This window comes from Sorex araneus, chromosome 7, assembly GCF_027595985.1.
Source record: "Sorex araneus isolate mSorAra2 chromosome 7, mSorAra2.pri, whole genome shotgun sequence".
NCBI lineage: Eukaryota > Metazoa > Chordata > Mammalia > Eulipotyphla > Soricidae > Sorex > Sorex araneus.
Genome location: NC_073308.1, coordinates 57,560,456 through 57,704,634, shown reverse-complemented (window position 1 = coordinate 57,704,634; position 144,179 = coordinate 57,560,456). Strand labels below are relative to the sequence as shown.

Below are 144,179 nucleotides of genomic sequence, written 5' to 3'. Positions count from 1 at the left end.
CCTGAGTCAAAGATGAGGACACAGGAAGTTCCATTGTGTGACTCTGGCGCTGTGGAGAAGGTGTGCCCAGACCTGACTGAATTCTCGGAGGCCAGGGAGAGGAAACTGAAAATGCTTTTCTCGGGAGACTGGATACCGTCCGTCATTCTTCTGTGAAGACACAAAGAATCTTTGATTCCTGTGTCTGCCGTGCATGCATGGTTGTGTTGCCTCTCCAGCTTCAGGGCCCCATCTGCTGAATTTATTGTTGCCTTGTCCCTCACCCTCAACAAGCCGAGCTCCCAAGAGGAGAGCGCCGGCCCAGAGCAGCAGTTAAAAGCAGATTCTACACTTGCATTTTACTATTATTTTAATTGTATATATGTTTTAAATGGAATCACAGTGAGATGCACAGTGACAGAGTTGTTCGCAATTGGGTTCAGTCACACAACATGAAATACCCAAACACTTGTATTTCACTCCTGCACTCTAGTGAAGCAGATTGCTCTGCTTAGTTCCACTAGAGCCTCAACATCTGAGCTCCTAAGGTCCTTGGATAAAGATCTGACCCAGGAAATGAATTCCCATGAAATGAAAATTAAAGTACAGACTTTCCATTCATAAAAATCTTTTATTTATTTTATTGATTGTGTGTGGGGGTGGGTGGGAGGGCTGGGACACAACTGACAGTGCTCAGGGTTTACTCCTGGTTCTGTGCTCAGGGATCACTCTTCGTGGGGCTCAGGGTACCAGAGATCAAACCCAGGTTGGCCATGTGCAAGGCAAGCATCCTACTGGCTGTGCTATGGCTCCAGCCCTCATGAAATCTATTTTGCTCATTTCTTGGCTTCCTCTTCCCCCCAGATTGATAGCCACAGTAATGGAGGACCTGTTGAAACTTCCTATGAAGATTTCACCCTCACATTGGGCACGTTGGGTTCACCAGATTCACAGAGACATGATGGCCTCAAAAGCATGTTGTTGTTTTTTTCTCCCAAGTGCTATCTGTCAAAAGTCACTCTGTTTTTCATTCCTTACATGTTTATTGCTTTTTGGGGGTAGAGATAAGTTGATTTGGCAGCAAAGTCAGAACTTGGGCAGGAAATGCTTTTGGGGTGTCCCTGAGATCAGGGCATGACAGACCTATCTGTGGTGAGCAGGACAGAGGTGGGGAGGGGTGTTGGGGGGTTCATACCTGAAAGGTGATGCATTGATCCAGGGTCCTGGAGAAAAGTAATGAGGGTGTCATTCCTCTGGATCCCTTCTGGTTCTTGATGACTGAATGGAAACGAGGGTAAATTGGCCATTGAATAAGGAAAGCAAACTCTCACAGTGGAAGGCTAGAGTTTAGACTTGATTTTTGATAGATATACTTTTAAAGGCAAGATAATCCCACCTGAGTGTGATATAATGCCTAGACAAGCTCAAATAAATGCACTCTTGTAAAAAACTAAAGCACGCCGAAGGGCATGTGCACTCGAGGGCTCTCTGGGTGGCTCTGTCTCACCGCCTGTGTTGGTGCTCTGGAACCGCTGTGTGTGGCTGTTGGTCAAGGGCAGGCGATGAAGGAAGAAGGCCAAACTGGTTGCTCGATCAGTTTATTTCATTCTCTCCCTCTGCTTCTCTCCCGGTTCTGGATCTCTCTCTGGATCTGAGGCCGCTCTCTGGCTCTCTGGATTCTCCTGTCTCTCTCCTCCCTCTTTCTCTCTCCCCCTTGCCCCTAGGCTCCACACAGCCAGGTAGCAAAATCATCATAAGAAAGGCCTACCTGAGGGCAAGGCAAGCCCTTCCTGACTCTTAAGGTGTTTTTCTCCTTTCCTTAGTCCAAACACTCATTGGCATCTTAATACTAGTTATTTTTGTGTGGACAAAGCAAGAGATACATTGAGGCTTGCAAGGCAGCTCTCCTGGCAACATCTTGCCACAAACTCAACTACAGCACTCAGGCCAGATTAATCATTCCTCACCCTAGCAGGGTCCAAATCTAGTTATCACTGTTTGGATCATAACAGCATTTGTCCATGACCAAGCTCTTAATTTATTGTTAAGCATTAGGCACTTTGAGCAGGCCCATCTCGATGCCAGGGCAGCACACAACTCACCGCTTGCCCTGGGTCCGTCCCGTCCCTCGTCGGAACCCTGCTTTTGGGGTGCTAGGAAGTAAGGGCAGCTGAGGCTTAGGTCGAGAGAACAGATGCCCAGGAGGAAAATATCTTGCAGAGTCAAATGACTCCCAGGTTACAAAAGCATAGCATTTGCTAAATCTTCCTGTGTCCATACAAAAAAGGACATTGCTCTGAATACACTATACATAGGACTCAAGGAGAAGAGAAAAAAAACAACATTTACAAGATATTTACAAGTCAACAGAACACTAAGAAAGAAGCTACAAATAAACACAGAGGAATGGGAGCACTGTGATGGGGTAACCCAATAAACCTAAACTACCTGAGGCTATGTTATCCTACATATCCTTTTGCACATACTTCTTTCCACATTCGGGTCAGCTGCCAACATAGTTGGGTTTGGGGTTTTGTTTTGGTCGCTCTTATTTCAGGGGTCACCTTCTCCTATGATCTACGACCACAACCAGCAGTGCTGAAGGCGGCGGCAGTGGTGGTGGTGATGGTGGGGCGGTTAGTGATCAAACTCAGGGTCGTACACACATACCCCCTTTGAGTCATAGCTCTCTCCCCGCTCAGTTGTGAAGAATTTCTTTAAGAAGAAGAAATTCTTTAAGGTAAAGTTCTTCTTTGACCTTTCTTTGAGGGGCTTGTCTGGAAGGGAGATTTGGTCCTGTGGCGCTCAGGAGGTACCTTTGGTTGTGTACTCAGGAATTCCTCCTGCTGGGAATCCAACCTGGGTCGACTCTATCTGAGGCAAGTGTCCTGAGCTTTGTACTACTGCTGTTTAGCCCAAACTGAGCTGAATTTCCTCTGGAACCTTTGAGTCACACTCACAGTCCTCATTTGAGAGCTTGCGTTTGCTTCTCTCCTCTGTTCTGGCTTTGGTGCCGGGGACCGACTCCAGGTCTCCTACCCGTGAGGTCTGGCTTCTCTCTTCTTCATTGAATGAAGCCACTCACCCTAATCTCTGGCTTCTCTGGAGATTGGCCAGAGATTGGCCCAATCTATCTGTAAGAAAGAAAGATTGGTCTTTCACATGCTCGCAGCGTCCATATCCTCACCCTCAGCTTTTTTCTACAGTTCCATTTGTGATTGATTCACACTTTATGTGTAGCTATACATCTATCAGCTGCGGAGCCAGCAATGCTGCAAGCACGAGATCTAAACTGCAGTAACCAAATTTGAAAATGTGCTGACCAAACACATTGTGTATTGTGGGCTCAGGGGAACACACAGTAAAGGTGGAGGGAAGTTGACACTGGTGGTGGGGTTGGTGTTCGAACATTTTATCTATTTATTTATTTATTTATTTATTTTGCTTTTTGGGTCACACCCAGCGATGCTCAGGGGTTACTCCTGGCTCTGACTCAGGAATTACTCCTGGCAGTGCTTGGGGGACCATATGGGATGCCGGGGATCAAACCCAGGTCGGCCACGTGCAAGGCAAATGCCCTACCCGCTGTGCTATTGCTCTGGCCCTGTTCGAACATTTTAGTCTTGAAACTCAACTATCAATAACTATAAGTCATGTGCCTTAACATTGATATGAATTTAATATAAAAAATGGACATAATAAAGAGAGAAACTAATGTTTTTATAGTATTAAATACTAATTAGTCATAGTTTATGAGGAATATTTAAACATTTCATTTATTTTTTATCACTAAGTTAAATATATTTTATAATCTGAAAGACTATAAATCATATGTTTTGTTTGGAATAATTATGAATATTATCATTATATGTATTATATATTCAAGATTGTTAACAAATCCAATGCCAAATGATCTTTAAAGGCAAAAGCTCAGAAATGTTTTTGCTTCCAAATTGTTTGTGACCCTGTCATGCTTTCTTATCTAGCCAGTATGCAGGTGTTCTCCTCTATCTATTTATTTGTTCTTAGATTTTGGGTCACACTGAGTACTCAGGGCTTACTCCAGGCTCTGTGCTCAGTCAGGGATCACTCCTGTCAGTGTTTAGGAGAGCAAATGAGGTGTCTAGGTTTGAACCAAGGTTGGTTGCTATCTCTCCAGACTCACAGACACACTCATTTATAATGGTCAAATTGCTCAACCAGTATTATCTCTTACTCTTTTATTGTTGGTCTTGCATAAAAATGAAAAAATTTAAAGACAAAGCATATATTTATGTCTCATAACTCTCATGCTCTTGGAAGTCTAAAGAAACATATCTAAGTAGAGTGCTGGGAAGAGAATCCTAAATAGGGATTCTCTAAATTTTACCAACTGTATAGTGCTCTTACAACTTCCACAACTCAATGTTATCATCCATTTGGTTGAATGGACCAAATGGTCCATTAAATTTTTTAAATGTGTCTCTTAAATTTTCTTTTATTAGTAGATTTATCCAGGGCCCCACTAACATAACACTTAAAAGATCTGACTTTCTAAATATAGATATGATTTTTGGATAAAAATCTTCATATTTCTAAATTGACTTCAGTCACTTAAAAAGTTTCCATTTGCTTCAATCATTTAAATATCATTTTTGTTTGCTGTTATATTAACTTATCCACTGCTAAGAATGTATTTAAAGTATTTATTAATGTAACATAAAATGTGTACTTCAAATAAACTCTGGATCTCATTATAATAATTCATTTAAGCAAAAAAATAAGTACTTTAAATATACTTAGGACCAAAATATCATTTCTTTCCCTAAAATTTTAGTTCACCTATTCTATGAATTGACCTTCTACTAAGAATACCCCTCTCTTAATCTTCTTTCCTTTCAAATTTATCTAGTTAATACCACTCTTCATTAGTATTACTATGTATCAATTTTTCCTTATGCTTAAATCTGTGCTCTACTTATTTTTACAGATGAACTATTGACCTGTGAAAATTCCATTCTCCTCTTGTTCCCCAGAAACAATTGAGCCCTGTGTTCCCTCTTTAGAATGAAAATTTTATTTTTTATTTTATTGAAATTTATCTAAATTATTTTATTTAAAAAAGAATTTTCATTTTTAACCTCATACTGTTAAAAAAGAATGCTGTTCATCCATATCTTTAGTGAAATACCCCCAGTAATTAGGCTGCTTTTAATATATGCCTTTAAATGGGCTATAAAAGCTGTAATGGGAGGTCAGAGATATTGTAACAGTGGGTAGGGACTTGCCTTGCATGCAGCCAAACCAGGTTTGATTCCTGGGCACCACAGAGAGTGATCTCTGAGCTGTGAGCCAGGGATAACTCTGAGCACTATTAGCTGTGCCCCCTCCCACCCCAAACAACCCAAAAACCATATTGGAGGCCAACAAGATAATACAGGGGTTAAGGCATCAGCCTTGCATGCAGCCACTCCTAGTTCAAATCCCAGCACTGTATATGTCCCCCTGAGAACTTGTTGGAGTGATCCCTGAGATAGACCCAGGAGTGAACCCTAAGCACTGCCTAGTGTGGCCTCAAAAATCAAACAAAAATGAACTTAAAAGAATTTTAAGTAATATATAAAAATTCTAGTGTGCCTAAGTATATGAAATTTGAAACTAGAAAGAAGCCAAGTGTATACATTTCCTCAGAGGCCCCTGTCTCTGGAATTTTGCAAACAATGTCCTCATTGACCCTGTGTGATGAGCGGGCAGTGTGTGTTATAACCACAGCCTGTTCACATACTTCTTCCACTTCACTACTACCTGCCAGTTGTACTTTAGCTATTTGAGCTGAGATGACTAAAAACAATGGATTCATCTCCCCTTTATTCTTGATGATGAAAGGTTTGTTTAAATTAGATTTTTTTCCCTTTTTTATTTTTATTTATTTTTTATTTTTTTTATTGAATCCCCATGTGGAAAGTTACAAAGCTTTCAGGCTTAAATCTCAGTTACACAATGCTCAAACACCTATTCCTTCACCAGTGCACATATTCCACCACCAAGAACCACAGTAAACTTCTCCCCCACCCCCTCACCTCCCAAGCCCCCCACCCCGCCTGTGTAGCTGATAAATTTCACTTTATTTTCTCTTTACTTTGATTACATTCAATATTTCAACAAAAAACTCACTATTATTGTTTGGAGTTTCCCCCTCCCCAAAGTCAGACCTGCTGGAAAGGAAGCAGTAAATAATTTGTTTTCCATTGCTGAGGATGAGGAGAGATGAGGTCGTGTGGCTACAATAGCGGCCACGAGGTTTTGGATTTCTGTATTTTAGTAAAATTAGATCTTTTTAAACAATTTAAAAATTGTTTAAATTGTTTAAAAAAGATTGAGACATTTCCAATGCTATCTGCTTTTTTTTTTTTTTTTTTTTTTTTTTGCTTTTTGGGACACACCCAGCGATGCTCAGGGGTTACTCCTGACTTTGCACTCAGGAATTACTCCTGGCAGTGCTTGGGGGACCATATGGGATGCCGGGGATTGAACCCGGGTCGGCCACGTGCAAGGCAAACGCCCTACCCGCTGTGCTATCGCTCTTGCTTTTTTTTGACACACACACACACACACACACACACACACACACACACACACAAAATCTAGCTCTACCATTCCCTCGAGAATCAACTGTGAGCAGGAATAGAAATCTTTGAAATGGTAGCTTTTTTTAAAGTTAATATTCTAACATCCTTCTTGATTTGATTGTGTGTCAGTCTTTCGTTCTATCTTTGTCCACTTTAGCTGTATGCAGATATATGCTTGGTTCCCAAAATGGAAGGAATGAAAAATAGATATTTTTAGAATGTTGTAATACCTTTGGATATAGAGTTGTCAGATCAAATACAGCATGTTTTACTAAATTTGAACTTTAGAGAAATAATGAATAGTATTTTACTATATGTATGTCCACATAGTATATTAAGAGAAATACCTGAACCTGTTAGCACTGAGTTAAAGAAACTCTGGACATTTTCAAAACAAGGAAATGACATTCATAATCGAAACATAAACTCTGAGGAGAGGAGGTTGCTGGAGAAATAGTACAAAAAGTTTAGAACTTGGCTTCCCTGTGGCTGACCCCAGTTTGATCTCTGGCACCACGTATAATCCCCGGAGCACTGCCCTGATTCACTTCTGAGCACAAAGCCAGAAATAGCCCTTCAGCATCACTGGGTGTGGCCCCAAACCTACCCAAACAATAGAAAACAAAACATTCACTTTCATCATAGCAGTTGGCCCATCCCTCCCCACTTCTCAACTGATATACACTATCCCGAAGGAATCAGATTGAGAGATTTTATTTATTTATCTAAAAAAAATTTTTGTTGTTTTTTTGGGTCACAACCGAAAATGCACAAGGATTACTCCTGGCTTTGCACTCAGAAATTACTCCTGGCAGTGCTCAGGGGACCATATAGGATGTTGGGAATTGAACCTGGGTCGGCCGCGTGCAAGGCAAATGCTGTACTATTGCTCCAGCCCCAGATTGAGAGACTTTAAATGAACTCGTCATCTTATCTATCTTTTAGCACATATGTTTTTTTTTTTGGGGGGGGGGCGTTGTTTCTGGTCACTCCTGGCTGTGCTCAGGGCTTACTCCTGGCTCTGTGCTCAGGGATCACTCCCGGTGGTGCTCAGGGGACCATCCAGAGTGGCAGAGACTGAACCCGGGTTAGACTCATGCAGGGCAAATGTGCTCCATCCCCACCATATAAGCATATTAAAGTGGTATTTTCAGTGCAGTAGGTGTCATAGCATGAGTCCTCTTTACAACCCAATAATTAAAAAATATTTCTAACTGCTCAAGCCATAGATTATTTCCAATATATCCTGCATGAATAGCAAACTGAAGGGAGACCTGTAATAAGATACAGTTGAACATCAGTGGCTGAATTACCCCATTTCTGTTTGGAGCTTATAAATAGTATTCCTTCAAGTTAAAATGGCATCCTGCTAAACTGACATTCTTTCACTAAGACTGTTCATTTGACAAGATTTTCAAGGAGATAATATGAGAGTTTTGATACAAGACAAATTGCGAGATTCAAACACTAAATGGCCTAATTTATTCTAAACCCATGAAATGAGAGAGAACTATATAATATGGACTCAAGAAAAACTTGATGGAAATAGTATATTGACATTTTAGATGTTACTCACTGTCAGAATTTCTTGTTTGTTTTGTTTTTAGATCATACTTGGAAGTGCTCAGGGATCACTCTTGGTGGTACATGGGGAACCATATGGGCTGCCAGAAATCAAACCTGGGTCAGTCACATGCAAGGCAAGCACCTTACCTTCTCTACTATCACTCCAGCCCCAGAATTTTTAATATAACTTAAATATGTTAGAAAAATTTTACCAATAAAATACAAGATTCTTGATATCCCTCTCTAGGAAATGTGATAATCTAAATTTCTTAAAATTAAATTTCTTAAAGTGTGTTTGTATTAGGACAATTCAAAATATTAGGTAACAGGTATATTTTTAAACTATAGATATATTGCTTGACATGAATTTATGTTTTTTTTAAAACATTTTCAATGAAAAATGGACTTAAATAAATTTGCTATTCCTGGGCTGGAGACACAGTAAAGGGAGTAAAACAGTCGCCTTGTACATAGCCAACCTGGATTCAAACGAAGCACTTCATATGGGATCCAGGAGTGATCCTTGAGCACAGAGCCAGGAGTAAGCCCAGACCACCACCAGGTGTAGCCCCAAACAAAGAAAATGTTTTACTATTCCGTGTGTGTGTGTGTGTGTGTGTGTGTGTGTGTGTGTGTGTGTGTGTAAGGCCCTGAATTGGTTGCATACTATCACACGTAAAATAGCTTAAAGAGTCTGCTACTTAAGTTCTTTGCATTTTCAGGGACTGGAGTGATAGCACAGCGGGTAGGGCATTTGCCTTGCACGCAGCTGACCGGGGTTCGGTTCCCAGCATCCCATATGGTCCCCTGAGCACCGCCAGGGGTAATTCCTGAGTGCAGAGTCAGGAATAACCCATGTGCATCGCCGGGTGTGACCCAAAAAGGAAAAAAAAAGTTCTTTGCATTTTCTGATAGCTGACTTTTAGAAATCCGCATGCTAATAGTTTGAAGCCTAGAGAATTGATACAAATCAACAATCAGAACATTCAAAGCTGAAGGTGGTATGATAGATATTACCACTTCCTGTCTGTATAATCCTTTCTGCCCTCTTTGATCTGGCACTCCCTCACACTTTTAAGTGGGTCTTATGAAATGCCTTAATCTACTTACAGTCTTGGCAATGTCAGATCAATAGCCATTGGGGTTAGAAAGTGCTACTCCACCTACATTAAAAACAATGATGTAAAAGGAAAGACATTGCAGTCAGGTTTATGCAAGAGTTTTAGGAAGACAGAAAGGGACCCAAACCAGACAGATCAACATCAATGTTTTGAGTGGAAGGAGCTTTTGAAATATGCTGGGGTTACCATTGAAGAAGAGCAGGACTTAATTGAGGGCCATGACCCCATCACCTTGGGTCAAAGGAGGGTGAAACTATTTGTGAAACCATTGAGTGGCCATCCTTGACAGACCCAGAGAAGGCCAAGCTCCTGATCCAATGATTTGGAAAGACTTAATGAGAATGGGGGCTGGAGCGATAGCACAACAGGTAGGGCGTTAGCCTTGCATGCAGCTGACCCGGGTTTGATTCCTCCATCCCTCTCGGAAAGCCTGGCAAGTTACCAAAAGTATCCTGCCTACATAGCAGAGCCTGGTAAGCTACCCGTGGCATATTCGATATGCCAAAAACAGTAACAACAAGTCTCACAATGGAGACGTTACTGGTGCCCGCTCGAGCAACGGGATGACAGTTATAGTGAGAATGAAGTACAATTACAATGAAGTACAAGCAGAGGTTCAGCTTTGAGATACTTAACTAGATTTTTTTTTCTGGGGCAGGAATGGGACTCAATAGACAGTTCTGCTACTGTGTTACTATTCCAGAAACTGTGTTTGTTAGAGCAGACATGTTCAGATTCCTAAGACTTGAGCCAGGTTGTGTGAGATGATGGTTCCCTACCTGAGATCTCAGCAGGAGCTTGGAGGAAATTACCTGGGTTTTCCTTTTCCCTCCTTCATGAGACTGTTTTGTACTCCTTCTCCACCCACACATTCTGGGCAAAGGGCCAGGTTTATAAAGCTAGTCTCTACACCAGGGCTTAGACACAATTGCCTCTAAAAATATTTCTGAATTGACAATAATTCATCTTTGAACTGTATCTGGCTTTGGAATGCTGAATGGACTCAGCATTTGCCCTTTCGGGAAACAGATCTATGAAACAAGATGCGGATGATATTAATATTCTCATATCGGTAGGGGGAAAATATAGGAATGTTGCTTTTTTTCCCCTTCATCTTATAAAAGCTTTATTTTGTTTTGGTTTGTTTTGGGGGGGCTACCCAGAAGTGCTTGGGGCTCGCTCCTGGCTCTGCACACAGGGGTCACTCATGGTCATGCTCAGGGAACCATATGGAGAGTTGGGCATTAACTCAAGTCAGCCAGTGAAAGGCAAACATCATACCCTCTACACGATTGCCCTGGCCCCTCACCTTTTTGATGCACTTTAAGTTCTAAATTCTGATATTGGGTACCCAGTTGTTAGTGGGAAAACTCTGTACTTTGATTCTGCTGCAGTTTTTAAACTCCCTAATGGCAACTAAATGGGTCTTCACTGGGAGCATTTAGAAATGAATGTGGATGTGTATTGGTTATGACAAGGAAGGTGAGACAGGGGTACAATAATAGCAATGAGTGGACAGGATCCAGGTATATTTAACTTGCTACAGTTCACAGTCCTGCAAAACCAACAACACCCCTGCGCAGAATTTCTCTAGAATCTCAGAATCTCTCATGTCAGGCAATGCTTGCCATGATAACTAGTTCTTCGCAGCATTCTTACTAGTGATGTTCTATTCTTTTCCTGCATTCTTAAAATCACTCAGTTACTGCCATAATCTCCTGTTTTTATTTCTCAGATTCTTCGTGCCTCACACGAAGGGATGTACAATCACTGAGTCATATACATCCCCAGCCTCCATAGTCCATTCTCCTTTGCCCATCACTGTTCTTGCTGTCTACCCTGTTCTCATTCCTTCCCTCAGAGAGAAATCTTCAGGCTCTTCTCCCAGGATATCTGCAAAGCTACCAAAGTATATGTGAGACGCTACTCCAGTGCATCCTACACCACCCCATCCCTACCCATCGCAGCCTGTGACAAATCATCCAGCTGTTCCTCTTGCATCTCCACTGGCCTGCTAGGCACTCATCACTTCTCCCTCTGGGAAAAAAAGTTTGAGTTTTCCTCTTCCAAATACCAAATAAATATAACTCCTGGGACGATAGAGCTAGTTCAAGTGGTAGAGCATGTGCTTCGAAATATGGCAGGCTGACTTTGGTCCTGGGGCTGCATGTCCCCTCCACCCCCAAGCAACCACCTGTGATGGGACACTGGACCTGTGCATGTTCAAGTATGGACCCTATAAATATATTTTTTTAAATCACCATATGACAAAGAGAGTTGGAACTGTGTGTTGAAAGTGGTAAAAGAACAAACATGATAAACTCTCAGTATCTGTGTAGCTGACCATTAGTACCCAGAAAAAGAGAGAAGGGGAAGGGAGAAGGAAATTGCCTGCCATCAAGCCAGAGAGGCAGGCTGCGGGGCGGGGCGAATGCGGGAAGGAAACTGGGGACATTGGTGGTGGGAAATGGACACTGGTGGAGGGATGAGTGTTGGGTCATTGTATGACTGAAACCTAATCATGAGCAGCTTTGTGACTAAGTATCTCATGGTGACTCAATTTTTTTAAAAATAGGCATTTTAGGGGCTGGAGCAATAGCACAGCAGGTACAGTGTTTGCCTTGCACGCGGCCGACCCGGGTTCAAATCCCAGCATCCCATATGGTCCCCCTGAGCACCACCAGGGGTATAATCCCTGAGTACAGAGCCAGGAATAACCCCTGTGCATTGCCAGGTGTGACCCAAAAAGAAAAAAATGTTTATTAAAAACATTTTAATAAATAAATAACAATGGTTAATATTCAACCTATTTCTTGAGTCTGTGCCCCAGCATTTGTAATGATTTAATCCAGTCCTATTTAATCCAGTGACCTATTACTTCACCAGCTACTGGTTCCAAATACCCAACAGGTTTCCACGGTCATGGTGCCGCTTCCCCAAAGGCTGCCTCAACAACAAGTCACCAGACACAGCTTGGTTGGTCGTCATAGTCCTTGGATTTTCCTGCAGAGTTGGATCCTTGGTAAACCCTTTGTCCAAGACCATTCTGCCTTCTCTGTTTCTGTTTGCCTCTTGATGTTCCCAGAAGACTTGGGTCCAACTCACATAAGTGTCTTTATATCCCTGTATCTGCGTCTTCATATCCCTGTATCCATTTTAGTCTATTTCTCCCTACTGGGTCCAGACTTCTACACTCACACAGGTGTTGGGTCCCCCTACTGTCCTTACCATCTTCCCCACTACAGAAATGACTCACTGCCTACAGACATAGCTTGCTCTGCTCCCTCGTTTGAATAGTGGGTTGGATGGATAATTTACTCAGGAGTTCACTGTCACAACTTGAATTGAACAAGATACAAACTTAAACACTTTTGGTGCCTTCCTTTTTGAACACCTTGGTGTTTGACTGCCATTTTCGGTGGCCATCATTCTATGTTTTTTGTTGCTTTCACTGACCAACCCAAGAACTTCTTGAGGACAAGGTTTTATGTTTATTTATATTTGTGGCCCTAACATCTACCGCTTTAAAAGAAATGTTAATTGAACAAGAAAGGAAATGGATGGGTGAAGACTCGAAGCTCCTGTAGAAAACAGCTCTTTCATGTTTGATGCATGGCTAGCACAGGCACCGGACATTGTGCTTACTAAGACAAGTTTGAGTGAGTCTTTTCTTTCAAAGCCAGTGTCTCCTGTTTCTTGTTTTCATCAGTAACACTTCCAGCCTGTTGGTCACTCAAGTTGCAAACCCTAGTGTTCTCTGATTCTTTGGTGGCTACTGACACAGGGAGGCACCCCTAGTGAGGCACCAGGGCTGCTAGGAGTCCCTCAAACATTGTAAACTGAGAGTTAAGGAGATGGCTCAAAGGACTGGGTGCTCAGGTCCCCAGTTCTATCCCCATTGCCGTATAAGCCCACAACTGCTCCAAATGTGCCCCTGGAGGCCCTTACCAGCACCGGCCCGAGCACTGAATCATGAGGTCAGCACACAGGACTAAGTGTCACTGGGAATGGTTCCTGTGCCTCCAAACACCGCTGAAAAGACTGTTTAGTGCTGAGTGGGTCTGAGGATGAGAATATGATGCTGCTCAGACCCCACACGGCTGGGGACCACCAGGGCCACCCTAGCAGTGCTCAGGGGCAGCACCTGACAGGGCTCAGGAAGTCATATGTGTGCTTGGGATTGAACCCAGATTGGACACATACAAATCATGAACCATAAATCCTTTACTATATTTCTGGTCCCCTCCCTGCAAAAAAATAAAATAAAAATGATTTCAAGGAAACAGAAGGCATTACCAAGAATGTCCTTAACTTCATGCCACCTGCCAGGAAGAGTATTAAACAGGACACCATTGGGAAGATATAGAACAGGGAGGTGTGGCTGAAGCATGTCCTTACCACAGAGACTAAGACCAAGGTGGCGATATAAGGAACCACTCTGTTGTCCCCGAGGCCAGAACAGTGCCTCATGGTCACTGCAGATCAGAGGGGCCAGCAGGAGCTCTTGGGAGCTGAGTGACCCAGTGATCTGAGCCAAGAGGAAGGTGGCAGAGCTGATTGGCTCCAGGAAATAAACAATCCTGGTGAGGGAGGGTTCCCATGTTAGGCAAAAGCAGAGCAATTCGCCCCTAACCAAGGCTGAACCTCACTCCTAGCCAGGCACAGTGGGAGAGCTGGTTTGGGAAAAAGTCAGTGTTTCTTCCAACTTTGTTTCCTTTTCCTGCGCTGCAAGGGAGCAAAGACAGGGGCCCACCCCGCAGCTCCCAGGCTGCCCAGTGGCCCTCGGCAAAGAAAAGGGCAGATGTTGCAAAGAGTTTGCAGAACAAAGCCAAGGAGCCTGTTTGGCTGGGAAACTCGGGTCACAGGTCAGTACAAAATTAGACCACAGACAATGGCTTCACCTTTTGATGTAGATCAAATTTACGGTATGTTCTCAACAGTACCATGTTATTTTGAAGACAATAGCGTAGATGAATTTTATTTTTTTTCTTGAGCAAGGAAAGGGAGCTTTCTTTATGTAGTCTGCATGCTGACTTAGTGTTTAGCACCTCTACAAAGGGTGTACAAAGTAAACTGTCACTGTCACTGTCTTCCCGATGCTCATTGATTTGCTCAAGCGGGCACCAGTAACGTTTCCATTGTGAGACTTGTTATTACTGTTTTTGGCATATTGAATACACCATGGATAGCTTGCCAGGCTTTGCCGTGTGGACGGGATACTCTTGGTAGCTTAGTGGGCTCTCTGAGAGGGACGGAAGAATGAACCCCGGTCAGCAGCATGCAAGGCAAAGGCCCTACCTGCTGTGCCATCACTCCAGTCCACAAAGTAAACAAGGAAATCAAAAGAGTTTGCTTTACTGGCTGTCAAGCTACATATTCCACCTCATTTTCCAAGGCTGAGAGTCGAAATCAGAGTCCTAATCAAAGCCATATGATAGTCTTTAGCCTGTCCAGGTAGAGCCTGGAAGAGCACATAGGAAGCTGTACAGGCAGTTCAGTGGCCCTATATACAGTGGTACACATATGTGGCTTCCCCTATCTACAGAGAAACAACCCTGTGGCTTCACCTAAATAAAGAACAAAGGTGTGTAAAACTAGGATGATCACACCGGCCTGTCTCCACACGGTCCCAACCAGTGTCTTCTCTGACTGCAATTACAGTAAACTAGAAATTAATAAGGAAAGATAGAACATTCATACACAAATGGAAATTAAACATATTTCCTCCCTCTCACCTGAATAATAAACAGAACAAATACAAAATTCAAGGGGAAAAAAATAAAATTTCTTGATAAAAGAAGGAAAAAGTGTAGGATATAGAAAAAGTAGTTCTGAGAGAAAGCATAGCAATCCCTATGTTAAGAACCATGAAATAGCCCAAAATAACATACATCTATACCTTAAGAAACTAGAAAAAGACAAACTGAGCCCTTCAAAACTGATGTGATTAAGATTAGAGCAAAAATCAATGAAATAAGGAGTTAAGTTACAATTTAAAAAAATTTAACTAAACAAAGAGTTCTTTGGGAAATAAAATTGACAGGCTCTTCGCTACCATAACCAACAAAAAGAGAGAATGAACCTTCAGCAATAGAATCCTAAATTAAAAGAGAATCATTGCAGCTACTCTCTCAGACATTGAAAAGGATCATAACAGGGTACTATGAACAACTGTGAACAAATACCAATAGAGTGAACAACTTAAACGAAATCTAAAAATTCTAGTAAGTATGCAACTTGTCAAGAATTGGCAATCAGGAAGACATAGAAAATAGAATAGAGCAGTTACTAATAAGATCAGTCATCAAAATCTGCCCACAGGACAAAAATCCCGGGATGAGATGGCTTCACTGGTGGATTTTACTCAACTCTTAAGAAAGAATGGGGAGCTCAGGGGTGGGTCCTCCCTGGCTGGGTGCCCGGGTTACAGGCACAAGGCCATTTAAAAAAAATGTATTGAGTCACCATGAGATAGTTACAAGCTTTAAGGTTTGGGTTACAACCTCACAATGATCAAACACCATCCCTCCACCAGTACACATTCCCTACCACCGTTATCCCGGGTATACCCCCTCTTTCCCACCCTCCCCCTGCCTCCATGGCAGACAATATTCCCCATACTCTCTACTTTTGGGCATTATGGCTTGCAACACAGACACTGAGAGGTCATCATGTTTGGTCCATTATCTACTTTTGGCACATATCTCCCATCCCAACTGGTTCCTCCAGCCATCATTTTCTTAGTGATCCCTTCTCTATTCCATCTGCCTTCTCCCCTCCGCTCATGAAGCAGGCTTCCAGCTATGGGGAAATCCCCCTGGCCCTTGTGTCTACTGTCCTTGGGTGTCAGCCTCATGTGATGTTATTCTATACTCCACAACTGAGTGTAGTACAAGGCCATTCTTATATCTGGTGCTGCCCCACATCCTGAGTGTGATCCTGGATGCACTGCTATTGGGACTTCTGTTGCTACGGCAAAGTGTGTGATCTCGACCACACCCCCGCCAAGCATGTACAAGCATTGCAGTTAAAGTGTGCGACTCCCAGCAGGCACTGCAGATGAGTGTGCAACCCACGGTGAGCACAAAACCCAAAGTGTGTTTGAGCGCCACCACTAAAGCTCATGGGCACTGCCACCAACTGTGTGAGTTTAGCAACTAAGTGTGTGTCCGACACGTGTGCTCTCTTTCTCATCGCAATGGCAACAATAAAGAGAAGGGAAGGGGAAAAGATGTTTAAACTTTAAAGTAGAGAATGAATGCCCATCCTTTCAGTCTCTTCCCCAGAACTGACGAGGGCAAGCTTTCAAAGCTTAGTGGAAAATGTTAGCATCATCGTGATTTCAAAACCAGAGAAGAACACTATTCTTGCAAAACAACAAAAATGACAATTTGGGAAGTAGAGGCTCAGGCTACTATGCAAGCTCTCTCTGACTTAAGTTTCATTTTTCCAAACTCTCTTGCTTTGAAAAGAACGCTTGGGGCTGGAGAGATCATGCAGGGGTTAAGGTGCTTGCATGCCTGTGGCCAGCCCTGGCTTGATCCCCAGGACCACCTATGGTCGATTCTGTGAGCAATGGCCCGACTGATATCTGAAGAGAGAGCTAGGAGTAAGCAGAGAGCACCAGCAGATGTGTCCCAGTTATCAACAGAGAAAAAGAACATTTAAACTAAATATTGCTTGGATTGAAAATCCAACTTAGTTATTCATTTCTCCTCCACTCCCATAAGAGAATTCCTCAACATTCCCAATGACTTACTTAACCAATTTCGCAAATATCTTGTCTCATTCTTTAGCTTGGTGCAATGACCAGGCTAAATTGGGCTGCACTGTCACAACTCACATAGCTCAGTGGGAGAAAGAATGTGTATTTCTTTTTGGCTCATGTTAGAGATGTCCATGGCATTGTCAAAGCAGGGAAACTGTTCATTTTTTAATCAGTCAGAATGATGATGTTCTGCTGGAGGGAGGAAAGAGCTTCTGGAGTGCCTCAAACTGGCAATTAAATGCTTTTGGAGAGAAAATGACCCACATCATTCCTGCTCTGAACTCAGTGGCCACAACTAGTCATTTGACCCAATCCATTCACAAAGAAGCCAGGAAGTGCAATTATATCATATGCCCCCAAGGGGGATATAGAACTAGAAATGGCTGGCAAACTATCCCAGTGATTGCTACACATTCTTTATTCATGCCTTTATGATGGGCTCTAGTGTATGTTTCTTGATTTTTCTCTTTTATATGCTACATTTCAGTCCACCTTTTCTGTAGTGACTGAGTTTCAGGCAGTATGGTACGACTGAAGACAATATGCAGACCCCAGGGATAGGAATGCACCGTGAACACACAGAAGTATCCCCAAAGCCCAGTCTGGAGGATCAGGCAGCAAAGGACAGGGAGCCTGAGGCAGAGACTAAATTGACTGCAGGAGAGGTGTGAATTAGATGGGGACTAAGAGGACTTTGCTGAGGAGAATGGAAAGAGAAAGGCATTGAAAGCTCAAGGCATTTGCATGAACAGAGGAGGCTGAAAATAGGAGCCTGGTCAGAACCAGGAGAGTCTCAGCGCTGGATATAGACAACCAAGCCACCCTCCCTCTCACCCAACAGCTGATGGTTCCCGAGCTTCAAGATCAGTGAGTGACACAAGCCAAGGCCGGGAAGGAAGTGGCTCAGGAGGATCAAGTGGAGATGGCTTTGGATACAGTGGGTAGGACACTTGCCTTGCACATGTGACTGACCCAGGTTCACTCCCCGGCACCCCAGATGGTCCCTTAGCATCACCAGGAGTAATCCCTGAGTGCAGAGCCAGGAATAACCCCTGAGCATCATCGGGTGGGCCCCCAAACAAAACAACAACAGCAGAGAGAGAGAGAAAGAGAAAGAGATAATCTCTTTGCTGTACTAAAGAACTTGAAATTTACACTCACCTCCCAACACACCTCCCTGGTGCCCCAAGACAACCTATGCTTCTAACAACATACCTAGAAGTTCCACCATGTTCTTCAAATAGCCTGAACTTCCCCACACCCAGCCAGACTGTCTTTTCGCAACCAGATTATAAATCCTAGAGCAAATGATTGTTTCTTGTAGGAAACACCCTTATATCTCCCAGGCAAAACCATCTCCACTTGATCCTCCTGCCTTGGCTTGCATCACTCACCGATCTTGAAGCTCTGGAACCATCTGCCGTTGGGAGGGAGGGTAGCTTGCTTGTCTATTATTCTTTCCTCTGTGCACTGAACAGAATGACAGTTACTCAAAGTATGAGCTATCCTTGGCTCACTGCTCATAGATTTGCAGTAGTACTTTGTAATTTGGTACTTAGTATTTGCTTTTTGTTTCTTTTTATTTCTTTTTTTGAAAAGAGTTTTGGGAAGGAAACTTTAAAAGTACTTTGAATTGGGCCTAAGTGATAGCACCAAGTTCAAGGTTAAATAAACAAATTTGTTTACTCTGTGGAGATCAAATGATTATATAGATAAACTTTAGTTCCTAAAGGTTTATTTTTATATATATTTATTATTTATTTTTGGTTTGGAGCGCTAAGGGTGGCAATGCTAAGGGCTATTCCTAGCTCTGGGTTCAGGGCTAACATCTGGCAGTATTCAAGGACCGGATGTTTTGCCAGGAATCAGAGTCAGTGGGCCACATAAAGGCCAGCACTTACCCCTGTACATTGCTCCAGACCCACAGTTAGAGTTATGCCTTGAGATGGTTGTATGGTTTATTAAAGCACATGTTGTTCTGAAGTCTCCTCACTAAACCCATGTTCCCTTTTCCTAGATCAATGACCTCTAGAGATGCTAATGGAATTTTACTGCTTTATCCCCACCCATCCCCTTCCACAACCTTCTCTCTTTATAGGATGTTCTAATAGCGATCCATTTGCATTTGGGAGTGGAAAGATAATTACCCTTGGAGTTATACATTATCAATTTGTCCTAATTAGTTTGTATAGCAGTAGTAACATGTTGTGGCAACATTGCTCCAGCAAGCAGTAACTTCAAATGGTATGACCTTTACTAGTACTTGGATAATGTTGGAATCTGTAATTGAAGGATCAAATCCTTGACCTAGGCAAATAATTTCTCACTCTGTGAACCTCAGAAGAATGTAGCTACCATCAGGCCTATTTATCTAGAAATACAACTCTCTTACCACACACACACACACGCGCGCGCGCACACAAACACAACCTATATTGGAAATTTCCCTAAGATCAAAGAGCATATCTTGTTATTTTTTCCTAATAATCTTGCTATAGAAAGAGTAACGGGGTTTTGAAATGTCTTCTCAGTATCAAACACTGCACAAAGCATTCCTTTGAACATCTGTGAGTGGCTCATGGCCTTGATGGAGTCTTCAAAAGTTGGCATTTTCTTTGTGTATATTTTAAGTATTCTAAGTATTCTCAGTCACTCTGACATCTCAGAAGTGATGCACTTAATCTTAAGTTTTTATTTTCCGAATGAAGTAAATTAAAGAAAAATTATGTTCTTTTTAAAAAATTACATTATTTTTTTCAAGGCTGTCTGGAAACTTCATGAAGAAGGAAGGAATAAATATGTTCTTAGTTGCTTTGAGCAAACCAATATGGTGCTAATCAATACCAATATTGGCCAATGAAAGAGTTGAATTTCATTTTTGTTTTCTGAGTTTAGCCTCATCATTTGATGTTTCTATTACTAGACTTATGCAGAAACCTTTTATTATATCTTTATCCAATACTTTTCTGAAACTATGATCAATTGGCATACTTTGTTTTTCTTTAAAATTTATTAGTAATAATTTAGCCAAAACCAACAGGAATTTTTCCTAGAAACTAGCCTGTAATAAATACTGAAAATGAGTTCAAGGCATTAGTGGCATTGATTAAAACAACACCCCATTGTATTTAGATATGCAAGGTCAGCCAAAATAGAGGAAATTTCTATTGTTATGAGCTTCTGAAAAATTTAAAGTTCTATATAATTTTTAAAAGAAAAGAACTTAATGTTTTTGGAACAGTGCTGATCTGTAAATATTTATGTCTAAAAATTATTTTTATAAAACTTCAAGCTGGCTTCTTGAAGCAAGTGACTTGATATGCCTGCAAAAGTATCTGTTTGATTTGTTTTATAAAGAAGTAAACACCATAGTTATTTCCTAGCTAATGAGTGACACACATGCTCACAATATGCATATGTTTGGGTGCTCTATAACATACCAACCATATGGTAATCATTGAATATGCAAGAGCTCATTTGGTTTATTGCCTCTTATCTAACCAGTAAAACAGGGCTAGCTCTGGAATTTTTGGTTGTTTTTTTTTTTTTGGCTTTTGTGGGGTCACAGCCAGTGATGTTCAGGGGTTACTCCTGGCCCTGCACTCAGGAATCATCCTGGTGATGCTCAGGAAACCAAATGTGATGCCAGGGATCGAACTCAGGTCAGCTGCGTGCAAGGCAAATGCCTTACCCACTGTACGATAACTCTGGCCCCCTAACTCTGGGACTTTTTACCTCTTACTTTTGCACTTAATTTTCCCTCATTGCAGTCATAGTCATAGTCGTAACTAGCCCTGCATTATATTCACTATATGCCAAGTATCGCTGCATTTTCCAAATACCAACTCACTTAGTCCCAACAGCAACTCTCCTACCCAAATTACCTCTTTCTTTTCTTTGTTGTTGAACCCTGACTTTCTCTAGAGTTCCCTCCTGATAGTCTCACATTCATACTTATTGGATTATAGTTCTAATAATTTTAGGTTTAACATTGGGTTGTCCTTTCTCCTCCTGCAGGGAGCTCAGGTTTACCAAGTTACTCCCACCACAGTGCTCCAAAGCCACACCAAAGTCCATCCAGCACTGCCAGCCCCATTTGTTTATCTTTAACTTCTACTTTGTGCTCTTCTTCCCCTATCTGTTAATCCCAAATATCCCCAATCAGATCCTATAAGCTGTAGTCAAATCTTCTGAAGATGCTGGATTTTGTATGTATATAAGTGAAATATTGTTTTTCTCTTTCCTTTCTGTCATTTGCATAGTTTACTTTTGAGCAATGTCCTTTTTGTATGGACACAGGAAGACAGTTAACACTATGCTTTTGTAACATGGGAGTTAACTGACTCCAAATAATATTTTCTCCTGGGAATCCATCGTATTTACCTGACTTAAGCCTCAGTTGCCCTTAGTTCCTAACGTCCCCAAAGGGTGGTCCCACCGTGGGACATGGATGGACTCAGGGCAAGCCGTTAGCCACCCTGCCATTAAAAATGGGACAGGCTAAGCGTCATAAGAAATATAACAGGGCAAGAGCACGGTCATGGAACAAACTGACATGATCCAAGAAAAGAAGTGACTAAATAAGGACCCTGCTGAGGTTAGGAAAAACTTACCTGGCCTGAGGACTGTAGTCTGAAACATATAGCCAGATGTCCCCAGGAAGAGACACTCTTTAAGCTTAATATATCTCTTACTGTGTTCATACAAAAACGACTAGAAATATTATTAAGAAGCAAATTTATTATGATTGTTTAAATGGATTACTAGCAAAGGAAAGAAACAATATGCCCTTAGAAGGAATACTGCCCTTGGGCAGATCTCCTAGTAGTAATCTGGAGTGCTGTAGTCTCTAGATGAGGTTCTGAACTTGGGTAGATCTCCTACAAGAACTTCCCTGAAGGAAGGCTTTGCATCTGTTCATTGTTTATGATAATGTTCAACTACACCTATGCGTAATTGCAACCCTCCAATCTTACATTATTTCTCTGTAATTAATGATGTGGCCCTTGAATAAAGGGCCACTGGTTACCAAGCAGCCTGTGACCACTGTTCCTTTGCCCACCATTGGCCAGGCATGGGGGATGGTGATCGGCCCTGAATGCACCAAGGGACCCCCAGGTCACCACAGGATGGTGACCTGGAACAATGACAATACATATATTTTTCTTATCCATTTTCCTATTGGGGTCATTGTGTCCTTCCACTATTGTTTCCCCCTTCCTGCATGACTGCTCTTTCAGAGTTTCTTCTTTCCTAAAATTTCTTGGCTGACGTTCTCTACTGGGCAGTGAGTTGACAAGGTGGGTAGAGGACTCTCAAAGCTGAACTGCTCACTGGCTCTCCTTTCCAGGGATGGGAGAGGGGGCAAACACGCAGAGAAAAGGTGGTGGGAGTGTTCCAGCAAGTTGAACAGGCTCCAAACAACACTTCCAATGAACAATGCACACACAGGTTGTTTTGGCGTTTTGTTGTGCTTCACTTAGTGATCAGGGGCTACTCCTGATTCAGGGGTCACTCCTGGTGCTGCTCAAAGAACCATCTGTGTTGCTGGAGATCAAACTGAGGTTGTCCATGTGCAAGACAGACACCTTAATCCCTGTCCTGTCTTTACAGCCCAGAGAGTCAAGGCCCAACCTTCTCTGCTGAGTGTTAAACCTTCCCAGCAAAGATCTGTTATTTAAAAATATTTTTTTCTAATGCTTCACTATTTCAATGTTTATTCCCTCTTGTGTCCCTTCCTTGTAGTTGATGCTGAAGTGGTGATGGGGACACTGATGCCCGGGTGCAGTGCTTGCACTATTAGCTCGGATTCCTCCTCTCCGGGGTCCCATATCAGGTCCTGGTACTTGCACAGGTTCTTGACAGGGGCTGATGAGTTGCACACACATGCATTAGTCAGGTGCCACACCTCCTGGCCCGGTGCTTGTATATTTTTTTAGTTGCAGTGCTTGTCAGTGGTCTAACCCCCCTTATTTTGTGGTGTTTTGCATCCTCCTTGCTGTGATGTAGCAGAATCATTTGCAACCCCAGGGATCATAGATAGCAGAGCTGAGCTTAATAGCTGTGTACAGTTATTTAAGCTTGTGACATGTGTCAAAGCAGGTGTTCTAAGACACTGTGTTATTCCTTTGGGCTGCAAAGTTCTTTTAGAGCATTGTCTAATACCTAATAAACTCAACTACCCATCAGTCACCTGAGGGGGTTTGTTTTCATGGTTTTTATGTATAGAGTTACTGCATGACCCCAACATCAACGTACCAAACAACTTCCATTACTGTCACAAGGTCACTTTTAATCCACCTCTTCCTCCTCTCTTTCCTCCAAAATGTTTTGTAATTGGAGACCAAAAGTATGTCCTCATTTAATGGTGTTTATTTCCTTGGTTATTTCTCTCTATACCACAGTGACTCAGATCCTTCAGTATTTGCCCTGCTCTATCTGACTGCCTCCACTTGATGTGATACACTCCAGTTCCAAGTTGCAGCAAGAGTTCATCTTCATTTGTTTGTTCAATTTTGTTTTTGAGACAACACCTGGTGGTGCTCAGAGTATCCTTCTGGCTCTGTGCTCAGGGATCACTCCGGGCTATGCTTGTGGGACCATGTGTGGTTTTAGGGATGGTACCAGAGCCAAGAGGGTGACTGATATTTATTTTCATTATTTTGGGGTTTGGTTTTTGGGTCACACCAAGCAGTGCTTAGAACTTACTCCTGACTCTATATGAGGACTCACTCAAAGTGCTTGGGAAACTATATGGGGTACTAGGGATTAAACCTGGGTCAGCTGCATGGAGGCAGGCTCCTTACGGGCTATGCTAATATGCCAGCACTAATCATGGAGTAATTCTAAATCTCAGGGTGGCGGGGTGTGAAGAATTATGGGAAAAAGACTTAGTCTTTTTCTTGGAGAATAAAACAGGGAGGGGGAAACGACTATGGTGGAGGGAATTGTTCAACTGGGAAGAGGAGTGGTGCTGAAAGGTGGTAAAATATTATGCATGAAATCCTATCAGTAAACTTACCAGAAAATCACTTCTCATAGAGGCAGACTGGTGGGTGGGAGGCAAAGAAAAGGGACATTTGGGGCATCAATGGAGGGAAGTGGACACTGGCAAAGGGATTGATGTTGAAATATATGCCTGACACCTAATTATGAATAACTTTGCAATTTCTTGGTAACTAAATAAAAAAATTTTTTAAATATGTCAGTACCCATACAGATATCTTTTCTACTTATGATACACAGATATTTTCTATGATACATAGTATTACATGGCCTCGTTTTTGTAATCATTTGTTGTGTACATCAGTGTTCTCTGTGATGATGTAATAGCCTAATAACTTTTAGGGCGAGAGGAGTCTCATGCTACTTTACATTATTAGCCCTTGAAAAAAGTGCAAGTATGTGTTCTCCATTGCTTTTCAATTGATTAAAGTTTACTGTTGATTAAAGAAGTAATGATGAGGACCGGGAGCAATAGCACAGCGGGTAGGGCATTTGCCTTGCATGCGGCCAACCCAGGTTCGATTCCCAGCATCTCATATAGTCCCCTGAGCACCACCAGGAGTAATTCCTGAGTGCAAAGCCAGGAGTAACCCCTGTGCATCGCTGGGTGTGACCCAAAAATAAAATAAAATAAAATAAAATAAAAGTAACGATGATCACAGGAAATAACAAGCTGGTTGGCAAATATAATGTTTACTGAATCATAATTTCTTAAAGCTAATCCAGTTATTTCAAATCAAACTTAGTAAGGATTCTTCCAGAAAGTAGCCTCTAAACAAAAACACAATGAAGAGCTAATGCTAATAGCAGCACTTAAGAGCTACCATTGTGTTACATCTATACAATGGAATACTATGCAGCTGTTAGAAAAAATGAGGTCATGACGTTTGCATATAAGTGGATCAACATGGAAAGTATCATGCTAAGTGAAATGAGTCAGAAAGAGAGAGACAGACATAGAAAGATTGCACTCATCTGTGGAATATAGAATAATAGACTATAAGACTAACGCCCAAGAATAGTAGAAATAAGTACCAGGAGATTGTTTCCATGGCTTGGAGGCTGGTCTCTCATTCTGGGTAACTCAGGGAAGGGACCACCAAGTAAAATGTGGTTGGAGGTCATGTGGGGGAAGGGTGAGGCGGGCGGAATACAGACTAGAGACTGAACACAATGGCCACTCAACACCTTTATTGCAAACCACAACACCTAATCAGAGAGAAAGAACAAAAGGGAATTCCCTGCCATAGTGGCAGGGTGGGGTGGGGGGAGACGGGACTGGGGAGGGGGGGAGGGATGTTGGGTTTACTGGTGGTGGAGAATGGGCACTGGTGAAGGGATGGGTTATCGAACTTTGTATGGGGGAAGCATGAGCACAAAGATGTATGGATCTGTAACTGTACCCTCACGATGACTCTCTAATTAAAAATAAACTAATAAAAAAAAGAGCTACCATTGTGTGAGTTCATTCAACAAATATTATTTATTGAAAGTCAGACCTACTCAATACTTTGTGTTTTATCAGCACCCACTAATTCACTTATTCCTATTACAGTCTCACAGTAAATGCTTTTTTTTTTTCCTTTTGGAGAGAAGGACATTGACACTACCAAAGGATATTGAAATCTGTGGCAAATGTCTGTTGGGGAATTTGCCCTTATCTACCTCAGATATACTGAATAGTACTCAGCTTTAAATATCAATCAGTGGGTTAGAGAGATACTACTGGAGCACATGCCTTGCATGCAGTCAATCCCAGTTTGATCCCCAGCACTTCCAAGGCTCACTTAGCGTGTAGCAAGGAATAGCCCTTATGTACTATTGGGTGTGGCTTTAAAACACATGAACAAAAAATATATGCATCAATCTTGGTCAGTATTTTATTCTTCTTTGAGCTCAACAATGGACTTGTAATATCCTTTTGTTACTATACTGTTCTGGCTTGTTAATGGAAGACTGATATACAACCTATAGAGCAAAAGAGAAATATGTATCCAATAAGCCAAGAAGTGGATGAAGTCTGGAGAGAATTCTGTATCATCTAGAATTCACTAACAGACTTTGAGTATAATTGCAGTAATTATAAAAGTATAATTAATGACCGTTCTCATAAAAATTTGTTTCCTCATTACTGCCACACTCTAGTTATATGCACAAGGGGAAAAAAAAGGTCAGCTTTATATTAAGTCATCAAAGGAATTGGAAGGAAATAGTAACATAGGGCTATTTCTCTTATTTATTTTTTGTTTGAAATGATACATTTAAAAGTTACTATTAAATATGACTTTTATTCATTTGAATAATAATGAATGTGTATAATGCTGTGCAAAATAGGTAGTTGGAATTACATGTTGGAGAAAATAATACTACTTGTCTTGGTTCTTCCTAGATGAAACTTTAAAAAGAAAAAAGAGTCTTTCCCAATAGGGAACTGGGGAGATAGCTTGAGATAGGGTTAAGGTACTTGCCTTAATGCACCTTTTGGAGTGATCCCTGACCTGGGCCAGGAGTAGCCCAACCTTTCACCCCCCAAAGAAATTTTCTCTGAAACCACTTGGTTGATGCTATCTATGCTGCCTGTAGTGATGTCAACACATAATGAGAAAAAAGTGATTTCATTGCTTTGACAGTAAAGTTGTCTTCTGACAGTCTTAGTGCTAGCACAAATGTTGATGCATAAATTCTTGTTTTTTTTCCTTTTCCAGTTATTTGCATAGTATTTTTGTTGTTTGAGATATACCCTTGTATGGTTTCAATTACATTGTTATTATTCAAGAAAATATTATAATTAAAGAAATTAACAAGAAATATTACTTTAAATATTGTAAGATATGGAAAATAATAGAACTGAATGCCAATATGTCTACTTGGATCAGAGAAGTGCAGTTTACCCATGTCTGCTTCCACAAGTTACACAGAGACAGTCTTGGCCACAACCTGACTTCACACGACCCCCCCCCCCACACACACACAAAGATTCCCATATGTAAATCAGTCTTTTAGTACACACTGCTAATGTAAAGTACAAACACATAGTTTATAATGAGCTTTTACATAGTTTGTAAAAACAGTTTAGCACATGTTGCTAATGTAAAGCACATACATATATACATGTGTGTACTTATATTTGTTATTCCCCATATTATGATACTTTGTATCGTACACGTAAGAAGATCATTCTGTATAAGTCCCTCTTCTCACTAACTTCACTCAGCATCATATACTTTCCAGATCCATTTATGAAGCAGCAAATTGCATGATTACATTTTTTCTTAAAGTTACACAGTATTCCATAGTGGATTTGTACCATAGTTTCTTTATCCAGTCTTCTGTTCTTGGACACTTGGATTGTTTCAAGAGTTGGGCTATTGTGAAGAGTGCTACAGTGAACATCTTTACAGATTCTTTTCTGAATAGAGTGTTTGGGCCCTTGGGGTAGATGCCAAAAATTGTAATTGCTGAGTCATATGGAAGCTCAATTCCTAGTTTTTTGAGAAGTGTCCATATTATTTTCCAAAAATTGTGGATCAATTGATATTCCACAAACAATAAATGAAGATTGCCATCAGTGGTTGTTTTTTGTTCTCTGTGATGATCTGCCAATCTCATTGGTATGAAATGGTGTCTCATTTCATACCAATGTTGTTTTGATTTACATTTCCTGATAAGTGATGGAGCACATTTTTTATATATATTTAGTCATATTTTTGTCTTGAATATATTTCTGTTCATATCTTTCTCTTTTTCTCTCTGTCTCACTTTTATGAGATTGATTTGCATAGTTCTATTAGTGCTTTATATACATTAGATATCAACATTTTATCGGATGAGTGGTGGGGAAATATTCTTTCCCAGCCTGTGTGCTGTCTATTTATTCTGGCTGTAGTTTGCTTTGCAGTGAAGAAGTTTCTTTCTTTGATATAGTCCCATTTCTGTACCTTTGTTTCAGTTTGGTTGGCCAATGGTATTGAACCACTGAAGATACCTTTAACTTCAGTGTAACAAAATATACCTATTTTCACTCAATGTCATTTATTCATTCAGGTATCACATCAAGGTCATGAATGTATTTTGATTTGACTTTGGTGCATGGTGTTTGTGTTTTGTCTTTTTTTTTTTGCATATGACCAACCAGTTTTCCCAGCACCACTTGTGGAAGGGGTTTGCTTTTCTCCACTTCATATTTTTGTTCCTTTATCAAAAATTAACTATTCATATACATAGGAATCTGTCTCTGAACTCTCATTTCTACTCCACTGATCTGTGTGTCTGTCCTTATTTCAGTACCAAGCTGCATTAATTACCAGACTGTTTTTGTAGTATATTTGAAGTTGGACAAAGAGAAATATTTTTTTCTTGGGATTGCTTTGGCTGTTTATAAAAGATTTTTACTCCATAGGAATTTTAACATTTGACCTATGCCTTTACAAGGTGTCATGGGTATTTTCATAGGGGGACTATTTAATCTGAATAGTTCTTTGGATAGGATTGTCATTTTAACAATATTAATCCTTCCAATCCATGAACAAAGGTGGTTTCCATTTTCTTGTGTCCTCTTTTATTCATTTTAGTATAGTAAAGTTTTATAGTTTTCTTTATGTAAGTCTTATCTCTTTTATTAAGCTGAGGTACTTTACTTTTTGAGGCACAATTATGAATGTATTGTATTTTTTAATTTACCTCTCCTTTATTTTACTATTTGCATATATAAGAGCCATATATTTTTATATATCGATTTTGTAGCCTGCCACTTTACTGTACAAGTCTATTGTTTCTAGGATTTTTTTAACGAACTCCTTAGGATTTTCTAAGTTATAGTGTCATGTAATCTACATCTAGTAAGATTTGACTTCCATTTTCCCACTCTGAATGCCCTTAATATTTCTTTCTTGCCTAATTGCTATGGCAAGAACTTGCAATAACATATTGAATAGCTGTGGTAAGAATGAGCGACCTTATCTTGTGCTTCATTACAAAGAGAAGTCTTTCCACTTTTCACCATAAATCTTTACTGTTGATCACCATATGATCTTTTCTATATACTGAGGAAAATGGCTTTAACTATGTTGAAATTTCCTTCATTCATCATTTTATTTTTTGTTTGTTTATTTGTTTTTGTTTTTGTGGGTTTTTTATTTGTTTGTTTGTTTATGGGTCATACCCAGCAATGCTCAGGGGTTACACCTGGCTCTGCACACAGGAGTTACTCTTGGTGGTTCTTGGGAATATGGGATGACAGGGACTGAACCCAGGTCTGCCATGTGCAAGACAAACACCCTACCTTCTGTTCTATCACTCCAGCCATTTTGTTGACTGCTTTTATCCAGTATATATTATCAAATGTTTTCTCTGCATACGTGCATGACTTTTGAGATATTTAGATAGATGTGTAATAGATTACAAAGTATGTGTGCATGCATATACATAGGTGTGTGTGTTATATAACTACTTCCATCTGTTCACTGTGCTCCTAAAAGGAGTGATCATTCCAACAGCAATGAACATATCAACTACCCAAATTGTTCTTTCTGGATCACACTCAATGGTGCTGAGAGCTTACTCCTGGCTCTGTGCTCAGGGGTCTCTACTGGCGGTATTCAGGGATCATACAGGGATCAAATAGGAGTTGACCACAGACAAGGAAAGTGTCATAACCTCTCTACTATTCAGTCCTCAATATTTTTATTTCTAAATACATCCCTTAGGGAGGTAACTCAAAGGGTTGAAACGCATGTCTGGCAAGCACAGAGCCCCAGGTTTGATCCCGGGCACTGCATCACCTCCCAGGGTCACCAATGAGGCTTTGAACACCACTGGGAAGGACCCTGAAAAAAATAAAAATAAAAGAGAAAGAAAATATTTGTATGTTATTGATTGAACAAACACTATTATTCTCTAGAAAAAGAGTAGAGCTTGTCGGGCAATTATTATTATAGAATTGTGGTGGGCAAGAAAACGATGAGTCTGGAATATCTTGTGGTGGCAGAAAGTGGAGAATTGAAGTGCTGAGAGCACAGTGGAGACAAATAGAAAAATTGCCCTTGACAACCATCTTCATAATGACTGGTGCAGGCAAATTTCATCCATGAATGCCAGAATTATGACAGAAAGTTGGATATTACCAGCATCTTTATATAGTCTCAGGGTACTGACCCATAAGGCACACATTAATTACAAAAGGAAAATAGTAACTTTGTCGTGGGTAAGCCTGGCAGGCATTCATCAACTAATAGATCAGAGTTATCATCACTAGAGTCAGGCCTGGCATCCTGAGAACACCAGCAGTACCACAAGATAAACCAAATGCTTTACTTGCTGGTGCAGTGAGCGCAGATGTGTAGCACAGGGGATCCTACAGCCTCTCAGGAAGCGGATGTAAAAGAGGACTTACTTAGGATTTCAATTTGTGTGTGATAATTGGGGGAGGGTCAAGGAAGTGATTCTGGACAGGAAGCTATGATAATTTTTTTTTGGAGGTCACACCTGGCGATACTCAGGGGTTACTCCTGGCTCTGCACTCAGGAATTACTTCTGGCAGTGCTCGGTAGACCGTATGGGATGCTGGGTCGGCCGCATGCAAGGCAAATGCCCTACCTGCTGTGCTATCGTTCCAGTCCTGCTATGATCATTCTTTTGCTGGGGATCTCCCATAAATGTATCTATGGATAACATATAGGAGGAAGGAGGAATGGACTAAATCTGGGACTGGGTAATTGGTGAAGAAACTAGCAGCCTGATCATTAGTCAGGAGAGAGGAATGTGTCCTATTTGCGTAGCGATGGGTATTATTATTTTGTTAGTGTTCAGACATGTTAATGACCTTGACATATACTGCTGTTCTGGGAGATATTCTGTGGTCAACAGAAAACCAAGACCTTGCTCCCAGACACCAAGCATCTCCTAGCAACACCAAGGCCTCCCTAGCACGTGGCCTTCTCAGATTCCAGATGTTTTCTTGATGGTAACAAAAAAATTGTCTTGTGCTCACTGATAGGAAAATAGCCCTGTGGCAGTTCTGCCAAATGTACAGCACCATGGGAAATGTCAAAAGGAAACTGGAGGATTGCAGGCCTGCATTCTTCAAAAATGTCAGTGTCATGAAAAAAAGACTGAGGAGTTGTTAGGGGTGAAAGGAGGTGAACACAACCTAACAACTGACTGAATGCATGTCAGGGAATTTGCTTTTGCTGTCACATACATTGCTTGAATAGTTGGAAAATTCTGAATAAGTCTAGAAATTAATTATATGAATGATACTTTTCTGGTTTTGATCATTATAGTGTACTCTATAAGAGAATGACTTTACTTTCAGGAAACATTAAATGATTTTGTGGTAAAGGGTATCTCCAATTTTCAAATGTTTTTTTTTCTTTTTGGGTCACACCTGGCAATGCACAGGGGTTATTCCTGACTCTGCACTCAAGAATTACCCCTGGTGGTACTCAGGGGACCATATGGGATGCTAGAAATCGAACCTGGATCAGCCGCGTGCAAGGCAAACACCCTACCTACTGTGCTATCACTCCAGCCCCCAATTTTCAAATGTTTTAAAAGAAAATGGATATACCCATATATATGATATATGCATACATGCATATTCGTGTATGTGGAGATGGTAGCTTGCCGGGCTCTCCAAGAGGGATGAAGGAATCAAACCCTGATCAGCCATGTGCCTGCTCGAGCAAATCGATGAGCAACGGGATGGCAGTGACAGTGACAGTGACAGTGGAGAGGGTATATAGAGGATCAAGTCAGATTTTAAAAACATGGTTACAAATAGTCATTTTTATATAGTTTTTACAGATGTAGCACTGCACTGCACTGTCGACCTGTTATTCATTGATTTGCTTGAGCAGGCACCAGTAACGTCTCCATTGTGAGACTTGTTACTGTTTTTGCATATCAGATACGCCATGAGTAGCTTGCCAGGCTTTGCTGTGTGGGCGGGATACTCTCTATAGCTTGCTCCAAGAGAGACGAAGGAATCAAACCCAGGTAGGCTTCGTGCAAGACAAATGCCCTACCCGCTGTGCTATCGCTCAAGCCCAGAATAAAGATAAATGAACTTATCCCAAGCACATCAGCGTAATTCTACAGAGGAGGGAAAGAGCTGTCTGCCTGCAGTGATATGAAGGACCTAAGTGTCATGGGGCTGAGTTGGACTCGGACACCACATGATCCCCGACACTGCCACGTCTGGCATTGATGGTCCCAGCACCCCTGGGCCCAAGCTGCTCCCCGATGGCTCCCAGGCTGTGCAAACACTGAAGTTTCTGGCCCGTTAGACGGTGCAGAGGATCACCAACTGTGGTGGCTTCTAGGCCTTCTGTCTTCTGTCTGGAGCCCCCCCTTCCCTTCTTTGCCAAAAAGAAAACTTTTTTGAGACATTCAAAATTTTAGTTTTCCTTTTTTAATACTAGCTTGAGTGGTTTTGGTATGAATGAATCAGATTTAGCTGAGCCGCACTGAATCTTTTTTTAGCATGGATTGGGGGAAGAGTTGGTGTAATAAGAAAAATACCAAAATGATACGCTTCTTCACATTAAATTTGGAACTTAAAGGGGTTCGTCTTTAAAAAGAAAGCATGAATATATATTGCTATAAAACACTGAACATGTGTTTATGCCTTTTAAAATTTCTGTGATTGGCCGTTGATTATCAAAAGAACCATTGATTTCGAGCACCAGCTGCTGACAAACACCGGTCCAGCCCCTTGTATAAATGACTGCTTTACTGTGTGTGATTGCTCGAATAGTTAAAAGAAAAGTCAATGCGGCATTACATTTTTAAAAATGGTAATTGTGAAAAAAAATTTTCTTAAATGGTTATTGTAAACCACATTTCTATTTTCTAAGTACTGGACAGTGTTTGTTTGTTTTTCCTAGTAAGTCCTTCTATGTCTCCAAAGTCAAAGGTTAAGACTCTGAAGGACCTGAGTGATTTTAATTTCATAAGCTCACATACCAGTCAGACTTGGACAAGGCTAGACATCTCATTCTAATCCAGCTCAGAGCACTTTACAGATGAAACCTGCTAAATATTGAGTCTCAGAGATGGTCAGGGATAAGGCTCTTCCCTTTCATGCCACTGACCCGAGTTTGATCCCTGGCATCCCATATGGGCCCCCAAACCTGCCAAAGCTAATTCCTGAGTGCAGAGACAGGAGTAACCCCTGACTCTAAATAAACTGAGCCTGATATTAAGTTCTGCATTAAGTTACCTCGCCTATCCACTTTTGGCCTCCTGCTCGTGGGTAAAAATACCTGATTTCTCTGTATATTTCTTAAATACAGTGGTGCTACAATTGTCTTTTGAATGTGTAGCCAAAAGTTATTGTCATATTTGCTTCTGTTAACATAACCTGGTTACAATTCCTATAATTGCTCTACTACTGCCTCATAAAAATCCAAAGGAATTGGGCTCGGGATAGAGTACAGGGGGGAAGGCACTTGCCTCGCATGTGGCCGACCCAGGTTCCGTCTCCAGCATCCCATATAGTCGTCAGGAGAGAGTCTTGAGTGCAGAGCCAGGAGTAGGCCCTGAGCATTGCCAGGTTTGGCCTCCAAACCAAAAAAAAAAAAAAAATCAAAAGGAACCAGGTTGAGTTTCAATTAAGTTATATATGCTCCATGCTTTTAATTTTGCCGGGGGGGGTGTATGTGGGGGAGGGGGTGGCGGAGGGCATAAGGGACACACCTGGGGTGCTCAGTGGCTACTCCTGTGCTCAGGGCTCTTTTCCAGCACTGTGTAGGGGTACAGTGGGAGTGTGTGGGGTGCTGGGGTGGATTCTGTGCTTCCTGCATGCAAAACCTGGACCTGCCTGCTGAGTTCCCTCTTTGGTTCCATGCTCCACATTTTTTTAAGTAGTAGCATGGCTTTCCAAGTATATTCTAAAGTGAAATGTGTGGGCACCTCCAGTTTCAGATCACATCTTGGCATGTCATCCTGTTTCTTAAAAGGACATCAGACACTGAGTATCACTTTGCACTTTGCAGGTTTTGATCAGCAGCTCACTGCCAGCCCAGGGAAAGCCCCCTTTGCTCCCTCCAACAGAGCGCTGTGCTCTGAGCGGGATTCCAGGACACTTTGGTGCAGGCCTTCTGCCCTCCCTTGTCACTGCGCTGGGTCATCAGAGAGCAAAGGCAGTTCTTTGTCTACACTGCATCCTATTGGATGACTGCGCTATCACAGGAGAAAGCCACTCTGCCTTACTCTTGAGTCACTTTTGGATTATAAATGATGCATCACACTACAAATATCCGTGCCGTGCTGCCAGAATGTTTTTTTGTTGGGGGAAGACTACACCAAGCAGTGCTCAGGGCTTACTTCTGACTTGGTGCTTAGGGACAATTCCTGGAAGTCTTCACAGCACCATATAGGCTACCAGGAATTAAACCCTGGTTGGCTGCACACAAGGCAAGCACCCTACCTGCTGTATGATTACTCAGGCCTGTGCAATAGATTTTTTTTTATATTTATTATTTATTTATCTTTTACTTGTTGGGTCACACCCCTGATGCTCAGGGGTTACTCCTGGTTCTGCACTCAGGAATTACTCCTGGCAGTGCTGGGGGGACCATGTGGGATGCTGGGAATTGAACCCCGGTCGGCCATGTGCAAGGCAAACGCCCTACCCGCTATGCTATTGCTCCAGCAATAGATTTTAGATCTCAAAACTGTGTGCTGAAATAGATTCATCTTTGAAAGACAAGATTGAGGCCTTCAAAAAAACAAATCTTTGTGGATGACTCTGTAATGCAACAACCTGTTAATTAAATGAACAGGTCCTTGTGCATGATTCTTTATAATGTAAATTCTTTGTTGGCTCAATACTATTTTGTTTGGCAAACGAAAAGCAAAGAAAGCCCAGCCCTCAGCTAAATCTGCCTCACTGAAGCTGCAGCCTTTAATCTTTCTGGAAACATTTGGCAGGTTTGAAGCCCTCTAATGAGGTGCTAGCCAACCAGGAAGGAAGCTGGGAACTCATCCCAGGAGGTAACTGACTCCTATTAGCCCCGAGCCCCAGGTAGCACTGAGGTAGGATTAGGAAAGGTGTCTGCCTTTTTAGGAAGGTTACAGAAGTCTATGTTCTCCCTCTCCCTGCCCCTTAGCTAGCTGGCTACAGACTGAGCACGTATAAACCAACAAAAGGTAGTTTAGAAGGAAACCAAATGATCACCCCAGGAATTTTCCCTAAATAATCATCTGGAGAAAAAAAAACACACCAAATAATCCTGCAGGAGGAGGGGGTGTTTAAAAACTTGAAATTTAGCGAACCAAATGGTATGTTTATGCTTAGGGTCCAGGGGCTTATGCACATTCTTTTCTGACTCTGCCTTTGGCCAAGATACCTGTTCTTCCTCTGGCCCCAACTTGCACGTCTAAGGAAGTTGTTAAGACTCTGGGGCCATTCAAGTGCTGGGTCCTTCTTCTCTAGTGAAGGCTTGCGATTAACCAGAAATGCAATCCAGTTAACCAGGTGTTCTCGCTGTTGTACAATAGGTGATTGCAGTGAGTGATGTGAAACATTGCTCCCTATGGCACTTACTTAGCAGAGAGAAAATGTCCTCATTTAAAAGGGGGTAGTATTTTATTGAACTTCTAGGGCTGGGTCCAGTTACCCACATACAGTGGCAAGTGATGACCAGGCCTTTCTCTTGGGGGGAGTCCCTGGGGTCCCAGGACCCTGTGCTTGAGTCTTGATCCATGGCTGCACCTAAGTGGGAAGCCTCCCTTCTTCCTATGTAAACTGGAATAAGGTCACACACACAGGCTTGTGAGGCTTACCTGACTATAGTCAGAGTTCAATAACTTGCATCTAAGAAACACAAACCCAAGCTGTAACTGTAATTATCTTCTACACCCTCCAGTGGGTAAAGAGCGAGCAGATAGGAAATTTGTTCCTTCCAGGCTTCGGAAGTGCAGAGACTTTGCATCAGAGATGGAGCAAAAGACTGTGTATTGCTCAGGAAAGCTTTTGTTCATCCAGAATCCTGGGCCACACTTGGAAACCTGTCTGAGATGTCTGCATATGAAAACTTGCGGAAGGTGGCTACCGGGTCTTCTTGGAAATGGTCTCTCTAGTAACCTGGACACTTTTCTCTAATGAGCCTTTCTAATGCTAGATGTCTAGTGAGCCCCTCTTTCTCCCAATTGTCTTCCCTTTGTCTACCTCAAATTGATGCAAGCGGGAAGTGGGAGCAGCATTGTGAACCTGTGTGTGTACATTATTGTGTATTCAGTATCTACCATCATGAACCTACCTCTCAGTGACAAAGGCATGCAACTGTGGAAAGTCAAGGTAATTATGGAAGAATAGGGGAGGGAAGGGCAATCCCTGAAGCCAGCAGCTCATTTTCTTACTTGCAAAACTCCTCAACAGGGGTTGGAGAGGTAGTACAGTGGGTAGAGCGTTTGCCTTACATGCAGCTGACACAGGTTCGATCCCCTGCTTCCCACATGGTCCCCTGACCACCACCAGGAATGATCCCCGAATGCAGAGCCAGGAGTGACCCCTGAGCATCACTGGGTGTGGCCTCCAGTGATGGAGAAAACATCACACAAAAAAAAAAACAAAAAACAGAAAACAAAACAAAAAACAGAAAACAAAAACAAAACAGAAAACAGAAAACAGCTAGACTGGTCCTTAACACTATCCCCCTTTCGTGTCTGAAGGACTTCAGAAGCAAGACCAATGTACTGCTTCTTAGGGGTGGTCCTACACTGAATTCTCTGCTGGCTGAGCAAAGGGAGACAGTTGCTTTCTGGAAGAATCACGGAGAAAAAAATTGTTGCATATTATTCTGGAAAACCATTGGGGCTTGGGCCATAGAACAGCTGGTAGGTACTTGTTTTCCATGTGGTTGACTCAGATTTGATTCCCCAGCACCTCATAGGGTCACCTGAGCCCTTCCAGGAGTAATCCCTGAGCATAGAGTCAGTAGTGGGCCCTGAGCACAGCCAAGTGTGTGCCCCCACCCCCTCCAAATCAAGAGTTATTAGAAGCCAACACAAGGACTGGTAATGTTATGGATACCCTGGACCCCCATTTAATTCCCAAAGTCCTCAGAATGCCTAAGCCTAATCTATCTATCTATCTATCTATCTATCTATCTATCTATCTATCTATCTATCTATCTATCTATCTATCTATTATCTATCTGTGGGGATGGGTGTTACAGACAACTTGTGGTGCTCAGGGCTTATTCCTGAGCTCAAGCGATCACTCCTGGAGAGGGCTGGGGGATTGAACAGGGTCTACTGCTTCCAAGGCACAGAGTGCCTTCCGGTTATCACAGTCTCTACAGCCCTAGAATGCCCACATCCTGAACGTGTTGAGTAATTCTTGGCTCCCTACTTACCTGAACTTGTTCCAGAGGGCTTAGCCCTAAAGGGTAACCACTGGGGGGGGGGGGGGGGGAGTAGCGCAAAGCAGACTGGCACTGTCACAAAAAAAAAATCACCTAGAGCTCTAGAAGTGTTGTGTGTGTGTGTGTGTGTGTGTGTGTGTGTGTGTCTTTCCTCCTTCTCTTTAAGTTATGCGTGAGGAGGCCAAAATGATAGTAGAGCGGATAGGACTTTTGCCTTGCACGAAGCCCACGTGGCTTGGATCCTGGCATCACACATGGTTGTCCTCTCCCCCCTCCCCTCCCACTCCCCTACCCCCCAGCACAGATCCAGGAGTAACCTCTGAGCATCTCCAGGTTTGGCCCCCAAACAGTGTTATCAGAGGAGGACATGCAGCAAATTCTCCATCCTTTTGTCTCCCAACAGGTTCCCCGGGTAGAGACAATCTTAGGCCCTGTAAGGCGGGTTAGCGACCTCCAGAGACGGAAATGACCAATTACCACGTCCCCTTTCATCTCCCCGAGCCGTTTGGTTCCGGACACCAGTGACCCCGGCATCTGCGCTCCTCCTCAACTGGACCCGACCCACGCGGCCGAAGCTCAGGAGTCCGACGTCGGGTCTGCGGCTCAGGCCGACATTGAGGGGTCGCTCCCCCGCACTCTCGCCACCCCGGATTTGAAGGACGGGCGCAGAGCCCGCGCGCTGGCTGCTGCGTGGCGTCCAGGGCCGGGGCGCTGCAGGGGCGTCCTTGGAGCTTTTCCCTTAGCTCTGCGCGTTTTCATTTTGGACGGTGAATGGGGGTGGGGGCCGCGGACAACGACTCCGTTTTCTAAAACACTTGGCCACATCTCTCGCCTCCTGCCCCCCCACCTTCCGTGGCCAATTCATTTGCTGGAAGTGAAGTTCCTTCTCTCTGCTGGAATTCTCAGACTCTCGATCGTTTGTGAAATGAATAAAAGTCACCCACAAGAGGGACGGGCGGGGGTGGAAACCACTGACGGGCCGCCAGAGATAATGGGGATCCGGCTTCCTCCCCGCCTGGTCGCCATGGTCCCCTTCGGCTTCCAGGTAAGATGAATGTCCCTTCATCCATCATCCATAGTGAGCCTCTTCGCCCGGCGACTCAGGGACCCTGCTCGTCGAGGAAACCTTTTTAGCCCCGGACTGGCGGGAGCTTTGTGGGAGCCCGCCAAGCTTTCACTGTAGCCTTTTGTCCGAGGAATTTGAGCATTTACATAACGCATTGGCGCCGGGACGCTGTGCAGGGGCGGGACCCCTACGTGCCCAGCCTGGCTAGGCTCGCGCGTCCAAGCGCGCTTCCCCCGGCACCCACCCTGGCCACTGCACCTTGCCCACCTCCGGCCTGCTGCGCTGTAACTGAATGCCGCCGAGTTTTGGTGCCGGGGAACCCAAGCTGGGTGATGCGACTCGAAAATGCCAGAAACAAACCATCGGCCTTTCCGGATGGACGTTGGGGGCGCTTTGTCGTTTTTTGTTTGTTTGTTTGTTTTTCTTCTTTGCATGCAGGCGGTTGGAGGGGTGCTGCGTGCTCAACGGTCACCGGTTCCCGGGAACGCTGAGACGCTTCGGGTTCTGACACCGGCCGCGCGCTGCCCCTGGATGCGCCGGCTGCTCCTGCACCCCCCGCGCGGGCTCAGTGCTTTATAAGAGGGGGGACAGGGATCTGCAAGGTGGAATGTAAAAGGGAATCCGCAGGTTTCCCGGGAGCACCTGCAGAGCGGGCAAAGCAAATGCAAACACGTTCGGGCAGCCGATGCTCGGGAGCTTTGTTCTCTTAGGGCGTTGATTCTGATGAGAAGTTACGTCTTGGGGATTCCCACCGAAAAAAAAAAGAACCTCGAAGTGCGCGACATGCGCCCCCAGGCCGGACGGGTGAGGTAGCTTTGGAACTCTCCAAAGCCTGGACGCGCTCGGAGCTCCACAGCGCCAAGAGGCGCCCGCGTTAGGCAGGGCGTTGCGGCGCAGAACCCCGGGGCCCGGGAACTGGCCACCTGGTTCCAAGCTGCAGAAGGTCCCGCGGGTCCCACGCGGCGAGTGGGGCTCGCCGCCGCCGTCCAATCAGCGCTCTCGCTGGGTCTGTGACGGCGATCGGCCACACCCCCCTCGACGGCGATAAAAGGCCCCGGCGAATGCTGCCCCGCCGAGCACCCAGCGCTGCGCTGAGCCCCGACCCTACCTCCAGGTGAGCCCCTTTGCCTCCTCGCCGCACCGCGAGCCCCGTAGCAGGCAATCAGCAGCCGCTTGACGCTCGTCCTCTCGGCCGGCCGAGCCAGTGCAGCCCCACCAGGCTTCTCCCGGCCTTTCCCGTCCCCGATCCCCCTCTCGTAGGCGCTTTCGGCTGCAGCGTCGAGCCACCGGCCTGCAGGTGGGCTGCAGTCCCGCGGGCCCAGTCGGGCGAGCTCACCTGGGCCGAGCCGGCCAGTACCGGAGAGGCAGCAGCGCCTCCCTCAGTGCTCCCTTTGCCTTGCAGGATGAAGAACCCGATGCAGGAGGTGGTGACCTTCCTGTTGGAGAAGCTGCTCCTCATCTCCAACTTCAAACTGTTCAGCTCGGGCGAGCCGGCCGAGGACAAAGCCAAGGGCCGGTTCTACGACATCAGTTCCTTCCTTCGCGGCGACGTGCTGGAGGTGCCCCGGATCCACTTGACCCATTACGGTATCTACCTGGGCAACAACCGTGTCGCCCACCTGATGCCCGACATCCTGCTGGCCCTGACCGACAATCAGGAGCTCACGCAGCCGGTGGTGTCCAGCAAGCGTCTCCTGCTCGGCGTCATTAGCAAGGTGGCCAGCATCCGCGTGGACACGGTGGAGGACTTCGCCTACGGAGCCGACATCCTGGTCAATCACCTGGACAAGTCCCTCAAGAAGAAGGCGCTGCTCAACGAGGAGGTGGCGCGGAGGGCGGAGAAGCTCATGGGCTTGTCTCCCTACAGCTTGCTTTGGAACAACTGCGAGCACTTCGTCACCTACTGCAGATTCGGCACCGCGGTCAGCCACCAGTCCGACAAGGTGCGCTGCGCCACCCCCTGGCGCTCCCTTCCCCTCCCTAACCTTTTCTCTCTCCTGGGAGCGGGGTGGGGACCTTCCTCCAGGCTGCCTAACCCTCCCCTCCCCCCACCGCCGCTTCCACACCATTCTTAGAAGTTCTAGATTGAGTCTTTGAGCGCTTTGATGTTCCTAAGACAGACCTGGTAAATACGCGTGCGAGGAGCCTGTGTCCTGGGGCCCTGGAAATTGGCAGTGCTAGAGCGTGGCAGAGCCCTCTAGCTGCCAGCAACTCCCACAGCTGCCCTGGGGTAACGACAGAAGCCGGCGGGATGGCCAGCCTCAATAGTGGAAATGACAAATGACAACAAGTCACCTGACTCGGGGAGCTTACAGAAATTGCCGCGCGCTTGCGGCTTCCCCCACGCATTGCAATGAGAAGGAAGGTGCTTAGGATTTTTTTTGTGAAATCCTTCACTTCGTTTCTAAATTGCTAAAGAAGCTTGCAGTTTTTTCCCCCTCCTCTCTAAACTGCATAGAGCTATTGTCCTTTGCTTTTTAGAAGCTATCAATAGTCTTTGGGAAGGCTCTTCAGCGGGGAATTTTTAAATCCCTCGCTATTCTAAATTCTTAGTTGGCTTGAATCCCCTTCATTGTGAAACATCCTTTATCCATTTAGCCCCGAAGGTGAGTTAGATTGTTTATGGGATTCCCTGGAGATAAGAAAAACAAGCAGAAAGAACTATTGGTTTCCTAGAAGAGTCATTAAATAGAACAGTATCAGAATTTAAGATGATTCAATTAGGCACACATCCTGGCAAGGTGGGGGAGGAGGCTGAGCTTTTAAGTCCTTTTGAACCCACTTTTTTAGTGAGGGCCGGGAGGGAGGTGTGTTGGGTCACACCTGCCCAGGCTTAAGTTCTGTTCCTGGCTCCTGCTGAGGACCCAAAGGTGCTTGGGGACCATGCCTGGCTTGAATCAGAACCAAGACCTGCTGCATACTGACACTAAGCTCTCAGCTCTCTGCGGGAAAGCTCTTAACTTTGAAAGACAGTTCTCAACACTTTAAGTCTGCAGTTTAGCTTGTAAATGAAGGCTTCCCTGCCTTCACTGCGGTTGTTGGTGAGGTATAAATATAACGCTTCTTAGTGGAAAACAGGGTAATCACAACATAGATCACATGTTTTACTCAGGTTCAAATATTTTTTGGACCAAAAGAATCTAAGTCTGTGTAACCATTTAAAAATTGTACTGCTCTACATCTTGATCCTTGATCCAGTTTTGAACTCACTCGCGAGAATCTTTCTAGCTCCTCTCAGTGGCGGAGCATGGGAGTATGCTTTCTGTTGGTCAGTACATGAAATTCTTGGTAGATTTTTATAGAGCCACAACAGAATTCAGTCTAAGAACTCTTTTCGAGGAAAAGTAAAGATAGATTCTGAGCACTGGACAGTGACTTGGGAATCACAGCTCCCTTTCAGTCCTGTTTAAAAACAAACGTCACCACGTTTACAAGCAGGGCTCTGAGAGTGTACAGAAGGAAGCCCAACAGATTTGCTTAGGGACTAAGAAAATTATTTCTCTAAGGATAAACAGTATTTCTCCCAGTAATTTGGAGTTACCCTTTCATGGAACATATAGTACTATATGTATATATTTTGATAGTACAAGAACTTTTAAAAGTGATAAAAGATTTAATCTGCCCAAATAAGTAGTTTGCAATCCCTTTTTATTCTTTGGAAAGATTGTACCGTTTTATAGGTGTAGAGAACTGGTTTAATTGCTGTGGATGCTGTGTACCTCTTGTGAAACAGTTTTTTGTCTTTTGAATGGTCAAACAAGCCTTTTGACCTGTAGATTTCCCGGGGGGGGGCGGGGGAGGGGGTATCCCCATCCTGAATTTCCCATTTCTAAGAACTGTTCTTTTTGAGTGAGTCCTGAGAGAGGTAAATAGATCATTAATACTGAAAGAGGTTTTGCTTTTCAGAAATGTCAAGAATTGATTCCAGGTCAGATCACTGAATTTCTTCATACATGCAACTATCACCCGCTAACAGGAAAGCTGTACACTGTCTTTTAATTAAATTTGAGTTTACAAGAACTCTCTAGAACAAACACTTCCCTCATGAAAACACTGCTACTAATTTGAAAATGAACTGAAAGAAAATTTTTTACTTCTGTGCAGTGCTACTATTTTTTTACGGTCACACCTAGGGGTGTTCAGGGCTGCTCTTGGCTTTGTGCTGGCATCCCTCCTAGGTCTTTTTCTATTGAGTCATCTCTTTGACCCAAAGTGAGACTCCATCACAAGTTTAGGAATTATAAAATTAAAGGATTTTATGCTATTGACAATTTTACTATTTTGTAGACTGTAAATCCATTTAATTAGCAGCTATTATTATTATAAGTGTTATAGATTGAATTTTGTTTATTACTTTGCTCTTATTACTTTTCTTTGTCAAAAATCAATGCAAATGGCCATTATAATTTCTAGAGATTTAATGCTCAGAAAAGTGATCCTACTTGTCTTTTAGAATACCTTTTAGGAAGGCAGATTGAATAGCACTACAGATGCCTCCTTGGACTGGTGGCCCAGTGAACAAAGGCAGGACATTAGATATAAGATGCTCCTTGAGAAAATGTCCTATTCCTAATAGCCAGACAGTCTGCAATGATTGTTTACCTCATTGTGAAAAAGAATGAGAAACCATAGCTGTATCAAGATAGCTTACTCATGTATATGTGGATACACACACATATATTAATGACACACACATATATTAATGTGTGTATATATTATATATGTATATATCTTTCCATTATTTGCCAAGCAGATTTTCTTATTCTCTTGATTTAATTCTCCTCACCTTAAAATTGTGTATTTTCTACTTAATGTCTTGCTTCTTTAACAAACGTGAGACAGATGAATTGTAATGCGATAGTCAATATTGTGTGTTAAAAATATATTGGGGGAGACATGGAGGAAACAGTATAGGGGTCAGTATGGAGATTGCATGCCTTGTTTGCTGCTAACCCAGTTTGATCCCTGGCACCCTGTGCCCGCTCCGCCCCAAACATTTGCAGGTGAGGCCAGGCCTTGAAGGCCCTTGAGGGGTGCCAGGACTGAAACCGGGCTGGCCTCATGCAAGGTGAGCGCCCTCCTCACCCTCCTTGCGGTACTATCACCGCAGCCCTTACACAGTACTTTTGGGAGGCATGTTTAAAACTTATCGAGGCATCCTGATTTAAAATAGCATTAATAGTAATACTTCATATAATGTTACTGCACGAACCCACCTCCAGCATGTCATATTCGTCCACCTCTGCTGCCTAGGGCCCTCACTACTTGCTTAAACTTAAGTTCTGTGGACAGAACCCTAGGGTCTGTTTTCATTGTCCATTGTCCTTTTCCCTTTGTTTGAACCTCTGGGGTCAGCCGTGTGTGAGGCATGTACCTTAATCCCTGTACTATCTCTCTGTCACAAAGCCAATCTTATATCACATAAGTAATGGAGAGTTTGTTTTATTTAAGCCGGAAAAGCAATATCATAAAGTTAGACTGATTTTCATTTTTGAGAGTTAACCAAAGTATCATTAGTACCAACAAATTTTAGAACAGTTGGAAGTATTGAACTAACTACTGAATTATAATTTAATTATAATATTATGACAATGGAATTATCTATTTAGGCAAGTTAAAAAAGTTCTTTGGTCATCTAATTTCAGAATATGTTATCAATAGGTTGTCCAATACATTATGTGGGTGCATTCTCAATCTATAAAAGTTCCTACTTACAAAGGCAACTGCCATTAGTAATCCAGTTGCCTTAAGAGTTGTTTGAGTTTCCCTGGAAACTTGATACAGAATCAAGGAACTGAACCATTAACATTTTAAACTCCTTAACTTTAAAGCGAAGACAGACTAGCAGGGGAGACCATGCTTTACTTTTTGGTATATGCCATTTTTCTTCATTTTTCGGTTTAGCCACCTTTGCTAATATTCTGACATTTTATTTTCCAGTTTTGTGAGATTGTGAAGATAATTATTCGTGATCAGAGAAGTGTTCTTGCTTCTGCAGTCTTGGGATTGGCGTCTATAGTCTATCTGGGCTTGGCATCATATGCTACACTTCCTGCAATTTTTATTCCATTTATCTTATGGATGGCTGGCTAACTTCATCTCCCGGTGTCAGTGTGTGTATTCTGTGCGTAAATATGTTTATATTTATAGAGCACGAATCAGTATAAGTATTATTGAGAAAAATGTGACCTGTAACACTGTGTTCTGGATAAAAAATGTGATTGAGAATCACGCCAAGTGCTTACTGTGTAAGTCCAAGAACAAAGGCTTTCAGAATCTCTGCAGGCAGTTCCATTTAAAGCACGGTGCGGCTCTTGGAACCCTAAGAATTTGCGATAGGGATCATCATTACAAGAAAACCAACCCCCGAGAAGATGGCCACAGGAGATTATTTGTGTTTCATGTTTCTCTTATAATCATTGCTCTTCTGTGGGGCCTGAATTGGAAGAGAGGAAGATTTATTGAATGAGAACACAAAACTTTATTGTAAATTTATCTTTTCACTGAAAAACTTTATTAAAATATTTCCTTTGTTCAGATGAAAACATGCTGGATGATTGGCAAAAAGAAAAAATTAAATTTTTTCATGTATTGTTCTGTGTACGTTATCCAGTCAGTTATGATTACTTTAATTACTTCAAACCAGATGGGCAAAGTTAAGGTTTTATGATAGAAAAAGTAACTGACTAGAATTACAGAAGTCTGTTTTCTTGCCAAAATATCTACTATAACACCTGTTAAATAATTTGACTTGCCATTTCTCAGTAGGAAACTTGGCACCCTTTTAATTTTTTTCCCTTTTGATTTGTACTTATTTTAGACTATTTTTAAGGGATGAATGAATGGAAATAGGATTCAACTAATTTTGATACCTGGCGTGTATATGCAATAATTAATTAAAAAGATATCTATATACACACATGGCGGGTGAAACAAAAGATTTGTTCTTGAGTCCTTTACCATCTTTATTATCTCAACTGCTTTATATATTATACCAGTTACCATAAAGCATTGGTAGAGGCAAATACTTTTGTGGAACTTGTACAAGTTCCATTCCTTTTCTTAAGTCCTTGTTCCTAAGCTCTCATTTGCTTATAGTCATTGTATGGAGTTGATTAACCATTTACTAATGTACTGTATACTTATTAAAACATCCTCAGATCTGTTTTCCAGTCTGTTTTCCCCATTTCAATGTGAAATAGTTTACATATTTAAAAAAAAAGACTGTCTCAGCAACAACTACACCCAAACAAGTAGGACCAAAGGAACTCACTGTTAGAAGTAATTCTGAAGTGTTTGCATTCTTACAGTTGTGGAACTGGATTACTTTGAGGCATTTTAAAATCAGAATTAAGACGTAACAGTGCTAAAGTCTGTGAGTATTCCAGCACTTTTGAAAAATTACCAAATTCTGAACATTATGACACAAACCAGACTTGCATTTCAAGATTAAAATTTCTTTATAAACTATCTAGAATCACAAAATAATGAGTCATATAATGAGTAGTATAAGGAAGCAGGGGTCATTCACTTAGGGATCCAACTAGAACAAATTTAACAGCAGTTTGGTGTAACTGATGTTTTATCACCTCTTAATTTGCCCACAACAAATTCAGTTGGAGTTTAATAATAACTAAACATTGTGTTTACTCATTTAGATGTTTCAAACAATTAAAACATGAGATGACAACATCACAGGATGCAGGTGTTATAGGGGCCTCTTCTTACAAATTAAAACAATCCTAAGTGTATATGTAAATGCGCTCTCAATGAGAACTCCAATTGTATTAGTGGATTTTCACTTACTGTCCATTACCCTGTAGCATTTGTTTAAATAAATTCTTTTTAAAAGAAAACTGTGTCCTCATAATTAACACCTTTTATTTGAAACTTCAGTATTTCTGTCTGATGTTAAATCTCTGTTGGAAGATAATGATCCCTCATTAAATGTCAAGGAAGTTCTTTAGGTCAGAATTAACATAATTAGTCTTGACTCATTTCATACACTTAAAGCAAGATTCGGTTCATCATTTGTTTGAGACCTCATTAAATACTAGGCACTGACCTGTAGCAATTTCATAGTCCAGAATAAATATTTGTAGTCATCTGTTTTGCAGTATATACAGTGATGCGAAAATGCAAAGACAATTAAATATTCCTGAAGTTTCAAAGAATTTTATCTGAAGGAGGTGATGTTGGGATTAAACTGAGAAATGGGAAATGATCTCATCATATCACTAATAGGAAGAGAAAACTGGGTGAAGTTTTTATTAAATGTTCCATAATACTAGAGTTTATTCAGTTTCTTAGAGGAAAGGGAGAGTTTTTATTTTGTGATATTCGGTTTGATCCATAACTGACAAAGTAGAAAAAGAAATTTCTGCTTGTGATTATGGGAGAAAATCTCTGAATTATTAATGTGCCTTCATGAATTTCTCTTGACTTCCTAAGATTCTTCCATGTGAACTGGCAAATCCCTAATATTTATGTATTTCTATTCTAATTGTGAAATCATAATCAGGTAGTTGTCTGTTGTAATGTTTTTCCTCACTTGTTTTGTCATGTGATTTAAATGAGGCAAAATATGACTGCAGGGGATAAGATGAAATAATGTAAGTGTTGGGAGGAAAAGATAAATGAATGACACATGGATCTTTCCTGCAAACTTGATGGTTTCATAAACGGGTATTGAGACTATTCAGTAGAGCTTCTCGAGAGACTAGGATAAGAAGTAGTTGACCTTACATAAGTCAAACTAGTAACTGCTGAGACTTAGGACAATGGAGTGTATTTCAGAGAGTTAGATACGGGGCGGGATGCTATTGAGAACACCATGAACAGACATGTGAGAAATGACTTTAAGGAGCCTAGATAGAAGCATGAGGTACTTACTCCATCGTGTGTTGCCTAGGATCATTTGGGCAAAGGTGAGTGGTGCAGAGGTTAGAGCATAAACAGATGCAACAAAAGGAAACGGTGGTCAAGAGGCTGGTCTTAAGAAGACCAAAATTTGGGACTTCATGAAAAAAGCAATGGAGTTTTGGGGCTCCTAAAACTATGGAGTAAGGGTTGGCAGGGGTGAAGGTAGGCAGAGGAAAGGGCAAGACAGGACAGAGAAGGGGGGCGCCTTAGGAGACTAACTATAAGAAGGAGAGCCACATGTCAAAAAAGTGCCTATAGATTTTAACTAAATTATTATATTTGTCTCATGAGTAACTCTTGGTGGGTGCCAGGGAAGACTCATTTATCCTTTCCTCTTGAAAGTTGGTTTTTGAAAAGTAAATCAACATGTATATTGGCTTTTACGGACCACTGTTTTACTAGGTATGTTTCTCTCTAAGGTCATGCAAAAAAGTATATTTTGTTGCTTAATAATTATTTTCTTTAGAGCTAGGGTGATTGCACAGGGGTGTAGGAGCTTGCCTTAGATAAAGCCAACCTCGGTTTGATCCTTGGAACTGCATATAAACCCAAAGCACCATCAGGAGTGACCCCATAGCACTGCCAAATGTTCCCAGCCCCTCTTTTTTCAGACAGTAGATGTGTATCTTGTTTCCCAGAGCGATAGATAGTACAGTGGGTAGGGCGTTTGACTTGCATGCAGGTGACCCGGGTTTGATTCCTTTGTCCCTCTCAGAGAGCCCGGCAAGTTACTGAGAGTATCCCGCCCACAGGGCAGAACTTGGCAAGCTACCTGTGGCATATTAAATACGCCAAAAACAGTAGCAACAAATCTCACAATGGAGATGTTACTGGTGCCCACTTGAGCAAATTGATGAACAATGGGACAACAGTGCTGCAGTGCTACTATTTACTGTCAAGTATAATATAAATTATTTTCCTAGACATATCAAAGTTTTTCTGGTAGTAAAGATCATCTGTTATAGATGAGAAACATTTAAGAAATAATGGTGGCCAATCTCTGTCTCACCTGACTGTTTTTAGTTTAACCACTCTAGCTCTGTTACCTTGACTAATTTTACATTTGGTATATATGCATGTTAAATAAAGAATATTTTAGACAACAGTTTCTCGTCTTTGAATTTGACGTTGTGTCAGATCACGGTTCTTAAACTTGGTACACTGAAAAAGTTTCCTTTACCAAACACAGTTCTGTGCATTTGGAATTAAATCTTTATGTGAACTTTATCTTCACATAAAAATGATCTCTTATATACATCTTGGAACCTAACCTGAGATCTGTGTAATATTAAATAAACAAATCAAGCAACAACAAAGAGAAGCCATTAGAGCATTGGGCAGAAACTCCAGAGCCAGATTTGCGATACAAAGCAGCCGCTGGCTGTTCTTGGGTTGTGGGTGGTATAGGAGTGAAGAATGAGGTGGAGCAAGTCCTCAAGCCAGTCTTGAATATGCTTTGCATTGGGTCAGAATGGTGACTGGGTTGAATCCTTAAATATCTGATCACACTTCAGATGTGGGAAGTCAGGCACAGAGATAGACTTTATGATTGCAGAAACACTTTGAGCCAGATCCAGAAGTTCAGCTTACCCTCATTACACCACCTGGTTGCCCTGAGGTCTCCCACAGATTGGACAATCTTTCCTTCAAATGAACAAAATGACTTTTTGCAGACCTTCAGTGTACAACAAACAGGGCCACACAAGCCTGGATGACTTAGAATAAACTCCATCTTTCTTGTTCAGTCTGAAGAAAAAAAAAAGACAAGTAAATTTTATTTATTTATTTATTTATTTATTTATTTATTTATTTATTTATTATTTATTCTTTTTGGGTCACACCCAGCGATGCTCAGGGGTTACTCCTGGCTCTGCACTCAGGAATTACTGCTGGCGGTGCTCGGGAGACCATATGAGAGGCTGGGAATCAAACCGGGTCAGCCGCATGCAAGGCAAACGCCCTACCTGCTGTGCTATCACTCCAGTCCCATAAATAAATTTTAAAATAATAGTTTGTCTAGGCAGTCACTTCGGTTTCTGACCCTGAATTAATATTGTCAAAGTATGTTATTAGACTGACCAGATCGAAACCTGTCTACAGGGATTAGTAAAAGAGGGATGTCATCGATATCTTGCTTGAGTTGTAAAGAACAAAAAAAATATTTTAAATGAGAGCGACTTCTCTTTCCCAAGCCATGCAAATCTCTGGACTTAGAAATAAGACACAGAGTAATAAAATCTCCACATTTCACAGGACCCCTTTGTGGTCAGAACAATAACGTGTTTGTTGTTGCTTTAAGATCAAGCTGCCTGGTACTTTATAAAAAGCTCACCATTTCTCTGAGGAAGGACAGTTCTACCTCATGCTGTGAGACAAGGGACAAAACCATATAGGACTATACAAATTAAGGGCGAATGGAAAGAGGCTTTTCATAGATCTTCCAAGTGCTTCAGGTGAATCTGATGAGTGTGAAATACTAGGGTAGAATTCGATTTTGAGGTTAAAAAATATTTTCATCATTTTTTTTTTTAATGGATGGAGGTTAAAGGCTACACAGACAAGTGGGGACTACAAGAATCTCAACTAGCTTATCATCACTTGTTCTTGTTCAGTCCAAAAGTGTTACTGTCTCCCAACAAAAACCCCAATTCTTTCTCATCGATTATAAACCCAATCCCAAATATTTCTTCCCATTGAGTTTATGACTTGCTACTTTTTTGTTTTTCTCCTGCCTTTAACCCTCAGTGTAACCTGCCTCTACTACTTCCTGGCTTTCCCTGAGCCTTTGTGTTTTGTTTCTGACCCTGAATATTGCCAAAGTGTCTCGTTAGGCTGACTAGTCATTATGTGATCTTGGTGATCATAATGAAAATAATTCTCTGGGCTTTGGACTCTCCTTTAGATCAGATACCTTCAGATGGGTAAAATCCTTGAGCCCCGTGTTCTTGCCAAGTTGTGCGAACTTGTGATTCAAAGTATGGCAACCCCTTTGAAGGAGCTCCTTGTATCTGACTTGCTTCTGAAGAGGGCTAGATGCTTTGATGTGAGTGGGAGAATAATAATTTGGAAACATTATAGAGAACAGTTTGGATAAAGAGAAGTACTGAGAGGAGACACATTCAATCATCAAAATACCGAAAAGAAATGACTGGGTAGATGTAACTTAATGCAGTGGGGATGAAGTGGCGGAGGGAAACTGGGGATATAGTGGTGAGAAATGTCCACTGGTGAAGGGGTGGGTGTTGGAACATTGCAAGACTAAAGCCCAGACATAAACAAGTTTGTAACTCTTTCTCATCGAGATTAAGAAAAAAATTTTAAAAGAATGAATTTGACGGGACTCGAGGTGGCACAAAATTGTGCCTCAATCCAATATATGTCTCAATCCAGGTCCATTCTATTCCAAAGCCCCCCCTCCCAAATTAGATTGTAAGAACCAATGAACCTGGTTCCACTTATCCCAGAGTCTGGACAACTGGTTCCTGTTCTGATGCCCAATGTGAGGATTTTAGAGAAGATTGAAGGTGAGAGAGAGACTAGTGTATTATAATACCCACCAGCACACATTTTACCCAAAATACTTAGGTTTTCTTTTTTTGGGGGGGGTCACACCTGGGGATGCACAGGGGTTACTCCTAGCTCTGCACTCAGGAATTACTCCTGGTGGTGCTCAGGGGACCATATGGGATGCTGGGGATCGAACCAGCTATTGCTCCAGCCCCAGGTTTTCTTAACTGAACCTTTTTTGAGACACCTCTCCCACCCTCAGCCTCACCCCTCAACCTCTTTCTTCTTCGTCCTCATTGTATTGGATGAAGAAAACACTTGGATACTTGACTGAATCCCCCTCCTCCAGAGAGAAGAATATTTTTGAGAAATCTTCCTTTTATATAGAACCAGAGAAGCCCAATCCCCAAATTGATGAGGTAGACAGCTTTGGGGTGTGATGCCTGCCTCGGTGCTTGAGTGATAAGATTTATTACCTTCCCAGGCCTTCCTATTTCCTCCACTCCCACCGCCCCAAACTCTCCCCTACACCTCAATTCTGTACTTCCCCTCTGCCTGGTTACCAATGACTGACAGGGAACTTGAGCCACAGTGAAGGGTTTTCCCTTCGCAGTAGACCGGCGGCCTTCCTGGAGGAGGCCTTGTCGCAACGACTGTCTTGTCGAAAAGAAACACAGGAAGTGAATTGAGAACCAAGTACCATGGGGAAAGAATTCTGGAAACGGAAAGAATGAAGGCCAGGGGCGGAGAGCAGAACCAGGGGATCTCTGAGGGAGGATCTCAGCGGGCCAGCTCCCCCCCGACCCCCGCCCTAGGGAGCTCAGCCAGCTTGTTGCCCCTTGCTGGTGCTCCTCGTGCTGACCATGGCAGATCTAATCTCTAAATTGATGCACTTTTGAGGGACCAGGACAGGCCAAGTGGTAGAAGACTCGCCTCCTCTGACCTGTGGGACTCTTGAGTCCCTTTCCAGCCTGGGGGAGCCATCACTCAGCACCAGATATGGAACTGACAAACAAGGTCCTCACCCCAATTTTTTTTTTTTTTTAAGGAATGAAGGAACACACATTTCTTGACATTATTTGCCCCTATGCACTACAGTTCCAGGTGGAGAAACAAAAGATTTGTGGTCGGCCTTGTTGAGGTTAGAGCAAAGATTCTCAGAACACTGCCCTTTATTTGGTTTCCTGACAGGCCTCCAACTAATCCCCCCAAAGTTAGTCAGTCTGTCCTTTTGTTTGTTCTAGAAAGTGAGATTAGTAGGGGAGATGAGTTGCAGTCATTAGTCCTCTTTTAACAAGAAGAAATAAAAGTTCGAGATAAGAGTTTGAGCTGGAGAGTTTATGAGGACTGTGGAATCTGAGAGAACTACGTGGCTTAAACAGACTCATCTGCTTGACTCCAGGGGAAGAGTTTGGGAGTTGAGCTCTTTGCTGCATAATTAAGTTTATTTCCATATAATTGAAAAACCGTGGATTTCCTTCTTGCATTTTACTATTGTATTTAATCATTTCCTATTTGAAAGTAAACTTGCTCTCTTTCCCTCAGGTTTGGTCTCAATGATCAAGGGCTTCTCTGATCAGAGTTCACCTGAAATTTGCTCTTGTTAGGCAAGGTTCCAGGGATCGTGCTCAGGCCCTCCTAAGGGTCTCTATCCCAGAGTTACACCTCCAGCCCTCAACAGGAGCTATCCCATGCAAGAAGAATGAACGTGACACGTAGCATGAACACTCAGTCAAAGACTGAAAGAGAATGTTATTACATTTAGTTCCCTAGCCTGGTGAAACCATGGACTGTTACCATATCAGTGATAAGCTGACTGCGGAGAAATAGTAGTGCCGACTTGGAGGTACAGTGACTAACACTGAGCATCTTTCACAACAGAGGAGGTAGGAGAGCAGGTTTTACTTTGGGGGTGGTGGTGATGGTGGTGGGATGGGGAGATACAGATTCCCAAAAGGAGGGGAGGATCTGCAGATGAATATTTCTGAGCCCCAATATATCAGAAGTGGGTGACTAAGGCAACATCTGGTGGGATGGTCAGCTGACTCAGAGACGACAATATGCTCAGAGTCCAGATGGCAAGGCTTTATGCGCCACCGACAGCAACCAACTCAGTCCCTTTGTTTACTTGTAAGCAAGTGGTTGAGGGTAATGTAAGCCCCAAGGTAATCCGTGGCTAGAGCCAGAATGAAACGCTTCATTTTTCTGATGTATACTTCCTACTCGGCTTGGGTTATTCCATATTGGTCTGCAAATTTGCCAGCAGATAACTGGAATCTCTGTTATTACCCTACACAGCTTATTTGGAAGAAAACAGTCACTTGAAATGGTACCATTGAGGCAAAGTCTTTGATCTTGTAGTTATCTTCCCATCTAAGTAAGTAGCAGAGCAGACAATGAGAAGAGTAGAAAAGATTAACTTTTATCTGACCCCTGGTATGGTATCCCTCCACCCCCAACCCTTTGCTTGGCTCTTTTTCTAGAGAGATTCAAAGAATTTTTACTGACCCATTTGTAAGTCAGAATATAAAGATGTGGTATGAAGCACAAATTTTGTATGGTATGAAAGAGACATGGTGGGTTCAGGGAAGTCTCTAGGAATCCAAGAATCTGTGGAATCACCAACCACCCCACATTTGCACTCACAGACTTGGTACATTAACTTCTGGCAGGGCAAAGAAGCCCACACCTTCCCACACCAAAAATGGAGGTTCTGCTTCTATTCTTTCCTTTAGAACATGTGTTTTGGGGCCACTGAACTTGGAAGCAGGGCGACTAAGTTGAAAAATAAAGGTTTTTGCCCCCAAAAGAAGGAATATTGCAATCATTAGCATGGTAAATGAGGTGGAAGAGACTTTAGAGAATATCTAATATTTCTCACATTCAAGTGCTTTATGTATAAAGAGCAGATCCACATATGTATATATATCTGCTCGTCAAATGACTGTTGCTGTATAAAAAATAAAAGAAAGAGCATCTGTGGCTTAAGTGACTTGCTTTTTAACCACGAAGATGTTATTCTAGTTTTATACTTAAGAAAACTGAGGATGAGCAGGTGAAATAGTCAAGGTTGTGCAGTCAACAATGTCATGTGAGAACACAAATCTAGTCTGTATTCTGTGTTAAAGCATAGGATCATTCATTTCTTTCTAAGATCATACTGTTATATCTAGCGAGTAGGAACTCGACTGGAGAAGGGAATATATGTTCCCCCATCATCATTACCTGGGTTCTGACTGAAGTTTCAGATTGAACACCACATCACTGTTTCACTGTATCACTGTATCACTGTCATCTCTTTGTTCATTGATTTACTTGAGCGGGCACCAGTAACGTCTAGTTACTCAGCCCTGAAATTTTAGCAACCTCTTCTTCCTCGTCTTTCCCAACGATTGGCGGCTCTTTCAGGGTCAGGGGAATGAGACTTATCATTACTGGTTTTGGCATATCAAATACGCCACCGGTAGCTTGCCACGCTCTGCTGTGTGGGCGGGATACTCTCGGTAGCTTGCTGGGCTCTCCAAGAGGTATGAATATATCTGTTATTGTATTTGGGATATGAATATGCCACAGGGAGCTTGCCAGGCTCTCCTGAGTGGGCAATAGACTCTCAGTAGTTTCTCAGGTTCTCCAAGAGGGAGAACTAGGCTATTAGATGTCCGGGAGCTTGGTTTTATTGAACACCACATCATAGTTCTTAAAATTCTGTCTCCTCAGCCAAGGTTGTGGTATGGAAAGGTAAGTGGCAGGAGAATCTGCATGTTTAGGTGACACTGTTGAAGGCTGGTCTCAGGTTGCTTAAATAAATAAATAAATAAATAAATAAATAAATAAATAAATAAATCCCGGTGCTAGATAGATTCTAAAGAATGAGTACCTTGTCACTTCCAACTCCCAAGGTGTTTTCGCCCTACAGATAGACAGCCAATGTAAGAAAGATTTCTAATGTCTAGTCTCTTAGCTAACTTTCTTAGTGCCATTAAACTTTTAGCATTTATTCCTTCCTTCCAACCCCTCTCCCATCCTTGTGGGCAAGGAGGACGCTGTGCCCAGTGGATGTGGAAAGGGACGCGCCAGGCTTTTATTGTTAGTGGGGGGGGGGCGGGGAAGTGAGTGGGATAAAGAGGAAGTGCCCATGTTTTCTCATGACCTGGTGTCTAATACTACTATTAATGCTGTAATTCAGGCCGTGGGTTCCGTTCCATGTGTGATGATCAATATTAGGCATTGGAAATGTCCTGTTTAACCCTTTGCTTAGCTCTTTGAATGGTCGCACCCTATAGGTTAAAATCCTCACTCTTTGCAGATAGCACCGGGATTTATTTATTTATTTATTTATTTATTTATTTATTTATTTATTTATTTAAGCAACTCTCAACTGATGGTTTATTTGGATTTTTAGTCAGCCATGCTAAAGAATTCTGGCCATTATATCTTTTTTTTATTGTTTTTTTTTAATTTTTTATTGTGGAAAGTTACAAAGTTACAAAGTTTTCAGGTTTAAATCTCAGTTATACAATGCTCGAATACCCATCCCTTCACCAGTAGCACAGGGATTTAGGCACTTGCTTTGCATGTGGCCAACTCAGGTTCAAGCCCAAGTATTGAAGACAAAAAACAACAACAACAATAACAACACAAGAAGGGAACAACAAATGGTCAAAGTCATTGAAACTGAAGATTTTGTCTATAGAATGAGCTTACAGGGTGGGGGAATGGCAGTTGGTGGGGGTCTTTGGGACAGTGGTGGAGGGAAGGGGCTCTGTGGGGATGGGTTTAAAAATAAATATGGTTGGCGGTGTTGGCGTGGATGTGGGGAGAAAGGGACTCTCCTTCACTGCTGGTGGGAATGCCGACTGGTTCAGCCCTTTTGGAAAACAATATGGACGATTCTCAAAAAGTTAGAAATTGAGCTCCCATTTGACCCAGCAATACCACTCCTGGGAATATATCCCGGAGAGGCAAAAAGGTATAGTAGAGATGACATCTGCATTTCCATGTTCATTGCCGCTCTGTTCACAATAGCCACAATATGGAAAAAACCAGAGTGCCCGAAAACAGATGATTGGCTAAAGAAACTCTGGTATATTTACACAATGGAATACTATGTAGCTGTCAGGAAACATGAAGTCATGAAATTTGCATACAAGTGGATCAACATGGAAAGTATCATGTTGAGTGAAATGAGTCAGAAAGAAAGAGACAGACATAGAAAGATTGCACTCATATGTGGAATATAATGTAACTGAGAAGTACAAGTTGGCAACGATGCAACTTCTGGCAGATATCTCTCTGGACTTAGTTACTAAAATACTAAATTACAGAAACCCAAAACTGAGAGGCCGCTAAGTGTGGTCACTCGACCTCACACTTCTTCATCCTCAGCAATGGAAAACAAATTATCTAATGCTTCCTTTCAGCAGGTCTGACTTTAGGGGAGAGACTCTCCAAACAATAATAGTGAGTTTTTGTTGAAATATTGTATGCAATCAAAGTGAAAGTAAAGTGAAATTTATTAGTTACACAGGCGGGGGGGGGCTTAGGGTGGGGGGGCTAGGGGCGTGGGGGGGTTTGGGGTGTGAGGGGGCGGGGTGGAGCTATACTGGGATTCTTGGTGGTGGAATATGAGCACTGGTGAAGGGATGGGTATTCGAGCATTGTATAACTGAGATTTAAACCTGAAAACTTTGTAACTTTGTAACTTTCCACAATAAAAAATTAAAAAAAAAATAAAAAAATAAATATGGTTGGTGAGATAGTACAGTGGATAAGGTGATTGCCTTGCATGCGGCTGACTTGGGAATCTATCCCTGACACTTTATATGTTCCTCTGAGCATAGGAGTGATTCCTGGGCCCAGAGCTAGGAGTAAGCCCTGAACATTGCCTTGTGTGGCCCCCAAACCAAAAATAAAATTAAAATCAAGACACCCTACAGACTTTATCCTCAACTCATTCAATAAAACTAAAAACATCTATCTAGGCTACGTAGGGCTAACTAGACTGAACCAGAGAAAAAAATGCTAATTCATTCTGGTTCACGTGCATCTAGAATAAACAGGATTGGGATAAAAAACAAGCATTCTAGATTGCAGTTGTCTTGATAGGTTACATTGAAATAATTATATTTAAATCATTCTGATGGAACATTAATTTTAGTTCAGGCTTAAGTAAGTCAATGATGCTAACACAGTTTGAAATACAAATGCATTTATTATGAATGAGAGTGGGGGGTCGGAGAGACTGATCAAATACCAGCCACGTGCAGGTCATGAATTTCATCCCTGATACCACATGGCCCCAAAAGATGCAGCTCGAAGGCACCTGGCGAAGCACCACTCACTGGTGACTGACTGCTGAGCTCTTCTCCGAGTGGCCCCTATTTGAGAAAACGGGGCCCCGAGGGAGAGTAGATGGGTTAAAAGTAAACAAAATTGGAGAGTGAATATTGGCGAGGGTTGGAGAGTCGGGATTGGAGGGCTAGGATTGGTGACCGAGGGTTGGAGAGTCAGGATGGTGAGCCAAGATGGGTGTGCAAGGGTTACCACGCTTAGATTGGAAGTGAGGCTTTGCAGTTCCCTCAGTCAACTGATCTGTGAGATGTCTTTAGGCTCATATTCCACTGCCATTTGTTACCCAAGGAAGCCCATCTTAAAGTGAGACAGGACAGAAGAGTTCTCATCAACAAGGAAGCGTTTACAAATTTCATCTCACTATTACAAAGTTACATATTTACAAACAAGTACATGTTTGTTTCCTGATCTTGTGAATTGAGCATCTCTCAGAGGCACCAACTCCCCCTTCATACTACCTAACACGATTTCTAATGTTTTCGTTTAGTTTTAAACAGCAGGAGGACAAGATCTTAGTGTTAACAAACAGCTCTGACCATTCAGCAAAGGATCACTTTAATTCACTCCTGTATTGAGAGCTTAATCTCCAGAGTTACTTTGGAAAGCTCTCTTGGAAAGATAAATGTCAACCATGGGAGTTAAATTTACTAGAGATAAAGCTAGCACAGTTTGCTAGCTATTTTTTCCTCTTACTATCACAAGAGGAAAAAAACCCCTCCCTACCTTAAGATCATCGTGGCACCAATACTCACATCCCAGAATCATCAAGAGCTCAAATTCACCTGCAGGTGCAAACTCTCTTGCTGAGGAAGGGTCAGTGAGTTGGAACAATGACCCAGTACTCTCATTCATAGGTGGTTCTCATTGCTTCTCTCCCCTTTGGGAATTCGTATTTCAGGGAGTATTTTTTTTGTCTAATTTAATGACTTTAATCTAAATAGCCTACATTGTATATAGGGAAAAGCCCCATCCTTGCATTTCTTTTCCAACTTTTATTAACTAATTCTCCCATGGTTTATGGTGAATATTTTCCCGAGGCTTGCAGAATTCTTTTTCTTTCTCAAATAAACAAACATCTGTCAATGTTTGGCTTCTTTTAAGTCAAAGACATCTCTATATAAATGTTCTCCTTTATCCTAATTCATTTGGGTCACTTTCTCCCAGAAATAAACTTGGTAGCAAATTTATAATAATCCCATACTTGGGATTATTGAAATGTTTGGGATTGTTGAAAAGGAATTCTAGTTTCCTAGGAATCTTGAGAAGAAATTGAATAGACAATTTATTTTTACAAGCTTATGGTAGAAATTGTATTGAATTTGAAAAATACAACTATTAATAGCAAAATGAAAGATTTCGAGTAATCTGACTTCAAGGAGTAAGTACTGGAAGGGTAGAATGGTCATTTCTGTGTGTGTGGGGATAGTGGTAGAAAGGGGGGTGGGACAATACCCAGCGGTGCAGGGGCTATTCTTCCCTCTGTGCTCAGTCGTGACTCCAGGGGCTATTTGGGGTGAGCCCTAAACAAGGCAAGTGCCTTGCACCTTGTTCTGTCTCTCCAGTCTTGGAATGGTTTTTAAAATGTGGTTTTATCTAACACAAAGTTCTATAATATAAATGTAGTACATATTGATGACACTTGGTTTGTGTTGTTTCCTTTATATTGGGGGCTATTGAAGGAAAGAATAAACAGTAAACAGCTGGAAGAGGCTACTTCCAAGAACGTTATCTTTTGCGCTCCATGAGGCAACATCTCCCTCTAGTGACCATTTACGGTTACTACAGAAGCTTCTACGAAAAGTTGTTTTAAACTTTTTTGCGCGTATCGAATACAGATTCAGCTAGATTAACATTAAACATGATAGTTAGAACTCCCGGGGAGTGAGAAGATACCAATATTAAAATAATGAACATATTAATCTATATGACAGAAAAATGATGAGTTGATTTTTGGGAGTGATGGGGGTGCTCCCCAAAGCAAACCTCAGGCGGGCCTGGAATCAGACTAGTTAAAGGAGACAATTTAGCACTCAGCTAGCAATGGGCACACCAGGGAGAGGCAGCATGCAGTGCCAGGATGGAATTCCATACCTCCAATGCAAAGCGCGCATTTGTAGCCCTCTGAGCCATCTCTCCCGACATCCTCAAGCCTCCCACTTCTCATTGGAGAGAATAGGATTGGTTTTTGAAAACGAAATTGGTATATTCTATCAGTCTAGATTTGCTATTTGCTTTGTTTTGAATACAAATAGCATACGTGAGAGTAGTACTCATGGATAGAATTAAATGAACTAATATGTGGGCATACTAAGCACCCAGGATTTGTTACTATGATCACAGACCCTATTTTAAACTAGACTGGGCTCTGAGAAATTCACTTATCCATGATGACACATCAATAAGGTTCATAATTTGACTCCACAGCCCTTGCTAACTCCTCACTGTTGGAACATCTCACTTTACAAAGTTTTAAGCTGCCATTGGTGCTTCAGACACATGGAGATTGACATCATCAGGTAGTGTGGAAGACAGCATGCAGAGCTGAGTATGTGAAGCATCTGGGTTATTGGCGTAACCCATTGGAGTGTCTACTCAGGACATCAAGATCTGAAGCAACTACTGAGCCAAAGACATTCCAGAGAATCATTCCTTGTTTGCCATTTAATCTTGAACTAATTTAGGATTCTTTTCCTTCCTTCCTTCCTTCCTTCCTTCCTTCCTTCCTTCCTTCCTTCCTTCCTTCCTTCCTTCCTTTCCTTCCTCCCTTCCTTCCTTCCTTCCTTCCTTCCTTCCTTCCTTCCTTTCCTTCCTCCCTTCTTTCCTTCCTTCTTTGCCTCCCTCCCTCTCCCCCTCTCTCCCTCCTTCTTCCCCTCCCACCTTCCCTCTCTCTCCCTTCCTTCTTTCCTTTGTTTTTCTTCCTTCCTTCCTTCCTTCCTTCCTTCCTTCCTTCCTTCCTTCCTTCCTTCCTTCCTTCCTTCCTTCCTTCCTTCCTTCCTTCCTTCCTTCCTCTTTCTTTCTTTCTCCCCCCCTCTCTCACATCCAGGAGTGCTCAGAGTTTCAGAGTTTACTCTTGTCTCTATGCTTAGGGATCACCCCTAGCAGGGTTCCACAGTGTCCCACCAACTGTACTTTTGCTCCAGCTACCATAACTATTTTTCAAAGAAAGCCCAACTTGAGATACATTGTGCTTAGTGCCACCTCTTTATCTGTGACAGTTGGTTTTGTCGAGGTACAGAATAGCTCCATCACTGTCCACTCGGTGTCTCCCCAAACTATAGAATGGTAAAAATCAAATCTGGTCAGTAGGCTTGATCTAGTCCTCTAGTCTAGGTATTTGACTCACTTTGTCTATACCTTCCAGTATGATTTGCACGTCGGTTTTCTACCTGCCCCCGCCCTTGCATTAATTTTAACAGCTCTACTTAGTACATATGGTTGTCTGGCACCAGACTTGCCACTTAAGACCTGCAAACTCCACCAGACACGAAAAAACACTCAAAACTGCATCTAAAATACCCTCTAAGCTAAGGACATGAGTTCAAATTCTACCCTAGTTTTATTATTATTTTTTAAATTGATCGAGGTTCTGTGATGTACAATACACAGATGATATCTCACATATCATTCCCCACATCATTCCAACCTGGCCTGGTTTTCTATTTTTTTTCCAACGACTTAGGCTGCTGCTTTGATTTTTCATGCCAGGCCCTCCCCCCTGACCCGCCCCCAACTGGCTCTCCCCGTCCCAATTGGCTCAAGAGCCGCCACTCCAAGGGCTTTGCCCACCGCTCCCGGGAGCCTCCTGGGCGCTAACCCCTGAGCCCGCCCCTCCCGCCCGGGCCCGGCCGCCGATTGGTGGAGGCGCGAGTCCGCGTGGGGCCGCCTGGCCCGGGGCGCGCGGCGCCCACTGGGAGCCCGGCCTGGGCGCGAGGACAGCGCGTGCTTCTCCCGGTGGGCTCCCCTCCCCCCGTCCCCGCGGCGCCCCCCGCCCCCCGCCGCCCCGCTGCCGGCCCCCCGAAACGGTGGCGGCGGTTTGTGGTCGTTGGTCCCCGGGCTTTTGGATTAACACTGCGAGACCCGAAGGGGTGAGGAGGGCCTGGGGGGCAGCGGGGTCACCGGCGAGCCGCTGTGGTAACGGCCGTCCGCAGCCCACTCGGCGGCCCCTCACGTCAGACGCGCAGCCGGGGGGGACCCTCGCCTCGCTCGGGGGGCCGCTCGGGGGGCGGGGGGGGCTCGGCCGCGTCCCGTCGAGCCGCGGCAGGGTCGCAGGGGGGCGGGGAGGAGGGGGGCTGTCGCCCGAGCTGGGGAGGCCGCGCGTCTGTGTGTGTGTGATTTGTGTGTGGGGTGTGTGTGTGTGTGTGTGTGTGTGTGTGTGTGTGGCGGGGGGTGTTGGGGGGCGTGGCGAGGGGGCGCGCCGAGTGGGCCGCGGCGGCCGTCTGTGGGGCTCGTCGGGGGCTCCTTCCGCCCCGCGGCGCCCGGCCCCCCTCGCCGCCCGGTTTCCGCTCTCCCCGCCGCCTTCCGGCCGCGTCCCACCTGCCGCCCTCCCTCCATGTTGGCCCCCGCGCCCGCCGCCGCCGCCGCCGTCGAGCCGCGCGGCTCATGTGGGGCCCCTGGGCGCCGCCGCCCGCGCCGGCCCGGCTGCCGGGTGAGACTGAGCAGGGCCGTCGTGGCGCCTGAAAGAAAAATTATATTTTTTCCTCGCGTGTGTGTGTGCGTGTGTGTGCGTGTGCGTGGCGGGGGGGGACAACCTGGAACTTTCCTCGGCCTCGGGTTCTTGGTGGGTGGCTCGCTCGCTCGCTCGCTCTTGGCCCCGGGCCCCCTCTCGCGCGGAGCTTGTGGAGGGCGGCGGCTGCGGCTGGCTGGGGGGCCCGGGGGCGGCTGGCTGGGGGGCCCGGGGGCGGGCGGCGGTGCCCGGGGACGGACCCCGCGGCGCCCGGGACGGCCGTGCTCGCCCACCGTCGCGCCGTCTGGGTGTGCGGGCGGCCCCGCGTGCCGGCGGCTCGTTCGTCACACAGGGTTTCTCGGGGGGATTCAGTAGAGACGTGCCTTGCGCCCGGGAGCGTCCTGGCCAGCGGCCCCCCCCCCCCCCGCCACCCCGGCCTTTGGCTTCCCGTGGGGTGGGGGTGGGGTGGGAGTGGGGGTGGGCGCCACTCTCCGCCGGGGGTCGTGGCGGCACGCGGAGTTTGCGCGCACCTTTCGGACCCGTGTCTTTGTTATGTAAGCGCCCCGCGGCGCCCTTGGTGAGCCCCGCAGTTTCTACCGGGCAGTTTCCTCCGGTGAGTCGGGCCGCGCCGGCCCCAGCTGCTTCCAGGCTGACGCTCGCTCCCCTCCTGACGCTCGCTCCCCTCCCCGCTCTTGGACGCTGGCTTTGGGTTCGAGGAAGGCGTTAGAACGGCTCCCGCGGGTCGTGCGTGAGTGCGCGAACACGTCAACTCGTGTGGGTGATTACAAGCTTCGTTACAGGTCAGGGGAAGAGAGTTTTTTCTTTTTCTTGCTTTTTTTGGGTCACACCTGGAGAGGCATAGAGGTTACTCCTGGTTCTGCACTCAGGAATTACTCCTGCTGGTGCTAAGGGGACCCTATGGGATGCTGGGAATCGAACCCGGGTCGGCCGCATGCCAGGCAAACGCCCGACCCGCTGTGCTATCGCTCCAGTCCCCGGGAATGAGAGTTTTTATTTCCAGAGCTGGGGCGTTGTGTTTGAGTTTGAGCAGCATCCTTTGGGAGCTGTTTTTCAGAGTTAGAGCCTCTTACGGATCTGAGTATTGGACACGTTTCGAGGGTGTCGTTAAAGGAAAAGTCGGCGAGCTTACTTACAGCAGTGAAGATTGCTGTTAGGGCCGCAGTTGGCAGTGCCTTCGTTTTTTACGAAAGACGCTGTTCCGTTCATTTCTACTTAAGAGGGTGAAGTAGTAGTCTTGAGCATCTCTGTGGTGAGAGCACAAACCATTGACATTAGAAAATGAATATATGTGACCCTGGATGTATGATGAGGGTAAGACCTAGAAGCAGCAAAAATATACCCGATTTATGGACCGAAGTTCAGCGTCTCATTATTAGTGATCTCATTTTGGTTAAGAAGCTTGCTGTTTCCCTAGTGAGGTTATATGAGCAGAAATGGAGTCATTGCAAAATCTGTCCAGGTTTGCATATCATCACTGGATAATGTTTCTCCCGTTGTATTATTTTTTAACCGGATGGTTGGCGAGGCAAGAAAATGAGAGAAGAAACATAGTTTAAAATTTGAAGTCAGATTATTGAATACCTTATGTAAGGTATATGTTGTGATTATGTATTATGTATGAGAGTTTTGATTCTCTTGTGTATGGCTTTATTCTGAGTTCAAATAATTATTACTTTTGTGTTGAAAATATTTAAAAAAATTTTACTAGTTATTTCTTAAAATAGTTTAAATTTTAAGTCTTTCCAGATTTAAACCTGCCAATATGTGCATCTTTCTATTTGTTTTTGAATATATGCATCTTTCTATTTGTTTTGGGGTCCCTTCTGGCAGTGCTCTTGGCTTATTTCTGGGTTTGTGCTCAGGGATCACTCCTGGCTGGGCTCTGGGGAGCATATAAGGTGCTGGGGATTGAACCCGGTTGGCTGCACGCAAGGCAAGAATCTTTTCTCTGCACTATCTATCCAACCCTAAGCCTGCCACTGTGTTTAATATTCTAGTTACTATTTTATAAAAATAGCTCAAAATTTTAAGTCAGTTTTAGTGTAAACCTACCCTTCACATTATTATTAGAATCTGTAGAAGAACTAGTAAAAAAAAAATTATCAAAGTTATTTTACTTCTGGAACTACAATATGCTCCCACTCTTCAAAGTGGAATTGAGGATGAAAAGATAGTTCGGTGTGGACCCCACCCCTTTTAGATCCATTGCACCACACATAGTCCCTCAAGGTGTGACCCAGCCGCCCCCGATATAATATTTAATATATTAAGAAAATTGAACTGATGCATCTATACCCCTTTATTTTAAAAAACTTTATCCAAATAAAAATTGCCCATGAAATTTTGACTAATCCCTATTTTTTCATTCATGTTGCTATAGTACAGACTTGGAATAAAACGAATTACGACTAACCCCCCCCTGTTGACCTGCCAGCTATGGCCCTGCATTTCTTAGCAACAACTAAATTAAAAAATTATAAAATTTAATGCCACATAATTTTAATGAGTGCCCTAAAGGAGCTAATGTGCTATCTAAAAAGTGTTTTAATTTTTTTTACTATTAGAGTCCTTTTTAAAAAAACAATAAATTTTACAAAATGTCATTTTATCAGGTTCATAAAATACAATTAGTCCTCAACATTGTGGCTTAGGTTCTTGTACACTGGGAGTTTTAAATGAGATTATTTGCAGAGAAAGCAGTTTTTGAATAACATTGACTGCTGGGGTTTCTGTTTTCTCAGTCCTGTAAGGAAATGCTTCACAGCAGTAACTGAACACCTACTGCAATTCAGAATATAGGTTTGATGTAATATGATGTAGTTTCATTCTTTTTTGGGTTACACATGATAGTACTCAGGGCTTACTCCTGGCTCTGCACCCAGAGATCACTTCTGGCAGGCTTGGGGAACCATATAGGGTGCTAGGATCAAATCCTGGTTGGCAGTCTGCAAGGCAAGTGCCTTATCTGCTTTACTATTGCTCTGGCCCCCATGAAGTAATTTCTTTAGAGAAACTATTCTACCTAGCTAAAACTTTTTTTTAAATACATATTTTGCATTTTGAAGACAGTAAAAATTCATTTAAGTTTGTTTGCTAATTTGTAGAATTCAAAATTAGTGAAGATATGTAAAGCTAAATTCTTGGGACCAGAGAGAGAGATAGCACAGAGGGTGCTATCTATATCTATCTTGCCTTGCCTACAGCTATGCCTGGTTTTATCCCTGGTGTTGCCAGAAGTGATCCCTGAGTGTGAACCAGGATGAAGTCCTGGGTGCTGGGTGTGGTCCAGAAACCAAAACCAACAACAAAATCCCCCAAATCTAAAGCTAAACATTTGATTTAAATTGCCACTTGACTATCCAATGATTATCTATGCTCGTTTTACCTACTTTTATAACAGTTTTGTTTTTACTTTTACTTTTGAACCTAAACTGGAAAGAAATCTTTTAAAGTTCAGGCTTACTAAAAAATAAATAAATAAGAAGTAAAAAAAAGATTCAGTTGTGGAAAGTGGAGTTTATATGCTGCACAACAATTTTAAGTTTATTCTTCTTGCCTCTGTTTTGCTATTTGTTTTCTTATTCAGGACCCAATTTTTTCTTAGATGAATTCCTTGGGTCAACAGGGTAAGGAAAAACAGCTTGTAGGATGATTTGGCATATAAACTACAGCTGAAAATGGTAGAGGATTAATTGAGCCTCTGTTGGTATGTCAGAATTGTCATAATGCCTAAGACTGCTATGCTTCCCAGAGATTTTGGTCATTTTCAGATCTGGAATTTTTAGAATGAATATGAAGATACTGTTTGCCTGCATTAAGTTTGATTTATAATTCTTTGAGATTTTTTGAATTCTAAATTTTTTAGAAATTTGGTTAAATTACAGTACTAGATATGTTTAAAAATTCTATTTTTTTGTTTTGGGGTTAAGCCTGGGTGGTGCTTTGGGACTACTTCCAGCTCTGTGCTCAGGAGTTTGCTCTTGGCAGTTTTCAAGGGACCACACAGTTCTAGGGATTTGGATCTCTTACATGTGATCTGCCAACTGAGTTATCTTTTTGTTTCAATTTTTAAACCTAATTGTGCGTGAGATATGTAATATTGTTTGGCAAGTTTCTTTTTTTTTTTTACTATGTTAAGAGCATTTAAAATGAACCAAGATTAGCTTGTGTTTCGAGTAATTTTCTCGTTAAAAGAGGTTTTCTCTGTATTGTATTTTGGGGCCATATCTAGCAATGCTCAGGGACTATGTTTGACTTTCTGAGCAGGGATGACTTATGGTGATTCTTGGGGGGACTATATGTGGGGCAGGGATGGAACCTGAGTTAGCCATATGTAAGCTAAATACTTAATACTTTCCTCCTTTAATATCGCTCATCCCCCTTACCCCCCTTTATGGTGCAAGGGATGGAAATTCAGGGTATTAATATACGTGAAGCCAGTGCTAGAGCACTGATCACTCAGTCCCTAATATGACCTGTCACACTAAGGCATGTCCAGTTTGAATTCTGATCTTGTTGTGATATCTGTTATTCCTCACTCTCCTTATCTCTGTGCTCTCATATTATTGCTGAAGCTAAAACTCCCAGACTTATCTATCTGAGAGAATTTTGTTGACTGTCCTTTCAAACTCGGATATAGTCTGTGCTGAGCTGGCATTGTTAGCATCCCCAGACAAGCTCAGAAGAGAAAAGCCACTGTCGCCCCAGGGATGCTGGGAAGAGGGGCAGAATGCCTTCAAGGAAGTGCCTCAGCACAAACAGAGGCTGGGGAAGTGGCAGTTCCAGGAGAGGAAGTGTGATGGCCCCCCAACAGCTGATTGAGGACTTCCCCAGGGACCCGAGTGATAGCAAAGTCTTTTCCATGTGGCCTAGCAGAGCCCAGAAGGAGCAGAGAAGTGCTTTCAGCAAACCTACCAGATGTCCAGCAGAGAGACCTGGACAAGCCTCCTCTGTTTTCCAGGCAGGGGGCAGGCTGGGGGAGTTGTTGGGACTCATCAATGAAGTAGACAGGTCTTGTTGGGGTTCACTTTCGTATTCCAAGCTCTTTGTGAGTGGTATCTGGAATGTGCAAACATTGCCCCAAATTACTCCTGTATGCAGTGCTTTCCAGGGTGCAGCAATACTGTGGCTTAAGCACACTACAGCACAGATGGCCGCCCCATCATTGTCCTCCTCTTCTTGGGCCCTCTTGCCACCCACCTTCGCCTCCCTGAACTTGTCCACCCAGAACTGTTGTGCCAAATGCAACCTCTCCTTCTACCTGACCTCTGACCTCGTGCTCCGTATGTGGTCCCACCACAAGAAGGAGCAGGCAGGCCCTGACCTACACTCAAAGCTGAGAGACGAGTCCCTCACATGCCCCATTTGCCATGAGTACTTTTGGGAGCATCGCCATCTCTCCTGGCTCCTGACTTCTCACAGCTGACAGGTGGCAGTAGAACCACCTCTGGATATGATGTCTCACATTGGGCAGCACAATTTTCTGCAGGGCAGTCTGCATGGAGTTGTTAGGTGGATGCCCCTGTCATAATTTGTAAAGGACAGCTAAAGGCCTCTGCTATGTTTTGAAGTAAATAAATCCTCTTGATCATCTCAAGAGGATGCAGGTGGGAGGGAACGGCACCACCAACTACAGATCTGCATGCCAGCCTCATCCAATCCTGTTTCAGAGGAGAAAATCACAGCATCAGGCGACCAGAGCATGTAGTAAATGCAGAATCGGCTCTTTCCATTTCCCTTTTTCTGATCTACCCCCACAGATAACCCCTAGAGCTGCTAGTTGGACCTATCCCTCAGCCAATGGTCTCAGTCCACATCATGAACCCAGGTGGTTTTTGGTTGTTTCCGTATTTTCTCAGAAGCAGCTTCTTAGAAGAATTCTGTGTGCTTGCCCTTACCCCCTCCTAGTCCTATGTGATGGGGCAATGGTCCCACCACCATAGAACCTGTTTTGGACTTGATTAGCAAAGGTTCCAGTGATTCTTGATCAGCCTCATTCACTCTTGCCCAGTTAAGCTTCCCATGGTGATTTCTATGGGCATCTAGCAACCCCCATTCCCTCTGGGAAAATTCCTGCTTGCTTTTTTTCAAAGTTTAATTCAGATGGGGTGTCCTCCCTCATCTTCTCTGGTCCTCTTAGACACAGGTATCGTTCCCTCCTACCTAAGTCTCCTGTCCCTGACCCAACATCCTATTTTGCACCGAAGGCAAACTCGAAGACTCTGTCATGTCAATTTGCTTTTCCATTTGCAGCCCTCAGTAGTACTTGCCCAGCATGCTGTGATCAGGAAGATTGTCTGAGAAAATAGATGAGAGAACATAAAATGAATTTAATAAACTATGAGAAGAAATTAATATTCTCTTCACAAAGAGAATGTGGATATTTCCCCTCATAAATAATGGCGGCTGGAGCGCTAGCACAGCGGGTAGGGCGTTTACCTTGCACGCAGCCGACCCAGGTTCAATTCCTCCGCCCCTCTCGGAGAGCCCAGCAAGCAACCAATATATTAGATAATTAGATAACCATTTATTAGAGTATCCCGCCTGCACAGAAGAGCCTGACAAGCTACCTGTGGCATATTTGACATGCCAAAAACACTAACAAGAAGTCTCTCAATGGAGACATTACTTGTGCCCGCTCGAGCAAATCGATGAGCAATAGGATGACAGTGACAGTGATCCTTTCAAACTATATTATTAAGAGACTCCTCCTTTTAGACTTCACTGCAGTCTCTTTTGATATGTACAAGGATTTTACTTTTACTTTCGAACCTGAGCTGGAGAGGTTCATCATCTCCATCTGTATTATAATCTTCCAGCTGATCTTCCATGAACTTATCCACATGATATCCAGATGGTACTTTTTTAAAATGAGTAATTGTGCTCAGAACTTTAAAATGAAAAGAGCAAAAGCTAGAATCCTTCTTTAATTACAAGGCTTTCGTGAGGCAGCTTCTGCAACCTCTTGACCATATTTCCCTTTGCCCTGTGGCACGTTAGGTCTCCCGAGCCTTGCTGATTTCTCTCATTGGGCCTTTGTCCTCATTCTCCTTTTATGTGAAATGGATTTCTCAGGTAACTGCATGACAAGGTTCCCCCTGGTCTTGGCTCAAGTTTTGTGAATTTTATTCTGGCTAGCCTGTTGAAGAATGTGCCCTGCCTCCTGTCATCCACTATCTCCAAAGTATCCTGTTTCCCTTTTCATACTCCAACCTCTATGTTCTAGCATATATTATTTTATTTATCACTTGTCTTCCCCTGGAGTATAAGCATGCAGGAAAGAGTTGAGTATTTCATTTATGGTTGCGGATCAGATCTAAGGAAGAGTGCCAGCATACAAATTGATATAAATTGAGACTTAACAGACATTTATTGAACAAATGAATGAATTTGAGTTTGAAAGTCCCTGGTCCACAGTTTGCGTTTTTCTTATTTTATTAAACATTTTGTTAATTGATTTATTAGAAAACATTACTATCTAGAAACTTCTGAATTGAATGTTGTTTTATTGGATTAATAAATTCAGATACTCTTTTCTAGTATTTAGGTGCAAAAGCATATTTTTAATTATAAAGTTGAAATCCACCAACCATGTAGGTAAAAATTCTTCTCATCCTAGAGCTAAAACTAAGACTGTGAGAGGTTAAAAAATGTGCCTAAAAGTCATAAGTAGTATGAGTCAGGGTTGGCCTGTGAGAAATCTTTGAAGGACCTGGGTTTGTACTTAACTGTGACTCCACACTGCTTTTGTGACTCCATACTGCTCTTTTATTTTGAGGGAATTAAACTTTTTATTAGGTGTGCTGCAGATCATTTTCCCTGTTTGTAATTTTGTCTTATTTTTATGTTTTTTTATGATACCAGTCTTCAACAATAGTCTATTTATACAGTAAATATATTCTAGTAATGTTTTCTATAAAACATTTTTATTTTTCAGAAGAGAATTCTTGATTATAAGATTAAAAAATGCTGATTTTTACCCTTTGTTTTGATTTTTAGTAGAGGCTTAATTAAGATAGCCAGAGTTATACTTGATAGTACCTGGAATGCAACATGGAGAATTTGTTTGATGGTGACAGGACAGGAATCTGGAACAACCAATGAGGAATCTAACACTAATTCAAATAATAGTTTGGAACTAGCTCTGGGGATAGAAAGAAAAAGATTGTTATCAGGAGATAGAGTACAGATATCTGCTAGTCAAAGAAAAGTCTAATTTAACTTCTATTCTACTTCACTTTGGAGAAGGGTGTGTGTATTTTGTAGCATTTGTTGGTTAAATGTGTGAATTGATGGAAGAGAAGTAGGGTAAAATAGGAAAAAATGTGGAAGGTAAAATGACATTTATATTTGTATATGTTGAATTCAGGATGCTTATAGACACCTTATTAACACTAATACTCATTAGGAAGTTTGATTAAAGAGTCTTAGGTTAAGAAATAATAGGCTGACAAATTTGGGGAAATAAAGAGGATGACAGGTAGTAACTATAAATGCATGAGATATTTTACTGCCCGATTTCTACTGAATTCTTGGGTGAAAGCTGCTTATGAGCAAATCTATATTTGGAAAAGAGTTTGTATGTATGAAATGGATATGTTAGTGATTCTTTTTTTGTCATTCAGAAAAAATTAGGGTATTCTAAAACCAAGAAGAGCTTTAGAGTCACTTTCAGCTCTATCAGTTTATAGATTCTAAGTTTCCATTTGTGAAAAGCTTCTCTGCTTCTTGAGGGACTTTTAAGATCACGATCACGATCACAAAATCCCATTAATCATCAATTTCTCAAGTGGGCTCAGTAACCTCTCCATTCGTCCTTTCCCTGAGGTCTTAGGAGTCTCTCTCGACTCCGCCCTCCCAGTGATGTCACACTGGAGGCTCTTTCAGGGTCAGGGGAATGGGATCCAGCTTAGTTACTGGATTTAGCCTATGAATACACCATGGGAAGCTTTCAAAGCTGTCCCATGTGGGCAGGAAACTCAGAAGCTTGCCAGTTTCTCCTAGAGGGAGAAGTAGGCTACAAGATATCGGCAGCGCGCTTCTGGGAGCTTGCTTTTAAGTCTCTGGATGTTGGCCGTTGATGGGATTACACACACCTGGGTTCCTCTGCTGGTACCTTCATGTGTGAGGCCCGTCCGAATGTGTGGAGAGGGGCCTCCAGCATGGCTGTACCTAGGTTCCGGTGGTCTTCGGCCGCCGGGAGCTCTGCTCGAGGTGGGGAGGGAAGCTGGAGCCCATCCCCTCCGAGAGGCCCCGGGGAAGACAGCCAGGCCTGCGGGCAAGAGATGTAAAAAGAGCTTTAGAGTCACTTTCAGCTCATATCAGTTTATAGATTGTTTCCATTTGTGAAAAAGCTTCTCTGTTTCTTGAGGGACTTTTAAGATGTTCCTAAAATGATTTTCTTGTCAGAAAGGGATATTTGAAGTCAAGCTGACCTGAACAGCATTTCTTCACTTTTTGGCTCTGAGATTTTTTTGATAATACAATTTCTCCTTGTTAGTCTCAGGTTTTCATCTGTGGAAATAATTTTCTTTTAGTAAGATTGAAACACCCCTCCAGTAGTTGTAGGGATCAGAGGTAATGGTGAGAAATTTCCTGACCTTTATAAATTTAGGTCTATTATTCTCAGCTTATTTCTGTCTGGTGTCACAGTTTTGTTTTGGAGAAAAAAAAAAACCTGTGAAGATACATTGGGTATCTGGATTCTAAATTATAGTACTAGAGGATGTTGAAACATTTGAAAAGTTAAGTACAGTAATGTTTGTGAATAATTTTAACCAAAAGATAAAAAGAATCCTAGGAGTTTTGTTGCTTTTTAAAATACCAGTTAACCAACTTAACAGTCTTAAAAGCTGACAGGCAAGCTTTCTTCTTGTATTTTATATATAGATTAGGAAATTGAGACCCCTAAGGCTAAGAAGCTGCTTAAAACTATTGAGCTGCTAAGTGAAAAGAAAATTGAATGGAGGCAGCCTAGCTCCATAGCTACTAGCTGACCTGAGTACTAGTACTGAATATATTAAACGGGTATGGTTGTGGCTGTTTCTTTCTTATTCAGAGAAATTCAGGTATTCTAAAACTAAGAAGAGCTTTAGAGTCACATAGTTTTTAGCTCCATTGATATGCCCGGAGTGGCAGTTTCTTTGGTAGTGTCCTCTTCATTCCCGCCCTTTGTCTAGTATAGACATGCTTGTTCTCTTTCCTCAGTATCTGTCTACCACCTCACACCCAGCCTACCGTCTCTGAGAAAACAAAAGATATTTCTGAAAAAACAAAGTTGCATGTGTCGTCAGCAGTACAGGTGCATGAAAAATTAAGATGAACTGCCTATAATATTTGTCAACCCACTTTAAAAATGTGATTTAATATAACTCCAACAGTGTTTAATATACATTCAGTTCTGGTATCAAACTTGTGTGATAACTTGTATTGGTACTCCCATTTTCCAAATGAAAAATATAGGCATAAGGAAATTAAGTTGCCCAAATTTTTACAACCACAAAAGTAGTAGCATTCAGTCATATTAGTTGCTGTGACTGAAAATTTCTTTATAAAATGTGCGGAATGAAGGGTGTGGCTCAGCATTAGAGCACTTAGATTGCATGTGTGAGGCCCTGGGTTTGATTCCTGGAGTTGCATATAAACAAAAAAAGGAGAGGTGCTGAAAAATACTGTATTACAGAGAATGAAGTTCTGTTAGAAGTCAAAGCAGTTTTCTGGTTTTTAAAAGAAACTCTTAAAACACCCATATTTGTGGAGTATATATTTCTCCATGATAATATTACATGAAACATAAAATTACGATATAAAGTAAATTATGGTGTTGATCGTTAGGATCAATGTTTCTGGCTAAGGAAATGACTATTATGAATATTAAGTTTATTTAAAAAAATAAGAGGTCCAGGTGATAGCTCAAAGGTGAGTGTGCATGATTTTCATGCACCAGACCCCAAGTTCAGTCCCTGGTATTTTACAACCCCTGTAGTGGTTGGGGCCAGAGATGGCTCTAGTGGGCTCGCTGCACTACTTTCCTAGATCCACAACTAACCATCAATCCTGGCATTGATAGGATCTGCTGTGGATTGATGTAAGTTCGTCAAGTTGCTGCCAATTGGAAGTCACAGAAACTTCAGGTTCTGCTGAGACAAGAAGTGGCTGTGGGAGTAAGTAGGACAGGACCTGGTTTGATGTCCAGGTTACTTATTCAAAGCTCTGATTAACGTTTTATACTTGGCATTGTTCCTGATGATTGCTAACATTAGGCTATATTTATCTGATGGATTAAAGTCACAGAAAAATATATATTTGCCTTATATGATCAGATAACTTAAATCTTGATCAGTATATGGTAGTAATCAGCAATTATATTTTTTTATAACTCCTACCTTTTTTCTTTACCCACTTGTTTTCCACTTGTGTCTTTGTTGTTGCTTGCTTTTTTATTTCTCCCTCTCAGTAGCATACATCTCCTAAAGGTACTGCTTACTGACTCAGCGGTCTTCCTAAAAAGTTTTAAGATTCTGGGGTGGCGGGAGGGATACTGGGAACATTGATAGTGGAGAATGGGCACTGGTAGAGGGATGGGTACTTGACCATTATATGATTGAAATGTAATCACAAAAGTGTGTAAGTCTGTAATTCTATCTCACGGTGTTTCATTAAAAAATTTAAAAAAATATGCAGAAATAGGGTCAGAATGATAGTCCAGAAGAGAGAGCATTTGCCTTGCATGCCACTGATCCGGGTATCCCATATGGTTGCCCAAACAGTGTCAGGAGTAACCCCTAAGCGCCGCTGGGTGTGACCCAAAAAGCCAAAAAGAAACCGCTAGAAATAGAAATAGAAAAACATGTATAGATACGAGTACTTATAGAGAGAACTGAAAAAGAGTACAGGGTAGGGTGCTTGTCTTGTGAGTGGCCAATCGATTGGATCCCTGGCACCCCAGATAGTTCCCAGAGCCTGACTAGAATGATCCCTGATCATCAATGTGTGTGGCTCAGAAACAAAAACAAAGGAAGAGAAATAGATATAAAGATTACAGAAATAGGGAATCAACAGAAATTTATAAGAACTAACATAATTATATGTAAACAAATGAATCTTTATGTAGATAATAGATATAGAAACAAAAGGAAGTTCTAGGAATAAAAGTGGATATATGAAGTAAAAACCCTACTGAAGGGCATTAATACAACTTTAGAGACTGCAAAAATTAAAGAACTTAAAGATATAACAAATATAAACTTCACAAATATGAATTATATAACAAATACAAAATTAACACATATAGAGATAACAACTATAAAGTTACCCAAATGAGCTATACATCTGTTTTAAGAGATGGAGGATGGATTTGCCTTGCATATGTGAAGTCTTGGATTCAGTCCTTGGCATTATAAAACAAAACACACAGAGAAAAACAAAAAGGAAAACGAACATATCAAACCCATACATATGCCAATTAGGAGAGAAAAATCTGTTCTGTAGTCCTGGAAATTGAACCTGGGGCATATAGTGTAATGGTAGAGGTATAAGCACTGCTGCTTTGCTATTTCTCCGGGTCACCAAACTTGTTATTTAAAAATAGAAATAGGACTGGAGTGATAGTACAGTAGGTAAGGCATTTGCCTTGCATGCGGCTGACTCGGGCTCAATCCCCAGCATCCCGTATGGTTCCCCAAGCAATGCCAGGAGTAATTATTGAGTGCAGAGCCAGGAGTAAGCCCTGTGCATCACCCCCAACCTTCTCCCTCCCCTCCCCCTGCCAATAGAATAAAGGGCTGGAGAATATGCCTTATTCTTGGTTAGATCCCTGGCACCCCAGAGTCCCCCAATCACCATTGTGAGCATCCTCAAACACAAAGCCAGAGCAGCGTGAACCATAAGCACCACGAACCGTAAGCACCACCAGATGCTCGTGTGTGAATCAACCCCACCCCCTAATCTTATAGGAGTATTTTTATGTCAATGTTTGTAAAGGAACCTGATAACCAGCTGTGTAGGAAGAGGATCAATAAAATTAATAATGACATATCATCTAAAATAATGCTAGATGATACTCCTAAAAGCACAGATTGAGTGTTTAAATTAATATGAAAATAAATACGATTAAAACAAAAGTTTTTAGATTCTGTTGTAGAGAATAACTTAAGGGCAGAATTACATTGCTCACCTATTTAATTTTCTTTTAAAGGACACCATCAGGCTCATTGTATCCTGGTTTACAGGGAGTAAGAAATAATCATTATGAGGGAATTAGCACACAAAATATAAGTCTTAAAAGTAGTTAGGCAGCTGTATATCAGTACAGAATATATTTTAATTTTTTTAATTTTTAAAAATATTTTTAATGAATCACCGTGAGATTGTTACAGACTTACACACTTTCGTGCTTACGTTTCAGTCATACAATGATTGAGTACCCATGTCTCCCCCAGTGCCCATTCTCCACCACCAATGTTCCCAGTACCCTTCCCCCCCTCACCCCCTCCCACCTCTGTGGCAGGAAGATTCCTTTTTTACTCTCTCCTTTAGGGTATTGTGATCACCCATTTTAGCAACCCCAGCCGAATTTGATTTTTTGCAACTCCAATGTTTTATAGATTGCTGGTGTTCCCTGTTACAGCTTAAAATCTTTAAATTTTTGGTTTTAGGAATAGCAACCATGAATGAAGAAAATTTAGATGGAACAAATGGATGTAGTAAAGTTCGAACTGGTACTCAGAATGAGGCAGCTTTACTAGCTTTGATGGAAAAGACTGGTTACAGCATGGTTCAAGAAAATGGGCAAAGGAAATTTGGTGGTCCTCCTCCAGGTGAGGATTTGTTTTTGTTCTTTTAAAAATTGAGTTGCCTAATGGTAGTCATTTATGTTTATAGACAGTAGCACCTTCCATGTAAAATTTAAACAATCATTTTTACAGTTGTGAAGGGAAGGAAATATATGAAATATGCATATCTTACTCTTCCATTTTTTAAAAAAACCTTACTCGTTTTAAAAAAGCAAAAAATTGAAACCTTACTTTTTAGGGGACATTGCTTTATAAGGTATTGAAGTGAGCAGTGAAGAGTGAGGGGCAGGAGAGAGGTGGTGATGGTGATGGTAGTGGTGAATAAAATAGAAGGATAAACAGGTAAATAGACTAAATGCTTAGTTTTCCACAAGTAACCAGGGACTTTGTTTGCTCAAAGTCCTCCAGTTAGTTTTCTAATAAACTTTGAGTAAAATCTTCACTCTAGCAAATAGTCTATCATTAGCTGTATCACCTGACAGTTTACTCTTTCCTCAAATACTCATGGTGGTGTAGGTCTTTGTGCTTTGTATTGTTCTAACATAAGTATTTTCTTCTTATGTATTCTTGAGACTCATTCTCTCACCTACAGTATATTCAGAGATTTGTTAGACTGCCAAAAATATCGGTCGTCTGTGTCTTTTTCTTCATAACACTTCATAGCTCCTTTTACTATTAAATATAAACTTTATGAGGGAAGGTTTTTTTTTTTGGACCACTGTTGTTTCCAACATTTAGCACTTGTATGGTACATAGAAGACACAGAGTAAATTAGTGGAATGAGGGAAAGAGTAATGAATGCAAAGTGCTAAAGCTCATTTGCCTCTACTTATTCATTATTGTTTTTTAGGTTGGGAAGGTCCACCTCCACCTAGAGGGTGTGAAGTTTTTGTTGGAAAAATACCTCGTGACATGTATGAAGATGAGTTAGTTCCTGTATTTGAAAGAGCTGGCAAGATATATGAATTTCGACTTATGATGGAATTTAGTGGTGAAAATCGAGGTTATGCTTTTGTGATGTATACTACAAAAGAAGAAGCACAGTTGGCCATCAGAATTCTTAATAATTATGAGATTCGACCGGGGAAATTTATTGGTGTGTGTGTAAGCTTGGATAATTGTAGATTATTTATTGGAGCTATTCCCAAAGAAAAGAAGAAGGAAGAAATTTTGGATGAAATGAAGAAAGTCACAGAAGGAGTTGTAGATGTCATTGTTTATCCAAGTGCAACTGATAAGACAAAAAATCGTGGTTTTGCTTTTGTTGAATATGAATCTCATAGAGCTGCAGCTATGGCTAGGAGAAAACTAATTCCAGGTAAATTTGTCCTTTTAAAAGTCTTTTTCCAAAAAAAAAAAAAAGTCTTTTTCCCTATTGTCATTATTATAAATATGTAAAAATGACAGTTCCTCATAGATCAGTGTTACAGAAATATGTAATGCCTTAAAAAGTTAATAATTGATTTAATCTTAAAGACAAATTGCTCCTACAAAATGAGTTATCAGTTATAATACTTTGATTTGATACACATGTATTTTTTTTTTAAATCTAAAGGATCCTTCAAATAGAGGTCTATATTTGAAGAATATTCATTCTATTTACTTCTAGAAGTATACTAAAAGTTTTTGCTAGGTATGCTTTAAACTTTTGGATGAGTAGGAAACTAATTAATTGATTTGTATTTGAGTTCCTGACTCTTTGAGGATAGTTTTACTTAAGAAGTTTTTTTACTTTAATTTGTTTTTGAATACATTGGTTTTATTTTTGTAGGAACATTCCAGCTGTGGGGCCATACCATACAAGTAGATTGGGCTGATCCAGAGAAAGAGGTGGATGAGGAAACCATGCAAAGAGTTAAAGTTCTCTATGTAAGAAATTTAATGATCTCAACTACAGAGGAAACAATTAAAGCAGAATTCAACAAGTTCAAACCTGGTGCAGTTGAGAGAGTAAAGAAACTAAGAGATTATGCATTTGTCCACTTTTTCAACCGAGAAGATGCCGTGGCTGCTATGTCTGTTATGAATGGAAAGTGCATTGATGGAGCAAGTATTGAAGTAACACTGGCAAAACCAGTAAATAAAGAAAATACATGGAGGCAGCACCTTAATGGCCAAATTAGCCCAAGTTCTGAAAACCTAATTGTGTTTGCTAACAAAGAAGAGAGCCATCCCAAAACTCTAGGCAAACCTCCAACTCTTCCAGCTCGTCTCAATGGCCAGCATAGCCCAAGCCCCCCTGAAATTGAAAGATGCACATACCCATTTTTTCCTGGAACAAAGCTTACACCAATTAGTATGTATTCATTAAAATCCAATCATTTCAATTCTGCAGTAATGCATTTAGATTATTACTGCAACAAAAATAATTGGGCACCGCCAGAATATTATTTATATTCAACAACAAGTCAAGATGGAAAAGTACTCTTGGTATATAAAATAGTTATTCCTGCTATTGCGAATGGCTCCCAGAGCTACTTCATGCCAGACAAACTCTGCACTACATTAGAAGATGCAAAGGAACTAGCAGCCCAGTTTACATTGCTTCATTTGGGTGAGTTAAAACTATTTTAATATTGGTTGTAGAATATGAAATTAGGAAATACTGGTTATTTTAAAGCTGTTTGTTTTGAACCCAACATTAGCGGTGAGTATGTAACATCAGTTTGATCTCAGTTTAAGAATTTTTTGTTAAACTGTGTGAGACACCTGTGTAATCTTCATATAGTTTTTAATTTCAATATATTTAGTATTTCAAATATTACTTTCATAGGGGAAAATTCGGTTTTGATTTCCTTTGAGCTTAAGAGATCGTGATCTGTGTCATTTACTGCTTGACTAATTCTCATTTGGAATATACATTTCAAGTTACAGAACTTATTACATAAACCAAACTTTTAGAAAGTGCTTATATTTTTGGTGGTCTATAAAATAATGCTTTGAGGGGTGGGATACAGAGTTGATAAAATCAGAGGCAATTTGCATGGCTATATGTGGACCAGTTCACTAGTCTGGAGATTTGTTATTGTTACTCATGAAAGATAAAAAGAATCAGTGAGATGTTTATGGCCATTCTATTTCTTATAATATGATGCTTTAAAAAATTTCTTTGGGCTGGAGCAATAGAACAGTGGGTAGGGCATTTGCCTTGCACGCTGCTGACTCAAGTTCAATCCCTGGCATCCTATATGGTCCCCAAAGCACCACCAGGAGTAATTACTAAGTGCAGAGTGAGGAGTAGCCCCTGAGCATCACTAGGTGTGACCCAAAAAGCATTTAAAAAAAACAACTTTCTTTGAAACATTTGAGGATGATCTATTTTTAAAGACTTAATGTCTATTTTTCATATTTATTTATTTTTGAATCATATCCTGTTATTCTCAGGGGTTACTCCTGGCTCTGCACTCAGGAATTATTCCTGGTGGTGCTCAAGGGACCATATGGGATGCTGGGAATCAAACCCGGGTTGGCCATGTGCAAGGCAAATGCCCTACCCGCTGTATATCACTCCAGCTCCTTGAGGATGATTAAGAAAGCTTTAGTCATATGTTGACTCATTATTTATGTTAAATATGTGGAAGAGAAGCACTGTCATTCTATCATTCTGGTGTTTTCCTACTCCTGGTAAGCTAGAACTGTTGTTAACCCTCTTTCTCTTGATTTGTCTTGTCCTAAATGCACCTATAAATTTTAGTTGTTGGAATAATATTTATTGTAAGAATAATATGAGTTTAGGTGTGTGTATGTGGGGTGGGAAGAGTGTGCACACTTGTGTGCCTTCAAAGTGGTGCTCACGGTACCTTAAGATCACTCCCATCAAATCTTGGCCAACTATTTTGGTTATAGTTCAGTAGCTCGAAGCTGTAGTGGACTGGGAAATTACCTGGTCCATCCCAATGGTTCTCAGAGGTCCCAATTCGTGGTTTTTTAAGAATTCCTAATAAAAAAGAAAACTCTTCCTTTTCCTCTCCTTGACTGGAGAGATATTACGGAGGTTAAGATTCTTGCATCCTGCTGACTCCACTTCAAATCTTGTACCATACATATATGGTTTCCTGGGAACTGCCAGGGACTATTGAACACAGAGCCAAGAATAGTCCATGAGCCCTGGTGGGTGTGCCCAAATGCCATCCTTTCCCTACCCTACCCCCCAAATAAAGGTAAAGATTTCCAACTAAATATTATATCATTGTTTCTTGATTTTAGTTGGTAAACACTTGGTTTGGAATTGATGTTATTTGTTGGCAGAATCAGTATTACAGTTTATATGTCTCTTTAAAATTGTTGTTCTGAAATTCATTAATTGATTGAAGTCAAAATTTTAAAAAATTGTCAGAAGGAAATTCATTATTTTAAAATTTTCTTTTTGCCTTTTCTGACTGGGCTGGGAACCACTTGGCAATTCTCAGATTGGATGTGCAGGTGGCAGAGTTTGGTGCTCAGGTCTGGGATTAGGTGTTGCTGTAGCCATTAGGGAGGGCCGCATCTGAGGGTGCTGGGGATGGGGGTTTGAGAATCATGTGGTACTGGGGGTGGAATTTGGGGCCTAGAGCATGTGCTTTAACACTTTGGGATATGCCCTGACCCAGGAGTATTTTCTCTTTTTGGCGCGCGTAGGGGTGGGGGGGGGTGTTTAGAGGTGCTCAGGGATCCTGGGGGGTTCTTAACACTACTTGGATAACTGTGTAGGCTTGACTGTTCAGTGCTTGAACCCGGGGTACTGGGTTGCAGCAGTTATATAACATACGCACTGTTTGTCAATCATTATCCTCTACGTTACATGACTACTTTGTAGGAGATTTTGATTTGGAGATCTCGTCAGAATTTTAGTGGAAAAAATAGAAGCTCCCTTTGAAGAAACTTAAATAGTGCCCTCAGATTTTAGTTTGGGAGTATCTGGAGATTTAGCTTCTCTCTAATTTAATTTTAAAAGCACACAATAGAAGCCTTCCATTTTTCTTGTAATGAAAGAAATTTAAGTTGCATATAAAGTTAGGATAGAAAAATAATTACAATTAGGATTCTTAGAGAAAATAAAGGATCAGATTATTTTGGTGTGGAGTAAAGATAAATTAATTCCCAAGAAAGGTTTCCCTGGAGTCTTAGAGATGATCTAACATGTTGATTTTGAAAATTTTCTATCCTGACACATTTCCCTTACAAAATAAACAAATTGCTGAATCTTAATATGTATTCTTTATTTTTTATCAGGCTTTCTACCTTGATGTGATTCTTTTCACTTGGTTATTCCATAAATCTGTTGTAGAATAACCATCACTTTTAATACGGTGCCAAAAGCACTGATTCTATTATTAAGACTTCATTGCTTGGGTACTCATATTTGTGTATGATTTCTAAAGAAAATCCCTGTTTGGGTATGATATTCCAAATTCAGTTATGTTAAGAATAAAATTATCTTCAGTTAGTGAAATCTTGGGCTGGAGCGATAGCACAGTGGTATGGCATTTGCCTTGCACATGGCCAACCTGGTTCAATTCCTTCGCCCCCCCTCCCAGAGCCTGGCAAGCTACCAAGAGTATCTTGCCCACGTGGCAGAGCCTGGCAAGCTACCCATGGCATATTCGATATACCAAAAACAGTAACAAGTCTCAAAAAAAAATGGAGACTCCCTGGTGCCCGCTCAAGCAAATTGATGAGCAAAGGGATGACAGTGATACAAGTGACAAGTGATACATTGAAGTGAAATCTGGGCAACTTACTTTAGTCATCTATTGTAGATTTTATCAAATTTACGTCAATTGGTTATAACAAAATAGCAAGCAGATGTTTTACACAATCTGCTTCTGTTCACCAGCAGAAATGACAACTAAGATTCAGTTATAAGCCAAAATTTTGAGTAAATACTGGAACTTCTTTGGATGCAGAATATAAGGACGGACTGAGGGCTTGTCTATCATAGTAAGAAAAATGTGATAATGACAGTTGAGTTAGAGATAGTTGAGGAGAAAGAGAGACAAAATAAAAGGAAGTTAAAAGATCAGAGGTGATGGGTGCAGGAATCTTTGGTCAGAAAATGTCAGATATTCAGAGACCATAAAGGTAGGGGCAGGAGCTGTTGACAACGAACGAGGGGGTGATGTGTCTCCACATGACTGGTTAGAAATGACTGAAATATTGTAGCAGCGTTCTCCTCTCTGTTAATCCTGGAACCTCCTCTGGGGCCCAGGGAGATAGCTTTCAAAGGACTAGTGTGCATGCTTTGCATGTGAGGGCCCAGGTTGGATCCCTGTCACCAAATAGTTTCCTAGGAGCAACTCCTGAGCTCTTACGTGGGAAGTCAACATCCTGACCACTGCCGGGTGTGGCCCCCAAACCAAAAAAAAATCCAGACTTTTTAAAGAGCTAATTCCTTTTGGGGAGCAGGTTACTTGATGTAAAGCTCATATTGGTTAGTTCAGGATTGAAACTGGTCATTGTGATGTTGATGGTTGCTAAATATTTTGAAGAACTGGGTTTTTCAGATCTTACTGGTTATTGGTGCATGGAGTTAAGCACTTAATATTTTCTCCCTTTTTAAAAAATTAATTTCTAGATAGTATTGCTATATTATGTATTTTTTACTATTTAAGCTTTTCTTTGGGTATAAATACTTTGTGTATAATATTTTAAAAATTGTGCTTGATAACTGTATATTGACCCTTCTGGTCTTTGGTCTTTATTTTGGGGTGTCATAACTTACTTTTGCCTCTATGTGTAAGGATCACTCCTGGCTAAGTACCATATGCTGAGTAGTGGATTGAACCAGAGTCAGCCACGTGCAAGGCAATCGCCTTACCATCTGTACTATGACTCTAAACCATTTAGTTTTAATGGTATTTCAAGCATTATTTTTCAATCTTACCTTGATGATTTCTGACTTATATTTAATTTCAGAGCTCTTTAAGGAAGTATTTTTAATTTCCATATTGTTTTTCATATCCAGTTTTCAAGTTTGGAAAAAAAGTTAAACTGACCATGGTTGGTATTACAAGGCAAATAGTTTTTTCAGAATTGGTACAGCATACATCTAAAGTAGTGCTTGAAATCCATTTTCTTGCCCAAAGTCTTCTGATACATAGAATTTAAGGATAACCTAAAAGTACTTGTCAGGGGGTGAGGGGTACTTCTATTTAAAGTGAACTGTTATAAACAAAATGCCCTTATGAAAAACTGAAAATTGAATAATATAAAATTGGACTCTTACTGTTTTTTTCTACTTAAAATTAGAGATCGCCTTCAACTTCATAAAGTCAGAAAATAATTTCTTGTCTCATTGGAAACTAATGATGGGACTGGCAGGATAAAAAATTATAAATCATCTGGTTATATTTAAGAATATGTAGTAAGTGACCTATTTTGTGAGTCTAGTAGATGGCATACAGAGTGGGGGCAAGAGAGATAGGTCCTCATACATGATGAAGAGACATTGTGGGTGAATCTTAACAAAATTTATTTCTATTTCATAATTTTGTATCTTTAAAATAATGGATTGGATTGTCAGTGTGAATAATTCTGCTTTCCTGATTTAGATTGTATTGGTACTGCTTTCCCCTGAGTATTCTTGGCCAACTGGGTGTAGGATGGATAAGGGAAAGTCCTGAAGAGAATTACAGCTTTGAAGTCCTGGACTGGATGGGAAGGAGGAGGCAGCTTCAGTATGTGTTGATAATTTATATCGCCTTTAATTAATTGGTTAACAAGTCATTGTAGGCACTGTCTGTCTGTCACTGTTGTCCCGTTGTTCATCGATTTGCTCCAGCGGGCACCAATAATGTCTCCATTGGGAGACGTGTTACTGTTTTTGGCATATTGAATACGCCACAGGGAGCTTGCCAGGCTCTACCATGAGGGCGTGATACTCTCAGTAGCTTGCTGGGCTCTCTGAGAGGGATGGAGGAATTGAACCCAGGTTAGCTGTGTGCAAGGCCAAACAAACGCCTTACCCGCTGTGCTGTCACTCCGGCCCATTATAGTCAGACTTTTTTGGTTTGTTTGTTTTAGTTTTCAGAATAGGAAATGCAAGTGATAGTTTTTTCATCTATTACCTCCTAAAACTTTAAACAGGGTGAAGAACCTTTGTTACAAACAAGTTTATGCTATTATATAGCATAAAATCTAGTTTATGCTAGATTTAATTTCATATGACTTGTGTTTTGTTGTTTTAGCCATGACTGATGAAGTTCAAAAAAGCAGTAGTTTTGGAATGCCTCTTACTCAAGTACACTTTCCTAAGCAGTTCACAACTAATGAGAAATAAAACATTATTTTTTTCTCATATATTTTCTCTTCTAAAAAAGATCTAAAAAAGCTTACTGTTAAAAATACAAGGCACCATGGTTTATAAAGTTTTTCTTAATGGAGTTCATAATAGACAAGCAGTGCGCCAGCACCAATCCCACCACCAGTGTGACCATCTCTCTGCTTCTCCAGGTTACCCCCTTCCCCAGCCTGCCTCGTTGGCAAGCACATTTTAAGTTCAGTTGTTATAGTTTGGTGATTTTAATCTGTGGCTCTTCGGATGAAGAAGTGTGTGTGACACAAACTCTGTGGATGGGACCTTTTGGGAGTGCAGAGAAATGGCACCACTCCCTTATTGAATTGTAAATCTTCAGGAAAATTTATGGCAGGAGTAGGGCACAACATGGGCAAACACATCGCTTGAAAATTAGAGTGCTGGGTTAATGTCAAACAGTCTCTGCGTAATGGCCGCTTGGGTTATTCAGTCAGAGCTGATAAAAAGAAATGGAAAGATGTGGACTCTAGTTAATTGAGATTCCACCAGCTCTGCTTTTAAAAACTTTGTCAGATTTCTTTCAGTACACTATGAACAGTCCTTTCTTCTGAGCAGTTTTGTAGCAGATGATCCATCCTTATTTGTGTGGATTATTTTATGTGTTAAATATTCATCTTTTTAAATGTCTTATGTAAATTTTTCAGTATCAGTTTTGTAGATGACTTGCATATTAGTATGACCTGCATCATTCAAATCTTCCATTTTTTTCCTGTGTAGTTTAATGATAAAATATTTAGCACGTAGTAAGCATAATGGTCATTATGTTTGCTATCACTTTAAAAGCATTAAATTGGATTTTGATTTCTATTATCATTGTAACTTGTCTGAAAAATTATGAAATAGAAGATAGCAGGGTAAAGGTACTCTACACTGTTCTGAGAAGTCTTAATTTGAAATATATGTGGTGCTTTTTTCCTTAGGAGCTATAATTTCCAGATTGGTGGGCAGAAATGCAGTAGTAAAAACTTCAATTTAAAAACTACAATAAGTTGTTCTAAAATAAAATTTTCTTCAGTTTTTTTGTTTTTGTTTAAGAAAAAATTTAAGAGGATGCTTATAATGAATGGTTATATAATGACATGTAATTTAAAGAAAATAACGTTTAGAATTTTTTTTCTAGTTTGTTACAGAGCTAACTGACATCACATTTTAATATATAAAAATAATTTGCTTTAAAATTCAAGTGGTAAATAAGTAGGATTAGCATCATCATGCATTTATTTTTATGTGACCAAGTAGTGAGATAAAAATTTCATTAACTCAACTATGTTTCTTTGACCCTCTGGGAGGGCCCAGTACTCATGCAGATGTATTTCTCTTCCTCTTAAAACATACTTTTCTCAGAAAGATAATTATCTCATATTATTTAAAATTTTTATTTTAAGGATCATTATTGTTGTGGTTTAGTACATTGGGAGAAGCAGCTTAATGAACTAATTAGTAACCAAGTTAAAGTATTAGAACTTGTAGCTTCGGCCACAAACTGTGACCTTGAATTGTCAAAGGAGTGAATCATTTATTCATTGTAGACCTCAGTGTCTTCACCTTTAAAATATTAGGGTCTGGGGGCTGGAGCGATAGCACAGCGGGTAGGGCGTTTGCCTTGCACGCGGCCAACCCAGGTTTGATTCCCAGCATCCCATATGGTCCCCTGAGCACCGCCAGAAGTGATTCCTGAGTGCAGAGCCAGGAGTAACCCCTGTGCATCGCCAGGTGTGACCCAAAAAGCAAAAAATATATATAAAAAAATATCAGGGTCTTACTTTTTGAGCCTAGGGAATTCTTTGACCTATCAAATTGCTGGTTTTCTTTAAATTATGGTTTAAGACAAAAAGAAGAGGGCTGGAGAGATGGTGCATCAGGTAGTGCATTTGCCTTGCATGAAGCTGAACCTGGTTTGACCCTCGACATCTCATACTGAACCCTAACACTAGTAGGAGTCTTTGAGTGCAGAGCTAGGGGTAAGCCCTTGAGCATCACCAGGTATGCCCCCAACCCCTGTCCCGAAATTCAGGACCAGAAATCAAGCCAGAAATGTATTTATGTCTATCATGATAAATATTTGCTCTCAGAACATCTGAAACCAAAAGCTGCTTTTAGAAGAATCAACTATTACCATTTATTATCCATTACTGGAGCGATAGCTCACTGGGTAAGGCATTTGCCTTGTACATGGCCGACCCAGGTTCAATTCCTCTGTCCCTCTAGGACAGCCTGGCAAGCTACCGAGAATATCCTGCCTGCACAGGAGAGCCTGGCAAGCTACCCGTGGTGTATTCCCTAGGTCAAATACAATAACAAGTCTCACAGTGGAGACATTACTGGTGCCCACTCGGGAGCAAATGGATGAACAATGGGACGACAGTGCTACTTTATGCAATTCAAAGCTTATTGTCTATCTACTTCACAATAGATCACTGTCACTGTCATCTCGTTGCTCATTGATTTGTTCGAGTGGGCACCAGTAACATCTCTCATTGTGAGACTTATTGTTACTGTTTTTGGCTTGTCCAGTATGCCCCGGGTAGCTTGCCAGGCTCTGCTGTGCTAGCGAGATACTCTCGGTAGCTTGGTGGGCTCTCCGGGAGGGGCGGAGGAATCAAACACTGGTCGGCCGTGTGAAAGGCGAACGCCCTGCCACTGTGCTATTGCTCCAGCCCTTCACAATAGATAATTGGATAAAATTAAAAAAGATTCCTTTTAATTTATATAAGAAATAATTGCTTTTTGATTGTTTTCTTACCATAATTTATCAGTTATCAAAAGTGAGATTTTGTAAAACAACTTAGTACTTAGAAGCTTAAAAATTAGTTTTTATTTGCTAGTAGAATTTAGGAAAGTAATGCTGCATATTAAAAGTATATTATATTTCTAGTACTTGTTCCAGGGTTGTTTGATAGCATTTTTCATTTATCCTATAACTTTATTAAGTCATATTTTATCCTTTTTTTCAGTTTAATATTTTCCTAAAGTACTTAATTGGAGTAGTTTTAACAGGAGTTTCTGCTTTATTAAAAATTCAAATTATTTTGTCTTATATATTTAAAAATAATGGTTTGTACATTTTCATTTCTGTAAAATTCCATGATAAAATTTGCATTTGTTGTCCATTCTTAGATGTCAGCAGCAGTTCATAATTTTGCCACATGGTGGCATCTGAATATTTTTTAAGTGTAACATAGGAGTTTTGGTGTTTTAGTGACTTCTTTGCTGTATATTCTTAGGAGCTCTAGGGGAGCTTATGATCAGTAAAATGTGTGAAAAATTATACTTACTCTTCAGCCTGTTGTATTTTCAATTTTGCTTCCTGTTTAGTTAGCATTTAGTAGACAATAATTGTTCATGCAGTAATCTATACTTTAACAAATGAAGACAGAGATGATTGAGAAAAGTGGCCTTAATTTGATTTTTTTAAATCTTTAACGTTATTCAGTGTCAGTTTTCCTGGACATTTTGGTTAAGATGAAAAGTGGTAAGAATTCTCATTAAGTAATCTTGCATATATCATCTATCCTATAGCAATTTGTGCTCTATTATGAGTTACATATATTCTCTATCCAACTCCTAGTAGTACATTACCTCCATCAATGGTATCCTTGCCTTTTGGGAATTTAAATTAACGGGGACAAAAAAAGTAAAGTTAATCTTCTCAATTAAGTCACCAGAATGTTAACAATGTTTGTATTTTCTTGCATCTTAAAACTAGTATTTGACTGATGACATTTCAGTGTATGGGCCATTATTTATCTCATAGAAAATGACATAAAACTATATTTATGCCATTATTTATCTCATAGAAGATGACATAAAACTATAAAAAATGCCTAGGTGGTAATTTTTCTGTATGTAATTATTCATATTTAACAACTTATTTGGCTACTGCCTTCCTGCATTGCTTTAATTCAGTAAATACAATCTGTTTACCACATAAATAATAGATTTCTACTATGATAATTTGTTTAGAAGCTGTAGAATTATAACCACTTGAAAACATCAATCTATAATAATTGTATTGCCTATTAATTTTTCTCTGTTGTATGTTTAAATAGTGTAATTTGATTTTTGGCATAGATTAATTCAAGGAATTGACACTTTAATACTTGTGAGTAAAGTTAAAATTTTGCTTCTGAAAAACTACAAGTAATTCAAACAGGGAAATATTAGTTATTGACTAGTTGAATCTTACCTAAGTATCATATGTGTTTCCTTTGAGTATCACAAATCAAGTTTCCTTGAGTGATCAAGAATTCTTCTGTAGTGAGTGCTTGTGTTATCAAGAATTCCTTGGAGGGGGTTTCTTTGCATGAAATTCAGGTATGTAAAAAAAAAGGCATTACTGAGGATACGAAAAACCGGAAAATTGTTCTTTTCTGTTAGTGATAGAGGGAAAGTATTAGTTTCTGAGGGGGATTTACAGATAGGATACAACGCCCATAATTGTTGTCCTCTCTTTTTCCCCCTACATTTTATGTAGACAGTAAACTTTAAAGTCTTGTTTAGAAATGATGTCAGGATATATGGGAGTTGTTTGCTCATTTTATAGTCAACTTCTCATCCAACAGCATCTACTTCTCTGGATAAAACTGCATTTTTATTTCCTGGCTTATTTGTACTATGGTTTTATTTCCTTGTTTATTCACAATGTAGTTTATGCTAAAAACAAATCATTGGTACAGTATTAGCAGTGACCTGGAAGAGGAATGTTTAAGCCTTTCCTCTGGCTCTAAGACTACGGAAAGTAGATTGATGCTATTAGGCACTCTTTCAATGACATTGGTAAATAAGAAGCTATTCCATTGCCTTCATATTTTACCTGATTTTTCACGTAATAATGAATATCAATTCCTAGTTTTTTGAGGAATTTTTATTTCTAGTTCTTTAATCCTAATATTCTATATTGAGAATTTTTCTATGACACAAAATGTTTTATTTTTATTAATATATTTTTGTTTGAGGACCACACCCAGTGGTGCTCAAAGGCCCATATTTGATCTCAAAGATTTGAAGAGGAGTGAGCCAAATACAAAGCAAACATCTTAACCCCTGTAATATCTTTCTAATCCTATGACAGAAATTAAAAAAAAATTATGAGGCTGGAGCGATAGCATAGCGAATATAGGGAGTTTGCCTTGCACGCAGTTGACCTGGGTTCGATTCCCAGCATCCCATGTGGTCCCCTGAGCACCACCAGGAGTAATTCCCGAGTGCATGAGCCAGGAGTAACCCCTGTACATTGCTGGGTGTGACCCCCAAAAATTACTTAAGGCAACATCCATGACTTGTAATACTTACTAAAACTTGAATTACAAAGTTACCAAGTTATTCATGACTGAGTTTTAGGCAAACAATGTTCCAACACTGGTCAAGTGTCCCCAGTTACCCTCCTATCCCTCAGCTTTCCTTTATGGTAGGCACATGGAGTACTCCATTCTTCTCTATTGTGACCCCTTCCCTCCACCAGTGTCACACTCTGCTCTTCCCTGATCAGTTACCGAACCACACCTCTACCCCCACCCCAGCTTCCTGTTATAGACCACTTCTCATGCTAGTTATTTTGTTACTTCTGGGTATTTGTTATTTCCCTACTATGTTTCCTTGTAATCTTCTATAGGAGAGAGATCATTCTGTGCCTCTGCATCTCCCTCTGACTAACCATTCAACATAATATTTTTCAGATCCATTATGATTTCATCTTGTGGCCAAGTAGTATTCAGTTATGTGTATGTACTATAGTTTTTTATCCCATCATCTTTTCTTATACCTTGTATTTCCAGATTTTGACTATCGTGAATAGTACTGGAATGAACATAGGAATACAAATGAATTTTCTGCATTGTGTTTTTGGCTGCTTGGGGTATATTCTCAGAAGTGGAATTACTAGGTAATATGGAAGCTTTATTCCTAGTTTTTTGAGGAGTGTCCATATTGTTTTCCAAACAGGCAGGAGGAGTTAAGATTCTCACCAGGGAGTAACACCTGAGCATCCTGATGTGATGCAGAAAGCCAAAAAAATTTTTTTTCAAAGTATTTTGTTGCTCCCCATTAGTTGCGTATATGTTTAGATACGTTTAGGAGTGTAAGTTCTTCTTGATGTACATAGACCTTGTTATATATATATTTTCCTGCTTTTTGGGTCACACCTGGCGATGCACAGGGGTTATTCTTGGCTCTGCACTCAGGAATTACTCCTGGCGGCGTTCAGGGGACCATATGGGATGCTGGGAATTGAACTCGGGTCGGCCGAGTGCAAATACCCTACCCAGTGTGCTATTGCTCCAGCCCCACTTGTTATATATCTTTTAAAATTGTTTTTGAACCATACCTGGTGATGCTTAGGGGTTACTCCTATCTCTTTGCTCAAGGATCCCTTCTGGCAGTGCTCAGAGGACCATATGAGATGCCAGGATTGAACCTAGCTCAGTTGCTTGCAAGGCAAGCACAATTACCTGCTTTATTATCCTCCTGGCCCCTCTTACAAATTATATAAACCTCAAAACTATGTTGTCTGATATAAGCGTGGCCACTCTGGCCTTTCTAAGGGAGTTGTTTGCTTAAAATATTGACTTACAACATTTGATTTTGAGTCTCTGTTTGTCCATACTATTCAGATGTGTTTTCTGTAGGCATCAGGTTGAAATCAGTTTTCTAATCCATCCCTGCTACCAGTCTGTGTCTCTTAATTAGTGCATTTATGCCATTGACAGGCTGTAGTCATAGTTTTGTGCAAGTTTGTTGTGTTTGTAAGACTTGTTGTGTCTTAATCCCCTGCGGTGCTTTTTATAGAGTTGTTTTTGAGTCTATGAAGTTGCTGAGTTTTGTTTATCGTTGAAGTACCTTATCATTCCTTTATGAGAAAAATCATTCTGTATCTGTCCCTGTCCTTGTGACTAACTTTACTCACCATGATACTTTTCACATCCATGTATATAGCAGCAAGTTACATGACTTAATCTTAGGACTGAGATTTATTCCATTGTGCATTCCATATGTGCCATAGTTTACTTATTTAGTCATCTGTTCTTAGACACTTGGGTTGTTTACAAATGCTGGTTATTGTAATTAGTACTGCTATAAACATAGGGACAGAGATGTCTTTTCTGAATTGTGTTTTGGTGCCCTTGGAGAATATCCCCAAGGGTAGATTTGCTGGGTCATATGGTAGCTCAATTCCTAGTTCCTTGGAAAGTGTCCATACCTACCAATAATGAATGAGAGTTCCCTTTTCCTACATCCCACCAATGCTGTTTGTTTTTATTCTATATGGTATGTGGCAGTGACACTGGTGTGAGATGATATCTTACTGGATTGATTTTCATTTCCCTGATGATGAGTAATGCAGAGCATTTTTTTAAAATGCTATTTGACCATCTGTCTCATTTGAGGAAGTTTTTCTTCATCTTTCCCATCATTATTTTGGCCACTCCTGGTGGTGATCAGGACTTAATCCTGGCTCTGCACTCAGGGCTCATTTCTGATGGTGTCACCACATGTAGTGCTGGGGATCAAACCCAGGTTGGCTGCCTGCAAGGCACACACCCTACTTCCTGTACTATTGCTCTGGCTCTTCCCCTTATTCTTAATAGGGTGGGTTGTTTGTTTTTTCTTGCAGAGTTTTACCAGTACTTTATATATCTTGGCTATTAATCCATTGTCATCTGTGTGGTATGCAATATTTTTTTCCCAGTTTGTAGGTTTTAGTTTTATTCTGGTCATAGTTTCTTTTGTGATGCAGAATCTTATTGTTTTGATGTAGAAGCTTCTTAGTTTGGGACCACATCCAATGTTGTTCAGGGATTGATGTGTAGCGCCAAGAATTTGAAATGGGGTCAGCCACATGCAAGGCGAACATCTTAGGCCTTGTACTAACTTTCTTGCCTGTGATATAATTTTTTTATAATTGTCAAATGTTTATATGTGAGACATGAACAAATTGAAATACAGTTGACTTGTTTAAAATTGTAAAGCATCTTTTGTAATAGAAGGTGCCATATAAGTATTGAAGAAATGTTCTTAAAACAATCCAAACTTTTTTTCACTTATGAAAATAAATATTATAGTGACAAGATTTTATTTCAGCATTTAGAATATGTTAGGGACTCTGCCAAATGCCTTTACCTGAGAGATAATTTTGACAGTTTTCGGAGGTCAAAACTTTATGGTATGTCTGTACTTTATTTAACAAATGGAGTGACTCAAGCATTAGATTTGTTCAGATTTTTCCTGAAGTTAGCTGAGGAGTATGCTCTTACTCCTATCCTTTGTTAATGTTTGAGAAAATACTATGAAATTATAAAATATTGCAGGCAAGAGCCAGAGCCAAAGCTTAATGGACTGGAGCATGTGCTCTGCCTGCAGGAGACCTGGGCTTTATTCCTTGAGTTGCATGACCCAGGCACAGCCAGGATTGACACCCCTCCTCCCCCTCAAGTACCATGACTGAAGTAGCTGCTGAGCATCATTAGATGTGGATACGCCAGATATATTACTGGCAAGTTGTTATTTTATGACTGAAATATGACAGCCTGGGGTTTTGTTCCATTCTTACCTTCTTTTCAAAGACAATTTTTCCTCCACTAGTACTACAAGCCCATATACCAGACTGCTCAGTATCATGTGGACCTAGGACTGAGGATTCACAGAATCTTAAGTGAATAGTCAGGTTGCAAAGATCTTATGAACATACCCTGTTTACAAGGTAACTTTGTTATTATAGATTTTACTGTAGGCCAGTGGGTAGAATATGGGTCAAGGTGGCAGATGATGGTTGTTTGTTTTCCCATCAGAATTTTAATTAGCTTATGTCAATTTCATGATCTTTGGTTCTATAATTTTTGCTTTATAATTATACTGAAAGAATCTCAGTACATAATTGAGGCATATATTTATCATCCTAATCATGTCTGCTCTGCTTTTTCATTCAGTGACTTGCTAATAGTTTAATCAAGTCCTTTGAACTCCATATTCTGTTCAGAGGACTTTGTTTGAAATTCCAGTTTATCTAACTGAAGGAAAAAATTTTTTGCTTTGATCATCTGACTTGCTAAACTTATTGGTACTTCTAGGCCTTTTCTAAGAACCATTTACTACCGTCATTCTTTCTCTTTTATTAAGCCTTTCTTCACTGTATCACTGTATCATTGTCATCCCGTTGGTCATCGATTTGCTCAAGTGGGCCCAGTAACGTCTCCATTCATCCTAACCCTGAGATTTTAGCAGCCTCTCTTTACTTGTCCTTCCCAATGGTGCCACATTAGAGGCTCTTCAGGGTCAGGGGAATGAGACCCATCATTGTTACTTTATTTGGCATATGAATACGCCACGGGGAGTTTGCCAGGCTCTCCCCTGTGCAGGCATCTTGGTAGCTTGCCAGGTTCTCCAAGAGGGAGAACTAGGCTATCAGATGCGTGATGCGGCCGCACGCTTCTGGCAGCTTGGTTTTATAGTCTCTGGAAGTTGGCCTGGAATTACACAGCGCCAGGGGCACTTTGTGGGTGTGACTGCTTAGCTACTGGAAAATGGGAGATCTGGGTGGAAGAGGCCCAGTCCTGATCTGAGCAGCCTTGGAGATCTTGGCCCTGGGTCCCGCATACCTGGGTTCCTCTGCCAGTTCCTTCATGCGTGAGGCTCGTCAGAACGTGTGGAGAGTGGCCTTGAGCATGGCTGCAGCTGGGTTCTGGAGGTCTTCAACTGCCGGGACTCTGCTTGGGGCAGGGAGGGAAACTCAATCCTTTTAAGCCTTTCTTAAAAATGTTAATATGAAATGACTTTTCTTAGAACGTTAATAAGTGATTTGGTAATTTTGCTTTACTCGTATACAAATTTTAATTTATCTAGATTATAAAGCCAAGGGACTTTTTGCCTATATATATTTTTGGTTCTCTTCAGTATTTAACTGTATTGCTTTTCAAATAATTGAAAGTTACTTGTGTAATGTTAAAAGATAAAGATTTTGAAGACAGATGAAGTTTGGTTGTACTTTGAGCAGAAAGAACAAAGAATTGGAAACTAAGATACAGAGTTGGTAGGTGCAAATAGAAAAATTATAAATAGTGTGAGTCAAGGTAATATTTACATTTCATTGGAGTAGATATTATAGTACATCATTTCAGAATTCTGATGAAACTGGTGTTTTAAAATAGTGAAAATCCTTGGAGTACAAACTGAACCATTACATATGCATTATATATCAATGTATATGTATTGAGACCTATAAAGTTTGAATACTGTTAGAATAGTTTCATAATGTCTTTTTTTGCAGAAAAGTGAGGTGCAGCCATTAAGTGAACCTATTTTTTTAAATGCTGGCTTTCTGAAAAACGTGGTGTGACTGTTTTGTGATGAGACAGTAATTACGTGGTGTGGTAGCTGGATCTTTGGAACAGCTTGTTTAGGTTCTGCTTCAGCTCCTGCTGTGCTATCATGCATTTTTCAGCTATGGAGAGAATGTCTTTCCTTAAACTTCATGAACCAGCCTCTCCATCTTCAGACTTTTTCTGTTTCTGCAGCTGTCTCATCCCTCATTCTGTAGAATTAGAGAAAGTTCTGCTTTGAATTAGGCTTTGACTTAGAGTGTTGTAGCTGACTTGATCTTCTATCTGTATCACTGTATCACTGTCGTCCCGTTGCTCATAGATTTGCTCGAGTGGGCACCAGTAACGTCTCCATTGTGAGACTTGTTACTGTTTTTGGCATATCAAATACGCCACGGGTAGCTTACCAGGCTCTGCCGTGCGGGCGAGATACTCTTGGTAGCTTGCCCGGCTCTCTGAGAGGGGAGGAGGAATCGAACCCGGGTTGGCTGCATACAAGGCAAATGCCCTGCAGCTGTGCTTTCGCTCCAGCCCTAATCTTCTATGTAGACCACTAAAATTTCATATCAGCTACAGGCAGTTTCTCTTACCATTCGTGTGTTAAATGTAGTAGCGCTTTTTGGGCAAGGGTTGAGGGCACTGGGGCTTAGTGCTCAGTAGTGCTCAGGCAAATCATTGTTCCATCTGGAGGTGCTTGGGAGGCAGTGCCATACCAGAGGTCAAACCTGGGTGTACTGCACATGCATTACAGTGCTTTAAACTATTTTCCTGGGTCCTAAAGTAGCACCTTTAATTTCTTTCAAAAACTCACTTGCAGCTGCAGCTTGAGTGGTGCAAGAGGTCTGTCTCAGCTTTTGATATTCCTTCCTTACTGAACTTTAATTTTATTTCTGTCTTTTGATTTAAAGTGAGAGGCATGTCAGTTGAACTATTTGGAGGCCACTGTAGAATTAGTATCTGACCTACTTTAATGTTGTCGTTTTGTAGGGAGAGAGGGTGCTTGAGGGGAGGGCTCTGGCTAAAGCATGCCAGTTTGTGAAGGAGCAGGGAGAACATTAAGTTCTGTTTCTTTCTCCTTTAGTAACATTGTTGTATCCTTTTAGGCATCTCAGAAAATCAACAATAGTATCATCAAAAGTCACTGATCACAGATTACCATAACAGATAAAGTGATGATGGAAATGTTTTTTTTTTTTTTTTTTTTTGCTTTTTGGGTCACACCCGGCGATGCACAGGGGTTACTCCTGGTTCTGCACTCAGGAATTACTCCTGGCGGTGCTCAGGGACCATATGGGATGCTGGGATTCGAACCCGGGTCGGCCGCATGCAAGGCAAACGCCCTACCCATTGTGCTATCGCTCCATCCCCCGATGATGGAAATGTTTTAAATGCTGCAGGAGATAAGCAAAATATGACACAGACATGGAATAAGCACATGATGTTGGAAAATGGTGCTGATAAGCTTAACACAAGGGAGACACACCCTTTAACTTGGAAATAATATCTGCAGAGTTAATAGCAATACAGTTAATACAGGAATACATGTGTTACATACTCACTGCATATATCCTGAAATCCCATGTTTTTAGTTATTTTATATCTTCAGAGGGAAAAAATAACAATATGACATCTGACAGAAATTCTTTTAATCTATGATACCGTTACAAATTGGGCTGGAGTGATAGCATAGCAGTTGGGCTTTCGCCTTCCACACGGCCAACCCGTGTTTGATTCCTTCACCCCTCAGAGAGCCCAGCAAGCTACCGAGAGTATGGAGCCCGCACAGCAGAGCCTGGCAAGCTACCCGTGCGTATTGGATATGCCAAAAACAGTAACAGTAAGTCTCTCAATGAGAGACATTACTGGTGCCCGCTTGAACAAATCGATGAGCAATGGGATGACAGTGACAGTGACCGTTTACATTAGCATTCTTATGGAATTTCTCCTCAAATTGAAAATTGATTAAATTTTCAAGGACAGAATAAGTCTCACAATCTCTAATATATACATTAAAGAATATAATAATTAAAGGTATCCCAATTATTAATAATATCCTAATTACTAGTATTCTAATACATCCTAATTAATGGGATTATAACCTATTTTTCTTTTGGTTTATAATTTTCTATATTACAGATGGCCAAAATCAAAATGTATTATTCCAGTTTTACAAGAAAGAACTTAAGTTTTTTTTCTTTAGTCTTTGGGCATAACCTGTTCTTATTCTTTGCTTCTATAAATGCCTTTTTTTTTTTCTTTTTGGGTCACACCTGTTTCTGCACAGGGGTTACTCCTGGCTCTGCACTCAGGAATTACCCCTGGCCCTGCTCAGGGAACCATATGGGATGCTGGGATTCGAACCCGGGTCAGCCGCGTGCAAGGCAAATGCCCTACCCGCTGTGCTATCGCTCCAGCCACCTATAAATGCCATTTTTGATCTTCCCCCTTTTTGTGTCTTGGTTACTGAATAGCTTTGATATAATTTCTCAGCTTATATTCATTAGAAATCTTCTTTTTGCATGGGAATAAAAAATGACAAACCAGTTATAGCCTTTAGTTAGACATTAAACTAAGATTCTTCTGATAGTTTTTACTGTTACACTGATTATCATCACCATTTCTTCTGTATGTAATGGAAATGTAATTGTCATAGGTTGATAATTTAAATTCAGCATTTTTCCTGTTAAACTTGATTAAAATGAAAGATTAATATGAAGTGATTCTTTTCTGTTTCTATGCTCAGGGATTACTTCTGGTGGGGTTCTGGGGGCTATATGGGGTGACAGGCATATGTCTGGCTTGACTGTGCAAGGCAAGTTCTTTACCTGCTGTACTGTCACTCCAACCCCTGTAGTATGGCATGATCCTAAATCTCTAGGTCTTATTGCATAAAGAATTACGGGGGAAAGATTTATCATATATTAAATAATAATTCCACTTAGTGTTTCTACTTAAACTCATAGATTTTAAAGTACTCTAAAACATAAAAATAATATTCTGCCTTTCTTAGACCATTTAATTACTCTTGTTATAATCAGTGGCTTTAATTTTGATTTCTAATTCTTTTTTTTTTTTTTGCTTTTTTTTTGGGGGGGGGGTCTCACCCGGCGATGCACAGGGGTTACTCCTGGCTTTGCACTCAGGAGTTACTCCTGGCGGTGCTCAGGGGACCATATGGGATGCTGGGGATCGAACCCGGGTCGGCCGCGTGCAAGGCAAACGCCCTACCCGCTGTGCTATCGCTCCAGCCCCAATTGATTTCTAATTCTTGTCTTAACCAATTTTTTATATATTAAACTGATTCTAGTGGTTTGACACATTATTAAAAATTTTTCATATACAGTAATGTCAACTGTAAATAATGAGCTTTTTACCCTTTCCTTTCCATCCTTATTTTTCTTCATTGTTGTGCTTTATTGCACTCACTAGAACCACTTGTCCAGCATTTAATACAAATGATGATAGAAGGCATCCTTGTAAACTTACTTCTTCATTGATGTGTGGTGTTTGCTGTAGCATTTATGTAGAAGCCCTTTATCAAATTTAGGATATTCAGGCTATTCTATGTCTGTCTGTCTGTCTGACTGTTTACCTGTCTTTCTATTTCAGAGCCTGCCTCCGGTGCTGTGCTCACAGGTCACTCTGGGTGGTGGTTGGGGAACAGTGTGGTTGCTTGGAATTGCACTAGGGTTAGCTGTGTGCAAGCCAAGTGTCTTAACCTCTGTACTAGCTCTCTGGCCCACGGGTAGTCCCTTTTCCTAGTTACCTAGTGGTTTTTTTTTTATAGTGAAAGAATGATAAGTTTTTCAAATGCTTTTATGCTTCTATTGTATCATGTTGGAATATTTAAAAAAATTTTGTTTTGTTAAAGTGATATATTGATATTTTGATGTTATGCCATCCTATGTTTCTGAAATAAACACTTCATAGTCGTAATACATCATCCTTCTAATACATTGCTAAGTTTGTTTATTGGATTTTGTTCAGGATTTTTATATGTATTAATGAGATTGGTTAATGCATTTCCTTTTATCAGTTGGGAAGGTTTTTTTTTGTTTTACTATTTAAAGGAAGAGCTTTATAATATTGGTACTAACGTGCCTTTTAATATGAGGAGTGTTATGTAAGAATTTATCTTAGATTTTTCAGCCATTAGTATCAAACATGTTTTTCAGGCTGCCAGTTTTCCTCTAAGTGTAGTTAAAGCTATGTCTGTGTTTTCATGTTTTATCATTGTTTCCAAATACTTTTCTGTTCTTGAACAGAAGTAGAAATTTTTAACTCTATGGATGTTTTTGTAACTGTATTTTGATTGTTACTATGAAATACATGTTGTGTTGTTTCAGCCCCTTATAGTGTTTGTTCCTTAAGTGGCCAACTAAAGGAAATATTGCATGTCTGACTCGATGGTTAGTTGTTGTCTATTTGCTTGCTAGGGTTGCTGTAGCAAAGTACCACAAACTGGGTGACACATGGGAGTTTGTTATTCCATGGTTTTGGAGGTCGGCAGTATGAAATCTAGGTCTTGACCCCACTTTGAAGCCACGGAGATGGGAGAGTGTATTTCTTGTCTCTCAGCTTCTATCAGTTCTTAACTTTAGATAAATTGTTCCACTTTCTGTCTGTGTACTACCATAGAGAGTTTTGTTGTTTGTCTCTTCATGGCTGTCTGCTCTCTGTATCTTTCATTTCTTAAAAGGACACCAGTGAGATTAAGTTCCATTCTAGTTTTACTTCTTTGTAACTAATGACATTTTCTATGACTCTCTTTCCAAATAAGAGGTACTAGGAATTAGAAATTCTTTAGACTCTACTTTATTATACCCAAAGACTTAATGGGTTTTTTTTGTATAACAACAGGTCTCACAATGGAGACGTTACTGGTGCCTGCTCAAGCAAATTGATGAACAAGGAGATGACAGTGACAGTGATAGTTCTTACGACATGTTATCTGTTTTTACCAACCAAAATCTGTCTTTAATTTATCTCCCTTTTGAAAACATATTTCCACTAGATTAGATTTTCCTTTGCCAAATGATTTTCTAATGATACTGTCTTCTGGCTTCCATTGGTTCAGAAGTCAGCTTTCATCTACGTTTACTCAGTTGAACACAAACCTCTTCTCTCGCATGGTGCTTTTAATATTTTTACCATGATAGTTATGACTGTTGCTATGATGGTTTTCCAGTGTTTATTTTTGTCTCATTTTTATACTATATGGTACTCCAATTACATATTCTAAACCCTTTGGTTGTATTTTATTGTATATCTTTCTATTTCTTTGTTTTCCATTTCATATATTCACTCCACATGTGTTCTTTGGACCTGTTTTGGGTCATGAGTCTTTTTAAGTGTCTAAAATGCTGATACATTCATATAGATATATTTTTTGAATTTTAAGATCTTGTTTGAATTTGATTTCCATTTTTTCTTCAAACTTGCAGTGTTTCTCTTTCTTGAGCATGTCATCATAGTATTTTAATAGTTCTGAAAACTTGGTAGTCTAAGTTCCTATGTCTGTTGCTGCTAATTTATTTCTGTTGGTTTTAGGCCATGTATAGTTTCTTTATCATGAATGGTTATTCTTAATTGAAAGATAGATACTGTGTGAAAAATGAAGAGAGAATATTTTAAAAATACCTTGTTATTCTTGAGAAGAGATTTATTTTTGTTTCTGAAGGGTATAGTGGACCCTTAATCCAGGTAGGGATTGATATTTTAAGTTATACTTCGTGAAACTGCTCCAGTTTACCTTTTCTCAGGATTCCAGGCACGCCTCTCAGGAACATCTCAACTTTAGTTTTTGCTGACTTATATTCAAAAAGTTGTCTCTTCTCATTCTCCGTTTCCTCTTAGAATCCACTTCATTGGCCAATCCTTGTCATGAAAATGTATGCCCAAAATATGTGCTAGCTACTTGGGGTTTCTACTTATCTATTCACAACCTAGATTGTTCTGTCTAGGTTATTTTCAGTGTTTTCCAATAGTTATTCTTTTAGTGTTTATTTGCATTTCCTAGTTCTTGACCAGAAGTCTTGATTAAAATTTACATATTTAATTAGAAAAATTGGAAAATACTGTGACTTAATTTTTTAAACTGAGTAATGACCTTCAAAAGCTCTTTCTTGGTAGCTTATCAAGCATTTTTTTCTGTGTTCATACTTTACAGTATGGAGTTGAAGTTGGGTGTTCATGTGTACCAGAGAGACACTGAGTACCACTGCAGTGGTTGGATAACCAGAGTTATAGTATATATGATAAAATTAGACCTCAAGCAGATAAAATTTAGCTGTTAGAAAGAAAAATGTCTTTCAGGCTTAGTATTAATTTTGGCAATGATCTCTTTAAAACAAGGAGTCAAGATTTTGATAATTTGGTTTTACTTGTATTCCTCTGGATAACCATTTATTAGAAATTTGGCTATCTTGTTTGTTTTTAAAAAATCCTCTGAGCTTATTAGGATAGTACTTGAAAAGTCAGCTGATAAAGAGTTAAGTTGTATATAAAAATAAGTGTTTTCCCATAATATGTTAACTCACTTTTTATTCAATTATCAAGCAAAATATTCTTTTCATCTTTGCAGAGCTTCAGAAATAATTATTTCATCACTTATTCCTTTTCCTTAAAATTTATTTTCTTATTTACTGATCAGAAAGTTTTTAACATTATCAAGGATTCCATGCAATTCCAAGATAGGATAACACCAGTCTAAAAACTCAATTCTTTTCTGTCTTCACTGCTTACAGACAGGGAACACAATCTCTTCAGCCTGGACCTATGTAGAAGAATTTGGAGAAAATAAACAGGTAAGAAAAAGTCTGTTAGGAATATTAAGTGATATATTTCATTTTCAGAAAGTCAGTGATTGATTTTCTAGTGAAATATTTTGAACTATTTTGGTTTTTACAACTTTGTTCATCATAGATTCATTAAATTAAACTGGTTTGCATATTTTAGGCCTTCTGAAACCATGCTAGTTGATATTTTGACCACTAATTATGAAAAAATATTTTGAGATATGGAGTGGATATGTTGCATGCATGTGTATATATTTTATAATTAGCTAGTGTTTTTCAAACTTATCTGGAAATGGAATTCTTCTCACCAAAATTCAGTTAAGTTATTATTGATGTAGTTTGAAAAAACAGATTTAGTGCACTTCATTAATTTTTTTCAAACATTGTATTTAGAAACATAAACCTAGTAGGAAGTTAAAGGTTTAAGTTAGAGTAGAGTTATAGTAAAAATTACTGTAATCCAAATTTTATTTCACATGTAGAGACAAAAATAATATGGTTCTCAGTGTAGCTGACATTTTACTAACAGTGCACTCTTTATTTTTATTTTTAATTTTATTGACTCACCGTGAGATAGTTACAAGCTTTCATGTTTGGGTTACACTTTGTTCCTTCTCTATGCCTCATTTTTTTTGTTTGTTTGTTTATTTTTGCTATTTGGCTCATACCCAGCAGATGCATAGGGGTTACTCCTGGCTCATGCACTGAGGAATTACTCCAGGGATGCTGGGAATCAAACGTGGGTTGGCCGCATGCAAGGCAAACGTCCTACCTACTGTGCTGTCATTCCAGCCCCTGCACCTCATTGTTGAAGAGGGAAATACTAAGTCTTATAAAACTATTACAATATTTAAATAGTGCTCATTTCATTGTAGTTGTTTTTGACACATAGTGTATGCACCACGCATATTTACTACATACTTTATATACAGAAGAATATACTGTGAGACATAACTAACTTCCAAATACAAATGTCCTGGGCCTTTATTTAATTTGCAACTTTTATGTAGTTTTGGAATACAAGGACTGCTATTACCGATAGAAGTGAAACTTGGAGATGTTCTCTCTCATACAAGGCTGTTTTCTTTTTCCTAGTGAGTTAACATTTTTAAGCTGTTGTAAATCCTAGAATGCTGTAGTTTAAGTCATAAAATTTCCTTCTTAACACTGCTTCTTTATTAATCTCTTGCCAAATAGTTTAGAAACTGATAATAAAAGGAATCTGACATTAATCTCAGTTTAAAGGTAGGGGACTAGTTATGGTTTGGTTTCAAGTTCTTTGAAAGGAAAGTACATCTGGGCATAATATCAGTACAGATTGTTAGATAATTGTCTTATACTTGATCCTCTGAGTACTTTTTTCTTTGTTCTGAAGACATTTGAATTTTAATAGCTGTGTTTAGCATAGTTTTAAAATAATTACACTGTTTAGTTTTTAATGTTTTCCCATTACACAGTATCCTCATTAGTATTTCTTCACAAACTGAGTTTCAGAGCCCAGTGAAATAACTAAGGTCAAACAAGCTTGTGAAAAATTGAGTACTACATAATCCCCTTGAGGAAAAACAGTGCATTTTACCATATTGAAGAATTATACCAGTAACTTGTTTGTTGTAATCCTTGGGTTTTTTTTTTTTTTTTTTCATAAAGATTGTACAAGATTTTTAACCCAAGGAGTTTTTGTTTTGAGGCAACTTGAATTACATGGGATGTAGTTTTGGAAACCCAAAGAAGTGGGAATTTTTAGATAAACATTTAATTGGGTGTAGTTAAAGTATAATAAAATCACCTTTTTATGATTTCTACATATACCTGTGAAAATGTCAATACAGTCAAAAAAGCGAACATTTCACTCAGCCAAAAAGTTGCTGCTTGCCCCTTGGCAATTCATCCCTCCCTCCCTTCTTTCCCAGGAAACTACTGATCTGGTTATGCTCACTATAAATTTTACATTTTCTGCATTTCAAACCCTTGTTTTTGAAGGTTTAAATTAAAAGATACATTATAATGAAATGGTTAGTTTTTTAAATAGGACATTTATGAATATTGTTTTATGTAAAGTTCATGATTAGAATATAAAATACAAATAGTTCTTTCAAAATTATTTTGGAAAATACAAATATAAAGTAATTTAGCAGGCTAGGGATGTGGTTGAAACAGTAATTGAAAGTTGTTAACTATAAATTATAAAAATCTTTATAACTGGCCTCTTGATTTGTTACATTTGGATTGAATGTACAAAATAATGTGTTAACCTTTATATTCTATTATAGATGATTCTTTGGGGGGCTTGGGGGCCACACCTGGCAGTGCTCAGGGATCACTCCTGGCTGACTCTGGGGACCGTATAGGTGCTGGGGATTGAACCAAGGTCAGCCGCATGCAAGGCAAGCGCCGTCCCTGCTGTACTACGATCCAGCCCCCTGTGGATGATTTTTTAAAATTTATAACTGATAGAAGTGAAACTTGAAGAGATGCTCTCTTTCATACAAGGCTGTTCTCTTCACTTTTTTCTTAGTGAGTTATATTCTTGGTATATGCCAGCCATATGTTATATTCTTGGTATCTTCAGTGCTATTTGGACATTTTTTATCTATGAAGTTATTTCAGTAAGATGTTACTGAGTTATTTATGTCTATTGACTTAGAAATTAAAACAGTAAAATGAAATTTGGAAATGAAATTCTAAAAAATGCTTGAAGTTACAAAGTTCCTAAACTGTATTTCATATTTTAAAATGAAATAATAGTTGCATTATAGGTTACTTGCAGTTTTGAAAAGTATTTTGGTAATAGCTCAGAAAAGTTAAGTGTAGAGTTACCATCTGATCCAGCAATTTCATTCCAAGTATTTACCAAGATAATTGAAAATGTATATCCACAATATCCCAGACCTTATTCATTAGGATAAACTGGTGGAGACAGCTTAAATGTCAGGTGGCTGATGCGTAAATGAAATATTAACCATATAATGGACTACTGTTCAGCCACACAAAGGAATGAAGGCCTGGTACATCAACATGTATAAATCTTGAAACATTGTGCTATGAAGACAGTTTATAGTGTAAGATTTCATTTTATATGAAAAGTTTTGAACAGGCAGACATATATTAACCAGGAAAATTAGTGGTGCTGGGACTGCCAGTGAAAAAATGGGAAATGACTATTCCTAGGACCGGTGTTTGTTTCAGGTGATAAATAGATGAAGAAGATGTGTATAGAGGTATTTGTATTATAATCATATAAACACACAATGAAATATTTATTAGCCATAAAAGAAAGAAATCCCACCTTTACATATAAATGGAACTAGAGGATATATGCTTGTTAAGTGAGATGTCAAAGATTTATCACCATAGTGACAGTAGTGTTAAAATATAAAATTGTGTTAAATTAGCATGCAGTCTCCTTCAAATGTACACAAGTTCATGACAAAATATTTTGAATTAAAATAATTAATAAAATATTTGTATCAGTAATAAAACCAAAACCAATAAAATGACCTAAGGGCTTCATCATGTACTGAAGATGTTCAGAAGGGCAGTAAACACATTTTTAATTTTAAGGGAAATCCAAATAAAAACTAAAAGATGTATTACTTCATATATTACTAGAACAACTGTTACTTTAAAACAGTTATGGATATCAAATCATTGTGAGGATGTGGAGCAACTTGAGCTTTCGGATTTTACTGTTGTGATGATGTACGTGGTTCCATGGAGATCTCTTGACCAGTATCTGTCCACACAGGTGAAGGATAGAGTAATGATAGTACATACACATATGTATGTGGTCATACTGTGGATGACTGCCCACAACAGAAGGAAACAAACTCTTATTGTATGTAATTTGAGCCAGTTTTTGGAATTGCATTGAAAGAAGGAGCTAGAAATTAAAAATACTTTTAAATATGCATTATATGAAGTACACATTTGCCAAAACCAGATAAAAACTAAGCTTTGATAGACATCAAAAGGTTTCCTGTTACTGAAAGCCCTTGACTGGGAAGGAATCGGAGGACTTCCGAATCCCTGGACATGTTTCATTTATTTATTTTTTGGGGTGTTAGTGACATGGGTTACACAATTATCAATAAAATCAGCACATAGAATATCATTTTACAGCATGCAAATTATATATCTATGTTAATAAACTGTTGGGCTGTAGCCATAGCACAATGGGTAGGGCTTTTGCCTTGCACTCGGCCGACCCAGTTCGATTCCTCTGCCCCTGTCGGAGAGCCCAACAAGCTACCAAGAGTATCTCACCCGCACAGCAGAGCCTGGCAAGCTACCCATGTCATATTCGATATGCCAAAAACAGTAACAACAAGTCTCACAATGGAGATGTTACTGGAGCCCACTCGAGCAAATTGATGAGCAACAGGGTGACAGTGATAGACTGTTAAGAGAATGAAATAATAGTATAAAACTTAAATTCTGAAATTGGCTCTGTGTTATTCCCTTAAGAAGGAGGAAAGAAAATAACCTCCCAGGCTGAAGCAAAAACATGGAATTGAAGAGCTAAGGATGTTCATTAGGAAGAAAAACTAGGGATAGGCAAGTAAATACATGCTAGGAGTTCTGAGGTATTTATAATTCCATAAAAGTCCATGAGCTGAGGTTTTTTTTTTTTTTTTTTCTTTTTGGGTCACACCCAGCGATGCTCAGGGGTTACTCCTGGCTCTGCACTCAGGAATTACTCCTGGCAGTGCTTGGGGGACCATATGGGATGCCGGGGATCGAACCCGGGTCGGCCGCGTGCAAGGCAAACGCCCTACCCGCTGTGCTATCGCTCCGGCCCCGAGTTTTATTTTTTATGACATAAATTGAGCTAGAGCAAATAAGATGTCTCAGATTATCACACTACTAAGTATCTAAAGTTTAATATGTATCTTCTAATCTCTAGATTTTTTTTCCAATTATAGTTTTAGTTGTAATAGTTTTGGGAAATGATTGAAAAATCTTCTAAACATTCGAAGCTCCGTATATCCTGATTTCCCATAATATTGGATTTTTAAAAATTCCATTATATCTACCAGTAAAGTTACCTGTCAGTTGTATGTTTTGAAATTATTTAATCTCCTTTATGATGTGAGGACCCATCAGTTGATTATAATACTTTAAATTCAAGGTTCACCATAGGAGACTATCCCAGTGTTCTGACTTTAGTGCTGTGCAGTTCTCCATCTTTGTCAAACCTTCCCCTTGAAGGTACTTCACATTTTAGGAATGGGCTGTATTTGCTCTTGAATAGAAATAGCCCAAACTAAAGTTATTTCTCTCCAGAAATTTCATTTTCTCATTGATGAAATGTACTATTTTAAGATTTGCTTTTCTAAGTAATAATGTCCATGACCACATTGTTAAAATTGGGAAGATTTCAATTTAGCTAGTCATAACATAGATACATGTTTATTAGGGAATTAAATGTAATTGTATACTAATCTTCTAGAGGTGAGAATAAGAAGTTTTAAAAGCAATTATTTGAACTACAGGAACATGAGTATTTCTGTTCACATACTCAGTTCTAGAACCCATTAGGCCAAGTGAGTAATTTTTAAGAGTGAGAGAAAAGATTCATTTTGTGATATCTAGAGTTGTCCTACTTAGAATGTTAGAAAGACAAATAGGATTAAAATAGTTGCTTATCCAATTTCAAAATATTGAGAATATTTTGAATTGAATACTTTAACTATTTGTTTCTTTTAGAGCAAACTTTTTATTGATTTTGTGATATACATAAAATAAAATTCTAAAACTAGAATTTGCTAGAAATTCAACTATATTTAACTGATTTTTTTTTCATTTTTTTCTAACTAGGTCCTTTCTGATGTTGCTTGAACTTGAGCTTACTCTTCTGCAGTTGATCACATTCGTGTTTGCTAAATATTAAGTCCCATGACAAAAGTAGAGTAATGTTCGATCTTTTAGGCCTTTCATGTGGTACCAGGCAATATAGAAAAAATGTACCTGTACATTGGATGACCTAATACCTTTTCTTCTATTCCTCAAAAACACTACAGCTTTTATAGATAATCATTTTGTAGTCATTGTCACATCTGTGGCTTATTCTACTCTAAGAACATAGTTGAGTTTTTGGAAAGTACAGGATTTACAATATTTGGTCTCTAAAGATTCATACATATATTGATATTATAATTAATGAAGCAGGAAATTATTGGTATATAAAATGAATATTGTGGAAGTAATATTTCAAACATAACTGGTTTTTAAAAATAATTTGGTTTAGATATTTGGATTTTCTGTACTATAAGTTGATAATGGTTTCTTGAAGTTTATTTTATAAAGATGAGTCCTTTTACTGTTTTATGATACCAGTAGTATTCTAATGTTAAATTTGTGTGTTAAGTTGTATAAATGTTTATATTAGTATTTAAATAATGAAATATTGGGCAGTTAGTTTACACCAAATGTTTTTTGCAGTCTAGGGTAGATGTTTCTGCTGGTTTGACACCTAGTGCACTTTAAAAATAAAATAGAAATATGAATTCGCTGTTTTATCTTTCTCCATGGAATGTTCCTTAGTGTTGGAACAGAAATTAAAGAAGCCCATTTAGAGCATGAGAAATCAGAAGTTGTCTTTTTTTAATTAAAAAATGCAAAACGATAGATATCTAAGAATGCATTCTATTAATTAAGATCTCTAAAGCATTATGTCATAAAAAGTAGTAACAACTGATTTGCAATGGCAGTGAATGCTGAAACGATCTTTACCAGCATTAGAGTATTATCACGACTTTGAATGTTAGAACATTATGTTAAACTGTGATTAGAGTTTTAATGCTTTGTCTCTTTCAATTAAATTTGTGTCCACAAAGATGTGCAGCATAATTGTTCATGTATTTATTTACAGACTACAATTTCCGTCGCAGCTCAATAAATAATCTTTCCCCTGTTAGTGCCACCCTCTCTTCTGGGACTCCCAGCGTGCTTCCTTATACTTCAAGGCCTTATTCCTATCCAGGCTATCCCTTGTCACCAACCATATCACTTGCTAATGGCAGCCATGTTGGACAGCGACTGTATATCTCCAATCAGGCCTCATTCTTCTGAAGAAAATATTGTAAACATTAGAATGAAAGTTTCTTTGTAAAGCATGCAAATTAAAATTCTATTCTACTTTAGAATCGGATTTCCACATTTGGTTTTAAAGAGATAAAATATGTATTTATTCCAAGATAGTAAATGTCAGCTGTAATTCAGAGTAACCTGTGGTTCTTGAGCTTATATAAATGCAAAGTTTTAAAAGTTATTCAGTGGCTTCACTTGAGAAAGGTGCAACAAACTATTCTTTTTAAACTTGGAATTTTAAATACTTCTGGTTCCTACATGGGCAGTAGAATCCAGTAAATTTGTTAAATTTCTGCATAATAACTTTGCTGAATAGCGTTTCACTAATATTAAAGCACCTGCAGACAGTGGTTATGCTAGATTTGATTACTAAGGATCACTATCTGATAGAAGATTAAAACAATGATCACACCTATTATGCAGAAAGAAATGAAGGGCAAGAGATTAAGATGCAGATTTTTACACAGTATTAAAGTAGCATTCTACCATTGTGGTCCTTGAACATAGCTATAAATATTGGTTATTTGTTAATAGAAATAAATGATACTTTTGCTGTTAATGTATTTAAGGGTTTTATAGTTATGCTTCATTTATGTTTTTGATATTCACTGTATAGTTGTTTGAATAATAACTGTTAATGTTTTTTAATGTTGAAATCATGTGTTGTTTAATTTTGTACTTGAATTCAAATTCTTTGACATTAAATATATGATGCTTCTAATATGGGTATGTTCTTTTTATTTATACACAAAAAGATTGATTTATAATCACTGTTACTTGAAATCAATTTCCCTTACTGGTATATAGGTACAGGTTGTGTCTCATAGGACCAAAGAAGAAAATGTTACAAGTTTCTTAGTTAAATAAAATCACAGCAGTGAAAATTATTTTCAGGGGACAGCAGAAATAATTTGTTGATGTACCAGTGAGGCTTCCTCTTTTACTTATGAATAATTAATGAAAGCAGATCATTTTGACTTAATAGTTTAGCAGTCTACATTTATAGTAAACTTCAAATAAATGCTCTCAAGATAATCAAATCTTTCCATTATTAGCTATTTTTTTTAATCAGCTGTATGGGACAACTCTATGGGACATAGGATTTGCATAAAAAACCCAAAGATTATGTTGATGTATCCAAATGCAGTACTTCATTTTCTGGGTTCTTGCTTCAGTTTTTCTCATTTAAAGGAGTAGTGTTGTTTTTCCTATGTGTGAATTGCATGAAATTTACAATCTAGTATGACATTCCTTTCAAGTACTCCTTCCCCAAACTTAAGAGTATTTGTCAACTACTGTTGATAATACATTTAAGATGCAAAGGTAACAGTGACTCCTAGTGAGAAGGAAATCAGACACATTGTTATATTTGAGATGTCCCAAATAATAATTTCAAGTTGCCAAATAGTTTTTTACTTTGAAAAAGATTTAAACAAGTAGCTTACCAATCACTGAGTGTATCTGGAAATGAACAATATATGGGAAGCATCAACTTTGGTTTCAGGTTTGATTTACTAGTTTGCCAAATAACATCTCCTCGAATTTGGATACTGAACCATATTTTCCACATCTGTAAAATAAATATACCTTTTAATAAAGGTAAATAGCAAAAACAGGCTGGAGCAGTAGCACAGCGGTAGGGCGTTCGCCTTTCATGCGGCCGACCCGTGTTGGATGATTCCTCCGCCCCTCTCCGAGAGCCCGGCAAGCTACCAAGAGTATCGTACTCCTGTGGCAGAGCTTGGCAAGCTACCCGTGGCGTATTGGATATGCCAAAAACAGTAACAAATAAGCCTCACAATGAGAGACGTTACTGGTGCCTGCTCGAATAAATCGATGAGCAATGGGATGACAGGATGATTTTGTATAAATAACAAAAAGTGGTAGCTGATGCCATGTGGGTGTAATATAATTGTACCCTTTTTTTAATGTCTCCTGACTCCTCTAGCTGAAAAAAAGAAATTAGTACACTCATATTAAACATTGTCTCTTTCTGTGATCTTAGGGCTCAGAAGTAACTTTATTTATTTTTAGTGTATAGGAAATTTATTTTGCTTGTAAACCTAGCTACTCAATTATTGTTTAATTCTTACGGACTTCTGAGGGTTTCTCTCGTCACTGGATCACAGGCTATGACTGATGCATAAGGTGTTTGACAGCCCACTGTGAGAGAGAAACCAGTGGAAAGAGCCATTTATCAGATTTTCTGGGCAGCTTTGTGCACAGGACAATGGCTGAGATGTGCACTATCTCTGAGTATGTGTTTGGTTTCATGAGCCATCTTGCATAAACTTCTTTGTAAGCAGAGAGAGGTTATGCAGAATTTATTTCTCTGATTCTTGGTAATTTGGAGTGGGAAAGATTTCTCTAAAAATGGCTCAGAAACTACAAGTCATTATAGAAAAGTAAGTCTGAATTTTAGTTCCAAATGCATTTATTGGCAGGTATACTCCAAAATGAAACCTGAGTATATTCATAACACAGTCATGTCCATTTCAAATTACTATAATTCTTGCTCTTCAGACAAAAAATTGAGTCACTTTCATTCCTAGTTTTTGTATGAAATTTGTTTTTTAAAAAATGAGACAGGTCTTTATATATAATTTTCAGCTCAGTTTTAACATTCTATTCATACACCACCCTTTAAATGCTATGATTGTAAACAAAGTTTCTTCACAAAAAAGGTATCAAATGACTAAATAAATTACAAACTTTAACAGAATTCTGGAATCACTGGAAAAACTCAGTTTGCAGTGGACCTTTAAGGGTAAAAACATTGTGTCTAAAAAATAGAATGTAATAAACAGCTTTTAATTTTGCAAGAAAAATATTTTTTTTCTGTGTCATACCTGGTGATGCACAGGGGTTACTCCTGGCTCTGTGCTTAGGAATTACCCCTGGCAGTGCCCAGAGGACATGGGATGCTGGAAATTGAACCCGGGTTGGCCATGTGCAAGGCAAACGCCCTACCCACTGTGCTATCGCTCCAGCCCCTGCAAGAAAAATCTTAAGTGTCTTGATATTAATAATTACTTACTGGCAGGCTGCCATCAGTTCATCTAAAAACTCATTAAATTTGATATTAAAGATGATTAATCACATTCTAAAATATACCTACTATAGGAGGTCTTTTATTTACTCAAATAGGAGTGCTTTTTATATTGTCTTATAAAATAATGTGAGATAGGAGTTGTTACTTTTTTTTTTGCATGAGACTATCTCAGCACTTTTAGTATGCCTTTGTTTTACTTTATACACCTAGATTTTGTCATAAATTAACTGTATACATGGAGGCTTTCTGAGATCAACTTGTTGACAAAGGAAAGTGTTGGGACTTAGTAATCAGAAAAATGGATGCCATCAACCAAATCAGGTCTCTGCACACCTTCTAGATGTATGAAATAAGAGCAAAACCCACCAAACCACACATGATCTGTTCCTTCAGTGTAGAAAGAACCAGAAAGAACAACTGTAAAGAACACAAATTCTAGAAGTTCCTTTTTGAGGCCATGATAAAAACTATGAAGAAAAAGGAGTATGAAGTGGGGGTCCAGATGCTAAGGGTGACCTAACAATGTCTACACCAACTGAAAAAAAACCAAACAAATCCTGGTATATACAGGCGTTTTTGTTTTTTTAAAACAGCACTGAGGGGTGTATCTGGCTATGTTCAGAGCTTGCTCCTGACTTCCTGTTGAGGAATCATTACTTGCTATGCTCAGGGAACCAGGATATGTGGTGCTGGAGATAAAACTTTGGCCAGCAGCATGCAAGGCAAATGCCTTAACTCCTACAGTATCTTCCTTACTAGCAGTCCTAAAAGGCATTGCTTTGGGGAAAAGAGTCCACAGGCCTGTGGGATGCCCCTTTAGATCTGGGTGTAAACAGGGAAAAAGGAATTGCAAAATCAGTTATACAAGACAATCACAAAAACAAATGGGCTCACAAAACCTCTAACCCCTCCCCCTCAAATTCCATTAAAAATTGTATTTGCACGGTCAGAGCAATGGTACGGCGGGCAGAGTACTTGCCTTGCATGCGGCTAACCTGGTTCCACTGCCAATATGGTCTTCCCAGTATGAGCTCAGTGACCCTTGAGTGCAGAGCCAGGAGCAAGCCCTGAGCATCTCTGGGGATGGCCCAAAGACAAACCATAAGCTGTGTTTACTACTGAGAGAGGGCATTCTTGAATTTCGCATTTATGAACCACAAAAGAAAAGTGCTGCCCTATCCATGAAATCAAAAGACAAAAGCAGTTTAGTAAGTAAATATTGTAGGTGGTGAACATATCAGCAACCAATAACAGAAAACAGGTACACAATAAAACTAAACTGAAATATCTTCACAGAAACCTTTGGCAGTATGAGGGGGGAGGCCATCCTTATAAGAACTCTTAAGTGGTTTTGTTATGTTTTTGGACCGTATCTGCTGATGCTTAGGACTTCACTCCTGCCTCTGCTCAGGGATAACTCCTGGTGGCAGTCAGGGGACCACATTGGCTGCTGGAGATTGAATATAGGTCTTCTGTGTGCAAGGTGCAAGGCAATTGACCTATCCACTGCACTATCTTTCCAGTCCCTCAGTCTCTGAGAAATGTACGGAGTTAAAGGATTATTTAGTTAAGAGAGGACTAGGAAGATGCCAACTGAAGCAAAGATTGCTAATATTCTGCATATTGTAAGTTGAAGTATAAGACGACAAAGGTGGAAATACTTGCATGTTACATGTTTCAACAGTGAAATGATTCCAGTAAAAATGGGAAAGGGTGAGAGGGAAAGAGAAAACGGAAATGAACCCTTGGTCTCAAAAAATGGTATGTAGCATGCAGAGGATGCTACTAGTAGTGAGCAAGCCAAGTCCTAAAATATCAGAGGCAGAAAGTCACAGAATTTTATAAAAGATGTAAATAAGATCATCACCAGGGCAAAAACTAAAAACCTACTCACATATTGGCAGATAACAAAATGAGAAGCAACTGAACCCTCACACGAATAGCACCAGGTGGGGGCAAGTCCATTGACTGTTCTGCTAGCTGGTGAGACGCTGGAGTAGACGCGTGTGTTCGGGAATAGGTGCGTTTTCTAGTGTCTAGACATTAGCATCAATATTTGCTTTCTGGGTGAAGGCAGTTGTATCTGGTGTGATCAGAGCAGCACCAATAGCTCTTGAGGGCGTGTCCTTGAACTGAAAATTGTCCACTGGGCGGTTTCTGCCAGGTGTCTGTCCAGCAATTGTTTGAGCACTCGTGTATTAAATCCCTTTCTGCTGGAGATACCTAGAATGGTTGGTTTCTCCCGTGGGTTGGCAAGTATGCCCTGTGCTGTCCCTGTGAGGGCAGCTGTTTCTAAGTTGGGGCTTACATTAGTCACTCAGAGTCACCACTGTTTTGCTCTTTGTGATAAAATGCACTATAAGATTAAAATCCATGGAGGACAGTGCTGACAAAAGGACAAATTTATCTAGGTAAAATGTTAAAACATTAGGAAAAGAAAGGCCAATATTCTCTTAGTTTATAATATCCATCCAAACAAACAACAGGTGAGATGTTAAAAATTGAAGAGACCCAATTTGCTCGAGCAGGCACTGGTAACGTCTCCATTGTGAGACTTGTTACTGTTTTTGGCATATCAAAAACGCCACGGGGAACTTCCCAGGCTCTGCCGTGCCATGCGGGCGGGATACTCTCGGAAGCTTGCAGGGCTCTCCGAGAGGGATGGAGGAATCGAACCTGGGTCGGCCGCGTGCAAGGCAAACACCCTACCCGCTGTGCTATCACTCCAGTCCTGAAGACACCCAATGAGCCTCAAGTTGTCATAGTAGTCTAGGACTCCATTACAGGCTACCTCACCTCCCCTCTGTCCTTAGATTCATTTCTGCAACACTCAGACCCAGGGCTCACCTAAGAACACACCACAGGAAGAAGTTTCGTATGTTGTGTTTTCTTTAAGTTGGGGTGCAAGTGAAGAAGAGAAAAGCAAATAAGTTAGGGTCCAAGCTTCTGCCTGGTGCTTCAGGAGCCATTTCCCCACACTGTATTCTCCAGTTGTCCTCTTCAGCTGAGGTTTGTGTTTGTTCCAGAAGCATTGTTCCATAAGGGTTTCTGAAATTAAACTTGAGAGTTTTCCTGCAGAGGGAAATGTCTTCTAATTTATGAGTGAAAACAACAACAACAAACAAAACCTACTGTATCTGAAACCTGCTTAAATAAAGATTGTTCACATTTTTAAGCAATTATAAAATATATAAGACAGTCTCTTGCCCGCGTGCCTGGCTGTCTTCCCCGGGACCCCTTAGAGGGTATGGGCTCCAGCTTCCCTCCCCACTCCGAGCAGAGCTCCTGGTAGCCGAAGACCACCGGAACCTAGCTACAGCCATGCTCAAGGCCCCTCTCCACACGTTCGGACAAGCCTCATGCATGAATGTACCGGCAGAGGAACCCAGGTGTGTATAATCCCATCAATGGCCAACATCCAGAGATTGAAAAGCAAGCTCCCAGAAGCACGTGGCTGCAAACGGCCTCGCAGTGTCTTGTAACCTACTTCTCCTCTGGGAGAGGCTGGGAGTTTCCTGCCCACACGGGAGAGCCTTGCAAGCTTCCCATGGTGTATTCATATGCTAAGGCCAGTGACAAGCTGGATCTCATTCCCCTGACCCTGAGGGAGCCTCCAGTGCAGCATCATTGGGAAGGCCGAGTGGAGAGAGGCTTCTAGGATCTCAGGGATACGGCGAATGGAGAGGTTACTGAGCCTGCTGAGAGATCGACGATCAGCGGGATTTCATGATTCGTGATTTGTGATATTTTTATTACACTAATTCAGATTGCATGAATGCTTTGGGAAAATACATATTTTTTTCTTCCAGTTTTTACTTAAGCACCAGGATTTGCAATACCACGGTCTTTCCAGCCTGCAATGCTCCAGAGAGCCAACGTTTCTTCTGTTCCTCCCATCCCACCCTCTGGCAAACTCAGTTCTGAAATGCATACACATTTTTTTAAGCATTATTTAAACACCATGGTTTACAAAGTTTGTAATAAAGTCATTTTTTTTTAAATTTATTTTTTAATTGAGTCACCGTGAGAAAAGTTACAGGGCTTTTAGGATCAAGTCTCAGTTATACTATGCTCAAACACCCATCCCTTCACCAGTGCACATATTCCACCACCAATAACCCCAGCAAACCCCTCCTCCCACTCCCCCTCTGTCTGTGTGGCAGATGATTTTCACTTTACTCTCTCCTTACTTTGATTACATTCAATTTTCAACAGGAAACTCACTATCATTTGGAGTTTTTCCTCCAACAGTCAGATCTGTCGGAATGGCATCATTAGATTGTATGTTTTCTATTGTTGGTAACAAAAAGCATATGATGTTGCACGGTCATGAAAGTGGCCGCCCAGTTTTGGAATTCTAGTATTAATTTAGTCCAGAGGTATTTCTGCCAGCAGCCGCTGTATTCCGAGATTGGTTTCTGTGGCGCTGGGATCATAGCTGTTCAGGAGCGGAGGAGCTGTTCCTGGAAATAAAGTCATTTTGGACATTAAATGTTCCAACATCAGTCACACTACCAGTGTGACCTTCCCTCCACTATTGTCTCGTTTCTCACCCAACCCCCAAGCAGGTACAGAATAATTTATTATACATTGTTTATTACTACAAAATGACTGATGGGATGATCAAGCAATAATACTGCAAAAGAAAATTTGTAAAATTTGTTACATCTTTTTTATGGGGGATCACACCTGGTGATGCACAGGGGTTACACCTGGCTTTGTGTTCAGGAATTACTCCTGGAAGTACTTGGGGAACTATATGGGATGCTGGGAATTGAACTCGGCTCGGCTGCATGAAAGGTAAACGTCCTACCCGCTTACCCACTGTACTGTTGCTACAACCCCCCAAATTATTACATCTTTACCATAGGCTTATTAGAGTCATTGTCTGGGGGTTTACTGTTTGCCTTTAGTTGAGTTTTCTGTGCTGTTGTTTTCATTTGTTGAGCTTAGTTGGTCTTTATGCCACTTTCCCATCTAATTCGGTGTGTTACTACTCTGTCAGTTTTGGAGAACTTGGAGGTGTCAAAGTTCAGCAACTCCAGGATCTGTAGAACTGGGTCCATTAGTCTCAGGGCCTTGGCTTACTTACCTCTTTTCTGAGGTTAGCAGTAAAGCTATAAAGCTGAGCCATTTTTAATTCTGGCCAGACCAGGGTATTTGGGAGAGACTGCCCGCCCCCACTCTGAGAAGCTCCTCAGCCTGAAAAGAAAACTTGTGTGCCTGCACTTTTCAACAGTTTGGCGTCTCCAGAGATTAGTCCCGAAGCAGAGAAGTCGGGCCATTTGCCTGGTTTGCATGGCGGCAGCTGGGGAGTGGGTTTGGCCTCCAGAGCTTCAGGAGGGAGGGGGCTTGGCCTGCCACACTCTTGAGGGCCCCTGGGTTTTCAGCCTAGGGACTGGTGTTCCCAGGAGTTTTAGCGGCGTGGCTTGCATCTCTCCCGAGACTAGTAAAACTGTGCCATTGTTTACGTGGCCACAGCTGTGAAACATAGACACTTTGCAAAGACAAAAATTTTGAAGGTGGGACTGGGGGTGGAGCTCAGTGGAACACAGTGGCACAGTGCATGCCTTGCATGTATGAGCTCTGATACGGTTCCCCTCATACTACCAGGAATGCTTCTGATAGCACCAGACACTGTTCTGTGCCCTCCCGAATTGAGGACTGATTTGCTTGACTTCAATTCTAATTTCATTAGATAAAATGAAGCTCATTCTCTTGTAGCACTGTAGCACTGTCGTCCCATTGTTCATCGATTTGCTCAAGCAGGCACCAGTAACTTCTCCATTGTGAGACTTTTTGTTACTATTTTTGGCATATCGAATACGCCATGGGGAGCTTGCCGGGCTCTGCCATGCGGATGAGATACTCTTGGTAGCTTGCTGGGCTGTCCGAGAGGGACAGAGGAATCGAACCTGGGTTGGCCATGTGCAAGGCAAGCGCCCTACCTGCTGTGCTATCACTCCAGCCCTTCTCTCTTGTATTTATTTTTGTTCTAAATTTTTTAATATAATTTTATTTTTTGAGGGTCTCCCAACTTTGGTGGGGGGTAAGGAGTGCTCCAGCTGGTGATTCTGTTGACTGGAGTATCAAGATGAAGGCATGAGAAGTAAGCACTGTTCTGGCCCACTGGTGCTGGGGATTACCTAGGCCACCCACAGTGGAAGGTCTCCAGGACTGCTCCTGGCTATCCTGAGGAGACCATGTCGTGCTGGGGATTGAACCAGGGTTAGCCACATGCCAGACAAGCACCTTAATTCCTGTATTATCTCTCCAATCTATGATTTTTGATTTTTAAAAATATAAAGGAATTTTATTCAGTCCATTCAAAGTACATAACATGGTTTCCATCAGAAAATCATGACTCCTCTCCAAGACTGATGGAATTTAAATGGTTACACAGCACGAGAAAAAAGATTCCTAACTAGTGGAGTTACATTGTCAAGAATAAGAACACTTATAATATTGGTATGGATTTCTAGAAGACTAAAAAAGCAGAGAGTCTCTTGCCCGGACGCCTGGCTGTCTTTCCCGAGGCCTCTCAGAGAGGTTGGACTCCAGCTTCCCTCCCCACCCCAAGCAGAGCTCCTGGAAGTCGAAGACCTTGAGAGCTTAGCCACAGCCATGCTCAAGGCCCTGCTCCACACGTTCAGACGAGCCTCACGAATGAAGGTACTGGAAGAGGAACCCAGGTGTGTGGGACCCAGGGCTGAGACCTCCAAGCCTGCTCGTATCAGGACTGGGCCTCCTACGCCCAGATTTCCCATTTCCCAGTAGCTAGGCAGTCACACCCAGGGACTGCTCCCAGCGCCGTGGAATCCCATCAATTGCCAGCATCCAGAGACTTAAAAGCAAGCTCCTGGAAGCGACATTATATAGCCTAGTTCTCCCTCTGGGAGAACCTGGCAAACTACCGGGAGTTTCCTGCCCACATGGGAGAGCCTCGCAAGGTCCCCATGGTGTATTAATATGCTAAAACCAGTAACAAGCTGGGTCTCATTCCCCTTACCCTGAAAGAGCCTCCAAAGTGGCATCATTGGGAAGGACGAGTAGAGAGAGGCTTCTAAAATCTCAGGGATAGGATGAATGGAGACGTTACTGAGACTGCTCGAGAAATTCGACGATCAACAGGATGATGATGATAATGATGATGATTTCTAAAAAGTTCCATGCTTCACCATAAATAAAAGAAGAAAATTATAAATAAGTTGAATTCCTTGTCACTTGAAGGTAAGAATTAACATTAGAGTTTAAAAAATTTTCTGATTTGGGAGCTACACTTCATGAGCTCCGGGTTTACTCTGCTCTGTGATTACGAATCTGCACAGGGGTCTGTACGCAGGCTCTGCCCAGGTGTCACTCCTGATGGTTCTCACGCTGTGTTGAGTCAAACTATTTGTAAGACGAATGTCCCAACTCTTGCATTATCACTTTGATATTTTTCTTTTTCTTTGAAATTAAATGTTTTGATTTAATTAAGGAACCATTATTTACAAAGTTACTGATAAATGAGTCTTAGACATACAGTATTCCAACACCATTGTCAACTTTCCTCCACCTACATTCCTATGTTCCCTTGTGGTGTCCCAACAGTCCAGCTGCTTGACACCTCGACAGGCAAAGTTTGGTAGTTGGAGTCTAGATCTAATGTTTTCAGTTGTTGATTTGGATATATAACTAGACCAGCCTTCCACATCACCAGTATAACTGAGGCTCCTGATCCAGGTTCCCCTATTACTCCCTTTCTCATTTTCTTTCTTCCCACCTCAATTTCTTTCCTTCTCTGATCTTCTCCTCCCTATACCCTGGGGTCAAGGGTTATCTAGACATTCCCCCTTTATTACTACTTTACATACCCTCATCCAGTTATTACCAAAGATATGTGAGATTATTCTGTATTTGTCCTTATTCTAACTTCACTCAACATGATATCTTCCAATTCCAACCAGATTGCAGCAAATTGCATTACGTTAAAATCATTTTTAAAGAATTTAATTTATAGAGTATATTCTCCTGCTATAATATGATTAAACTGCTTCTTAACAACAGAATTTTCCAAATACTGAGAAGTTAAACAGTACACTTCCATCCCTGGGTAAAAGGAGAATGTTGACCAAGAAGTGATATGTCACTTGGTGCTTGTCACCTGTTCATAGCACCAAGGCCTCAGCCAGATCCTCTTTCTTTGACTTTGAGCATCAATAGATGGAGTTCCTTAGGAAGCTTTACTTGTATTTGATTTACGAAGCATTTCAGGCATCATCTTCTATCATTCTCTCAGTCCCTATAATGTTAACAGTACACAAAACTGAACTGCAGTGAAACGAAATAAATTGATCAGTATCTTTGTTTTCTCCCCAAAGTTTTCTATAAATAAGTACCACTGTGAAAAGGGTCCATTATTAAGGATGATGACTCATTTTAGGTTCTTCAAGTGTTTCTGTTTGTTTCATTGGGTGGGTGGGGGCATGGACCACTCCTAGCAGTGCTTTGGAGTAACAACTGGCATTGCTCAGTATTTATGCAGTGCTGGGGGTCAAGCCTGGTGGGGGTTATTGTGTGACACAGGCAAGCAGCCTATGCTACCTCTCCAGTCCTGAGATTCTCCAAGTTGTGGTTAAAGTATTTTAGTTAAAACTCAGAATGGGGGATGGAGAGATACTGCATGACCTTGCATGATCCCAGTTTCATATATCGTCCCCCAAAGTCCCACATCTATAGTGATCCCTGACTTTAGAGCTAGAACTACGTCCTGAGGACCACTGGATGTGGCCCCTCCTAAAAATCAGAAGTTTAGAATGGGCTTGGAGAAGTCTTGCAGAGGAAACATAGACTGGCCTACTATCTATGTTTTGAAATCTGGTTACCTGTTAAGATTGTGGTAATAATGACTTTCGCAGAACTTTCCTTTCGGGTGTATGTGGGTTGCATTTCTAAACAATCATCTTGAAACTGGTTTCTCTCAGAGCTATGGATGGGACGGAAGTGCGTGTATCCAGCAGATGAGTAGTGATGGAATTTGATTCAACTGATTTCCATAATGAGTAAGGTCAATTTCAGCAAATAAAATATTGAAGGGGATTCAAGTTTGCATATCAATTTAGTGATGTTATTAGCCTAAATTGATGTAAGTAGGCAGACAAATGAAAAATTTCACTGATTTGACACTTGGTTAACATGTTTACAAGGTGGATATTTTTTCTTTAATAAAGCAGAAGGAATTCTAACAGTTTGACTTAAATCATGAAACAACCATTTCCCTGACATAAGTGAAGCTTTAATTGTCTAGTGGTAATTGATAATCATGCCAATCCAAGGAACAGTACAGTAGTTCTCTTGCGAGTCTGTATTTGTAACTCCCTATTATAAACCTTATGGTTTGCTTTGCATTTATTGATTTTTATGTTCAGTTATTTTGATTAAGGTGCCATAGTTTACGGTACTATTACAGTTCTTTTATAACTGCAGAGCTACTGTACTGGTGCCTTCGGCAGTGCTTTCAGATCCCTCCACCTTACCCTATGATCCTTTCCCCGTGGCCCCCAGGAATTAATATTTAAATTATTGATTATATTTAATGAATAAAATCATATAGTATCTCACCATAAAGCTATAGCCACTTAGTATTTGCTGCCTTTGCCCTATAATCCTTTCCCCCTGATCCCCAGGAATTAGTTTAAATTATTGATTCTATGTAATGAATAAAATCATATAGTATGTCACCATAAAGCTATAACCACTTAATATTTGCTGCATCTTATCCTAGTTTTCTTGCTTACTCTTCTGCTGAGAACCACGATGCCTTGTTTTTATAAAACTATTTTTACCGAGGTACTGTGATTTACAATACTGATAGATATACCTTTCATGCATACATCATTCCAGCACCCCACCATCTGCAGAGAGCCCGCTTCCCTCCCCCAGTTTTTCCAAGGACTCTCCTTCAGCTCTACAGACAACATCTTCAGTTCAGAGGACTTTGGCCATCTGTTGTTCCCTTACTACATTTCTATTTCATTACCCATATGGAAAGATTATTTTAAAAAATTATTTGTACATGGTGACACCTAGACACGTATGCCTACAGAGAGCTATGAAATTCAAAATAACTGCTCATCAATACATTGGTAACATAATTTTTCAAAAGGTGTGTACCTTTATTTTTTACAGGGATAGAAATTTTGAAAATTAATATGAAAAATTATCTGCTAATGCATTTAAAATTTTACATGTAATAGATAAATCCTACAGATGTAAAATTTAGTATGTGTGAAGAGAATTAAGAAACAAATAGGGGAAAATCTGAATAGGATTATAAAAATATAAAAGTGCATGTTTAGCCTAAGAAAGAGAATATTGACTTTATTTTAGAAAATGTTAAATTAGGGACTGGAGCAATAGTACAGAGAGTAAAGTGCTTGCATTGGGCGTGGCCAACCATCCTTCCATCCTTGCCACCACTTAGGGTCCCCTGAGTCCACCAGTAGTGACTCCTGGGCACAGCGACAGGAGTAAGCCCTGAGCACAGCTGGGTGTGGCCCCAAATCCACCCACCAACCAGCCAAACAAGAACTTCTTAGGTGTCTTAATAAATTAAAGATTGTAATAAAAGCCTATGCATGTTAAATGAAAACAAACAAAACTGCATAGGTGAATTTCTCACCCTCCTACAAGCTAAACTTGTAAGTATATAGCTGTATTGTCTTTCTCTTTACTGAAGGTGTACATAAACAGGTCTCCAGGGCATCCTCTATACAAAATGTGAGCAAGTATGAGGAGCTATTTTAAACAGTGTTTGGAAGTTGCCTTCATTATTGCCATACATATTATGTACTAGATGGAACCACAAGAAAAAGTCATCTATTTATTTCAGTCTCATCTAATTTATAGCCTCAACTGCTGACTCAAGTTAGTTCAACTTATCCTTCCTATTTCTTCCATGTGGCCTTTAGACTTCTCAAAAATTGCACCCATTCTCAGTGGATTAATATAACCACTGAGAATACCCTGAGGTCACATCAATTTTTGGCTCATCTTATGGGATGACATGTAGTTTAGTTCATTAAGAATAGAGAATAGCTGTGCATGTGCAGACATTTTTGTCTCTTTAGTACAAAGACCTCATCTCCTGTTCAGCTTCTGAGCTGTTACTTGAACTCAGTCATTATGTTCCACACATAATTGATTCGTAGTGAACTGTAATCCATTGTGAGCTGGAAATGAGATTCCGTTCACTGAAGTATCTCTACTATGAATGGAAGGTTTAGGTGGAAATGAGTCAGAGTCAAAGCAGTAACGCCAACACTTTGCAATCACATAATTTTCACTTTCCCAAGTTCCTTAAAATGCATTATTTCATTTTATTCCCTATCAATCATGGATATGCACCAAAAGTACAGAGAGAAACAGATCTAGGTTTTATGATGGAAACTAAATTTATATAATTTTAAAGGTGCACAATAAGTAAAAGGTGGCCAGGTGGATAGTATAGGTGTTCAGGCACTTGTTTTGCATGTTACTGACCCTGGTTTGATCTCTGACACCAAAGTGGATCCTCTGAGCACTGGCAGGAGTAACCTCTGAGGACAGATGGGTATGGCCCAAACTCACCCTTCTAACAAAAAAATAAAATGAGGAGACTAATAATAGTTACTATGTGAGGATTTGATTCACATAATACTATGTAAAAGACTCAGCATGTAGTTAGTACTCCATAGATACTAGATACTATTATTATGAAGATTGCAGATTTTCAAATGTTACTAAGGGTTATTATTAGTTACTTCTTTAAATAATGATCAGCATGCAGCCCATTTTTTTAAAAGTTGAGGCACTCTGATATTTGATTTTTTTTCAGAATAGGAAAACCAGGAAACCTACCACAGTGATAATTTTTCTTTGTGTGGCAGAAATAATAATCTATTCAAAATCAGGTCATGGTTTTGATTTAATATAAAGACCTGCCCTGTGTTCACCAAAAGCTTTGATGATTGCCCATATTCAGAAACCAAATTTAGTAGTCAAGAATAGAAGGAAACATGAAGGAAAAATACATGTCAATCTTTGTCCTACTTGTTATTGTCATGGATCTGGTATCTATAAGGATTAAAGGAGGTGGGTGGGCCCAAGCTACAGTATAGCAGGTAGATATTTGCCTTGCACATGGCCAACCAGGGTGTGGGTCCCAGCACCACGTATCCAAGCCCAGCCAGGAATGATCCCTGAGCACAGAGCCTTAAGCATCTCCAGGTGTGTCCCCAAAGCCACAAAAAAAAAAAAAAGAGAGAGAAAAGAAACAAAGATTAAAGAAGGAAGATTTTACATTTGTCAGCAGTTTTAGCCTAAAATTTTTAGCCTTAAAATTTTTTTCCGTGTAGAAATAGCAGACACTTAGAGTGTACTCTGCTATAAACATCAAGTTTGTTATTAATTTTTTTAAGGTCATCTAATATTTAACATATCTATTGAGGGGAGAAAATAATTTCCAATATATAATGTTTCTTCTAAACACTTTATAAACTTGAGAATGTGGGCAAGGTCCTCAACAAAATTCCCTTGTACGCTGAGAAACTGAGACCCTACTAAGAGAAGCATCTCTGTAAGATAGAGCCAACTCAGGGCCGACACGTGCTTATTGGCAAAGAAAGTGTCCTCCATGCCTGAGACCTGGTGTTTAGTGCTGATTCTGCCGAAACAAAAACACCCCCTAGCCCCCATGGAAAGCAATGGAAAAAATATAGAGCAAGCCTAAGTAAAATCTTAGGTAATTGAACTTTTAAAACCTGCAAAGGAAGGGCAATTTTCCAAGATGTATGAGTTACTATTCAACTACATTGCCAGAAAGAGCCCATTTAATTTATGTTACATGACTAAAAATGATTGTATTTTTCCTACTTATGGTTTTAAAATAAAAAACAGACTAACAGAAAATAATCATGGAACTAACACCAATGGAGTTACTTTTGAATCGTTATCCTCAACAACTCCTAGTACTGATTAATTCTGGCTTCATTGCCCACATTAATAAAACTGGAAAACCCTCCTGGTACTACACCTTGCATATTACTAGCAATCAGAAACACTAGTTTTCTACTCAGCAAATTCAAATTATTCAGAGAGATTCCTATAAGTGTTTTCAGACAACTAATGTGTTTCTTAATTACCAGTGAGTGATGATTAATAGTGTGAATTTTATCTCCTGTGCTTAGTAACATCTTAGGTGAAGTACTTGTATGTTTTTCTGTGCTTCAGTTTTGTCGCTTGGAAATTAGGATAATAATACCTCTTAGGTCGAGAATAAGTTATTTGACATACGGAAGCATTCAGAACAGAACTTGGCAATGGCAAGCACTCAATAAATTTTGGTGAATTTTAAATTGCATGCCAAAGGATGTAACAGGAATTACAAAGGATAATAAGTCTCAATGATGAATGGGATTCAGTTCTTTATTCAAGTTGTTTCAATATATTGCATATGGTAGGAGGAAGGGAAGCTATTCTGGCGAATCAAATATTAAATCATGTGTAAGATGGGATGCAAATTAAAAAGAACAGTAAATATACTGCAATATGATGTAAAATAAGGGTCTACTGATTCAGACAGGGCATACCAGTGAGAGCTTCAAATATGTCATGGCATTTGAATAATCCTTAAGAGAAAAAAAACGCTTTGAATAGATAATAGTGTTACTGCAAAATTGCTTTTATTCACGAGCCCATGAGTTCTTAATTATTGTATGAGAGATTTGCATATAAAACTCAGATGCTTTAGAAATCAGTTTAGTGTACAGTTTAAGTAAATGAAGCGTGGCCTCGTCAATGTCCAGGCCTCTCCATTTACTCACGTGCGGTATCACTCATCCTGTCCCCTGCCGCCCTGTCCAGATAATGATGCGACATGATGCAACATATTATAGGCTCCTAGAAAATAAGAATGGAATAATACTAACTTTTGAATTATTATCCTCAACAACTCCTAGTACTTATAGTAAATTTAATCATTAATGTTTATCCCTATTTCCTATGACCTTTTTATTGCTGCTGTTTTGTTCCTGGCAGTCCTCAGGACTTACTCCTGGCTTTGTGCTCAGGGATCACTCCTGGCAGGTTGGGGGACCACATGCAATGCCATAGATTGAATCCGGGTGTGCTGCATGCAAGGCAAGTGCCCTACCCTCTGTACTATCTCCCCAGCCCTCTTGCTACCTTTTGTTTAGTAGTTTTCAGCTTGGGAAAGAAAAAATGTTTAGAACATCACAGCATCCAAGCAGACCAACTTAAGGATGGTCTATATGTGAGGAATTCAAAATTCAGGAAGACACATTCAGAAAGATGAAGAGAGGTCAATGACACTAGAGAAATAAACCATCCAGTTAAGTATTTCAGGAAACAAGAAAGAAGAGGGCTTTGGGGAAGTGATAGAGAACAGCTTAGTCCCAGTGAGAGAATTGTGTTTTTGGCAGAGAAGACATGAATCTGTGATTGAAATCTTGTCAATCTTAATTTTTAATTCTTTTGTCAATCTCTTGTCTATTTAATTCTCTTGTCAATCAATCTTTAATTCTTGTCCAGAAATTTTAACTGGGTGGTAAAACTGGAGTTAAATTTTTAACTGGGTGTTGGCTTTTAGACTGTGGACATGACTGCTGAGGCTTCCAGAAGTACATGGAGGTCGGGGAGGGAGGGCAGTTAGCCTATCTGGACTCTGAGAAAGCCTGGAGATTTTAGTCACAAAGACCCACATACCTAAATTTTCAGCTGGTTAATTTCTGGTGAGGTTCAGTACCAAGATGATGGCTGGAGGCATGACTGCGATTTTGCACTGTGGATGCCAGTGGCTGCTGGGGTTCTGTTTGGGCTGGCCCATCCCCCTCCAGGTGCCTCACATGTCTCTGCCATGTGAGGGTATTCAAAGGGTTTTTGGTGGCTGGTTGATCTCTTTCGAGATTTATTTATGAGTCTTGGAACAAGGCCAGTAGATGAGGTAACATGGTGTTGGCAGGGCTTCCTCATAATTGATCTTTGTTTTTTCTAAGTCTATAATGAAAAATTACATTCAGTTCTCTGCATATCAGCTATTGCTCATGTCAGTGGAGAATTATTATTTATTTAAATATATGTGCTAGTAGCTCTGACTGCCATTAATTTTAAGGTACTTAAAATTAATTAGATTTTGTATGAGGAGTCTAAGTAGTTCTTCGGGTCATTTAGAGTCACCGTTAGAAATCATGTTGAGGGATAAAAAAAAAACTACCAGTAATTTTCTTGGTATTTAATTAAATCCTTTTATAAAAACCAAAGATAACCTAATATCCTACTATTTAATTATCCTACCCTTAAAAACTAACAGCCTAACTCTGATAGATACTATGATACTCAAATGCGGTCAATTCAATCTCACAATGACAGAATTCAATCTTGCAATGATAGAATTCAATCTCACAGTGACAATTTCAATCTCACTGAATGAGAAATACTTGTTCAGACCAACAGCTTCTCTTTTGACTGTTTGATGCTTAGTGAAAGGATTAGACACAGACTTTCAAAATGCTTTCAGATCTTTTCAATTAGAAACACATCTATTTATTCTCACATCCTTTTGTGTTTTTTTTTTGAGGGGGAGTTATTTGATTTTGGTTTGGGGGCCACACCCAGTGGTGCTCAGGCCTTACTCTTTGCTCTGTGCTCAGGGGTTATTCTTGGCAGGGCTCTGGGTTTCCCATGTCTGTGTTTATCTGAATATCAACTCTAGCTCTAGCTCAACTAACTTCACATCTCAATGGCCATCTCAGTTCCAAGTTGAGATCTTTATATCCTACCAAATCTACATGTGGCATTATTAGTACACGGTTATTTAATAGTAAGGACACATTTCATTTCAGAAAATGGAAAAGTTAACAGAGAATCATACTAAAATCCAGTCCAAGGGAACATTGACTTTTTTCAAGATGATATGTACTTCTTTGGTGAGAAACTAAGCAAACCCAGAGAAATGATCACATTTAAAAAAAATTTTTTTTAAATTTTTATAAAGTAGTTCACAATCGGGACTAGGCCTCCTCAACCCAGGTCCCCCGTTTTCCAGTAGCTTGGCAGCCACACCCACAAACTGCCGTGTAATCCCATCAATGGCCAAGATCCAGAGACTATAAAACAAAGCTCCCGGAATGCAAATACAGCCGCCCAGCCTCTTATAGCCTAGTTTCCCCTTTCGGAGAAACTGGCAAAATACTGAGAGCATCCTGCCTGTACGGCAGAGCCTGGCAAGCTTTCTGTGGCATATTCGATATGCCAAGTACAGTAACAATGATAGGTTTCATTCCCCTTACCCTTAAAAGAGCCTCCAATGCGGCATCACTGGGAAGAAGGAGTAAAAAGAGGCTGCTAAAATCTCAGGGCTAGGACGAATGGAGACATTACTGGTGCCCACTCAAGTAAATCAGCGATCAAGGGATGACAGTGATACAGTGATACAGTTCACAACATTTGATTATATTTAATATTTGAACACCAATCTCACCATTAGACCTTCCCACCATATTTTGGATGTTTCCATCCCAAACCCCAATCCTTTCCCCAAAGCAGAACCAAAATAATATATTTTGTATTGTTTGTTATGAAAACCCGCTAAAAATGCTGCAAAAAGTATCCTTAGAGAAAAAAGGGTGAAGATTGCTGTATTTCACCCAGGGGCCATTGAGCGCTTCTATAAGAGATCACTAACGAGCTGGACATACAGGTGAATACCAAGTTCATGGTCACTTCAGTGATCTTTCTTAGGCATTAGCAATTTGTCTACTTGAAAAAGATTTAAAGGACAACTTTGCTTACTGAGAAAGAGTATCTGGAATCATATTCATGTTACAGTGTTTCCATTTAAAATTCTTCAAATAAGTTGCAATATAACTAGTATTCATAAGAATTAGGATTTGATTAGCATTGAGAGATTCACTGATCTTTTATTAATATGTTTAAACATTTTTATTTCAATTTTGAAAGCAACAGCATGCTTGTATTAATGACCCCCCCTGATATTCACCCTAACTTAGTCTCTCTAGAACTTGGTTTCTTCTCTTAGGCCTCTTTGTGTTGTTTAATGACTCATAACATGTGGTTTGACCATATGCCTCTATAGGCGGATTAATAGGAGTGATGCTTAAATGCTCTTTAAAATGGAAATGAGATCAAGACACATCATAAAGGCACTTGTGGAAACCCCTGCTTTAGTGTGAACATTATTAAAACTTCCTTTTCTAAGTCAGAGTATGGTTGTAGGTTTTGATGAAATCATTTAACCCAGTATTTTGATGGAGCTGGCTTTCCTGGACAAGAGTTTAAGATAGCCATGAACAATTGTTTTTGAGTCCTCAGAGGAAGCTATGCAAGTTTCTGATGTTTTCTTTTAAACATGTGTTGGATTCTAAGTTCTGTCATCTTAGAGCAACAGAGAAAGGACAAGTTGAGTGAAGCTATTTGCAAAATTATAAAATAATATTTGGAATAAGCCAGGAACTAAAGCACCTCACTGAAAACAGAGAACAAAAGTGCAGACAGGAGATTAACATGATGAAGCATCATTAACAATTCATATGATGAAAAAGAAATTTTCACATAGGCTTATAAAGAAACATGTTCACAGGTATTCCTCATAGAAACGTTTAGCATAGCAGGGAGTTGGAAGTAATATATTGGAGGAGTGGGAACAGAGGGGTAATTAAAATATAATATGCCCTACAGGAATCAGAACCTAACCTTTTAAAGCTAGATTTTTCACCCAACAACATGAATAGCTGGAAAAAACAGTTGTTAAAAAAATTATCCACAACTGAGAATACAGTCTACACTTTTCATGTCATTTATGGAAAAATAAAATATATGCTCACAAAGCAACAATGTATACTTTGTAAGATGTGGTACAGAAAAGAAAATGGGAGTAATTAATCCTTTGAAATATTTTTGAAACCCTCCTGAAATAGCAGCACATGACAGAATTTGTGATATTCTAGCCCTTAGATGAGAAGTGGCATGTGGAACACCACTCACTAAATAAATTGAAAATTGAAACGTTTCTGTGCTCTTCCAATGGTCTGAAATTGAAATATTGTGACTATTACCAATAAATCTGTAAGTATTATGAAAATGAAGGGATTGCTGGTAAAAATATGTGACTTTGCAAGTAGAGGATCACCCCAAATTCATAATCATCCTCATCTTTTGTGTTGACTACTGACTGAATGCTACATAGTTGTATCTGAAGCTCTGAATAACATAAAGGAGTACAGCAAATGTTTTAAAAATATCTCCTCGGTACAGCTTCACATTGCACTTCCTAAAATTCTCTAAGAATTTCCTTGGAGATTTAGACATTGGGTGGTACTGTAGCCCAAACCTAAATTAGTGTTTTATAGCTATTTACAAACAAACATACCAGAGGACACAGGAGATAATACTTTTAACATTCATTATTTGACAGACATGTCAAAAAAAGGCCTGGTGCTGCCTATCGATATTGACTAGGCTAACAATTAGAAATCTTATAGCCTCTATCTTATATCATAATTGTGTCATCCATACTAGCAATGAATGACAATACCACTTCCTCCCTGTCCTACTATAGAAGTTAATCATATTCACAGATGTAGGGAAACTGTAAGACTTTTCTAGTATCACAAGTGATGTTCTGTAATTAGTCCCCTCTTTGCAGCAGGGATTTGTGAGGTTTTTCTCCTGTATACATTGTTCTTTATAAGTGTCTTAAAAACTGGAGCTATGTAATATTAGTGTTATCAGAATATCAAATTAGGAGAATACTTATATTCATTATATAGCTGATCTTAGCAATTTCTTAAAAACCGAATTAATTAAAGCTGGCCTCTTAGTAACTTACCAACAGGTCTTTTATATATTCTTCAGTTTTAATGTGCCGTATTATCATTTGGCCTGTGGAAAATTTAGTAAAGTTTAAAATATAAACTATTCAAAAAGAATAGAGAAGAAATAGATTTATTTGTTTATTTATTTTGCTCTGGGACTACACCTGGCAGGACTCTGTTTAGGAGTGATCTCTAGTGGCACTTGGAGGACTATGTGGTGCCAAGGATCAAACAGGTAGACACACAAAGGAAAATGTGTTATCTCCTTGTACTATCACTCTGACCCTAAGAAATGAATTTCAAAAGAAAATAAGTAGAAGAAGGCAATTGGAAAATCAATTTGTGACATGCATTCAAAATTTGGAGTTACAAAGCAGAAAAACAAACAAGATGTCCTTGGAGAAAACTATTGAAAATTTTAAAAATTTCATAGAGACCACAAATTGCATTCTAAAGACCCCACTAAAAATTTACCACGAAAACTTTAAAAAACTGGACTGAAGATTGTGATCCTACATTTAAAGAACTTGGAATTCATCACTCTGTTATACTAACGAGTAAAGTGCTTGAAGGGAGCCATTATAAGTGGTGCAGCCTATTATGTGTTAGGTCCTGAACCGATGGAACAGTGAGTAGTGTGTTTGCCTTGCATGTGGCCAGCTGGGTTCGATGTCTGGCATCCCATGTGGCTTCCCGAGCACCTCCAGGAGCAATTCCTGAGTGCAGAGTCAGGAATAACCCCTGAGCATCACCAGGTGTGACCAAAAAAGCAAACAAAACAAAACAAAACACCAAAACTCCAAAGCAACCTTAAACCCCAACTATATATTCGAGGTGCTAAGTTTGATTCGAGGTGCCCAGCAGCACAGAATTTAGAGATTTACCTCTAGGGGGCTTAGCTGGTTTTCCCACAGTAAATATTAAAGAACAATCCCATGCCACTTTTTTACAGGTGCAGGGGAAATAAGCTACTTTTGAAATACTGTAGAGCACTCTGATCCTCTTAACAAAACCAATTCTCAGAAGAAACTAGTTAATGTTGCTAAACCTGCAAGTATATTCTCAGAGCATAAGTGACTTGGGGAAGTCATTATAGCCTTCTACAAGGGTAAAGAGAGAGATACTTAAGCCTGTTTTTCCTAATTTGAATTATTGATTCCATAAAATACAATCCAAATATCAATAAGCTATTATTCTTCAGCTTATATGAAGTGGTGAAAGACACAGTTAACCAATAAACATTAAAGGAGAAACAAGTTGGAAGATTGATATTCCTTATTTAAAGATTTATTACCAAAGCACAGTGATAAACATTGTGGTATTGTTTGAAAAATAGACAAAAAATTCCATGGAACAGACCAAATTGCTCAGAAATACACTTACATAGCAAAGTTCAATTGATCTTTGGAAAAGGCGAAGGGAAATACAATAAAGAAAAGATAGTGTTTTAATCAAATGGTGCTAGGATAGGAGAACATAAATTTGCTATAAAAAAGTCAGGGAAGAAACATATTATATCTTTTAGAAAAATGAATTTTAAATGGATGATATAACTATATATAAAAAGTCAAACTGTAAATAGATTAATAGATAGTATTGGAGAAAGCCTAGATGATCCTGGTTATAGCGATGACTTTTTAGTTAAACACCAAAGACACAAATTGAAAGAAAGAGTGAATAAGCTGTATTTAATTAAAATATTAGAAAAAAATTGGGCTACACTAGCATGGGACAGGGACAAATGGAAACGTTACTGGCGCCTGCTCGAGCAAATCGAGGATCAACGGGATGACAAGTGATACAAGTGATTAGAAAAAATAAAACCTTTTCTCTGTTAAAAGCAAAATAATGTGAAAAGAGAGGCCCAAGATGAGATAAAGTATTTCTTTTTTGGTGTATGAAATAGAACGTTTCATTGGAAAGTAAAAAGGAAAGGAAAAAAAAACTCCCCAGTCAGGGAGGAACTCACTAGATGAGTTGAGAGGAAGTTGAGACGAAATATTTCTGAGAGACAACTGATACAGGAGTCAAAACTGAAATACACAGAGAACTTAAAATTCAATGATATAAAAACAACCTGATGAATAAATAGGTCAAACATTAACAGAAACATAAACATTAACATTACATTGACTCAGCACCAGGCTGTTTTGACTCGGGGCGCCCCAAAGGGGGGTGGGTGAGAACCCTTCCCACCCCAAGGGACTCAGCCCAGGCAGCCGACCTCCACAACCCAACCGCTGCCACGCTCCAGGCCGTTTTCCGGACATGCGACATATTATAAGACACTTCCCACACATTTTTCATAATTACTACACCATATTTGATGGAGTTCAGACAGTGGGCAACAGAGTAATATATTTTATACACACACACACACACACCCACACACACACACACAAACACTTCTCGAAGAGCCCGGCAAGCTACCTGTGGTGTATTCGATATGCCAAAAACAGTAACAATACATCTCATTCCCCTAACCCTGAGAGAGCATCCAATCATTGGGAAAGACGAGTAAAGAGAGGCTCCTAAAATCTCAGGGCTGGGAGGAATAGAGATGTTAGTCGTGCCCGCACAAGTAAATCGATGAACAACGGGATGACAGTGATACCATGATTAACAGATGCCTTATGAAAGAAGATATATATGTGATAAGTGAATATAATAGAAGATGCTCAACTAAATTTGTCACACAAATAAAATTGCAATGAGATTTTATTGCAGTTAAATAAAATTGCATCACTATCAGGAAGGACTAAGTTTAAAATACTGTATGTGGGCAAAGATTTGCAACAGGAACTCTCATATACTGCTGTAGGGTCATCCCTGGAATAGATGTGTCAGTCTCATTGGTGATGTTACTTGTAGAGAATATGCATAAGTATGGATATAACTATATGTGAAATCTCTGTGCTTCTCCAAATTTTGCTATCCACCTAAAATTTATCTAAAAATAAAGTCTTAAAATAATGTAAACTGTATGTTAAATGTAACCTTAGTTAAAAACAAAACAAAAGAAAGCATTTCCCCATGATACATTCTTATTAAGTTGCCCAAATCCAGTGGTAAGAAGAAAATCGGATAAGCAATCAGAAAAGGTGCATTATAAATAAAGGAAAAAAAAGATAAGTCCAAGAGTGCATATTCTTTAGAAATAATACAAAGGAGATATTGGAGCAAGAACTTTATAATACCAGCGGAGAAGCACTTATCAACCTAAAGTTCTATATCCAGGAAAATATCTTTTAATAAATAAAATTTTAAAACTTTGTTAATGAAGTAGGATAAGAAAGGGAGAAATTCTTGAGCTTTTCATTGGTGACGTAACGCTAACACTAGCAGTGAGTTTGGAAAAGGAACACTGAATGTCTGAATCTCTGTTTTAATTCATTTGTAAATAGTAGTGTCTAAATTTTAAAAAAAAACAGAGGGAGAAATGTTATACAGGGCTGGGGGAGATAGTAACAGGGGTTGCTTTGCTTGAGGTCTACCCTGGTTTGATTCCCAGTGTTGTATATGGCCCTCAAACACTACCAGGAATAACTCTTGAAAACAGAGCTATAAGTAGACCCTGAGCACTGCTGAGAATGTTCCAAAATGATTTTTTAAAAGAATTTCGTACAAAGATGTTAATTTCATCATTAAAGGTAATAAATAAACAAATAAATCAATTTTTTTTTTTTGCTTGATAAAGGTAGATTTCCAGAGGGTTGCTGAGTACTCATCTTTCTGAGGAAGGAGCTTCAGGCTATGGGGTTTTGTGCCCATTCCTGTGCCTGGAAGTTCTCAGGACTTTTGAGGTAAAAGGGCGTGCTTTTGACAGCCTTGGAAACAAGAGCACACCAAGCATTTCTTCACACCCTTCTGAAGTCAGCAAGCCACATTCTAACAGACATTTATCTGACTTCCTCGATCCTTCCATAACTTGTGATGGGTGCATTTTTTTCAAAATTGCAGTGATTAGTCATTATTCTGCAAAGGACTCAAGCTCATATAAAAATTAATCTTAGACTACACGCATACATTTTATGTTTCATTTTACCTGCCTAGTTTTATTTATTTATGCTGTTTGCTCTTCAATAATGTTTTTTTTTTTGAGGAAGGGACTTTCCAAACTCATTGAAATTTGATTTTACATTTATATTTTCTGCTTTGTTAAGGACCATTAACTTCTGGAAATGGTACTCTGATTTTTTTCCATTTCAAAGACTCATTTCCAATGCCTAGTTTCATTTTTCTCTTTTTCCTTTGCTCCTCAGGCTGCTGATTGCCAGCATAATGGAGTGTGTAATGTTCTTTTTATGTCGGAAGCAAGTAACAAGAGGCGACTTGTAGCACTTCATTCAAATTAACCAACACCCTGTGAAGGCAGAAGCCCTTAAGGACCAAATTCTCACTATGAATTTTTGTATTTGACCACCTTGAATTAAGCATTAGCTGCCAGTTGACAAAATAAATTTATGCTGATAAGTATTAGATCATAATTAACCAACATTTAATTGAATACAAGTTTTTAGATTATATAGCTGATAAGAAAAAAAGAATAATGCCTGTTTCTATTTTTCATAATATTGCATTTGTGTATCCATCTATCTTAGTTATCTGTAAACTTTCTGATATTTCTCAATACTTTGCAGAGTGCCTGGAAAATACTAAGTACTAAATAAATATTTGCTGAATGACAGTGAACTGATGTGGCCATAGGAACTTTAGACAAAGATGTTTTTTAGGACTTGTATATGATAATTTCCACCTAGTTTATTTTTTACGTATTAAAGATTCCCTTTAAAATGAAATACTATGCCTGACCTTACCCAGTTCTAATGTTATATCTTATCTAAATCTTTAGTTTTTTTTTTCAACTCCAATGGTATTCTTTTTGCTTTTTTTCAACATATCAATTCTAACAATGTCAGGACTTAAAGTTTTCTTAATTCAAGTCACAATATTCATTGCTTGCCAATATTATTTACAGGTTTGTGTGTTTTATATGCGTCACAGTGGATTATTTGAAAACTGAACTGCAGTGATTCAGATAAAGTCTTTCATACAAAATATGTTAATTATATCTTTATAAACAAAACTGCTTCCATTTTAGGAAGCTGAAGTGTTTTGATATAGGTCATATTCTGTATGGCACAAACAAACAAAAGATTCTTTCTCTTGTTTCAACATTTTCTTAGGGTAATTCTTTTTTTTTTTTTAAATTTTATTGAATCACCATGTGGAGGGTTACATAGTTCTCAGGATTATGTCAGTTATACAATACTCAAACACCCTTCCCTTCACCAGTGCCCATCTTCCATCACCAACCCCCCCAGTATACCTGCCGCCCCCTCCCACCTCCCCAGTCCCCACCCTTGTAAGTGATAAGTTTCACTTCGTTTACGCTTTATCTCGATTACATTCCATGTTTCAACACACAACTCACTACCGTTGTTGGGGTTTTCCCCAAAAAAGAAAAAGACAGTCCTATTGCCAAGGAGGCATTTGATAGTTCTCCATTGCTAAGAATATAGAGATATTAAGTCCCGCTGTTTGTTTCTTTTTCCCCCTTGCCCCGCGCCACCGAGTTCACGCCTGTTTAGTAATCGCCACGCTGTCTGACAAAGGGAAAAAAACCGAAAAGGATGGTTATTTCCCATCATCAGCAGGCATGGGGCTCTGGCTTAGTTGATAGTCTAGTAGAGTGTCTGCAAGCAGTTTCTGGAACCAAAGGTCTTGCGCTGGTATCAGCTCCGGCTCGAGATTCCACCAGCGTCCCACTGTTCCATGTACATAATTTTTCCCCTTATATCCCATTCCCACGCCACCAGGTCTGTTTGCTTAATGGACGGGTAATTCTTATATTTGACACATAAGTTGATACATTAACAATACAGATCAATATATTTATTTATTTACTCATGACTGGAAACATGAGAGTAAGTCTTGCTTTTAAAAACATTTTATAATTATTTCTTGCATTTCAAAGTAATTGAATTTCAACTAATTACTTAAAAATTGAAATATTTTGTAAGGAAATTAAAAGATGTAACACCACTTGTTTGTCATGATCATGAGCAAATAATACAGCAGAAGTGTGACTTGATTTGGGTAGATTCAGAATGTAAATATTCCAATAAGGTACACATTTTGTTGTGTACTTTATTGAATTCCACTACAAAGATCTACTATTCCATTAAAACCCATAGAATATTTCCTCTAATTTCTAATTTAATTATATAGGACTCCTAACTTTCCATCTCACTGAAAATAGCTAAACCTATTCTGTGAAATATTTCATAATCATCTTCAATGCATTGGCAGGTAAGGCTTTATGAAGAAAAAGAATAGCTAAAGCAGAAATGTAGAGAAGTAAACTTTGCAGCCACAAGACTTCCAAGGATTGTTGTTAGGGAGGAGCTAGGCACTTGTCTGAGACAGAAGTCTAACAAAAACACCCAACATCCATTTGTAAAAACCTTGCTTGGGACGTATCAAAACTGATTGTTGTTTTTGGTTTGCTTGTTTGTTTTTAGTCAACATTTTAACCAAAATTTGAGGAGCCAATGCTTGTAACATTTGGAGTAATACATCAACCAAAACTGAGAGGTGGCTAAGAATATTTGCAATCCCAACAAGACAATTACAAATGCTTTGGGAGATGTACACAGGAACCCAGCTAGAAATACTTTATAGCTTTAACTGGTTAATTTAGCAAAACCATGTATATTTTGCTGGTTAATTTAGGGCACAACCTTTAACTGTAGTTGGCATAAATTACAGTAAACCTTCTAGGATATTCAAACTTCAGATTTCTATCTCTCAGGAGATAGGGCGCTTGCCTTCCACACGGCTGACCCGGGTTTAAATCCTCCATCCCTCTCAAAGAGCCTGGCAAGCTACGGAGAGTATCCCACCCACTTGGTAGAGCCTGACAAGCTACCCATGGCATATTCGATATGCCAAAAACAGTAGCAAGTCTTACAATGGAGACGTTACTGGTGCCCGCTCAGGCAAATCAATGAAAAACGGGAAGACAGTGCTACCGACAGTGCTACAATGCTACCAGCTCTTCAATGAACCCCCCCCTTTTTTTTCTTTTTGGGTCACACCCAGCGATGCTCAGGGGTTAATCCTGGCTTTGCACTCAGGAATCATTCCTGGAGGTGCTCAGGGGACCATGTGGGATGCTGGGATTCGAACCCAGGTCCGCTGCATGCAAGGCAAAACACCCTACCCGCTGTGCTATTGCTCCAGCCCCACAATGAACTCTCATTTGTCATTATTTCCTTGCTAGACAAAATAAATGCAACAATTGTTTTCTAAGATTGGGCTTTATCTTTTCTGTAGTGTAGAAGCGTGTGATGCTGGCAAGTAGCCCACGTCAAGTCAAATGTGCTTGAAATTAACGTGCACGCAGAACCTCTCAAATTAAGAGAGAAAGATTCCCTGCTTTAAACACAGTTGCTGGATGGAGGTATTTGGAAGGTATTTGGAAGACAAAATCTTCCCCGAGAATCTGTGAACAAACACTGGTCTTCTCTACCAGAGGCTTGCAATTTAAATTCACATTTCTCAGTCCCAGACCATCAAGGTTGACAGTAAAACGTCTCCAGGTTGGTCTGGTCCTGAGTCCCCAGTCATAGCAAGCCCAGAGGCTTTCAGTGACCTCACACAACTCTGATAGGGGCCAGAGAGACGGTGCAAGGGTTTAGACACTTACACACTTAGACACTTAGTGAGCAAGAGGCTGACTCAGCATCATGAGTGAGGTCAGGAAGGTACTACCACCGCCTGGGGCCAGGGAACCCTGACACCTCAGGGCCCAAGCAGCACTGCGCTCTTGGCCCCTTGCGTTGAACCATGAGCCAACCTGTCTGATAGCTAACAGGAGGAGCCTTGGGAGCCGCCAACCTTCCTCTGCCCCTGTCCCACTCCACCAAACCAAAAAGCAGCAAAACATCCCAATTCCCATAGATAAAGTTACAAGAAGCATGAGATAATTCCACCCCCTTTGTGGAGGGGTGGGGGTGGGAATGCAACTAATTAAAAACCTGCAAAATGCACCGGAAATATGGCATTCAGGTGACATGCAGAACAGAAAAAAACAAACTTGCAAAATAATTTCAAATTATATTTAAACTCGGAATACGTGATGAATATATTTTAAGAAGTGAAAGGGGATTGACAATATGGATGAGGAACAAGAGACTATAAAAATGACAAACAAATTGAAAGACAAAAATTCTAGAAATAAAAACAATATTATTAGATGTGTACCAATTAGATCCAGCCGAGGGTATATTTAGAAAACAGTAGAGAGGGGGGAAAAAAACTGGACATAATATATGAACTAGAGACTAAGCGGCACATTAGTGCCTGGGTGGGAGGGATGGATAGATAGAGAAGGGGGGGCGAGGAGGGAGAGAGAGAGGGGAGAGAGAGACTAATGTTAGCTGACCACAGGGATTGCGCCTTGCTTTAATTTGTCACTGGCCCTAATTCACTCAGCCCATCTCCTTCACATGTAACGAGCCATTTCCAGTTCTCACTCCTTCCCATCATGGTCAAAGACATTAAATCTCTCCACCAGCAATCTTGGTTTCCGCAATTGAACCTTACAAAAATGTTTCTTTGTCTCTCACTTTTACTTCCACTTAACTGCAGTGGCCATCAGGGAGGCCGGGAAATGGACTTTCCTTTGCTCTGTTAATTATAACAGCTTTGAACAAATTCTTTTTTTTTTCCCCCTGTGGACTTCAGATGGGGGAAGGCAGCTCATGTTTGTCTGGAGCCGCGGGTCACATCACCCTCCTGAGGCTCAATCTAAGTGCCCTGCTTGCCCTGTGCATTTTCCACCTGGGACCCCACAAACCCCAAAGGAAGGTCTTCCTCCATTTCATTTCAGTGAAGGAAATTTCGCCCCCCCCCATCACAAATACGGTGATAGGAAATGCGAGAAACTTGGAAAAACTGAATGTGTTCCAAAAGGCAATCCAAAACGACTACTTTGTATTTTATTTCTCCAACTTTTCTCTGAGCCCACATATGCATGTAGTACACTTATTTCCTTTCCACAAATGTTATATCCTTTGTACCGTCTCTTTTCCCTTTGCAATGTTTTCTACCCATCATTTAAATAGCTATGGTCCACTAAAGACTTACAGTGCCTCCATTCAACATGCCGTGCTGTTCAATGGGTCCCATTCTATATCTCCCTTTCACCCCCAGCATCCCTTGTTTTCAGACAGGCCAATGGCCTCTCTTTTTGCAGGTATCTTCTATGCCTGATTTTTTTTGTGTGTGTATGTGTGTGGGGGGTAGGGGTTGGCATGGTGGATCAGGCAAGGAAAGGCATGCACCGGAACAAACTTCAACCAAACAGAGAATCGAAGTTGGTTGATGAACACCTCGGTTTTCCTGCCTTTCTGGTGGGAAATCTGGGGCACCCCCTTCTAGTTCCCAGAAGGCTCCCAGAGCAGCAGCTGCTCATGAACGCACTTAGTGACGGCTGCTTCTTTTCTCCTTCTTACCACCTAATACTGCCCGAATAACTACTACCCGGATAAACTACTTCCCCATGTGTTTGCGGTATCCACACTCAGAGAATACTCCCCTGTAGTTATTGACTATTTCTCTACAAAGCAATAATTTTGCCGGCCTTGGCATCTGGGTCTGACTTTTTGGCACCAGTAGGGAAGTTCTGAAATCAATGGACAATGTTAAACTCCTAGGGTCAAAATTGCTCTTAAAAATACCATTAGGATTTCAGTTCAGAGCTTTTCCGTTTTAGAACATTCTCTCGCTTAGATTTCTGTGGTCTAGATGGAATGTAGTTGTGTTCTGCGTAAAGACGGGGGCTTGTCGTGAGAGCAGGGAGGGAGAATGTGAAGTCTGGGCTCTGTCCACCTATGTGGTGGTCAGTTTATCATTTCTTGCACGGATGCGTCTTACCCGAGTTCTTCTAAAACCATCTTGCTGCTGCACCGGGTATCGGATGCAGTGATTGCCTTTGAGTGTGAGGGTCTCATTCAGTGAGGAGAACTGGTTCCATGAGTGTCTTGCAGATTTGAGACTGAGTATCCCCTCGCCTCTTCCATCTGGTGCCCTGCTCCATTGGGGTCACTGTAAACAAATAGCTCTGGTGATTTCAGGAGATCCTAACTTATCTTACTTGGCCGAATCGTAACTGTGGAACTTCAGGGTATTAAGTCCCAGTGTGATTCTATCTTTCTTGAATTCTCAGAGTCACATTTCCTTTGTCTATACAATGTCTCTGTTTCGTGGGTGGACCCTGATGAGGAAACGAAAACTTTGTGAAATATCGACTCTATAAAATGAAGGGTTAATTATTATTACCTTTGTTGTTGTTGTTGTTGTTGTTGGTTGCTGCTACTGCTGCAATTGCTGTGCTCATGGTCAAAATCACCAGTGGGAGGTCCTACCTAGTAAGTAGTGTGAATGATCACCATCAGAATGTGGGGCTAATTGGGAATTGAACTAAGGACTCCACACACGCAAGTTGTTTGCTCTGTCACTCGAACCACATTCATAGGCTCCTAATTATTATCTCCTAAAGTCTGAGCACAACAATAGCCTTACTGTTTATTTGATAAAGAAAGTAAATTTATCTATTTAAAATAAATAAAATATTTTATTTATTTTGTTTCTTTAACATGAATTTATTTCTCGCCTACCTGAAGGATGATGAAATTCCTAGGCTATATACTTACTTTTCTCTGCAAGCTGTGTAGGCTACATCGACCAAACCCATGTTCCCATTAACTGTTGTACCATTGTGTCCTGTGTCCTGTGGAGAAATGAGCCCCACGTGGGAACTCTGGTCTTGGAGTTAGAGGAAGTTTGTTAGCAATAACCAAATGATCTTGGAAAGCACAGGAACTTTTTGAACTTTGATTTTTTCATTTGTAAAATAAATCCATTAAACTTTAAAGGATGATATCCATAGTCCCTAAAACTTCAAGCTTATCAACCATAACAAATGTTTCTTAAAGTGTAGTCAGAAGGAAAATCAGCTTCATTAGATGTAGCCAGAGGACTTGTTAAAAATGTGGATGAGATTTGGGGCTTTGTGCTGGATTTAATGAATCAGAATCCCCTGGCAAGGGTTCCTAGTCTCTGAATTTTTATGTAAGTGTGGGGAAAGAATATTTTCAGCGCTATATTTTTCACTTCAATATAAAATATAATTGGAGACACAGAAGTACATTGGTGGAAGTGGTAGCCACTTTGGTGTGATGAAATGCAGTGATTCATATGTCAATATCATAAACAATAACACTGTTGTGGCCAAGTTAATAGCTAAACTATAATGAAATACATTTAGTAATTGAAATAAGCCTTATTGAGTCATTTAGTCAGGAAACTTGTGAGGAAAGTGAACATTCTCGACACTGGTTGTTTGAAAGGCCAAACCATGGATATCAATTATGTTATAAATAGAAATGGAAAATATTAGGAAATTTTTACATACTCATTACTGTAAAGGTATTATTCAATGTCATGCCATCATAAAATGTTTCTCTCTAAAACCTTTTACTAAAAGTGGCTAACATTCTTAATTTAATAACAAATGATCTGTTTTAATAGGCTAATGGGCTATGGTTTTATCACCCTGGAACTAAAAAATTGGAAAAATACAACTCATACAAACTAGAACATTTTATTCCATGGAAAAACCCTCCATCTCCCCTTCCCTGTTTCAACTTATTGGCTTACCCTATTCTTATTGTTAAGGCCCGTGTTTTAATATTTATTTTTATTATTTTAACTTATTATTATTTTGGTTTGGGGCTACAGCTGGCAATGCTCAGACTTTACTCCTAGCTCTGCACGTAGTGATCACTTCTGGTGGGCTTGGGAATCATATGTGGTACTAGGTATCAAACCTGGATTGGCAAATGCAAGGAACGTTCTCTTTCTTGTACTATGGCTGTATACATGATTGTACTATGGTTCAAACCCTATCCTTTCTGTACTTTTTATAATTATATAGCAACCATTATATGGATTATTCATTTACAATTTTTCTTTTACAAAGCAGTTATTTATAATCCACTATTATTTACCATAACTTTCTTTTCGGGCTGGAGTGATAGCACAGTGGGTAGGGTGTTTGCCTTGCACACGGCTGACCCAGGTTCGATTCCTCTGTCCCTCTCAGAGAGCCCGGCAAGCTACTGAAAGTATCCTGCCTACACAGCAGAGCCTGGCAAGCTACCTGTGGCATATTCAATATGCCAAAAACAGTAACAAGTCTCACAATGGAGATGTTACTGGTGCCTGCTTGAGCAAATTGATGAACAACAGGAGGACAGTGCTACAGTGCGACTTTCTCTTCAAAGTGCAATAATAAAATCAAAACGCCTACACAAATCTAGTGGTGTTGGAAGCATTAGATTAAAATGTACTTTCAAGGTTATTCTAGTTGAGTGAAGGGAACAGAAGAAGTAAATGCAATATCAGATAAACCTTTCAGTTCCACTATGATGCAGCTTCTGTGAATCAATATGCCATTTAGCAAACAGGCCACATTAGCATCAAAGAAAATAAATTCAGCGGTAAGACATCTATCAACTTTTTTCTCCCCCAAATATGCCAGTCCTTCCCAATTTTAGCAAGTACTTATTTGGTTTTTATTTTATGATTTTCTACATCTACTGTATTATTAAATGTTCCTACCTAATTCAGGTGATGTATTAAATGAGCTTTGGCAACTATTCTATCACTTTATTATTTCCCATCATGCATAGATGTGTAATGTCAAGTTCTTTTATGGCAACGGTTTTCTGGCAGCAAAATTGTGGTACAGAGGAAGAGAGAAAAAAAGAGTCTCAGCAGAATTTCCTGACCCTGAGCCAGGCTGTCCTCATCGAGGCACCTCGGAGGGAGGGACAGGTTGAGGCTCCCTTCCCCCCCAAGCAAAATCCCAGCCACCGAAGACCCAACTGCCAGCATACCCAAGGACACTCTCCTCATGCTTAGATGAGCCTTACCTAAGAGGGAACCAGCAGAAATGCCCAGGTACGCGGGACTCATGACTGAGATCTCCAAGCCTGCTTGAATTGGGACTGGGCCTCCTCCCCCTAGTTTCCCAGTTTTCCAATAGCTTGGCAGTCACACCCACAAACTGCACCCAGTGCCATGTAATCTCTTCAATGGCCAAGATCCAGAGACTATAGACTAAAGCTCTTGGATGAGAGTGATGCAGAATTTCCTAGAGTGCAGCCACAACCTCTAATACTCTAGCCCACTTATGTACCAAAAGTAGCACACATTTGTTTGGTTTTAACATACTTGCTTATATTCTCTTATATACAGGCTTAAATGGCTCCAGAATGAAATACAACAATCTCACACACTTCCCTCTTATTGTGGTTGGAAGGTGCTTGGTGGTGGGATTGGTGTTCGGATATTATCTGTAATGAACTATTGTGAACTACTTTATGAAAATAAAATATATAAAAATTGCAAAAAAAACACCCCAGCCTCATCATTACATGAAATAAATATATACATATTATCTCTAATCCAAGGGAGTAAGTGGTTCACACCATAAAATACATAAATATGTATTTATAAAAAAAAACTAGCAGTGGTAAGGGGAAGGTACCTAAGAAGCTGAACGGACAGACAATTGCTTCCTAGAGAGAAAGACGGAGAACAATTCCTGGTGAGAAAAACTGTGTTTGAAGGTAAGATGGACTGTTTGGAGAAGGTGGAGGACTTGATCGCATGAAGCTGAGTTTGCAGTTTGGTAGTTTGGGATTATCCCTTGCAAAGAAATAAAGAAAGTAGCAAAGTGAGAGTAAAAAAGGTTGGTAGTGAGCAAGGTGGGAAACCTACAGTGGACTATCAGGAGGCAGGTAGGAATAAACAAAGCACTGGAAGGTGGAAGTTGAGAATGAGGACCCCAGCGGGATCTGGAGAAAGAATACATTCCATTGGAGCTTTCAGATGTTGAATGTGAGACCTTCGAGAAATCCCTTACCGGAACCATCTAAGAAAGCACTAG

At 40.2% G+C, this 144,179-nt stretch overlaps 3 protein-coding genes across 5 annotated transcripts; all 3 read left to right on the top strand.

The window, feature by feature from the left end:
• The first annotated feature begins 39,528 nt into the window (after window positions 1-39,528).
• LRAT (lecithin retinol acyltransferase) lies at window positions 39,529-44,576 on the top strand. The gene is made up of 3 exons (XM_004606168.2): window positions 39,529-39,597; window positions 39,886-40,426; window positions 44,424-44,576. Exons 1-3 carry the CDS (start codon window positions 39,545-39,547, stop codon window positions 44,574-44,576), a joined length of 747 nt encoding a protein of 248 aa, XP_004606225.2. The 5' UTR covers window positions 39,529-39,544.
• Window positions 44,577-61,166: 16,590 nt separating this feature from the next.
• Window positions 61,167-108,947, top strand: RBM46 (RNA binding motif protein 46). 3 transcript variants are annotated; one of them, XM_055144626.1, is made up of 7 exons: window positions 61,167-61,214; window positions 73,016-73,109; window positions 75,603-75,764; window positions 76,591-77,058; window positions 77,512-78,294; window positions 101,090-101,149; window positions 106,961-108,947. In XM_055144626.1, exons 3-6 carry the CDS (start codon window positions 75,614-75,616, stop codon window positions 101,143-101,145), a joined length of 1,458 nt encoding a protein of 485 aa, XP_055000601.1. In that variant the 5' UTR covers window positions 61,167-61,214; window positions 73,016-73,109; window positions 75,603-75,613; the 3' UTR covers window positions 101,146-101,149; window positions 106,961-108,947. The 3 variants fall into 3 exon arrangements, with proteins under 3 accessions (XP_055000601.1, XP_055000600.1, XP_055000602.1); XM_055144625.1 differs by having other exon boundaries at window positions 61,188-61,348; XM_055144627.1 differs by lacking the exon at window positions 73,016-73,109 and having other exon boundaries at window positions 61,188-61,348.
• On the top strand, window positions 62,928-67,407 carry LOC101540806 (zinc finger protein 488-like). Its single transcript, XM_055144693.1, is given in 3 exon segments — window positions 62,928-63,096; window positions 66,587-66,752; window positions 66,754-67,407. Coding segments are annotated over 3 exon segments (954 nt in total). The 3' UTR covers window positions 67,373-67,407.
• Window positions 108,948-144,179: the final 35,232 nt, after the last annotated feature.

What these genes read in the sequence shown, in the direction of transcription:
- RBM46 (XM_055144626.1), top strand. Translation starts at nt 75,614, where the DNA reads ATGAATGAAGAAAATTTAGATGGAACAAATGGATGTAGTAAAGTTCGA. An exon ending in ATTTGGTGGTCCTCCTCCAG is followed by an intron (nt 75,765 to 76,590) that starts GTGAGGATTTGT and finishes ATTGTTTTTTAG; the next exon opens with GTTGGGAAGGTCCACCTCCA. An exon ending in GTTTACATTGCTTCATTTGG is followed by an intron (nt 78,295 to 101,089) that starts GTGAGTTAAAAC and finishes CACTGCTTACAG; the next exon opens with ACAGGGAACACAATCTCTTC.
- LRAT (XM_004606168.2), top strand. Translation starts at nt 39,545, where the DNA reads ATGCTGCCCCGCCGAGCACCCAGCGCTGCGCTGAGCCCCGACCCTACC. An exon ending in AGCCCCGACCCTACCTCCAG is followed by an intron (nt 39,598 to 39,885) that starts GTGAGCCCCTTT and finishes TTTGCCTTGCAG; the next exon opens with GATGAAGAACCCGATGCAGG. An exon ending in TCAGCCACCAGTCCGACAAG is followed by an intron (nt 40,427 to 44,423) that starts GTGCGCTGCGCC and finishes TTTATTTTCCAG; the next exon opens with TTTTGTGAGATTGTGAAGAT.